We start from the raw sequence: 144,179 nt of genomic DNA, 5'->3' as shown, positions 1-144,179 counted from the left end.
GCCTATCACGGACTTTAGGCCATAATTGAGATCATCCAGAGGGAAGCTTGTGTTATTTAACATATATATTGTTCAAGTTTTATTCTCTTCGCTAAGCAGCCGTTGTATATAGTAAGTTGTTAGATCATTTAAAGTGAATTTTGGGAAGGATCCTCCATTAATGTGCACTGTTTATTGGGACAGGGGAATAGTCAGTTGGGGGTTAGAGTAAATTTATCTTAAGTTTGAAAACTGTTGTGCTGTACCGCGGGCGGCTAGTATTTCACACCCATCAAATTTTTTGTTTATGGGTACTAATAGGTATTGGGTGGTTGGATTATCCAGTCACGCCTGTAGGTAATGTATAGTGTATACAGTATATTGTAGTTGACACATATTGTAAGGTGCCACGCTGTATAGCACAAGGGTCTCAGCCTCCTCGCTGAGTGTCTGTGGATTTTGATTGCGTTCATACCAAAATTGTATTAAAGTACTATCGTTAGTTGATCTAGTTTTGGGGCCGTTTATTTCTCGTTCTTGACTTCACTGTATCCTAAAGAGCCCACCCTGGTACACAGCTTACAGTGTTGCAACCCGCTTCTATCTTCACTGGTTCGCATGTGGCGCCAGCAAGAGGGGAAGAAAAAAAAACCTGAGCCACTCACATATAAGGACCATTTCACACATCCGGCTTTTTGCCGGATTCGGCGCACTCCAGTACAGTGTGATACAGTACAATGGCAGTGCGGCAACTTCCGGGTCACATGCTCCAGTCACATGACAGCATGTGACCGGAGCTTCTCATGCTGCCATTCTACTGTATTACACTGTACTGGAGTGCACCGGATCCGGCGAAAAGCCGGATGTGTGAAACGGCCCTAAGGAAGCCTGTCAGGAGGCAGGGTTCATGCAGATCCGAAAGTGCAGAGGCATTAGGCAAATAGTGCCATAATGTCCCAATAAGGAGCCCAAAATTGTGTGGATACTGTTTGGTTTTGTAAGTTCAGAGTGCCCACATTCTTAACTCCTCATGAGTTTTAACATACAGGCAAGTCAAAAGTTGTGTCCCTGCCTTTGATGCAGGCTTGCATGCCAAGCCAGCATCTTTCCCTGCACAAGATGTCTAATTAACCCCTTCACGACAGGCCGATTTTGTGCTTTTTTTTTTTGCCACCCTTCTTCAGAGAGCCGTAACTTTATTTTTCTGGCAATATAGCCATGTGAGGGCTTGTTTTTTTGCAGAATGAGTTAGATTTTATTAAATGACACCATGAGTTTTACCATAGTGTACTGGAGAATGGATTTTTTTTTTGCCAAATGCAGAAAAATTGAAAAAAAAAAAAGTGCAATTGCACAATTAAAAAAAACTAGACCTGTTTGGAATCTACAAACTCATACAGACCTGGGGAATCAGACTACCAGGATACTTACCATAAGGTGAACATTTTAAATTGCAAAAAAACTTTTTTTTTTATTTACCAACACTAGGAATTTTTGTCCCCATTTTCCTCACACCGCATGAGTTTTTTTTTGTGTGGGATATTTAAGGAAAAATAAAACCTATGGCATGAAAAAAGGGGAGAAAAATTGGAAAGTCGCCTGGGGTTGAAGGGGTTAAATAAATATGGTACATCCAAGACACAACTTTGAACCCTATAGGTTGGCGTACAAAAAGCTCTACATTGCTAAAATATTGACTTTCACCTGCAACCTGAGCACAGACCAGTGAATACACTTGAATGAGGTACAAGGAAGTTAGAATTCTTTATTAACATGATGCACTACAAATATTAATAAAAATCAAACCAAAAATATTTTAATGCTAAGAAGGTTAGGATTTAATATATTCTGATTCTTCTAACGAAACGTTTAGACCCACAGTAGTGGTGGTACCCAACTTCTCAGATATTACAAAAAGAGAATACATGGTTGTTACTTAAATTAATTGCTGGCTTCCTGGATGTCTTCTGCAGCTTTTGCTTTAAGTTCTTGATTATATCTGTAATGAAAAAAAAAAAAAATAAAGGAAATTAAAGAAGAGCTGAGAATCTTTTAGAAAGGATGATAAAATGGCCCCCCACCTTTATAACGTCCGTATGCCCTCCTAGGACAGATGGACGGGTGATGGACACATGAAAAAACTCCTTTAATGCGCTCATCGCTATAGCCATATAAAACCTTCTTTTTTCATCTTTCTTTAAGTTGATGGAGTTGCGAGGGGGCTTTTTTTGTGGGCTCGCTGCACATTTGTTGGTACAATTTTGGGGTACATTCGATGATAACGTTTTTCCATTTTTTTGAAGATATGACTCATGAATGACAATTCTGTTTGTTTCTTTCTCTTTATTTCATCTTGTATAGAGCTGGGTCATCCTCACTCAGTGGGAATAGGTTAAGCAAAAGGGAATAGGTTAAGCAAAAGCTAAAGTTGAGCAAAAAGATACATAGGACCCTGGTCCATCAGCCACATCAGTAATCCACTGGACCAGAGCCCTGCAAACCTCCTACCTGCCTCCTCTTCTGCTTAGTAGGCCTGGCGTCATGTTGTGTGGGCATCACTCTGCGACTAAGACATTGTGCCCGGCCAACTAATCAGGGGGGCACAGGGGATTCTGGCAGGTATGAGGTCCGTCTTATACTCCCGTGTTGTCTTACCAGAAGGGGTTGGCAACGGTGGTGGAGTGGAGTCACAGGAGGCAGGGGCGATGCTTGTGGGGTCGGTCCTAGCAGTGGAAGATGCGGTGGCTTTGTGGAACAGGCCTGTGCAGCAGGCATCCCAGATGCTTTGTCGGCAGTCCTGGCTTTAAAGAAATGGCGCCTGGAGCGGCACATGCGCAGATGGAGTTCTCAGCCGAGCGTTCCATCAGCGCACGCGCTGACTCCAGGTGCCATCATTTTTACCCAGAGCATCTCTGATACCTGCCACATCAGCCTGCTCCATACAGCCACCACAGCCCACCTGTCCGCATGAAGAGGCAGCCCGCCGCCTGCGCCAATTCTCTACCCTGTAAGCAATATTTGGATTTTAAAACTCACCCCACATTTTCTTCCCAAATTTTTGGGACGAAAAGTGCTTCTTATCAAAAACACAGTACATTTGCTGAAAGTGAACCGAGGACAATAAGTGAGAATTCTGCCCTCTGTAATTAGGACAACCTTTTTTCATTGGTTATCCCAAACTCACAGGATAGCTGAAAATGACTGGAAACAGAGAAGCACAAATAGGGTCTTATCGTGGTGGGAAAGAATGGAGGCTCAACTTGTCGGATTGTGAGAGACACAAGAAGCGTAGATATCCAACGACTGCTGCAGCCCCACGAGGTGTAGACAATAATGCGGACAGAGAAGGGTCAATGCTGCGCTGCCATGGAAAGAGAGAGAGAGACAAGTCCAACGTATCTTAAAGGTGATTTATTAAACAATGCGAAAAACCATCTCCTTATAATTGTGACCTGATGAAGTAGATGGTCTCTCTGAAAAGCATTGTGTCTTAAAGGTGATTTATTAGACATCTTGTCTCACTTAGCATGACATTAACCATTCTCTTTTTGCATTATTTTCTAAACTGACAGGATGGGATTGCTCAATTCATAACACCAAATACCCACCACCATTCTCTTTTACTAGCTCAAGTAGTAAATTTTTGTCTGAAAACTGAACACATACCTCCATATTCTAAAAAGTTGGGAACCTCCCGCACAGCCAACAAAAAAGTTTACAGCGAAGAGAGACCAGTTTTTAGGAATAATCACGAGCGAATAACGTGACCATATAAGCCCTGGCGGAGAAAAGAAACATTACTAATTAGCGTATACATGATTAACATGCAAAAACCGTTAGTAGTAATGGAAACATTAAGCACAAACATTAACCTCCTTCCAGGGTACCATTATAAATAGGAATGTTTCCACCCACTAACTGCTCACAGCCTTAAAGGGGTGTTTCACCCATATTTTTTATGGTCTAGATTGATATTATATTGAGAAACAATGTTTCTATCAAATACCTATTGTTGGCAATAGTGCCTGTGAGAGGCGCTATTGTAGACCGCTGTTCCCTGCTCCATGAACCCCGGTCTCAGTGACCTCAGGGATCTGGTGACGTCACGTCAAGTTCCTGACACCGCGGCCAGCTGCAGTGTCCGTGAGTGATGGGCTGTGACGAGCAGTGAAACACCGCCCACAGCCCATCAGCTCCCTCGTCCTTGACAGCAGAGCGCTGCAAGCAGGAGACGCGCTGTGCTGTGACAAGCGATGAAACACCGCCCACAGCCCAGCGAGTCAGTAAGACTGGGGCCGGCCGCAGGGATGTGATGTGTCCGGAACTTGACGTAACGTCACCGGAGCGGGAAACAGCGGTCTGCAATAGCACCTCTCACAGGCACTATTGCCAACATAAGGTATTTGAGAGAAACATTGTTTCTCAATATATCATCGATCTAAAAAATATGGATGAACCACCCTTTTAATACTGTGTTTCCTTGAAAATAAGTGCGTGGAAGAACCTTCTAAAAGGGTCTTCCCTAATCTAAAAAATGATCATCTTCTCCGTCAAGTAGGTGGATCCTTCTAGGTGTGATGACACGTATGTTATGTCTCACGTCTTCCCCCTCCATACTGCTGTAGCTTCACTCTGCTGTGGCAAAAATTGTGAGGTTTTTCCTTTTTTACTCGATTTCAAGTTATGTACACTATCGTTTTCTAAGTATAGATTGTTTACTATTTGAGCCACAAAACACGGAGTGTATAACAACCTACCAGTAGCCGTGAGTACTCCCGACTGAGCTGGGCTCAATTTGTCTGCTGGTCTGGTCATATCCGCTAAGCCAGCAATCACCAAGCCCTAGTATATAGCAAAGGGAAAAACATGTAGTATAGTGCAAGGTAAAAGTACAATAAAATCCACTTCTCCCACCTCCTTTCTTGTGATGCAACAGTTCTGTAATCTTTAGGAATACACAGGAGTGGCATGCATAAATAACCCATCAGATATGCGGCCGGGCTCCATGGAAATACTCGCCATCTTGGCTTTTTACCCATCTTGTTAGATTACAACATGTGATAAAATATTTTTGTAATTGGATTTGTGTGTGATAAGGCAGTGAGGTGAAAAAAATCTAGGCAAAATTAATGGACTCCCCTAAAAATTTCTGATGCAAGCAATTACCGTGATAAATAACATGCGTAGTGAAGTCCACCTGTGTGCAATGTAAGTGTCACATGGTCGGTCAGTATACACACACCTTTTCTGAAAGGCCACAGAGGCAGCAACACCATTAAGCAAGAGACACCACTAACTAAACACCATGAAGACCAAGGAGATCTCCAAACAAGTCAAAGACTAAGATATTTTTTTGAACCCAACTCTGACTTGTACTTCTTGACACTTAATCTCTGATGTTCCCACTAAAAAGCATCAAATACATTATCATCAAATGGAAAGAACATGGTGCCACAACAAACCTGCCAAGAGAGGGCCACCCACGAAAGCTCTCAGCCTGGGCAAGGAGGACATTAATCAGAGAGGTAGTACAGAGACCAAACAAAGATAACACTGAAGAAGCTGCAGAGTTTGCAAGTTGAGACTGGAGTATCTGTCTATACGGCTACAATAAGCTGTACACTCTATAGAGATGGCCTTTATGGAAGAGTGGCCAGAAAAAAAGCCTTTACTTCCATCCAAAAATTGGAAGGCTTATTTAGATTTTGCCAAAAAACATGTGGGATACTCCCCAAATGCATGGAAGAAGGTGCTGTGGTCAGATGACACTAAAATTCAACTTTTGGCCACCAATGTAAATGCTATGTCTGGAGCTAAACCAACACAGCTCAGCACCTCAAAAACACCATTCCCACAATGAAACATGTTGGTGAAAGCATCATAGTTTGGGCATGTTTTTCAGCAGCAGAGACAGGGAAAACGGTCCGAGTCGAGGGGAAGATGAATGGTGCAAAATACAGGGATATTATTGACCAAACCTGTTTCAGTTTGTCAGAGATTTGAGACTGGGATGGAGGATTAACTTCCAACAAGACAATAACCCAAACCATACTGGTAAATCAACACTCGAATAGTTTAAGGAACAACGTGTAAATGTATTGGAGTGACCTATTCAAAGCCCAGACCTTAATCCAATGGAGAATCTGTGGTCAGACGTGAAGATTGCTGTTCACCAGAGGAAACCATCTAACTTGAAGGAGTTGGTGCAGTTTTGCATTGAGGAATGGGTAAAAATCCCAGTGGCAATATGTGTAAAGCTCATAGGAGACTTATCCAAGGTGGCTTGCAACTGTAATTGCCACAAAACGAGGCTCTGCAAAGTTCTGACTTTAAGGGGGCGACTAGTTATGCACACTAAAGTTTACAGTTATTGTGTCCATTGTTTTTCTTTGTATTGTAAAACAAACAACAAATGATCACAGTTGTAGGTATGGTCTTTGCAGGAACTGATGCAAACCTTCAAAAAGAAAACCGTGAAACTCCAGATTGTGAGGTAGCAAAACATGAAAAATTCCAGAGGGGTGAATACTTTTGCAGGGCACTGTGTGTGTGTGTGGTATAATTATATATATCATATATATTACACACACATACTGTATATATGAATTTCTATGGAGCCCAGTTATATCTGATAGAGGTTGTTTATGCTACTCCTGAGTATTCCTAAATATTAGAGATCTATATTTTTTTTTCCGGTTCATTCACTTACATCTGGAGGAAGTGAAAGCTGCTGCACTCTCTCTTGGCCCTGATTCCAGCGATGTGTCACTTACTATGCTGCAGTGTTGATAAAATCACTGCTTTATCAGCTGCAGAGCTACCAGTTTTCTGATTGCTGAGTCTGTATAACACCACTGGTTTTCTGTGTACACTGTGCATAGGCTTAACCAAGCACATAAATATAAAGGACTTTTGAGCTGCTAATTTCCTAGTCTTCTAGTGAACATTTCCTGCTGATAGGAGTGATTTTATAAAAACTACAGCAAGCAGCCCAGTAAGTGACATAGCTATGGAATCAGGGCTCAGTCTATAAATCATGCTCCTCTCAGATGAAAAAGCTGGTAATTCATGTGAATGGCTGTAAGGAGACAACATATTAAGCCTGAAAATGGGGTAATCACAGTGAAGACTAGAGGATCAGACAAGGTGGCCATGTCCTGCTTACTGCATTACTACATACACTGGCAGTGAAGCGTTTCCACCAGTGTGAATGAAGCCAGTGATCACAGACAGAGCCCAGCTTTATCCTTTATGGCAGTGCCGTCATGGCACAGAGGCTGTCAGATAATGTGCACTTCTGCATCTGTAAACAGATCGAGACAATAGAAGTAGGAAAGTTCATGCCCAAGCCATCGGGAGTAGGCTCCTGACCGGTTACCTTCCATCAGAGGGCACACTGCTGGAGTATGTAAGGTCAGATAAAAGGAAAGCTATGCAATTCCGATCATTAAAGGGGTGGTTTACCACTTGGACAATCCTTCATATACTTTAATCTCCGGTGTGAAATACTCCGATATTTACCTCCCACATTGTTCCAGCGATGTTGGCACTTTGACTTCTTTCGATTGAGTCTGGACTGTTTCACTTTGATTGGCTGCAGCGCTCACGTGGCAAACAGATTAATGTCACAATGGTCTAACATCCGAAATGAAAACTGCAGCCCATTAGCACCCAGGGATGTCGGAGACTTCTTTTCATTTTTATTTTACACTGGGGACTATAGTATGTAAGAAGGGGTTGTCAGAATGCTGGACAGCCCCTTTAAATCCACATACATCTATCTCAATTTATTACACTTGCTAGGATGTAATAACTGGCATACTTGTGCATAAGTCAGATTTTGATATAATTTAACACATGATAATTACCCATTTCATTATTGGAGCCCAGAAAAAGACAGTCTTGGGGCCTGAAACAAGAAAGAGACAAGTGATAGAAGGTAGAGGCTTCTTAAAGTAAGACGCAAGGAGCCGGTTTTGTTGTCTACAAGTACACCGATGCTAACAGACAGCTATTTCTGCATTATGTATGTGCTTAGTGTAGGACGGCTTCCTGCATGGACATACAATACAAAAGGCACACAGCCTATACGTTACCAATAAACTTTGACGACTTGCCTACAAACGCCATTATACCTTTTGGATCAGAATTACCAGTGGTTCTTAAAAGCCGCAGCAATCATGGAGGCGGTGTTTGGGTTAAATAGGATGTTCAGGATATTCGGAAATTAATGGGATTGTCCAGTCACAACAAGTGGTAGACTAGATAAGGTATGGATCATAGAGACCTGCACCGAGCGGCAGCATGCGGGATCCACAATAAGAATCATTTATCTCATTTCCAAAACAAAGCGCAAGGTCTGATGCCCGACAGGCACGCCATGCAAAGTAGAGCGGTGGTTGATCATGCACACTAACACTCCACCATAAATGAAAAAGCCCCGATGACTCGGGTGGGCCCAAGTGCTCAATAACTTGTCCTGGTGATAACTTTTTTTTTTTTTTTTTTTTAACCGTACAACCCAATTAAACCAAGGGGGTGGGAGAAACCAACATAACTTACCTGATATAGATCCCCTAATTCCTGTGGATCCCCGCCAGCCTTTGTGATGTGGCCTTTTTATCCACATGTGGTGGATTTTTCTACCACAGATTCACATGCAGTGGAATTCGCTGCTTCTGTCAGTAAAAGCTGAGCGTGGGCGTTATAGTGGTGGTGCCCAACGTGGTAAGTGTGGTAACTGTAATATGAAGAGGGCTTCCCAAAAGAAGCAGACCCATTACACAAAACAATGGGATATCCAAGACTTGTGAAGATCAAACCTATAGAGCCACAACCAATCCAAACAGTCAAGGGAACACAGCGCTGCACGCCCTTCAGTGTTCTTCCTACATGAAGGCCTTCGGATACAAAATTGTACAAAAAACAGCAATTGCCCTATACTGCATGGAGCCACATTATAAAAGGCGAAAATTAAAGGTCGATGCAGCTCAATTGGGTCCTCTCTATTCCCAGGACAGCCCCGCACCAGTGCTAACGTAATGATCTATATCTAGCAGTATGCCATCATTTTTAAAGAAGGGAATAATCCTGCTAAACACAGGGCGTCTGATAAATAATAAAAAATCATTGTGTGGACTTTTACCCTTGCACGTCCAGTACGCAGACCACACTGATGTACACAATATTGAATGGTCTGATTTGACACTCGGATGCCTCTCGCCTCCCTTAAATGTGCCTGGAGTTGTGTAGCATTCATCCTTCGATTTTGAAGGGCATGGTTCACAATGAATCGGTCATCAGTGTGGCATGTGGCTAAAAGATGTCCATTTCTCTATCTTTCTGTGACACAGTCTCTCTATATACATGTTACAACTTGCTGATGACACTCTGTGACACTCAAAGCTTAAGTAACCAGAAATTCAACACTCCTTAAAAAAGGATAACTAAAGAATTTTATTTGCAGAAAAATTGTGACATTTTAGACTTACATCAGACCTTTATCAAACTACAAAATAAAATACATAAATCACAACAATATGTGATACAGTATTTTTATATATGGAAAGACCAGGGTGCTCGGATAGGACACTACTCCCGATATATAAATAGCAGACTGACGTGTATTATACTCTAAGCTGAGCGGCCATTTTCATCTGAGAACATCATGCTTGAAGACTCGCAATAGTGAGGTACTGCTGATTGTTAGGTGTCGTCATGGTCTTACATTGTCTAAATCTGAACAGCCTGATGACCCCCAAGCAACGGGTGCAACTAGAATAACACGAGGAAAAAAAAAAAATGACCATTTGTTACAGATGGGAAAATTCATATGGGATCGACTGGCAAGAGAAGTAACGCCCTGGGACTAGTCCCTGCGCACATTAGCGTACAATAAAAGATCGTTAGGAATACTTTTTCTAAAGATCCCTTTATCTATGCTAATGTATACAGGGACCGTTAGGCAGGGATTAGGAATATAGACCCAGAACTGCTCATGGTTTTGGGTGTATATTGCACCTGACAGGTTTTCTTTAAACATGAACGTGTGAAACCACCATTAATCGGGTACAAGCCACAAGCATGGTTATGGTCATACGTGTGATATCCGTGTTTGCATATGTGTGACACGTACTGGAGAAAACACGTGGTCTCTTAAATAAACAGATTTTCTATATTCACCTGTATCCAGCGCTGTTTTCTTCGGCTCTGCTGCCTCCTGCTCCTGACCCCCGCTCATTATATTCATTGATTATTCACTGCACTGAGGAGCTGGAAGCCGGAGCAGCACTGGGTACAGGTGATTATTCAGCAGTGTGTGCCCAGTGACGTCTAGGAGGTCACCGGAGTTCCCAATGAACTTTTATGACATCCTCATGACACTTGCGCTACAGCGGGTGTCAGGACGGTGACTTCATGGGTTTATCAAAGTTCATTGGGAACTATGATGACCTCCTGGACATCACTGCACACACACTGCTTGCTGAATACTCACCTGTCCCCGCGATGCTCCGGCTTCCGGCTCCTCAGTGCAGTGAATAATCAATTAATATAATGAGCGGGGGTCACGAGCGGGAGGCAGCAGAGCCGGAGAAAACCGCTGGATTCAGGTAAATATAGAAATATCTTTTTATTTCAGAGACTTGTGTTTTCTCCGGTACATGTCACACTGATGTCACAATGATCACATCAGTATGCGATCCGTGTGACATCTGTGCAGCCGGAGAAAAAAAAACGTCTCCGTGCAAGGCCACGAGAGGTCACACGGGCCGTATGAAAACACAAAGTGTGAGTGCCAGTATAGAATAACATGGGTACGTGTGGCATCTGTGTTAAAAACGCATGTCATACATACCTGAAAGACTGACATCTGAAACCAGCCTAAAACTACAGCAAGCGGCCCTGTATGTGACACAACGCTGGAATCAGGGTCTCTGTCTCTACATTTGCTGCTCTCAGATTAGGTGGCAAAAACCTGGTGATAGATTCCCTTTAGGTGTAGTGGCAGAGCACTGCTCCATCCCTATACTAATGATCAATAGGCTCCCCAGGCAGAGGTTCTGTCCGGTTCGCTAAAACAGTTCAGAGTGCCGCGGAGGAGGACGGGAGACAGGAGAGGCCGCCGCTGCTTGGATCAGATAAAGCGCTCAGTGAGCCGAAGCTGCAGGGAGAGGGGCCGCATAAGATGGGAACGGTTACTATATGTGGCTATAGGGGTAGAGGAGGCCACAATAGGATGGGATCTGCAGGGGGGGAGGAGGCCACAATAGGATGGGATCTGCAGGGGGAAAGGAGGCCGCAATAGGATGGGATCTGCAGGGGGAAAGGAGGCCGCAATAGGATGGGATCTGCAGGGGGAAAGGAGGCCACAATAGGATGGGATCTGCAGGGGGAAAGGAGGCCACAATAGGATGGGATCTGCAGGGGGAGAGGAGGCCACAATAGGATGGGATCTGCAGGGGCAAAGGAGGCCGCAATAGGATGGGATCTGCAGGGGGAAAGGAGGCCACAATAGGATGGGATCTGCAGGGGGAAAGGAGGCCACAATAGGATGGGATCTGCAGGGGGAAAGGAGGCCACAATAGGATGGGATCTGCAGGGGCAAAGGAGGCCACAATAGGATGGGATCTGCAGGGGGAAAGGAGGCCACAATAGGATGGGATCTGCAGGGGGAAAGGAGGCCACAATAGGATGGGATCTGCAGGGGGAGAGGAGGCCACAATAGGATGGGATCTGCAGGGGGAAAGGAGGCCACAATAGGATGGGATCTGCAGGGGGAAAGGAGGCCACAATAGGATGGGATCTGCAGGGGGAAAGGAGGCCACAATAGGATGGGATCTGCAGAGGGGGAGGAGGCCACAATAGGATGGGATCTGCAGGGGGAAAGGAGGCCACAATAGGATGGGATCTGCAGGGGGAAAGGAGGCCACAATAGGATGGGATCTGCAGAGGGGGAGGAGGCCACAATAGGATGGGATCTGCAGAGGGGGAGGAGGCCACAATAGGATGGGATCTGCAGAGGGGGAGGAGGCCACAATAGGATGGGATCTGCAGGGGGAAAGGAGGCCACAATAGGATGGGATCTGCAGGGGGAAAGGAGGCCACAATAGGATGGGATCTGCAGGGGCAAAGGAGGCCGCAATAGGATGGGATCTGCAGGGGCAAAGGAGGCCACAATAGGATGGGATCTGCAGGGGGAAAGGAGGCCACAATAGGATGGGATCTGCAGGGGGAGAGGAGGCCACAATAGGATGGGATCTGCAGGGGGAAAGGAGGCCACAATAGGATGGGATCTGCAGGGGGAAAGGAGGCCACAATAGGATGGGATCTGCAGGGGGAAAGGAGGCCACAATAGGATGGGATCTGCAGAGGGGGAGGAGGCCACAATAGGATGGGATCTGCAGGGGGAAAGGAGGCCACAATAGGATGGGATCTGCAGGGGGAAAGGAGGCCACAATAGGATGGGATCTGCAGGGGGAAAGGAGGCCACAATAGGATGGGATCTGCAGAGGGGGAGGAGGCCACAATAGGATGGGATCTGCAGAGGGGGAGGAGGCCACAATAGGATGGGATCTGCAGGGGGAAAGGAGGCCACAATAGGATGGGATCTGCAGGGGGGGAGAGACCACATGGGGTGAGATCTGTATGGGGAAGGTCGTCCGTTCCAATTTCAGCAGGGCTCCTTTAGTAATAATTTTTAAAAACTGTAGAAAAACCGGTTAATACAATAAGAGTGACAGTGACTGGAACAACTGGTGCTGGACAGGAGAGTGACTGTAGAGGAGGGGAAGAAGGGGAAAGAGATTTTTCTTTAAATTACTTGTATTTTTGGTTGAGGAAAGTGCGTGTAAATGGGTGAGGCTAACAGAATGGGTGTGGTTACAGAATGGGTGGGGTTACAGAATGGGTGTGGTTACAGAATGGGTGTGGTTACAGAATGGGTGTGGTTACAGAATGGGTGTGGTTACAGAATGGGTGTGGTTACAGAATGGGTGGGGTTACAGAATGGGTGGGGTTACAGAATGGGTGGGGTTACAGAATGGGTGTGGTTACAGAATGGGTGTGGTTACAGAATGGGTGTGGTTACAGAATGGGTGTGGTTACAGAATGGGTGTGGTTACAGAATGGGTGGGGTTTTCAAATGAGCGGGGTTTACAGAGAACCTGTTGGTAAAAATTTTCATCCTGGGGCCAGGGGTGGGATTCAGACATTAATAAAGGGGCTTTCAGTGAAATGTTTTTTAATGACCCCCACCCTTACTCGGAGGATGGCTACTCACTAGAATATGCCACTGCTTTCTGAAAAGCGGCCACATTGCTGAGCATCACACAATGCATGACCTGAGCCAGCAGCACGAGCCCTGGCCACTGAGCGCCTCAGCTGTCCTGTCAGTGCCTATCACTCAGCTGCAGCATACATGAGCAGGAGCTTATACACAGACCCGTATTATGCACTAGATAACACCGGAGTTTCAGGCCTTCAGTGAGGGCGGGGACAGGCTGACCAGACACGTGCACCAGTGTGGAGCCCCTCAGGGCTGAGCTGTGCCCGGGGCGGCCTCTGGGAGCCGCATACCGGAGATCACACAGAGCTGCTGCTGGTCCAGAGCGGGGCAGAGTATGCAGATCGTGCACGACCACAACATACACAGGTGACCTCTGGCAGATCAGCTGACAGGCGCGACACTCTACCTGCCGGGTGGTTGTAGAATGGCCGCAGCTTTGCTGGGAGCATGAGCTCTATCTTATCCAGCGCTCTGTGGTAGGACGCCCTCAGCCCGACCGCTGCCATCTTCTGTAGCGGGAGGTACACGGTCACCGGCCGCAGAAGTCACCGCGATCACCAGCGGAAGCGACCAGTGTCCCCACAAGGTCTTCCAGAGGCGTAGCGCGATCGGCACCTTCCTATTGGAGCAGAGCTCTGACAGCAGGCCCCGCCTCTTCCTCCTGTCTACACCAATCGTTGCTTAGGAGCCGCGGCGTCCTGTGCTCTTAGAAACCACAGACCTATCTGCCATGTGTGCGGCAGAGCGGGCAGTGTTTACACCCTGCAGAAGGAGCCGTGTGCAGAAGTGCTCGCCATCCGACTGACACAGCTGTGCAAGGGGAACAGGGGCAAGGGGGAGAGACCTGTTCATGGAATAAAGGGGGAGAGCCACAAGACCTGTGCATGAAATAAGGGGGGAGAGCCACAATACCTGTGCATGGAATAAGGGGGGAGAGCCACAATACCTGTGCATGGAATAAGGGGGGAGAGCCACAATACCTGTGCATGGAATAAGGGGGGAGAGCCACAATACCTGTGCATGGAATAAGGGGGGAGAGCCACAATACCTGTGCATGAAATAAGGGGGGAGAGCCACAATACCTGTGCATGGAATAAGGGGGGAGAGCCACAATACCTGTGCATGGAATAAGGGGGGAGAGCCACAATACCTGTGCATGGAATAAGGGGGGAGAGCCACAAGACCTGTGCATGGCATAAGGGGGGAGAGCCACAATACCTGTGCATGGAATAAGGGGGGAGAGCCACAAACTTGTGTATGGAATAAGGGGTGAGAGCCACAATACCTGTGCATGGAGTAAGGGGGGAGAGCCACAATACCTGTGCATGGAATAAGGGGGGAGAGCCACAAGACCTGTGCATGGAATAAGGGGGGAGAGCCACAAGACCTGTGCATGGAATAAGGGGGGAGAGCCACAAACCTGTGTATGGAATAAGGGGGGGAGAGCCACAATACCTGTGCATGGCATAAGGGGGCAGAGCCACAAGACAAGTGCATGGCATAAAAGGGGAGAGCCACAATACCTGTGCATGGAATAAGGGGGGAGAGCCACAATACCTGTGCATGGAATAAGGGGGGAGAGCAACAATACCTGTGCATGGAATAAGGGGGGAGAGCCACAATACCTGTGCATGGAATAAGGGGGGAGAGCCACAAACCTGTGCATGGAATAAGGGGGGAGAGACACAATACCTGTGCATGGAATAAGGGGGGAGAGCCACAAACCTGTGCATGGAATAAGGGGGGAGAGCCACAAACCTGTGCATGGAATAAGGGGGGGAGAGCCACAATACCTGTTCATGGAGTAAGGGGGGAGAGCCACAAACCTGTGCATGGAATAAGGGGGAGAGCCACAAACCTTTGCATGGCATAAAAGGGGAGAGCCACAAACCTGTGCATGGATTAAGGGGGGGAGAGCCACAAGACCTGTGCATGTCATAAGGGGGGAGAGCCACAAACCTGTGCATGGAACAAGGGGGCAGAGCCACAAACCTGTGCATGGAATAAGGGGGGAGAGCCACAAGACCTGTGCATGGCATAAGGGGGGAGAGCCACAATACCTGTGCATGGAATAAGGGGGGAGAGCCACAATACCTGTGCATGGAATAAGGGGGGAGAGCCACAAACCTGTGCATGGAATAAGGGGGGAGAGCCACAAACCTGTGCATGGAATAAGGGGGGGAGAGCCACAATACCTGTTCATGGAGTAAGGGGGGAGAGCCACAAACCTGTGCATGGAATAAGGGGGAGAGCCACAAACCTTTGCATGGCATAAAAGGGGAGAGCCACAAACCTGTGCATGGATTAAGGGGGGGAGAGCCACAAGACCTGTGCATGTCATAAGGGGGGAGAGCCACAAACCTGTGCATGGAACAAGGGGGCAGAACCACAAACCTGTGCATGGAATAAGGGGGGAGAGCCACAAGACCTGTGCATGGCATAAGGGGGGAGAGCCACAATACCTGTGCATGGAATAAGGGGGGAGAGCCACAATACCTGTGCATGGAATAAGGGGGGAGAGCCACAAACCTGTGCATGGAATAAGGGGGGAGAGCCACAAACCTGTGCATGGAATAAGGGGGGGAGAGCCACAATACCTGTTCATGGAGTAAGGGGGGAGAGCCACAAACCTGTGCATGGAATAAGGGGGAGAGCCACAAACCTTTGCATGGCATAAAAGGGGAGAGCCACAAACCTGTGCATGGATTAAGGGGGGGAGAGCCACAAGACCTGTGCATGTCATAAGGGGGGAGAGCCACAAACCTGTGCATGGAACAAGGGGGCAGAGCCACAAACCTGTGCATGGAATAAGGGGGGAGAGCCACAAGACCTGTGCATGGCATAAGGGGGGAGAGCCACAATACCTGTGCATGGAATAAGGGGGGAGAGCCACAATACCTGTGCATGGAATAAGGGGGGAGAGCCACAAGACCTGTGCATGGCATAAGGGGGGAGAGCCACAAGACAAGTGCATGGAATAAGGGGGGAGAGCCACAATAAATGTGCATGGAATAAGGGGGGAGAGCCACAATACCTGTGCATGGAATAAGGGGGAGAGCCACAAACCTGTGCATAGAATAAGGGGGGCAGAGCCACAAACCTGTGCATGGAATAAGGGGGGAGAGCCACAAACCTGTGCATAGAATAAGGGGGAGAGCCACAAACCTTTGCATGGAATAAGGGGGGGAGAGCCACAAGACCTGTGCATGGCATAAGGGGGGAGAGCCACAAGACCTGTGCATGGAATAAGGGTGGGAGTGTCACAAACCTGTGCATGGAGTAAAGGGGGAGAGCCACAAACCTGTGCATGGAATAAGGGGGGAGAGCCACAAGACCTGTGCATGGAATAAGGGGGAGAGCCACAAACCTGTGCATGGAATAAGGGGGGGAGAGCCACAAACCTGTGCATGGAATAAGGGGGGGAGAGCCACAAACCTGTGCATGGAATAAGGGGGGGAGAGCCACAAACCTGTGCATGGAATAAGGGGGGGAGAGCCACAAACCTGTGTATGGAATAAGGGGGGGAGAGCCACAATACCTGTTCATGGAGTAAGGGGGGAGAGCCACAAACCTGTGCATGGAATAAGGGGGGAGAGCCACAAACCTTTGCATGGCATAAAAGGGGAGAGCCACAAACCTTTGCATGGATTAAGGGGGGGAGAGCCACAAGACCTGTGCATGTCATAAGGGGGGAGAGCCACAAACCTGTGCATGGAACAAAGGGGCAGAGCCACAAACCTGTGCATGGAATAAGGGGGGAGAGCCACAAGACCTGTGCATGGCATAAGGGGGGAGAGCCACAATACCTGTGCATGGAATAAGGGGGGAGAGCCACAATACCTGTGCATGGAATAAGGGGGGAGAGCCACAAGACCTGTGCATGGCATAAGGGGGGAGAGCCACAAGACAAGTGCATGGAATAAGGGGGGAGAGCCACAATAAATGTGCATGGAATAAGGGGGGAGAGCCACAATACCTGTGCATGGAATAAGGGGGAGAGCCACAAACCTGTGCATAGAATAAGGGGGGGAGAGCCACAAACCTGTGCATAGAATAAGGGGGAGAGCCACAAACCTTTGCATGGAATAAGGGGGGGAGAGCCACAAGACCTGTGCATGGCATAAGGGGGGAGAGCCACAAGACCTGTGCATGGCATAAGGGGGGAGAGCCACAAGACCTGTGCATGGAATAAGGGTGGGAGTGTCACAAACCTGTGCATGGAGTAAAGGGGGAGAGCCACAAACCTGTGCATGGAATAAGGGGGGAGAGCCACAAGACCTGTGCATGGAATAAGGGGGAGAGCCACAAACCTGAGCATGGAATAAGGGGGGGAGAGCCACAAACCTGTGCATGGAATAAGGGGGGGAGAGCCACAAACCTGTGCATGGAATAAGGGGGGGAGAGCCACAAACCTGTGCATGGAATAAGGGGGGGAGAGCCACAAACCTGTCCATGGAATAAGGGGGGGAGAGCCACAAACCTGTGCATGGAATAAGAGGGGGAGAGCCACAAACCTGTGCATGGAATAAGGGGGGAGAGCCACAAACCTGTGCATAGAATAAGGGGGGAGAGCCACAAACCTTTGCATGGAATAAGGGGGGGAGAGCCACAAGACCTGTGCATGGCATAAGGGGGGAGAGCCACAAACCTTTGCATGGAATAAGGGGGGGAGAGCCACAAGACTTGTGCATGGCATAAGGGGGGGAGAGCCACAATACCTGTGCATGGAATAAGGGGGAAAAGCCACAATACCTGTGCATGGAATAAGGGGGGAGAGCCACAATACCTGTGCATGGAATAAGGGGGGAGAGCCACAAACCTTTGCATGGAATAAGGGGGGAGAGCCACAAACCTGTGCATGGAATAAGGGGGGAGAGCCACAAACCTGTGCATGGAATAAGGGGGGAGAGCCACAATACCTGTGCATGGAATAAGGGGGGAGAGCCACAATACCTCTGCATGGAATAAGGGGGGAGAGCCACAATACCTCTGCATGGAATAAGGGGGGAGAGCCACAAACCTGTGCATGGAATAAGGGGGGAGAGCCACAATACCTATGCATGGAATAAGGGGGGAGAGCCACAAACCTTTGCATGGCATAAAAGGGGAGAGCCACAAACCTGTGCATGGATTAAGGGGGGGAGAGCCACAAGACCTGTGCATGTCATAAGGGGGGAGAGCCACAAACCTGTGCATGGAACAAGGGGGCAGAGCCACAAACCTGTGCATGGAATAAGGGGGGAGAGCCACAAGACCTGTGCATGGCATAAGGGGGGAGAGCCACAATACCTGTGCATGGAATAAGGGGGGAGAGCCACAATACCTGTGCATGGAATAAGGGGGGAGAGCCACAAACCTGTGCATGGAATAAGGGGGGAGAGCCACAAACCTGTGCATGGAATAAGGGGGGGAGAGCCACAATACCTGTTCATGGAGTAAGGGGGGAGAGCCACAAACCTGTGCATGGAATAAGGGGGAGAGCCACAAACCTTTGCATGGCATAAAAGGGGAGAGCCACAAACCTGTGCATGGATTAAGGGGGGGAGAGCCACAAGACCTGTGCATGTCATAAGGGGGGAGAGCCACAAACCTGTGCATGGAACAAGGGGGCAGAGCCACAAACCTGTGCATGGAATAAGGGGGGAGAGCCACAAGACCTGTGCATGGCATAAAGGGGGAGAGCCACAATACCTGTGCATGGAATAAGGGGGGAGAGCCACAATACCTGTGCATGGAATAAGGGGGGAGAGCCACAAGACCTGTGCATGGCATAAGGGGGGAGAGCCACAAGACAAGTGCATGGAATAAGGGGGGAGAGCCACAATAAATGTGCATGGAATAAGGGGGGAGAGCCACAATACCTGTGCATGGAATAAGGGGGAGAGCCACAAACCTGTGCATAGAATAAGGGGGGCAGAGCCACAAACCTGTGCATGGAATAAGGGGGGAGAGCCACAAACCTGTGCATAGAATAAGGGGGAGAGCCACAAACCTTTGCATGGAATAAGGGGGGGAGAGCCACAAGACCTGTGCATGGCATAAGGGGGGAGAGCCACAAGACCTGTGCATGGAATAAGAGTGGGAGTGTCACAAACCTGTGCATGGAGTAAAGGGGGAGAGCCACAAACCTGTGCATGGAATAAGGGGGGAGAGCCACAAGACCTGTGCATGGAATAAGGGGGAGAGCCACAAACCTGTGCATGGAATAAGGGGGGGAGAGCCACAAACCTGTGCATGGAATAAGGGGGGGAGAGCCACAAACCTGTGCATGGAATAAGGGGGAGAGAGCCACAAACCTGTGCATGGAATAAGGGGGGGAGAGCCACAAACCTGTGCATGGAATAAGGGGGGGAGAGCCACAATACCTGTTCATGGAGTAAGGGGGGAGAGCCACAAACCTGTGCATGGAATAAGGGGGGAGAGCCACAAACCTTTGCATGGCATAAAAGGGGAGAGCCACAAACCTTTGCATGGATTAAGGGGGGGAGAGCCACAAGACCTGTGCATGTCATAAGGGGGGAGAGCCACAAACCTGTGCATGGAACAAAGGGGCAGAGCCACAAACCTGTGCATGGAATAAGGGGGGAGAGCCACAAGACCTGTGCATGGCATAAGGGGGGAGAGCCACAATACCTGTGCATGGAATAAGGGGGGAGAGCCACAATACCTGTGCATGGAATAAGGGGGGAGAGCCACAAGACCTGTGCATGGCATAAGGGGGGAGAGCCACAAGACAAGTGCATGGAATAAGGGGGGAGAGCCACAATAAATGTGCATGGAATAAGGGGGGAGAGCCACAATACCTGTGCATGGAATAAGGGGGAGAGCCACAAACCTGTGCATAGAATAAGGGGGGGAGAGCCACAAACCTGTGCATAGAATAAGGGGGAGAGCCACAAACCTTTGCATGGAATAAGGGGGGGAGAGCCACAAGACCTGTGCATGGCATAAGGGGGGAGAGCCACAAGACCTGTGCATGGCATAAGGGGGGAGAGCCACAAGACCTGTGCATGGAATAAGGGTGGGAGTGTCACAAACCTGTGCATGGAGTAAAGGGGGAGAGCCACAAACCTGTGCATGGAATAAGGGGGGAGAGCCACAAGACCTGTGCATGGAATAAGGGGGAGAGCCACAAACCTGAGCATGGAATAAGGGGGGGAGAGCCACAAACCTGTGCATGGAATAAGGGGGGGAGAGCCACAAACCTGTGCATGGAATAAGGGGGGGAGAGCCACAAACCTGTGCATGGAATAAGGGGGGGAGAGCCACAAACCTGTCCATGGAATAAGGGGGGGAGAGCCACAAACCTGTGCATGGAATAAGGGGGGGAGAGCCACAAACCTGTGCATGGAATAAGGGGGGAGAGCCACAAACCTGTGCATAGAATAAGGGGGGAGAGCCACAAACCTTTGCATGGAATAAGGGGGGGAGAGCCACAAGACCTGTGCATGGCATAAGGGGGGAGAGCCACAATACCTGTGCATGGAATAAGGGGGAAAAGCCACAATACCTGTGCATGGAATAAGGGGGGAGAGCCACAATACCTGTGCATGGAATAAGGGGGGAGAGCCACAAACCTTTGCATGGAATAAGGGGGGAGAGCCACAAACCTGTGCATGGAATAAGGGGGGAGAGCCACAAACCTGTGCATGGAATAAGGGGGGAGAGCCACAATACCTGTGCATGGAATAAGGGGGAGAGCCACAATACCTCTGCATGGAATAAGGGGGGAGAGCCACAATACCTCTGCATGGAATAAGGGGGGAGAGCCACAAACCTGTGCATGGAATAAGGGGGGAGAGCCACAATACCTATGCATGGAATAAGGGGGGAGAGCCACAATACCTGTGCATGGAGTAAGGGGGGAGAGCCACAATACCTGTGCATGGAATAAGGGGGGAGAGCCACAATACCTGTGCATCGAATAAGGGGGGAGAGCCACAATACCTGTGCATGGAATAAGGGAGGAGAGCCACAAGACCTGTGCATGGCATAAGGGGGGAGAGCCACAAGACAAGTGCATGGAATAAGGGGGAGAGCCACAATACCTGTGCATGGAATAAGGGGGGAGAGCAACAATACCTGTGCATGGTATAAGGGGGGAGAGCCACAATACCTGTGCATGGAATAAGGGGGGTGAGCCACAAACCGGAGAGCCACAATACCTGTGCATGGAATAAGGGGGGAGAGCCACAAACCTGTGCATGGAATAAGGGGGGAGAGCCACAAACCTGTGCATGGAATAAGGGGGGGAGAGCCACAATACCTGTGCATGGAGTAAGGGGGGAGAGCCACAAACCTGTGCATGGAACAAGGGGGGAGAGCCACAAACCTGTGCATGGAATAAGGGGGGAGCCCCACAAGACCTGTGCATGGCATAAGGGGGGAGAGCCACAAACCTGTGCATGGAATAAGGGGGGCAGAGCCACAATACCTGTGCATGGCATAAGGGGGGAGAGCCACAATACCTGTGCATGGAATAAGGGGGGAGAACCACAAGACCTGTGCATGGCATAAGGGGGGAGAGCCACAAGACAAGTGCATGGAATAAGGGGGGAGAGCCACAATACCTGTGCATGGAATAAGGGGGGATAGCCACAATACCTGTGCATGGAATAAGGGGGGAGAGCCACAATACCTGTGCATGGAATAAGGGGGGAGAGCCACAAGACAAGTGCATGGAATAAGGGGGGAGAGCCACAATACCTGTGCATGGAATAAGGGGGGAGAGCCACAATACCTGTGCATGGAATAAGGGGGGAGAGCCACAATACCTGTGCATGGAATAAGGGGGGAGAGCCACAAACTTGTGCATGGAATAAGGGGGGGGGGAGCCACAATACCTGTGCATGGAATAAGGGGGAAGATCCACAAACCTGTGCATGGAATAAGGGGGAAGATCCACAAACCTGTGCATGGAATAAGGGGGGAGAGCCACAAACCTGTGCATGGAATAAGGGGGGGAGAGCCACAATACCTGTGCATGGAGTAAGGGGGGAGAGCCACAAGACCTGTGCATGGCATAAGGGGGGAGAGCCACAAACCTTTGCATGGAATAAGGGGGGGAGAGCCACAAGACCTGTGCATGGCATAAGGGGGGAGAGCCACAAACCTGTGCATGGAACAAGGGGGGAGAGCCACAAACCTGTGCATGGAATAAGGGGGGAGAGCCACAAGACCTGTGCATGGCATAAGGGGGGAGAGCCACAAACCTGTGCATGGAATAAGGGGGGGAGAGCCACAAGACCTGTGCGTGGCATAAGGGGGGAGAGCCACAATACCTGTGCATGGAATAAGGGGGGAGAGCCACAAACCTTTGCATGGAATAAGGGGGGAAAGCCACAATACCTGTGCATGGAATAAGGGGGGAAAGCCACAATACCTGTGCATGGAATAAGGGGGGAGAGCCACAATACCTCTGCATGGAGTAAGGGGGGAGAGCCACAAACCTGTGCATTGAATAAGGGGGGAGAGCCACAAACCTGTGCATGGAATAAGGGGGGAAAGCCACAATACCTGTGCATGGAATAAGGGGGGAGAGCCATAATACCTGTGCATGGAATAAGGGGGTAAGGGCAGGAGAGGCGCATAAGACCTGTGCAATGTCCCCCATCTAGGTATATTTCTCGGAACAGGGGCCCTCAAACTGTATAATGGCCTCCGCATTAACTCTCACGCTGTGTAATGGCCTCACACTTTGAGAACCATCCCACAGATGTCTCTACAATGATTGGGTATTACTGTGGGGGGCCCCTCAAACTGTATAATGACCCCACATTTTTCCCCAAACTGTATAATGACCCCACATTAGCTCCTAAACTGTATAATGGCCCCACATTAGCTCCTAAACTGTATAATGGCCCCACATTATTCCCCAAACTGTATAATGGCCCCTTTAGTAGCCTAAAAAGTTTATAATGGTCCACACATTAACCTCCAAAATTTATAATGGCCCCACATTAGCTCCTAAACTGTATAATGGCCCCACATTTGTTTCAAACTGTATAATGGCCCCACATTACACCCCAAACTCTATAATAGCCTCTGCAATTCCCCTTAAACTGTATAACGGCCCCCACACTTTATAACGGGCCCCAAGAGTAGTCTGTTGTGACTACTGTCTGGTGGAGCTCCGCTTTTAGACTCCCTCCTGTGGTCGTTGATGTTAGTGGGTTGGACTGAGACTATAGGAATCTGTCTCTTGTCCTCCTGGCTTCCCCGCTATCAAGCTAAGGCTACTTTCACACTTGCATTTTTTTCCTTCAGTCGCAATCCGCCGTCTTGGAAAACAGCGGAATCCGTTAACGGATTCCGCTGCTTTCCATAGACTTGTATGGACGACGGATTGCGACTGATCGACCTGCGTTGCTTCCGTAGGTCGATGCTGCGTTTTTTCCGCCGGGCGGAAGGAACGCAGCATGTAACGTTTTTTGAGCAGCGGAATCCTTAGGATTTCGCTGCGCAAGCTCTCTCTTGCGCTTTGCTTAGTTACCCGATATATACCCTGGCTACGTGTGCAGGGAGCCCGACACTTCCCCGCTTGGCTCCGCCCTCTCCCGCACTCCACTCCGCATGTACACACACACACACACACACTCACCTGTCCCCAGCCATGCAGTCCCCGGCACTGATGTCCTCAGCTCCATCCACCCCGCACTCCGCCCCCCGCACACATTCTCGGCGGCCGAACGATCGCTCACAGCAGCCGGCCGCTGGGTGATCAGCTGATCAGCTGATCACCCGGCAGTCGGGTGATCAGCTGATTGTTCACAATAGTCTGCTGCCGGTAAAACTAAAGGAAAAAAAAAAAGCAGATTCCGTTGTTTTGTACAATCCGTTGCATCCGTTGTGCCACTATATGCAACACATCCATTGCATCTGTCACACAACGCAATGCAACGGATGCCGTTCAACGCAAGTGTGAAACTAGCCTAAGCTAAGTTCTTGGTTTTGCTTCATACTTTTTGTGTGTTATTTGCTTATTGTTTCTGTGAATTTTCTCTGAAGGTTTTTTTTGTTTCGTGTCCTGTTTTGTTTGTGCCTTCAGATAAGGAAGGATTTTCTTCCTAGTCAGTCTTTGCTATTTATCTTAGCAAGGTTTAGTCGGTAGGGTAATTGCTAGTTTTTTCCTTCAGTTTCACCAGAGTCTTGTATGGATTGTGAACGTGTGAGTATTACATTACTCTTCCTTATTGTACATTCCGTGTAGGACGTTTGATAGGGTTTTTCATGCCAACCGCAAGAGTTCCCTATCCTGTCTTTTGTATTTAATATAGTGTGGCCTCTCTTTGCTCCATCTTGCTCTTACTGTGTATGTCTTTTCATCTTTGCTCACAGTCTGTACATGTGAGAGGCTGCCTATTCTCTTTGGGGAAATCTGCTCTGAGGCAAGATAGTTTCTTTCCACTTTCTGCCTTGTAGGCTATGTAGTCCTCCGGCTGGGTTTTAGGCATCTAGGTTGTTAGGCATGCTGCTTGGCTACTTCTAGTGTGGTGTTAAGTTCAGGGCTTGTGGTCGGCACTTATTAACTTACGATTCTGGTGAATTGTGTTCATGGTAGTCATTGAACATCAGATTATAACAGTAGTCCCTACAATGTATGAGAGCCTCCCCGACACTTTTCATGGCCCCACACCATAGCCCCCACACTGCATGCTGGTCCACCTTTGGTCTTTTTGCCCCACAGTCCACCACAAGTTTTAACTAAAACAAAAAACATCATATACTCACCTAATCCAAGATCCTGACAAGTCCATCGGTGCGGCAACGTGCTGTCATAGCGCAATGAAGTCACTGTGCCAAGAGTGTGACATCCTATGTGTCTGCCGGTGTCTCGCCCACTGCATCTCCTGCCGTTCTATAGACTGCAGGCATAAAGTGCTCTGTAGTCTATAGAACGGATAGCGGTAGTATGGCTTAACTATAAGGGCGCGCTGCACACACCATTATAGCTAAGGGTAGCATAGCTACAGGTGGGCCCCTCAGAACCCGAGGCTTGGCGCAACCGCACCCTTTGCCCCCCCCCTCCGGTAGCTATGCTACTGATTGCAGTGCATGGACCCGACAGGTCTCTGTGCTGTAATGCATTTCAGCTGGATGTGCACCCTCGGATGCACTAGGGCATTTGCGAACGTGATTGTTACTTACACCCCTGGGCATATAATAATAGTTTTTATTTCTATAGCGCCAACATATTCTGCAGCACTTTACAATTCAAATTGGACAGGTATAGACAATATGAGACATTACAGAATAACACAATTCAACAGATACTAAAAGGAGTGTTAAAATTAGAGATAAGTGAGCAGTGCCATACTCGGGTACTCATAATAAGCGGTTGGATGCTAAGATGGGCACAGCTTGAGTACCCGAGTATAATGGGAGTCAATGGGGAAGTCAAACATTTTTTCCTGATCATACCATGGAAAAATGCTTGAGTTCCCCATTGGCTTCCATTATACTCAGTTACTCAAGTCGCGTTCGTCTGAGCATCCGACTGCTCGTTATTAGTACCGAGCATGGTAGTGCTGGAGCTACTATGACAATTGTGTTTTTTAATGTATACTTAAAATTAGTATTTTTTAAGAATTTTTATTGTTTGTTAACTTACGCTTTGAATTCATCCTATGTTGTCAATTGTTAGCTATTGTATGATCCAGCCATCAAATTATTAAATAGGGGATTCAAATAACTGTACGTGAAACGGTCTCCAGCCAGTATGTGTACAAGTACAGATACAGAGCTATTAAGTGCATAGAGCATACGAGCCAAATGATAAAAGGGAAGGGCAGAACAGGACTACTTAGTTAAGTGGGGTGAGCTGATAGGCCAGTCTAAAAAAAAAGTGTTTTTAGAGCACCCATAAAACTGTAGGTGTTGTGAATTAAGCAAATTGTTCGTAGTGTGTTTCATAGAATCGGTGCAGCTCGCAGGAACTCTTGGCGATGGGAGTGGGAGATTCGATGACAGTGTTGGGTCATTAGCGGAGAGAAGGTCATGGGTAGGGTGATAGAGATGAGGGAGGAGATGGAGGACAGTGCAGAACTCTGTAGGGCTTTGTGGATGAGCGTTATACGTATATATTGTACTCTGTAGCGGATGGGCAGTGGAGGTGTGGTGCCCTGAGGCTTCAGTCGCCACAGAGGTACTGCACCTCAACCACAGGTGTGGTATTCCATCCCGGGTATAGAGGGGATCACCACCGGTTCACACAAAAGCACAACACTCTCATTCAGCAACACCTCACCAGGCATGGTAAGGGTGTGATTATACCCCAAAGCCAGACTGGGGGGGGGCTGCAGTCTGTTGAGTGGGAACATTCTGAAGTGGAATGTGGAGAAAGAAGGAAGGAGGAGAAGAGCAGTGGAGGAACGAAGACCCGTGGTACCGCATGGCCCGGGCACAGACAGAAGAGGTCCTAGAGACCACGGGAGCTACAACATTGGCCTTGTTCCACATATAATCTACGGGTGGAAGGACTTGGCCGCAACATGGGGACTGGTCCATAGGCTAGAGGAGAAGAACCTACGTACTCCACTAGTAAAACCAGCGGCTGAGGTGACTGCAAACACCGAATCCACATCCGCATACGAATTTGCTGGAAGGTGACCCAAAAGGACCAAGGAATAGAGCTTCACACCACCCCTACAGGGTCCACAGGCACTGGCCCAGGGTTTAGTGAGCGAGGGTGCAAGGCAGGAGTGAGAAACAAGTGCAGGAGATGGCAAGGGAAGGTTACACTTGAGAAAGGTGCGCCAGACTCGACCTCCAAGCTACCTAGGATCGGCTGGAGCCCATCACAGCAAAAACCCAGCACTCCAAAGGCAGTCACTGGCATGTCATGTAACCTGGAATCTGCTACAGTGAGTAAAAACTTTTGAGACTGCATCCCTGTGTCGCTTCCGTTCTTCACCTGCGACTCTGGCCCTGCAACCCGCTACCATTATAGACTACTACAACTACCCCCATACTCCCTGGGGCCAAGCTCTGTCTGTGGACAGCTATTCCATCTCAGCTGTGTCACCATCTGCCCCAGAGGTCCCCATCCCGCAGCGGCGGCACCTAACTTGCCGCATACCACAGGTGGCGTCACAAATAAACTGTCATCATCCTCTTTATCTTTAAATGACACCGCTGGGGTCACAGAACCAGGCCTTGCCGCTGTGACACTCCTCCCCGAGGATCCACAGAGAACTGCGGCCCGGTAACGAGTAGCCCCACGGCCCCGGTGGCGCGTCAGAGGTATCAGTGTAGTGACGGGAGAGGAATATGAATCAGGCTGCTGCATCCAGGATGGATTGGAGAGGGGAGGCCGATAAGTAGAGAGTTGCAATACTCCAGATGAGAATGAATAAGAGTGACAGGCTGGGGCCACACGGGGCACTACTGCGATGCTCGCATGAGACTTGGCTCGTGCTGGCAGCACAGCAGGAGCCGAGAGTCATACGAGTCATACGAGTGTGCCTGCATCTGAGGTCGGATCATGTGAGCAAATAAGGAATAACGTTTGGAACTCCATTCAATGTCTGAACTGGGTGCAAAAACCTAAAAAAACATCACTATATGGAGATAAGGTATGCACACCAGTGACTATGCAAGGGGAATACATGTAATAGCAGAAACTGCTGTGTGAATACTGACATGAAAAATTCAATAGCTATATGTGAGAATGAAATGTGAAAAATGGACCCTGCATTACTGCCATGAATATATGAATAAAGAGAAATTTAGCTACTGAATTGATCAATGCAACAGAGCCCCAACACTACGCCAAAGTATTTCTCTACGTTGGGGTCCCCAGCTTGTGTGTGTCCTCTCATGCAGTTAAAAAACTTACCGTGTATGGGAAGCTGAGACCCAGGCTATATATACGTATCATGTGGATTGGCAATAGGTGTGAGTGGGGTGGGTTCACAAACGAAAAACTACTAGTAGAAAATGTATGTGATCAAATGCCCATGTGGCTTACTTTATGTTGGAGAAACCACTCAGTCTATACGTGATAGGATCTCACAACATAAGTCCACTATCCGCTGTGAACGTCTCCATCTTCCTCTTCCTTCTCATTTTCATAAATTTGGTCATAGGGTATCTCAGCTCAGATATCAGGTACTTGAACAAATTCCACAAATGAGAAGGGGTCAAAGTAGGGTAACACTCTTAAAAAAACGTGAAGCTTTTTGGATTTTTGTCTTACAGACTATGGAACCCAAAGGTCTCAATAGAGAATTTGATATAGGGAGCTTTATGTAAATTTTTCACATTTATGAGAATATTCTCATATATATTTATCCACATGTATGGTATGTCCCTTTACATATTTAGTGTGCTACATTTATGGATATATATTTCTATATGGTCTAGGATAATATTTATCTCATTCTATATATATTTTGTTTTAGTAATTCATTTTTTCATTTTTTCTCTCTTACGTTTAGTCAGTATTACAGGCCAATTAAATCTGATGAATTCATCAATCAACCTTTGGTATTTAAATTTATTTTATATTTTATTTTTTTATAAATAAAAATTTTTTTTTTATATTTAATAATTCTTTTTATAAATTTTGATGTTTTATTTTCTTTATATACACTAATAATATAGATCACCAATTTGAGTAACTATATTTATTCTCTTTTAAGAAGATAATTTTCTATAGATCTCCATATATTTGTCTATACTACTAATATTTCATATTGTACCATATAATAACTTCCATTTGATTAATACGTGTTACCCCTTTGGCCCCCTAAATCAATGCCATAAGCTACTGAGCTCTATTATTATATATATGCCTTTTTTGATATAGTGTATTGCCGATCACGTGACTTTGCCATGTGTTGAATGCACTATGTGCTTTTTTCTTTCACTAAATAGCTGTTTCTCCAGCCTATGACATCACTTCCGGTTTCGCGGACTTGTGATGATGCTGGTTTCCTTTCCTGGAACTTGTTGCCAACCCTTTGCCATCCATATACATCACTTCCGGTTTCGTAAAACCGGAAGTGACGTTACGTCCCGGGACCTTTAAAAACCCTCTCCTTATGACACATGTTAGCGCATTCCCTTGGCGTGACAGACGCAATACACATCAGCGCTCATTTTCCTGTGGCCTCTTAACTTACTGGTAAGATGTTCTTTTCTTTACTTATATACCTGATTGTTTTTCTCTGTTTTACAGACCTGCTATCTGTGGCTGATCTCTGCCCTTATTATGCACCTACTACAATGATGTTTGTTTAAACTCTGTTTGTTCAATTTAAAGTGAATGATATTCCCATAGGAACATCAAGTTAATAATGATTTTCTTTGGTATTATGTGTATTGCTCTCCTGATATGCTGGTCCCTCCTATAGTTATGATTCAAGCCTATGTTTATGCGCTATATTCTGTATAAATCTGGATATTTCTGTAATTATATACATTATAGCATATTTTCTTTGTATTTTCTGTTTAGTGTGAATTTGATCAGATGAAGGTCAAAGTGTGAGCGAAACGTCATTTATATTTGGAGTTATTATACCCATATTCACACAAAGGAGCTACTGAATAAAGTGTTATTTTTTGCACAATTTATTGTGAGTGCCGGATTCTTTCTCTGAGAAAATAATCACTCATGTGTGCTGACACACAGGCTAGAATTGGTCCGAGGGGAATGCGATGTTTTATCTCACTCCACTCGCAACGATTTTCTCGCCGTGTGGCTTAGGCCTAATAGTTTTTGAGGAGTAAAGGTAAGAAATGGTCGAATTCTAGAGATGGTTTTGAGGTGTAGGTGACATGAGAGAGTGATCGGATATAGAAAAGATCTGAGTCAAACATAACCCCAAGATAGCAGGCGTGCTGCTAGGGAGTAAGGATCGAACCACACACGGAAATGGTACTATTGGGCTTATGAAGGTCAGTAGAAGGAGGAAACACAAGTTAAATTTTTGACGGAATTAGTTTTAGATAGATGATAGATGGAGGACATGGATCACAGGTATTTTGTAGTAATGCAAGGATAATACAAAGAGCAGAGGTGTATAATTGGGTGTCATCAACATACAGATGGTACTGGTAACCGAATCTTCTGATGGTTTGTCCAATAAGGGCAGTGTATAGAGAGAAGAGAAGGGGGTCTAGGACTGAACCTTGGGGAACCCCAACCGTAAGAAGAAGAGGAGAGGCAGCAAAAGATTCAGTGAAAGAGCAGTCAGAGAGGTAGGAGCAGAACCAGGTGAGAGTGGTGTCCTTGAGCCTGATAGAGCAAAGCGAAGAGGAGCTGGAGATCATAGTTACATACAGTGAGGAGAATAAGTATTTGATACACTGCTGATTTTGCACAGTCCCCCACCTACAAAGAATGGAGAGGTCTGTAGTTTTTATCGTAGGTACAATTCAACTGTGTCAGACAGAATTTAAAAAATCAAGAAAATCATATTGTATGATTTTTAAATAATTAATTTTCAATTTATTGCATGAAATAAGTGTTTGATCACCTACCAACCAGGAGGAATTCTGGCTCTCACAGACCTGTTATTTTTTCTTTAAGAAGCCTTTCTACTCTACGCTCATTACCTGTATTAATTGTATCTGTTTAAATCCGTTACTTGTATAAAAGACACCTGTCCACACAATCAATCAATCACACTCCAACCTCTCCACCATGGCCAAAATCAAAATCTGTTTAAGGACACTATGGATTAAATTGTAAACCTCCAGAAGCTGGGATGAGCTACAGGGCAATAGGCAAGCAGCTTGGTGAGAAGGCAACAACTGTTAACACAATTATTAGAATATGGAAGAAACACAAGATGACTGTCAATCTTCCTCGGTCTGGGGTTCCATGCAAGATCTCGTCTCGTGGGGTAAGGATGATTCTGAGAAAAATATACAGCTCTCAGAATATGGCGATGCGAAAACAAATACATTTTTGGAAAATATAGATTTTAGTGTGTAAAAGTAGCAATGAATAAAAACAGCAATATAAATCTGGTATCTCTGTAATCTTACTGGCCAGAAGAATAAATCCGTCTTATTACTTTTACCGCACAGTGAACCGCACAAAAAAAAAATATAAAAAACCATGTGCATTGCTGTTCATTCTTCATCTGAAAAATCTGAATAAAAAGTGATCAAAAAAGTCACGTGCCCCGAAATGGTACCCCAAAAAAATCTCTAACCATTATGCAAAAACTAAGCCCCATATCCAGTGCTGTTTAAAAAAAATAAAAAAAGTTACAGTTCTCAAAATTTGGCAACAGAAAAACTATTTACTATAAAAAAAACAAAACCAATCATTTTTACTGTATGATAGAAGCAGAACAAAAATAGACAATATAAATCTGGTGGCGCTGTAATTGCACCGACCCGCAGAATAAATCCATCCTATTTTTCGTTTTCGTGTAAATTCCCAAAAACGTGATTCAGCTAAAACCCCCATTGGAACCACTCACTCTAATGAGGCAGATAAAGACACTTTGGTCTCCATCTCATCTCACTATTTTAGATGTCTTTTCAGCGCACAAATGTAGACTATCACAGTTCTGTGCACACCTAAAAAAGATGGATACCAGCGAACCAGATGAAAAGCGGAGTCCAAAGTGTCTACATGTGCTTCATTAGAGTGGGTGGTTCCGTCTGGGGTTTCATCTGAATCGCATTGTGGGGGGATTTACATGGAAACCCCAACATAAGTGCTCAGCGTAGAACTCAAGAATGTGATCCCAGCCTTATACTGAAAGCAATGAAAAAAAGTTCTGTTCCAAAAACTTATCCTGCACAAGCCCAGGGCCCACGGAGGTCTGTCATCTGTCACTGGAAATATCGGGGTTTCCCATGTTACTGGTAGAACAAAGACTCTGGACAGCTTTATGGCTCCCACCACCCAAATAAAATCCAGTGAAATCTACTCTGCCAAATTTAAATGAGTCCTTCTTCTGAGCCCCCTGTGCTTAAACTGCAGTAAGCAACCACGTGTGTGGCATTATCGTAGTGGGAAGAGCGCACTTAACAATTTATGGGGTGCATATCTCCACAATGTATGCGGGTGCTACTATATATGGAGGCACAATGTATGGGTACTACACTGGCATATCTGTAATTCTCCAGAAAAAGTGTGGCATGGATGCTACAAAATAGAAACTGCAGCCATAAATAAGTCATTTGAGAGGTGCAAATTCTACATTGGGTTCACTTTTGGGGTGTTTCTGCTCTTCTGGCATCTTAGGGGCTCTGCACATGTCGACTGCAAACTATTCTAGCAAAATCTGTGCTCCAAATGCAAAATAGCGCTCCTTCCTACTCAGCCCTGCCGTGTGGCCAAACAGTAGTTTCAGATGACATATAGGACATCATAGCAGTCAGGAGAAATTGTGCAAAAAATTGTGGTGTCTATTTTCACCTTTTAATCCTTGTGTAACTGTCATATGTGCAGCTAAAAGAAAAATTAAATTTTTACCACTAAAATGTTATATTTCCATGTCCCAATGTTATAAAATTCTATGAGGCACCTGTGGGAGGGTTCTGCAGATAAGGTACCTTAGAAGCCCTGCAAATGTGATATGGTGCCCGCAATCTATCTCAGCCAAATTTGTGTTCCAAAATACAAATGGTGCTCCTTCCCTTCCAAGCCCTCCCATTTGTCCAAACAGAAGTTTCTGACAACATGTAGATAAAATGAATTGTTTTTTTCATTCCACTGTGCATTAATTCCTGTGAAGCACTTGAAGAGTTAATAAACTTCTTGAATGTGGTTTTAGCACTTTGGGGGGTGCAGTTTTTAGAATGGTGTGATTTGGGGTTTTTTTCTAACACATAGACCTCTCAAAGCCACTTCACTTGTGATGTGGTCCCTAAACAAATGGTTTTGTAAATGTTGTTGTAAAAATGAAAAACTGCTGATAAATTATGTTTCGTAAATGGGGCTGATGTGAAGTAGACATGTGGGAAATGTTATTTATTAACTATTTTATGTGACAACTTTTAAAGGCATAAAAAGTTAAAGTTTGAAAATTGGAAATTTTCAAAACGTTTTTGCCAAATTTCAAATTTTTCCACAATTAAATGCTAAAAATGTTTTCCTAAATTTACCACTATAATGAAGTACAGTGTCACCAAGAAACGCTCAAAATCAGTGGGATACGTTGAAGCATTCCAGAGATATTACATAATTTTATAAAGTGATACTGGTAGATTTGATAAATTTGGCCTGTCATTAAGGTCACTGTTGGCTCCGTCATTAATTGGTTAATACTACTAACACATTACTGCTCACCTCCCTACTTTCTGTGGACGTTTCAGTCCCATTTCAACCCTCATTGCCCCCTACTGCCTTACTGTCTCTGTCTACTCTATCCCCTTTTTTGCACAATTACCCTCCCTCCCCAGATCCTACCACCCGTCTGACCATTTTCTCCCCCAGCACAGCTGCACCCTCCCCATTGAGGTGCAGCCTGTCCTTACTGTAATGTAATTACAAGCAAAAAGAGAGGGGAGCCAGCGCGATCTGAGAGTGGCATGCATCAAATTAAAAGTGTAAATTCACAGATTTATTCCAACTGTACTACAATACAAAAATGAGATTTTTAGCAAACAATTGATAACTTTTTTGAGCCACCCCTGCCATGTCATGGCAAATCTCAATGGGGGGGTCCTACTTTATATTTTATATTTCATTGTGCCATGCGGCCTCCAAGTTAAATTAAAAGCAGAACCATATTAGAGCAACACATACCTGTGACCTTTATATAATCGCTTCCATGTCGCAAAAAAAGGCAACTGCGGATAAAAGGCAGCCCAAGTCCTAGCATGTGCAGCAGATGCCACACACGCCAGGACAATGTCAGAACTGATCTTCACAGTGCCTGACCAGCAACCATAAATAAAGGTGGACCAGACCCAATTATGGTGCTTAATTAGCAATGCCTGTGAAAAAGGGTGAAGTGGCTGAATGTGAACAGCCACCAACAGGAGGAATATTTGCAAACCAACATCAGGCGTGCATGGCATGGTGGTGGTTAACCACAGGACCAATGTAACATACAGTAATTACAATCAAAAAGAGAGGGGATCCATCACTTCTGAGAGTGGCATGCATCAAAATAAAAGTGTAAATTCACAGATTTATTCCAACTGTACTATAATACAAAATGAGATTATTAGCAAACAATTGATCCATTTTTTGAGCCACCCCTGCCACGTCACTATCATTGAGGTGCAGCCTGTCCTTACTGTAGTGCCTGTATTCGACAGAAATCAGCTCAATTCTCCATGAACCCAAAACCCTTCCTTTCCTGCACCAATTTCAAAGCCACATATTTATCTCTCTAAGCTCCCACTTTCTTTAGTGATGCTCATGGCATCGGTAGTATTTCTGAAAACGCCACCTTGGATAGCCTGGACTTCAGCTTCTCTCCAAGTTCCATGTAATAATTTTTAAGGACCTTCCACCTCCCTTTAACTTTGTCATCAGTACCAATGTGCACCATGACCTCTGGGTTTTCCCCAGCCCCACCCAGCAATCTGTCTATCCAATCCGCAATATGCAGAACCCGAGCAACCAGCAGACAACACACTGTTCGGGATTCATAGTCTCAGTGGCAGAAGACCTTGTCTGTTCACGTAATTATAGAGTCCCCTACCACCAATATCTGTCTGGCCTTTGCTGCATTCCTATTTAACTCCTTCATACAGCAGTTGTTTGCCTGGTTGCTAGCAGCAACTTCCTGCTTTAGTGATCCTAGTCCTGGGCCTGCATTCCTAATATCAGCCAAACAGGCATATTTACTATGTTGTGCCAAATCAGGACTATTCCCCCTGACACTTTTCCCCATACCCTTTCTTCCAACTGTTACTCAGCTATCTGGGTCCTGACCTTCCCTACCTCCACTGTCCTCCATATCACTGGCCCCAGCCAGAGCCACTCATTGAGCTCTAAACTCCTCCAGGTTTGCAATGCAGCAGAGAGATCCAAGAGAATCAGCATGGAATAATGGCCATTGGATTTAGTTGTCAGTAGATCATTATAGACTTTTGTAAGGGCAGTTTCTGTAGGGTGAAAAGAACAAAATGCCTTAAAACATTCTCTCTCACTTTCTCAGTATTCTGGCATTTGGCAAATATAATTCATTTTTGTTCCTAATTGACCTAAAACAGGAAAGGTTTATTCTGATTTCATGTCAGATAGTGAGAAAATCATGCAGATATGTCTTTTTAGATAGTGGATGGAAACTTCTGGTTTCAAAAGTAAAAAAATGTAGATGTTGAACGGCCCACAAAAAACAATGCATGCAGAAGAAGAATAAAGGAATATACCAAAGGGATAAGGAAAAGTGAACAATAAGTAACAATGGTCACAAGGGGGCAGCAGTAACTGAAAGATTATTATAAAGACAAGTCAGGATAGCCCAATATCTATCATAAGTCAAAATTGACTATACTAACCCAAAAGTGACAAGTCCATTGCTGCAGGTAGAATATTAAATAAAAAGGGACATATCCACGGCAGTGGCAATAGCAACAGAATAGAATATACCGTTAGAAAATAAATAGTAGCTAATATACAAGTAAAGTGACAGTTACAAGTCCACAAAAATGCCTCCAACAAGAGCAAAAGTGGAATAATAATTGCACTAAATTGAGAGTGTGCTCAAAAAGTGTCCTCAAAAAGTGTCAAGTGCAGGCATTCCTTAATAAATAAGAAAGGATATTTAAAGAAAAGTGCAAGACATTGTATGACTGTCCATAGCAACATCAATATGAAAAGTACAAGGCAGTGCATAAACATCCATAGCAGCATAGTACAAGAAAACCTCCAATGCGGCCTGAAGTAAGTAAATGATGGGCTAATTACCCAATGAACATCCAGCAGACATAAGCATCACCCACCCCGACGTACGTTTCGGCGTACCTTCATCAGGGGTGTGTGTGTCAAGCCGCATGTGGGGCGATTTCAACAATGGTGCTGGTCAGGATTTGTTTTGTATATATAAATATCACAAATATTGCTGACACCATAGATATTAATTCAGATGACTTAAATATAAATACATGATACAGTGCATAGTATAGAATACAATAATAAACAGAAAAAGTATAAAAAAATGTTGTTGATAAGCAGAACGTTGTCAAGGCCTCCAAAAGTTGGAATGAGATGAAAAAATCGTTAAGTATGCCAAGCCGAAAAAGCAGCAACAGTCAAGATGCATCCTACAAAACCTAAATGGATGAGAAAGCTTTATTAGTATTGCATATAGGAACATTTAAGCAACCATGAAAGATTGTCCGGCATAAAAACTGTAAAAATCTTATGAAGTGAAATAAGTATAAAAAGTGTAACATAAAACAACAATAAAAACACGTGGTGTCACATATACACAATCCTAGCAGGTGATCACAAAAAAGAAGCAAAACCAGATATCTATCAGTAATTAGAAAGCAATCCTGACACTTAGTGAAAAGTAATCTCAGCTGGTTCAACTGATGGCCTCTAAAAGGTGTCTCATTACCAGGATGCCACAAAAGCAAATTGTCCTGCAAAAAAACCACAGAAAATCCCCAACTTTTAAAAGGAATCAGTAGGAGCTTTTATGTATGTTCTCTTATAGTTTCAATTCTGTGAATATTTTTGTCCCGATTTATGGTTGGTAAAAAAAATGTTGACTTTTACAGCAAAGTCTTTGAGATTCTACCAAATCTCGCCCATAAGCTGCAAAATGTCAGCATGGAATATGACCTATGGTGCAGATGTTATTTCTGCGCTGTGCCATTTACTTCTGTGGATTTTCTGTGTACTATCCTCCTTTACTACAAAATCTGCATGTAATTTAAATATTGCAGCGGATCCACCACAGAATCTGCAGCAGTTTTATTTTGTCACATGTTGGATGTGACAAAATAAAATCAACTTTGAATATAAATGAGGCCATGAAAATTAAGAGTGATCTTCTCGGAAAAGAAATATCCATTGGAAGCCAAGAAGTTGACACCTTAAGGTATTGGAGTTATTGACTGCTTTTTCATTCAAATAAGATATTTACCTTTATATTTGATTTTAGGGGATTCCTTTTGTAAATTTTCCAAACAATGGTCCATCTAATCGTTCAGCAGTAGCCATCTTGACCAACTCTCCCATAAACAGGAGGGCTTGTTTGGCCGAGCACACTTGTGTTCTTTGTGGGAGAGTCACTGACAGATATCTTTGCTGGTCGTTTATCTCCTAGAGAACAAATTGATTTGCAGTCTAAAAATTGTACATATTCTGATCGATCAGTTGACGCCCATACACATTAGAGTATTGGTGGATGCAGAAAAGATTAGTTTAAGAATATGTTCACATGATGCATTTGCACTGCATTTTTTGCATCAGTTTTCGTAAATTGTGATAAAACCAGAGATCTTAAGTTCTTGATAATGTTGCTTTAATTTAACCCCTTTAACGACCGCGGGCAGTAATATTACGTTTTAGTGGTCATAATGTTACTGCCCGCGGTCTGCCGCCGACAGCATGCCGCGATCGGCGCACATCTCAGCTGATTTTCACAGCTGAGATGTGTGCCTGCTAGGCACAAGCAGAATCATTATCTGCTCGTTCCGTTTAACCCTTTAAATGGCGCTGTCAATATGTGACAGCGCCATTATAATCTCGATCGTGGTAAACTTTTACTTACTGGCCGATACGGAAGTCACGTGATGTGATCACGTGACTTCCGGTGGTTGTCATGGTAGCACAGGGTCATGTGATGACTCCTGTAGTACACATGAATTACTTTTAGTTTCACTCGGCCCGGAGCTGAGTGAACCAGAAAGTGAGTGTATCTGCTGTTTACAGCTGTGTAGCTGTGATCAGCAGATAGGGTAGAGCGATCGGATTGCTGATCCCTATAGCCTCCTAGGGGGACTAATAAAGTAAAAAAAAAAGTTTTAAAAATAAAAAAAACAAAAAAACCTAAAAGTTCAATTCACCCCCCTTCCGCTCCGTTGAAAATTAAAGGGTTAAAAAAATATACATACATTTGGTATCGCCGCATTCAGAAACGCCCGATCTATCAAAATATAAAATCAATTAATCTGATCAGTAAACAGCGTAGCGGCAAAAAAATTCCAAACACCAAAATTACTTTTTTTGTCACCACAACTTTTGCGCAAAATGCAATAACAGACGATAAAAACGTAGCATCTGCGCAAAAATGGTACAGTTAAAAATGTCAGCTCGAGACGCAAAAAATAAGTCATCACTGAGCCATAGATCCCGAAAAATGAGAACAGTACAGGTCACGGAATATGGCGTAAAACGTGCACCACTTTTTTCGGTCAAACTTCCGATTTTTTTTAACCCCTTATCTAAAAGTAAAGCTATACATGTTTGGTGTCTTCGAACTCGCACTGACCTGAGGCATCACACCCTCACATCAGTTTTACCATATAGTGAACACCGTGAATAAAATATCTCAAACAATAGTGCTATCGCACTTTTTTTGCAATTTTTCTGCATTTGGATTTTTTTGCCGTTTTCCAGTACAATACATGGTAAAACGTATGGTTTAATTTTAAAGTACAGCTCATTCCGCAAAAAATGAGCCCTCACATGACCATATTGACTGAAAAATAAAAAAGTTACATCTCTCAGAAGAATGGCGAAAAAAACCCCCGGAAAGCGAAACATCGGCCAGTTGTGAAGGGGTAAAGGGGAATCTCTCAGCGGGGTTTCACCCCCAACACCACCTCCAAAACTATTTATAGGCACATGTAGCTCTTTTATAGATAAATTCAGCAATTCTTCTACATGCCCAGTTACTGAGAAAGCAGCGTTTGAATTGATATGTAAATGAGGGTGCTAATCTGAAGGCTCTGTCACTTCAGCTCTATTCTCCAACACCTCCTCCTGCTGCTTGACTTGGGTAATAGATCCATGTGTCATGTAAAAGGAGGCAACACTGGGTGGTGAATAGAGCTGGAGTGACAGAGGTTTTAGATTTAAAGAAGCACTTGCACATCGATTTAAACACAGTAACAGAGGAACTGACTGACCATGTAAAGATATTGCTGAACTTGTCTTTGAAAGAGTTACAGTGGGTATAAAAAAAATCTAGACACCCCTGATAAGATATTAGCGATGTCAAATAAATCATAGTAAGAATTATTTCAAACAATTTTCACCTTAAAGAGAACCTGTCAGAAGATTTGGCGACTATAAGCTGCAGCCATCATCAGTGAGCCCTTACAGTTAGGTCCAGAAATATTTGGACAGTGACACAATTTTCGCGAGTTGGGCTCTGCATGCCACCACATTGGATTTGAAATGAAATCTCTACAACAGAATTCAAGTGCAGATTGTAACGTTTAATTTGAAGGTTTGAACAAAAATATCTGATAGAAATTGTAGGAATTGTACACATTTCTTTACAAACACTCCACATTTTAGGAGGTCAAAAGTAATTGGACAAATAAACCAAACCCCAAAAAAATTTTTTATTTTCAATATTTTGTTGCGAATCCTTTGGAGGCAATCACTGCCTTAAGTCTGGAACCCATGGACATCACCAAACGCTGGGTTTCCTCCTTCTTAATGCTTTGCCAGGCCTTTACAGCCGCAGCCTTCAGGTCTTGCTTGTTTGTGGGTCTTTCCGTCTTAAGTCTGGATTTGAGCAAGTGAAATGCATGCTCAATTGGGTTAAGATCTGGTGATTGACTTGGCCATTGCAGAATGTTCCACTTTTTTGCACTCATGAACTCCTGGGTAGCTTTGGCTGTATGTTTGGAGTCATTGTCCATCTGTACTATGAAGCGCCGTCCGATCAACTTTGCGGCATTTGGCTGAATCTGGGCTGAAAGTATATCCCGGTACACTTAAGAATTCATCCGGCTACTCTTGTCTGCTGTTATGTCATCAATAAACACAAGTGACCCAGTGCCATTGAAAGCCATGCATGCCCATGCCATCATGTTGCCTCCACCATGTTTTACAGAGGATGTGGTGTGCCTTGGATCATGTGCCGTTCCCTTTCTTCTCCAAACTTTTTTCTTCCCATCATTCTGGTACAGGTTGATCTTTGTCTCATCTGTCCATAGAATACTTTTCCAGAACTGAGCTGGCTTCATGAGGTTTTTTTCAGCAAATTTAACTCTGGCCTGTCTATTTTTGGAATTGATGAATGGTTTGCATCTAGATGTGAACTTTTTGTATTTACTTTCATGGAGTCTTCTCTTTACTGTTGACTTAGAGACAGATACACCTACTTCACTGAGAGTGTTCTGGACTTCAGTTGATGTTGTGAACGGGTTCTTCTTCACCAAAGAAAGTATGCGGCGATCATCCACCACTGTTGTCATCCGTGGACGCCCAGGCCTTTTTGAGTTCCCAAGCTCACCAGTCAATTCCTTTTTTCTCAGAATGTACCCGACTGTTGATTTTGCTAATCCAAGCATGTCTGCTATCTCTCTGATGGATTTTTTCTTTTTTTTCAACCTCAGGATGTTCTGCTTCACCTCAATTGAGAGTTCCTTAGACCGCATGTTGTCTGGTCACAGCAACAGCTTCCAAATGCAAAACCACACACCTGTAATCAACCCCAGACCTTTTAACTACTTCATTGATTACAGGTTAACGAGGGAGACGCCTTCAGAGTTAATTGCAGCCCTTAGAGTCCCTTGTCCAATTACTTTTGGTCCCTTGAAAAAGAGGAGGCTATGCATTACAGAGCTATGATTCCTAAACCCTTTCTCCGATTTGGATGTGAAAACTCTCATATTGCAGCTGGGAGTGTGCACTTTCAGCCCATATTATATATATAATTGTATTTCTGAACATGTTTTTGTAAACAGCTAAAATAACAAAACTTGTGTCACTGTCCAAATATTTCTGGACCTAACTGTATATACAGCATTTTAGAATACTGTATATAAGAGCCCAGGCCACTCTGTAGAACGAAAAAAACACTTTTATTATACTCACCTAGGGGGTGGTCAGGTCCAATGGGTGTCACTGCTCTCTGGTCCGGCGCCTCCTCTCAGCACCGTCCTTCTACCCAGGACAGTGTGTATGACGCATCCTATGTCATCCACAGAGGAGAGCATTGTGCTCATGTGCAGGCGCGAGGAAAGGTCAAACACCGCTTGCACTTGCGCCCTAGAATACTTTGATCTGCCACAATGCTGACTTGTGTGAAAGACGTGGGACGCGTCATCCACACAAGCCTGCGAAAAAGGAGGATGGCCATCGCAGCAGAGAAGAGGTGCCGGACCGGAGAGCAGCACCCCTAGATGAGTATAATGTCTTTTTTGCATTTTTTGCACTATACAGAGTGGCCTGGGCTCTTTTCTACAGTATTCTGGAATGCTGTATATAAGAGCTTACTGGTGGTGGCCGCAGATTATAGTCTCCAAATCTGGTGACAGCTTCCCTTTAAATGGGGAAAATAAAATAAAAATAGCAGACCTAAAATAGTATAGTGTATAAGTGTGAAAATAGCGAAATACCATCTAGGAAAAATACGCCTAAAAATACCTTTTAATAATATCATTAAAAAGCTACAAGAGCAACAAACACACATAGATTGCACTGCATGTGCCAAAATATGAGAGGGTGTAGTGACTCCAGTTCCCTCTAAATAGAAGAAGAGGGGTATTTAGAGTACACCATAAAACAGACACCCACTAGAGAGCAGTAGTAAGATATACACACCTTTTCAAATAAATAATTATGTGTAGAAGAACCAGTTAATTCTCAAAAACACTGCCTTCCTCTCCAATGCAGGATGTCAATTAGGCAGGGAATTTTTTCTCTTTACCAGTGTTCTATATACCTTATAAAGGATACATCTTACACTATCTCTCACTAGCCAGTGATAAACATCCACAATCTAGCTTAAAGAGACATAGCATACACCACTGAGAGTAGTGAATATAATAGCTAGAAAGGATGAGGAGAAAGGAACCGTCTCACCAGATTGCTGTATCTCAAGTATGACGTTCCTCGTAAATCACTGTCAGTCTGTCAGATAGCTGGCCTTCCATGGATCCCCCGGTCATCCCAGGTATTTCTACAATATCCAGGTAATATGCCTGCTTCTGGTACATGAAGGGCTCCGCTCTCAATGCGTTTCCCTTATCAGGAGAGTGACGTGTCTGGACAATGACTGTCCTCACATAAGTAGACACATGCTGTTAAGAATAAAACATATTATCAATACACTCCATAAAGAAACATTAGCTGCGGTGCTGCATCCTAATGGCAGTATACTTACTGTGGTCCCGACCTCACAGCCGTACCACACTAAACTGACCTATTAGGTATTTAAAGCTGCTGCGTTGGCGTGTGACGTCACATCCGCCCATCGGACATGTGCCACTCAAAATGGCACGCCCCCGATGACGTGTGCGCGTCAGCAGGACGAATGGTGGAACGCAGCGTTCCACGCATGCACAGAGTCACAACAGCGTTCTTCATTACTGCATATTCCCCAGTAACACCCGTCATATTGGTATGGGTGTGGGAGATGGGGGAGGCGAGCAGGGCCTCCAGTACCCGTGCGTCCTGTACACATCACCAGTGTGCAGTAATTACCACACACTGGCAACGGTCCAGATAGAGATATGGTAGTAGATATCATTTTTGAGCAAAAGGATTTAAAGTGGTTATAGCACATCAGTAATAAGCACATAGAGAATTCAAAATGAAGGAATTAAGTATCAACAAAAAACCCACGGGCCATTTTTTATTTGGAAGTGACAAATCATATTCTACCAAAGGTACTACAAGGCCTGTCTGAATTTTTTTTACTAAAATTATCATTAGGGAAATGAAAAAGCCCCAAAAACTAACAAGGACAGGGACCAATTTTAAATTGACAGAGAACAAGGGGACAGAAAACCTATGAAAGGGGCCTTAAGAACCATAAACACCATCACCACCCTATCTTCTAGCCCTAGTCTTACAAATTACCATCCTACCTATCACGTGGGGGTCAGCACCCTAAGAGGCGGTGAGTGGTGCCCCCACTCGGCCGTCATATGTCCCTCCTAATTGCTAGACTGGCAACTACACAAAGGGTGCAAAAGAGAGTGTTTCATTAAGACCCCGTGGTTTTACAGTTTTTAACCAAAATATCCACTTGGTCTCTTGTCTCAGTATACTCTTGTCCCAGACAGTCCCCCCCTCACTGGTACTGGTATTACGTCAATACCCTGATATGAAATAATGTTGGGGTCACCACTATGTTCATCATTAATGTGTCATGCTAAAGGGGTGTCATTCTTTAGTCTAATGTCACGGAGGTGTTCTCCCACTCTTCTCCTAAATTCCCTTTTTGTTTTTCCAATATATTCTTGTTTACATATACAGGTGGCCTTGTAAATAACTCCTTTAGTTCTACAATTAATGAAGGTTTTTATTTCATATTGTTTGTTCATAATGTTAGAGATAAAGTGTCTCCCAGTTTTCATATGACTACAAGCTATGAACCCGCTACATTTAAAGCAACCCTTAACCTCACTGGAGAGCCATGTTTTTTTGTTATTGGAAACTGAAAAGTGGCTGTGTACCAGTCTCTCTTTTAAAGATCGTGCCTTCTTGTAGGTAACCGCAGGGAGTTCTGGTAAAAGTGGGGCAATATCCTCGTTCTTTTTTCAAAATGGACCAGTGTCTTTCCAAAATGTTATGTACCTCTTCCGCACCATTGTTGTATGTTGTGATAAACCGTATGACCTCCTCTTTTTTCTCCCTCTGTGCTGGAGTATTGAGGATTCTAGTCCTATCTTTAGATTTCACTTCTGAAAAGGCCTGGTTTATCACCCTCTCTGGGTAACCTCTATTTATCAGACGATCGTTCAAATCTTCCGATTGACTTAAAAAAAGGCCTTCCTCAGAACAATTCCTTTTAAGCCTCAGGAATTGTCCTTTTGGAATTCCTCTCTTGAGGTTGGCCGGGTGTCCACTCTCCCATCTTACCAAAGAATTTGTAGCGGTGGGTTTTCGGTATGTACTTTTGATAATGTCACCCGCCTCGTTTTTTTTCAATTAAAACGTCCAGAAATGGTAGTTTACTCTGGTTCACCTCATGAGTAAACCTAAGACCCAAAGTGTTGGCATTTAGGACTGACACCATCTCAAGGAGTTCAGGCTCCGAACCTCTCCATAATATAAACACATCGTCAATATAACGACACCATAGCAAGATTTTTTCTGTATGAATCAGAGACTCCTCCCCAAACACCACAGTCTCCTCCCACCAGCCCAGGGTCAAATAGCATACGATGATGGGGCACTAGGGCTCCCCATCGCAGTGCCCCTGAGCTGATGGAAGAAGCTGTGCAGTGTGTTGCACGTGTGAGGTCGGGACCACAGTAAGTATACTGCCATTAGGATGCAGCACCGCAGCTAATGTTTCTTTATGGAGTGTATTGATAATATGTTTTATTCTTAACAGCATGTGTCTACTTATGTGAGGACAGTCATTGTCCAGACACGTCGCTCTCCTGATAAGGGAAACGCATTGAGAGCGGAGCCCTTCATGTACCAGAAGCAGGCATATTACCTGGATATTGTAGAAATACCTGGGATGACCGGGGGATCCATGGAAGGCCAGCTATCTGACAGACTGACAGTGATTTATGAGGAACGTTATACTTGAGATACAGCAATCTGGTGAGACGGTTCCTTTCTCCTCATCCTTTCTAGCTATTATATTCACTATTCTCAGTGGTGTATACTATGTCTCTTTAAGCTAGATTGTGGATGTTTATCACTGGCTAGTGAGAGATAGTGTAAGATGTATCCTTTATAAGGTATATAGAACACTGGTAAAGAGAAAAAATTCCCTGCCTAATTGACATCCTGCATTGGAGAGGAAGGCAGTGTTTTTGAGAATTACCTGGTTCTTCTACACATAATTATTTATTTGAAAAGGTGTGTATATCTTACTACTGCTCTCTAGTGGGTGTCTGTTTTATGGTGTACTCTAAATACCCCTCTTCTTCTATTTAGAGGGAACTGGAGTCACTAGACCCTCTCATATTTTGGTACATGCAGTGCAATCTATGTGTGTTTGTTGCTCTTGTAGCTTTTTAATGATATTATTAAAAGGTATTTCTTAGGCGTATTTTTCCTAGATGGTATTTCGCTATTTTTACATTTAATCTCATACCTGATCCAGTAGGCTATTCTTTTTTGTTGTATAACTGTGAACACAATCTTATAATTGGGTATGTGGTTGGGTTCAGAATTAGCCAAACACATTTAAACTCATGTTAAATAGTGGTTAGAACACAGCTGATATCATGTAAAGTGCTTCTGATTACCCCATATATACTTTAGCTGTTCTAGCACGATTTTATTTACATTTTACAGGAAAAGCCATAGTCTGTCATCAGCTTACAACACAGCAAAGGGATATTGTTTTTGATAGTTATTAAGTCTGTAATCAGCTTACAACACAGCAAGGGGATATTGTTTTGAAAGTTATTAAGTCTGTAATCAGCTTACAACACAGCAAGGGGATATTGTTTTGAAAGTTATCAGTCAAGAAAAAGGGTGCAAAAAAATGTCAAAAGCATTAGATGTACCATAGAACATTGTGAAGCTGGTCATCAAGAAGTGGCCTAATTTTGTCACAAGTGTCATTACCTAGAACTTAATATAAGAACAAATATGGGTGTACATAATAATAATAATAATAATAAAAATATAGGGATAGTGCGTAGTTGAAGAACCCCTTTTTAATATTATTAAGAAATATAGGGGAATCAGATTTTTTGAGATATCAATAAGTAGGCCAGATTATAAAGGTGATGCTTTTATAAAAAAAAACCAATTTAAATAGCGGAGAGTATTTTGATTTTTGATCTTAACACATTGACAGCTGTAAGCCTATAAAACTAAATTGAATTATTTCCTTTTTAATAGTTTATTGTAAGCTTCATCAAAGTAATAATGGATGAAATTCCAGTGTAATATCCAGTCCTTGGCAAGGAGATTATAATGTTGGCAGAATGCTTTATACAGTCATTTGAAAAAGTTTGGGCACCCCTATTAATGTTAACCTTTATTCTTTATAGCAATTTGGGGTTTTGCAACAGCTATTTCAGTTTCATATATCTAATAACTGATGGACTCAGTAACATTTCTGGATTGAAATGAGGTTTATTGTACTAACAGAAAATGTGCAATCCGCATTTAAACAAAATTTGACCGGTGCAAAAGTATGGGCACCCTTATCAATCTCTTGATTTGAACACTCGTAACTACTTTTACTGACTGACTAAAGCACTAAATTGGTTTTGTAACCTCATTTAGCTTTGAACTTCATAGGCAGGTGTATCCAATAATGAGAAAAAGTATTTAAGGTGGCCACTTGCAAGTTGTTCTCCTATTTGAATCTCCTATGAAGAGTGGCATCATGGGCTCCTCAAAACAACTCTCAAATGATCTGAAAACAAAGATTATTCAACATAGTTGTTCAGGGGAAGGATACAAAAAGTTGTTTCAGAGATTTAAACTGACAGTTTCCACTGTAAGGAACATAGTAAGGAAATGGAAGAACACAGGTACAGTTCTTGTTAAGCCCAGAAGTGGCAGGCCAGAAAAAATATCAGAAAGGCAGAGAAGAAGAATGATGAGAACAGTCAAGGACAATCCACAGACCACCTCCAAAGACCTGCAGCATCATCTTGCTGCAGATGGTGTCACTGTGCATCGGTCAACAATACAGCGCACTTTGCACAAGGAGAATCTGTAATGGAGAGTGATGCAAAAGAAGGCGTTTCTGAAAGCACACCACAAACAGAGTCTCCTGAGGTATGCAAAAGCACATTTGGACAAGCCAGTTACATTTTGGATGAAGGTCCTGTGGACTGATGAAACAAAGATTGAGTTGTTTGGTCATATAAAAAGGCATTATGCATGGAGGCAAAAAAATACGGCATTCCAAGAAAAGCACTTGCTACCCACAGTAAAATTTGGTGGAGATTCCATTATGCTTTGAGGCTGTGTGGCCAATGCCGGCACCGGGAATCTTGTTAAAGTTGAGGGTCGCATGGATTCAACTCAGTATCAGCAGATGCTTGACAATAATGTGCAAGAATCAGTGATGAAGTTGAAGTTATGCAGGGGATGGATATTTTAGCAAGACAATGATCCAATACACCGCTCCAAATCTACTCAGGCATTCATGCAGAGCAACAATTACAATGTTCTGGAATGGCCATCCCAGTCCCCAGACCTGAATATCATTGAACATCTGTGGGATGATTTGAAGCGTGCTGTCCATGCTCGGTGACCATCAAACTTAACTGAACTGGAATTGTTTTGTAAACAGGAATGGTCAAATATACCTTCATCCAGGATCCAGGAACTCATTAAAAGCTACAGGAAGCGACTAGAGGCTTTTATTTTAGCAAAAGGAGGATCTACAAAATATTAATGTCACTTTTATGTTGAGGTGCCCATACTTTTGCACTGGTCAAATTTTGTTTAAATGCTGATTGCACATTTTCTGTTAGTACAATAAACTTCATTTCAATCCAGAAATATTACTCAGTCCATCAGTTATTAGATATATGAAACTGAAATAGCTGTTGCAAAAACCCAAATTGTTATAAAGAAAAAAGGTTAACATTAATAGGGGTGCCCAAACGTTTTCATATGACTGTATATTCCCAGTGGCCGATATAGACTGATTTTTATATATTGTTTTGTTTTTTTCAATTTTATAATGGGTGTGTAGGGATTGTGTGTTTGCACACTCCACAATCAGTATACACATAACAGCCTGGTCAATTTAATAATTCCCTAGTGATCAGTTTCATTTTTGATCATTTTATTTATGTATTTATTAATTAGATATGTGTTAAAGAGGTTTAATGTATTTGATGAATCGAGATTTTTATGAATAAGAATAAAATGAATAGCATTTTATATTTAATATATTGTTGAAGATTATCTAATGTTTTATGTTTTATGGGGCTGAGAATCAGGTAGATTGTGTAAAGGAGAAGGAGTAAACAAAAGATTAGCAGCTGAGTAGCGATGGGTGAGCGTGCTCGGCATTGTTTGGTACTCAATCAAGCATTCTGGTGCTCGAGATGCTTGGTACTCCTTTGAGTAACCCTGTACTACGGCGCCATGCTCAATTCAGCATCCCGCATATTTTGTGGCTGATTTTCAACCACTAAACAGGTGGGCATTGCCTGCCTATCACGGTAATGCCGTAGCCATGTTTGCTACTGGTATTACTGTGATTGGCTGGCCTCATAGCATCATATAGTCTGTATTAGACCTGGTGATGCCATGCTTCATGCACTATACCCAGAAATATCGTAGAAAAAGCATCTGCTGGAGAACGGACAGTGTGTTTTAGCGTTTTATAGCCTACAGTCCTTGCTGATGTAATGTTTAATCAACAGTCCTTTTCACAGCTAATTCAAATAGTTTATTTTCTCTAATAATACCGTTCTTAGCTGCAATTAGTGTAGGGTTAGCTTCTGGAGAAGGTATAGCATATTAGCGTAATGTAGTAAAGGATTATTGCCTTTCCATACATAACTGCTGCCACGTACAATCAAAAGTCCTTCCAGGGTGAATTAAAATAGATACTGTAGTCTAATATTACCTATCTTAGTCTGCAATTAGTGTAGGGTTAGCTTCTGGAGAAGGCATAGCATATTAAAGTTATCTGGTCAGGGAATATTGCTTTTCCTTATGTTTCTGAGGCCACATACAACCAAAAGTCCTTTAAGGGCTAATTCAAATACTCTATTGTATAATAATAACTCTCTTAGCTGTGTACCTAATTTAAAATGTGTAAGGGATATGGAAGTGGACGTCCCACTGATGGTGGTGCACACAGAGGCTGTAGTTGTGAAACATGGCAAACTGGGTCTGCTGTGGGAGCACACCAAAAACAGTCATCATCTAGACCTAGCTTCCTGTCCCAGTTTGCAAAGTGGCATGGACACCACTGTTGAATCCAGAACAGTGGGAGCAGGTGGTCGGTTGGATGGCAGATAATGCCTCCAGTCTGTTTTCCAGCACTATTCTGTCTTCTAATTGGTCCAGTCTCAGTAGCCAAGAGTCTGCACCACATAATCCTCACCCTGATCCTCCTTCCTCCCACTATGGCAAGTCCCAGGAGACAAGTAAAACTACAGATGGACACTCCGAGGAGCTCTATCTTTCCTTTTATGGCTTCTTCTAGCCTCTCACAGGGCATGTTTCAAGAAGGACATAAGGAGATTGTGTGTGGTGATGCCCAAATGTTTGAGCAGCCACAGTTAGAAGAAGCCAACTGTGGTTAAATGCAATTACTGTCTCAAGAGGTGGCTGATGATGAGACACAGTTGCCAACAAGTCATGTTAAGTCAATACATCAACACGATGACCAGAGTGAGGAAGTGGAAGATGAGATGGGGGATATTGAAGCTATTGACCCAACTTGATGGCAAGGTGGTATGTAGAGGGAGGACAGCAGCGCAGAGGGGGAGGGATCCACAGCACCACAACAGGCAGGAAGAGGCAGTGGGGTGGCCAGAGGAAGAAGGCGGTCAACTGTTCCTCAGAGCACCCACATGCAGTAAGATGCCAGGTTGAGGCTTTGGTGTTCCCCAGTCTGATTCTTTTTTGCAGAAATGGTGGAAGACAAGGAAATGGTGATTTGCAAACTGCGCCGTACCAAGATCAGCATGGTCGTGACTACAACCAGCATGATCACCAACAGTATGATCAGGTACGTCATCCAAGCACCCAACTAGGTGGGCTAAACACCTTGGCCCACAATCAGAGCTTACGGATAACACCACTGTTTCTTCCCCTGTGCTACATGCTTGTGAACTTCCTGTACAGAATGCAGTGCTACAGCAGCGCATGCAAGTGCCCCCTCACCGACTGGTTTGTGACCTGTCCATGCATTGGAATTTAACATTAAATATGTTGTCAAGGCTTTGTAAAAAGCAGATAAAGAAAGAGATGTCCAGCTCTTCAGGCAGAGAAACCAAGGTCTTTAATTCATCATGCAGATACAACGAATGACATGACCAGGACTACGCGTTTTAGGTGAAACACTCACCCTTAATCAACTTTTGTTGATCATCAGCTTTGTAAAAAGCACTGGAGGGGAAAAAAGTGCAATAGGGTCTTACCCAAAAACAGAATGTAAATAAATAAAGGAATATGCTTACCTTATGAAGTTGTGAATCACACAACTAGATATAAAGCTCGTAACCAGCTGCTGCAGGGTCCACTTGCTAGGAAAGCCCAAAAGCCGCTCAGGATGCATTTTGGTGGAATTCCTGATGAAGAAGTGGGGTACACTTCGAAACGTGTTGAATTAAACATTATATTTATCTTGGATGTGTGTCGAATCTCCAGTAGTGCAGTCGTAGATCCACATTTTGCATTGTTCCTGAGCGGCTTTTGGACAAGGCTTTGTAAGCAGCAGAGGGCAGTAGTTGAATTTTAGCTACTACATGCCCATTGGTATTCCGGTCAGCTTCCATACAGGAAGAGAGTAATGGCCATCGATATTTGTCATCTGTGCTGTTCTCCACATTTTTTAGGAATTCACCAAGATGGTGAGCAGTGAGAATATCATAATCAGTGCAACCATCCTGCTTCTTTGTCTAAATGCTTGCTGCTCACAACTACAGAGGAAGCTTTGTGTACAGACCAGGTGGAGATGGATGAAGAAAGTACACAGGGTGATACTGCCCAGTCTCATCTCATCTTCTCAGCATGGATTGGATGATAATGAAGTGAGAGAGGAGGAACTGGAGATGGTTGCCTGCAGTACAGATGGTACTACCAACATCAGCTTATTGTCTGTTTGGCGTGGATAACCTGAAGAGGAAGAGCAGGAGGAGTGAGAAGAGGAGGTGCTAATATCAGGGGGTATACAAGGTATACAATATACAAGGTAAACTTAAAGCACCTCTTTAGGGTTTTTTCTTTCACCCCTGGAGTGGGGGATCTCATCTAAGGTCCCTGACCTTACTCTTATACTCCCAGAGCCATACATAGAAATCATGATGCCCCATAGCAGAATTTCCAATTGAGACTCCTCTCCAAAAGAACAAAATAATAATAATAATAATCTTCGTCTGGGTCACAGAAGAGCATATTTGACAACTTTGCAGTCCTAACAACGTAATTTTACTCCTATTTAAGCCCCTATGTTCCCATTTCATTGCAACCATAAAGTATGATGGCATCAAAAGTACCCCACAAACACTGTATGATACCCCACAGTAAATTCCTCTACAGTACACTCCACACAAGCACATTATGAAGACCCTACTGTAATCCCCCCTTCAACTACCCCAGCAATGAATGGTGACCTCGACACAGTAAGATCCCCAACTATGACCCCCACACAGACCTTCATGTAGTATAATAGGACTACATATAGTGTAATGGCCTTTACTATCTCTCCAAATCATATAATTGCCCCTACACAGCCCTCCGTACAATATGAAAGAGCCCACACAAACCTTAACACTGTATAATTACTTGTATACAGTATAATGGTTTCCGAATAAGTATAAAGGTACCCTCATAGCCTTCCACATATTATAATGGCCCCACAAAGCCTTCCATATAGTATAATCAGTGTCACATAATCCTCCACATTGTAATGGGCCCCACATAGTCCTCCTTAAAGTATAATATGCCCCACATAGTCATCCATATCTTCTAATGCACCCCATAGTCCTCCATAAAGTATAATGCTTTCCCATAGTCCTCCATGTACTATAATGCACCTCATAGTCCTCCATATAGTAATGGGCCCCACATAGTCCTCCAGCTACTATAATGCACCCCATAGTCCTCTATATAGTAATGGGTCCCACATAGTCCTCCATATAGCATAATGCACCCTACAATCCATCATATATTATAATGCATTACCCATAGTCCTCCATATATTAAAATGCATCATCCATAGTCTCATATCGTATAATGCACCCCATATTCCTCCATATATTATAATGCACTCCCTACATTCTTTCATATAGTATTATGCAGCTCCATATAGTATTATGCAGCTCCATATAGTATTATGTAGCCCCATATAGCATTATGCATTCCATATAGCATTATGCAGCCCCACATATTATTATGCAGCCCCATATATAGCACTATGCACTCCGTATAGTATTATGCAGCTCCAAATAGTATTATGCAGCCCCATATAGCATTATGCAGCCCCATATAGTATTATGCAGCCAGCCCCATATAGCACAATGCACCCCATATAACATTATTCAGCCCCACATATAGTATTATGCAGCTCCATATAGAATTATGCAACCCCATATAGCACTATGCACCCCATATTTTATTAAGCACCGCCATATTATGCAGCCCCATGTAGTAGTATGTAGCCCAATAAAGTTTTATGCAGGCCCATATAGCATTATGCATCCCCATATAGTATTATGCAACACTATATAGTATTATATTACCCCATATAGTATTATACAGCCCTCATATAGTAATATGCAGCCGCCATATAGTATTATCCACTCCCATATAGTATTATGCAGCCCCATATAGTAATATGAAGCCCTCATATAGCATTATGCAACAGAATATAGTATCATGCACCCCCATATAGTATCATGCACCCCCATATAGTTTTATGCAGCCCCCATATAGTATTATGCAGCCCAGTATTATGCAGCCCCATATAGCATTATGCACCCCCATATAGTGAATCTAACTTCTTTGGAGTTGAGATGAATCTGGACTCTAAAACTATTACATCCACAGAGTTGAAACAATAATATTAGTTTTGCCCCTTTTTTGTGATCACTATTTAATGCCATGTTTGTGGTTAGTTTTTGGTTTTAATGCTTTTTTGTATATTAAAAACATTTTTTTAGTCACCAGATATTCATGGGCTTGGGTAATTGGCTTTTCTACTCCGGATTATCTTCCTTGGTTATGTACCAATGATATACCCTGGACTCATTATCTCCTTGGATACAATATGCTTTGATCTACTATATTTTTATTAATCTGCTGTATTATATTTACATCTATGTGCTCTTTCTATATATCCTGTTCATATAGTATGTTTACAGTTGTTATATATAATTTATTATAGTTTATTCGAATTGAATTAATGTCCATTCTCATCTATTTTTGGGACTGTATTAGGTCGTCAGTATTAATTTATTTTGTACCATTTGTGTATCTTGTATACCTGATTTAGTTCAGATGATATATAGCTCTGGGCCGGTATATTGTACAATGCCCTATTTTTGAGTTCTCAGTGGTTTATTTTCAGTGTTAAACTAGTGATATAGATAACTTGTTATGTGGTGCAATACCTTTGAGGTTCAGGTCAATAATGTTACATTCATACATCCATTGGTATTCTTAATAAATCTATCCCCGCTGTAATTTATCTTTAAACCACCAGATGGAGCTAATACTGAATATCCAATTTGATAATTCTGCTCTATATCATCACCGGCATTGCAGGTACGCATGCGCATCTCTGGTGCAGGTCTCTCCATCTGCACGCTGTATCTCTATGTGCCGCATCACCTGGGATCATGTGCTTTGGCACTAGATCTTTCTTCCCAGATCTGATGTGGCTCATGTCACAGCAGCCGATGGGCAGTCTCGTTGCCGTGGACGCTCATGCATCAATCACTGTATGCCACCTGCTGATACTCCATTGGACCTTTGTAATCTCCCTCTGTGCACATGACATCACCCTCTGACGAAGGCAGATGCTGAAACGTACATTGGGTTTGGCACCTTTTCCCAGCTCTACACCTCGTACACCATTGCACTAGCACGTTGGTAAGTTAACTATTTGCATCATTGTTTTATTACACGCTGCGAGGCAGTGATACAAGGCTTCTATGTATGGCTCCTTGTGGGCTACATTACATCTCTGTAACCTCTTGGTGCTTTCACCATTCCGTTGTTTATATATGGATATAGATTGAATTCAATTTTATTAGATTTCTGTAATTATATATACATTGTATTTTGTGAGTGCTAATAATATTTTTTCTGATACATATTCTCCATCTTATGTAAATCATTAGCACTGAGTATATTATATGCCTGTAGCATTTTTCTCTGATCTAATCTGCCTGGGGTCTTGTGTGCCCCCATTGTATGTACTTATTTACTCCCATCTTTTACACCCACCTTATTATTAATAAATATTCACACTTTTGCATCAAGTATGTCTGATCGCTTTCTTTGTTTTTGTTCGACCCCCATATAGTATTATGCAGCTCCATATAGTGTTATGCGCCCCATATAGTATTATGCAGCCCCATATAGTATTATGCAGCTCCCATATAGCATTATGCAGCCCTATGTAGCATTATGCAGCCCCATATAGAATTATGCAGCCCCATATAGTATTATGTGCGCCCATATAGTATTATGCAGCCCCATATAGTATTATGCAGCTTTCATATAGTATTATGCAGCTTTCATATAGTATTATGCAGCTAACATATAGTATTATGCAGCTCCACATAGTATTATGCACCCCAATATAGTAATATGCAGCCCCATATAGCATTAAGCAGCCACATATAGCATTATGCAGGCCTATATAGTATTATGCAGCCCCATATAGTATTTTACAGCCCTCATATAGCATTATGCCATTCTAGCAGCGTTATTTTCTTTCTCTAAAATCAATTGAGAGTTTCCTTGGCTGCATGTTTGGGATAATTTTCTTGCTGAAATATCCACTTTTATTTTGTCTCTATGTAGCTGTAGGATAACGAGAGATAGGGGCTCCTGTGCCATCCCTCATGCTAGGGGACTCTAGATTATCCCTAACCTCAGAGTTGCTCTTAATGGTGGAGATGCCTGAGTCCCATGCCTGACTATGCTCCTGACCAGAACTAATCTTATTCCCCCCTGCCACCATGGAAGGAAGCCCACAGGATATCAGATATTCTCCCCATGAGGAAGTTGTCTTTACTATATGGCATATTCAACATTAAGAAAGCGAAACATACGTAGGGGTTTTTGATACTGTGGGCTAAGGTTGATGATGTGGGAGTATTTCCTGAGCGATAATTAGACTATGTGGTTGGTTTAGATTATGAATTACATAGGCACTGCATAGACAATATATGAACAAATTAATATATACTGAACCCCCACTGTTTTGATGGTACTATCTCTGTATTGGATTTTTTTGTAGTTGATTTAGGTATTTAGTCATTATATATGCATGTACACTTTAATTGTAATATATATATAGGAATTGATTTATACCTATAAATGGATATCCTATCCATTTATACCAGTCCACCTGCTACCCCAATACTGCTTATATATATATACTGTATATTTGCCATTCTTACAGATTATATGTATTTACTGCTTCTCTGTCCAGTTTTTTATATGTAAGGTTTGAACAAATATTTCTTTTGTCACTTTGACACTAAATTTGCTATTTTGATATTAAAATATATCTATTTGCATGTTATGCTCCTTGTCCTCTTGGGGTTTTTTTTGTCACAGATAAAGACAGACAAGGGAAAACCAATACTCTGACACACTACAAACTTACAGGAACAAACAATGAGAATTTGAAGAGGAAAGCAAGAGCAGGAAGGTAGTAACAAAAGGTTACAAGGGTTACAACCACACTCAGTAACAAGTACCACAATCACCAGGTAGTCTTGATCACAACACCTGCCGAGAGCAGCTAAGATAAACTATAGCTGGCATAGAATGAATGCTCTAGTCAGCATATATAGGAGGGGAGCAGATGTAATTGGCTCCCTCACAACATGTGATCAAAGGAGACTATCAAGCAGACTAACAGAGATGAACTCTTGCTAGCCTGCCTATGAACTATCACCCTGCAAGTTGACACCCATGTCTGCCTGCATTAATCACAAACACCATAGAAGTTATCAAGCGAAGTGTCAGAATCAGTAGTCTGAACAGATACCAATGTTGCCATAAGGGGTACTTTGCACGTTGCGATATCGCTACTGCGATATCGTCGGGGTCAAATCGAAAGTGACGCACATCCGGCGCCGGTAACGACGTCGCAACGTGTAAAGCCTAAATGCGCCGATAAACGATCGCAAAAGCGTCGTAAATCAGTGATCTGTGTAGTATCGGACATTTCCATAATGTCACACCAATAGGAGATACGATGTTGTTCCTCGTTCCTGCGGCAGCACACATCACTGTGTGTAAAGCCGCAGGAGCGAGGAACATCTCCTTACCTGCCTCCACCGCCAATGCGGAAGGAAAGAGGTGGGCGGGTTGTTTACGTCCAGCTCATCTCCGCCCCTCAGTTTCTATTGGCCGCCTGCCGTGTGACGTCGCTGTGACACCGCACGACACGCCCCCTTAGGAAGGAGGCGGGTCGCCGGCCAGAGCGACGTCGCAGGGCAGGTAAGTGCGTGTGAAGCTGCCGTAGTGATAATGTTCACTATGGCAGCTATCACAAGATATCGCATGTGCAACGGGGGCAGGTACTATCGCGCTCGGCATTGCTATCATCGGCTAGCGATGTCGCAGCGTGCAAAGTACCCCTAACAGTCAGCAAAGTTTTTATAAATCTCTGTGTGACAAAACAGCAGCAGAAGTAGGGACATATATACCAGGATGAGCCCAGGATAAAGGTCATATATACCAGGATGGGAGACATATATACAGTGGGGGGAAAAGTATTTAGTCAGTCACCAATTATGCAAGTTCTCCCACTTTATAAAGATGAGAGAGGCCTGTAATTGACATCATAGGTAGACCACATTTTGTCTCTCATAGTTATGGTCTATCTATGATGTCAATTACAGGCCTCTCTTATCTTTTTAAGTGGGAGAACTTGCACAATTGGTGCCTGACTAAATACTTTTTTTTTCCCCACTATAACAGGATGGGCTAAGGATGGGATGCATACAGTATATATACATATATATATATATATATATATGTATATATATATATATATATATATATACAGTTAGGTCCAGAAATATTTGGACAGTGACACAATTTTCGCGAGTTGGGCTCTGCATGCCTCCACATTGGATTTGAAATGAAACCTCTACAACAGAATTCAAGTGCAGATTGTAACGTTTAATTTGAAGGTTTGAACAAAAATATCTGATAGAAATTGTAGGAATTGTACACATTTCTTTACAAACACTCCACATTTTAGGAGGTCAAAAGTAATTGGACAAATAAACCAAACCCAAACAAAATATTTTTATTTTCAATATTTTGTTGCGAATCCTTTGGAGGCAATCACTGCCTTAAGTCTGGAACCCATGGACATCACCAAACGCTGGGTTTCCTCCTTAATGCTTTGCCAGGCCTTTACAGCCGCAGCCTTCAGGTCTTGCTTGTTTGTGGGTCTTTCCTTCTTAAGTCTGGATTTGAGCAAGTGAAATGCATGCTCAATTGGGTTAAGATCTGGTGATTGACTTGGCCATTGCAGAATGTTCCACTTTTTTGCACTCATGAACTCCTGGGTAGCTTTGGCTGTATGCTTGGGGTCATTGTCCATCTGTACTATGAAGCGCCGTCCGATCAACTTTGCGGCATTTGGCTGAATCTGGGCTGAAAGTATATCCCGATACACTTCAGAATTCATCCGGCTACTCTTGTCTGCTGTTATGTCATCAATAAACACAAGTGACCCAGTGCCATTGAAAGCCATGCATGCCCATGCCATCACGTTGCCTCCACCATGTTTTACAGAGGATGTGGTGTGCCTTGGATCATGTGCCGTTCCCTTTCTTCTCCAAACTTTTTTCTTCCCATCATTCTGGTACAGGTTGATCTTGGTCTCATCTGTCCATAGAATACTTTTCCAGAACTGAGCTGGCTTCATGAGGTGTTTTTCAGCAAATTTAACTCTGGCCTGTCTATTTTTGGAATTGATGAATGGTTTGCATCTAGATGTGAACCCTTTGTATTTACTTTCATGGAGTCTTCTCTTTACTGTTTACTTAGAGACAGATACACCTACTTCACTGAGAGTGTTCTGGACTTCAGTTGATGTTGTGAACGGGTTCTTCTTCACCAAAGAAAGTATGCGGCGATCATCCACCACTGTTGTCATCCGTGGACGCCCAGGCCTTTTTGAGTTCCCAAGCTCACCAGTCAATTCCTTTTTTCTCAGAATGTACCTGACTGTTGATTTTGCTACTCCAAGCATGTCTGCTATCTCTCTGATGGATTTTTTATTTTTTTTCAGCCTTAGGATGTTCTGCTTCACCTCAATTGAGAGTTCCTTAGACCGCATGTTGTCTGGTCACAGCAACAGCTTCCAAATGCAAAACCACACACCTGTAATCAACCCCAGACCTTTTAACTACTTCATTGATTACAGGTTAACGAGGGAGACGCCTTCAGAGTTAATTGCAGCCCTTAGAGTCCCTTGTCCAATTACTTTTGGTCCCTTGAAAAAGAGGAGGCTATGCATTACAGAGCTATGATTCCTAAACCCTTTCTCCGATTTGGATGTGAAAACTCTCATATTGCAGCTGGGAGTGTGCACTTTCAGCCCATATTATATATATATAATTGTATTTCTGAACATGTTTTTGTAAACAGCTAAGATAACAAAACTTGTGTCACTGTCCAAATATTTCTGGACCTAACTGTATATATATATATATATATATATATATATATACATATATATATATATATATATATATATATGTATATTCTATAGATTAAAGGAAATCTGTCATGTTTTTGCTATGCAAACTGAGGACAGCATGCCTCCTGTGCTGTTGTTTACTTAAACTGAGTATTTTATCACTTGAAAACTATCATTGCTGTGACTAGCTTGCTCCTACCATGTTGTGCGACTCCGCCACCTCTTGTGATTAGCAGTTCACTGTTTATAGAAATGAAATTCAGAGCTAAGTGTGGGTGGGGGCAGCTTTTTCAGCTCTGCTGCATGGCTATATCTAAAAACGCTGATTGTGTCAGAACCACTGCACCCAGTAATATAATTGATACATCAATGGATTCAGGGTCATTTTGCCTAGAATATGCCGCACTCAGATGAGGTAGCATATACTTGCTGACAGATTCTATCCAAAATTTCATCCTTTTATTAATTGAGTGGATGAAAACATCTGAATTCGCAGCATAAGTTGTTTTAATTAACTTGCTTGAAAGGAGACAGTTCTATTCTCAACAAGATGTCTGAGACTCATACATTTTGGTCAAGGTAATATTGACAATTATAGATGTTACTTTACATCATATTCAAAGCAGGTCAAACTGGATTTGCAAATAGTTAAAATTTCTTAAAATGAGAATACTATTTATGCAAAAACCCGGTTACAACAGGTAGTTTGCCTAACAATGTTTTCCTTTGTAACCTTTCTATACCCCTGTTGTGGTTATTTCCAACTAAAGAAATTTTGTCTTCAGTATGACCACATCTCTTCTCCTACTTAAAGACAAGAAACTGTCTCTGACCACAAAGGAGAACATCTTCTATTGCTATATGATAGAAAATAAATGTATATTTCTCCAAGTATAAGGTTATATTATACTATAGCAATCTTATCTTGACTTCCTTATCTAGGGTAAGTTGAACAAATTCAATACATATTTTATTATTTGTTCAGTTTTTGTCCTTTACTTTCTTGCTAAAGTTTTATATCCATAGACATAATGAATAAATAATACATTTATTTACAGATTAGTATAACAGATTCCATTTAATAGTTACATCATATTCCACAGAACGTTGCAGACTTCCTCATCACTGTCCCCTTTGGGGCTCAAAATCTCTATTCCTTATCAGTATGTCTTTGGAGAGTGGGAGGGATTGGAACCATCTGGAAGAAAGCCATGCAAACACCATACAAACTTCTTGAAGATTTTGTCCTTGGTGGGATTTGGACCTAGAACCCCAGTGCTGCAAGCCACAGTGCTAGCTACTGAGCCACTATGCTGATGTATATACAGTGCCTTGCGAAAGTATGCGGCCCCCTTGAATTTTTCAACCTTTTCCCATATTTCAGGCTTCAAACATAAAGATAAAAATTTTAATGTTATGTTAAAGAATCAACAACAAGTGGAACACAATTGTGAAGATGAACAATATTTATTGCTTATTTTAAATGTTTGTAAAAAATAAACTGAAAATTGGGGAATGCAATATTATTCAGCCCCTTTACTTTCAGTGCAGCAAACTTACTCCAGAAGTTCATTGAGGATCTCTGAACGATGCAAAGTTGTCCTAAATGACTGATGATGATAAATATAAGCCACCTGTGTGTATTCGAGTCTCTGTGTAAATGCACCTGCTCTGTGATAGTCTCAGTGTTCTGTTTAAAGCACAAAGAGCATCATGAAGACCAAGGAATACAACAGGCAGGTCCGTGATACTTGTGGAGAAGTCTAATGCCAGATTTGGTTGCAAAAAGATTTCCAAAACTTTAAACATCCCAAGAAGCACTGTGCAAGCGATCATATTGAAATGGAAGGCGTATCATACCACTACTTATCTACCAAGACATGGCCGTCCCTCAAAAATTTCATGTCAAACAAGGAGAAGACTGATCAGAGATGCAGCCAAGAGGCCCATGATCACTCTGGATGAACTGCAGAGATCTACAGCTGAGGTAGCAGAGTCTCTCCATAGGACAACAATCAGTCGTACACTGCACAAATCTGGCCATTATGGAAGAGTGGCAAGAAGAAAGCCATTTCTCAAAGACATCCATAAAAAGTATTGTTTAAAGTGTGCCACAAGCCACCTGGGAGACACACCAAACATGTGGAAGAAAGTGCTCTGGTCAGATGAAACCAAAAATCAAACTTTTTGAGCATAATGCCATACGATATGGTTGGCGTAAAAGCAACACAGCTCATCACGCTGAACACACCATCCCCACTGTCAAACATGGTGGTGGCAGCATCATGGTTTTGGCCTGCTTTGCTTAAGCAGGGACAGAGAAGATGGTTAAAATTGATAGGAAGATGGATGGAGCCGAATGCAGGACCATTCTTTAAGAAAACCTTTTGGCGTCTGCAAAAGACCTGAGACTGGGACAGAGATTTGTCTTCCAACAAGACAATGATCCCAAATATAAAGCAAACTCTACAATGGAATGGTTCACAAATAAACGTAACCAGGTGTTAGAATTGGCAAGTCAAAGTCCAGACCTGAATCCAACCAAGAATCTGTGGAAAGAGCTGAAAACTGCTGTTCCCAAACGCTCTCCATCCAACCTCACTCAGCTCCAGCTATTTGCAAAGGAAGAATGGTCAAGAATTTCAGTCTCTCAATGTTCAAAACTGATAGACACATATCCCAAGCGACTTGGAGCTGTATTCGCAGCAAAAGGTGGTGCTACAAAGTATTAACTTGAAGGGGCCGAATAATATTGCATGCCCCAATTTTCAGTTTTTTATTTTTTACAAAAATTTAAAATAAGCAATAAATATTGTTCACCTTCACAATTGTGTCCCACTTGTTGATTCTTCACCATAACATTTTTAATTTATATCTTTATGTTTGAAGCCGGAAATGTGGGAAATGGTTGAAAAATTCAAGGGGGTTGAATACTTTCGCAAAGCACTGTATGTACTGTATATAAATAGTTTTATAGAAATTCAGAAGTTTGAAAAAAATAAATAAATAATAATTTTGTGTTGTGTCGCCATTTCCTGAGATTGGTAACATTATTATTACTTGTCAATGCAGCTTTTTGAGGGCATGATTTTTCTTTAGCGGGCTACTGGTTTTAGTTATATCAATTAGCTGTACATGTGACATTTTGATTGCTCCTTTGTGCATTTTTTATGGAGCGTGGTTCAAAAAAACCCACAATTCTGTCATTTGGATTTTTTTTGTTTTTTTAAGGATAAATATAAATATAACTAGAAGGTGGCCCGATTCTACGCATCGGGTATTCTAGAATTTACGTATTGTGTAGTTCCTGTATGATTTTTGTTATATATATATATATATATAGATGTTGTTGTGTGTAGTTACCAAGTGTTTGTGTAGGGCGCTGTACATGTTCTGAGTGTCGCGGGGGGTGAGAGCGGTGTTGTATGTGTGTTGTGTGTGTTGCGTTGTTTGTGGAGCGCTGTGTGTCTGTAGCGTTGTGTGTGTGTGTGTGTGTTGTGCGGTTTGTGTGTGTGTGGTGTGTTTTGGGGGGAGGTATGTTTTGAGCAATGTGTGTGTTGTGCAGTATGTGCGTATATTTGTGTGTGCAGCGTTGTCTGTGTGTGTGGGTGTCTGTGTAGGGCGTTGTTTGTGATTCCTAGTGTGTGTGTTGTGCAGTGCGCGTGTGTGTGTGTGTTGGGGGGAGGTGTGCACCTCCCATCGTGCTCCATCCCCCATGCTGCGCACCCCCCATCGCGCTGCATCCCCCATGCTGCGCACTCCCAAACGTGCTCCATCCGCCATGCTGCGCACTCCCAAACGTGGTCCATCCGCCATGCTGCGCACTCCCAAACGTGCTCCATCCGCCATACTGCGCACTCCCCATCGTGCTGCATCCCCCATGCTGCGCACTCCCAAACGTGCTCCATCCGCCATGCTGCGCACTCCCCATCGTGCTCTATCCGCCATGCTGCACACTCCCAAACGTGCTCCATCCGCCATGCTGCGCACTCCCAAACGTGCTCCATCCGCCATGCTGCGCACCCCCTATCATGCTCCATCCGCCATGCTCCGCACTCCCAAACGTGCTCCACCCGCCATGCTGCGCACTCCCAAACGTGCTCCATCCGCCATGCTGCGCACTCCCAAACGTGCTCCATCCGCCATGCTGCGCACTCACAAACGTGGTCCATCCGCCATGCTGCGCACTCCCAAACGTGCTCCATCCGCCATGCTGCGCACTCCCAAACGTGCTCCATCCGCCATACTGCGCACTCCCCATCGTGCACCATCCGGCATGCTGCGCACTCCCAAACGTGCTCCATCCGCCATGCTGCGCACTCCCAAACGTGCTCCATCCGCCATGCTGCGCACTCCCAAACGTGCTCCATCCGCCATGCTGCGCACTCCCAAACGTGCTCCATCCGCCATGCTGCGCGCTCCCAAACGTGGTCCATCCGCCATGCTGCGCGCTCCCAAACGTGCTCCATCCGCCATGCTGCGCACTCCAAAACGTGCTCCATCCGCCATACTGCGCACTCCCAAACGTGCTCCATCTGCCATACTGCGCACTCCCAAACGTGCTCCATCCGTCATGCTGCGCACTCCCAAACGTGCTCCATCCGTCATGCTGCGCACTCCCAAACGTGCTCCATCCGCCATGCTGCGCACTCCCAAACGTGCTCCATCCGCCATGCTGCGCACCCCCCATCATGCTCCATCCGCTTGGGAGTGCGCAGCATGCCGGATGGTGCACGATGGGGAGTGCGCAGTATGGCGGATGGAGCACGTTTGGGAGTGCGCAGTATGGCGGATGGAGCACGTTTGGGAGTGCGCAGCATGGCGGATGGACCACGTTTGGGAGTGTGCAGCATGGCGGATGGACCACGTTTGGGAGTGCGCAGCATGGCGGATGGACCACGTTTGGGAGTGCGCAGCATGGGGGATGCAGCACGATGGGGAGTGCGCAGTATGGCGGATGGAGCACGTTTGCTCAGCCTCTCTCCTTCCAGCCTCCCTCAGCATCAGCCTCCCCCTCCCAGCCTTCCCCAAGATCAGCCTCTCTGCTCCCAGCCTCCTCCAGCACGCCGTGCTCCTCTGCCGACACTCACCCACACCCGATCGCATCCACTCACCCACACAACCGATCGCATCCACTCACCCACACAACCGATCGCATCCACTCACCCACACACCCGATCGCATCCACTCACACACACCCGATCGCATCCACTCACACACACCCGATCGCATCCACTCACACACACCCGATCGCATCCACTCACACACACCCGATCCCATACACTCACACACACAGACACTGACGATATTGCACATACGCGCTGATACTCACAACATCCGGGGATATCACATGCTTCTGGCCATGTGATCCTCCGTCAGGTCCTGGAAGCTCACAGCACAATATCGCCGCCGAGAAGCAAGCGATATCCCAGGATGTTGTGAGTATTTGGATGCGATGTGATGTGTGAGGTATGTGTGAGTGTGATCTGATTTGTGTGTGTGTGTGTGCTGTTATGTGTGTGCTGTTATGTTATGTATTTTCCGCAGCTGCAGGACCTTGATGTGTGGATGCGATGTGATGTATGTGTGAGGTGTGTATGAGAGTGAGTGTGAGCCGGTGTACACTGGTAACTATGATACACATCGGGTAACTAAGGGACCTTAGTTACCCGATGTGTATAATGGTTACCAGCTTTCACGGCCTCTGTTAAGATCCCAGCATCGCAAGGTATGTCTGGCGCTGCCGGGATCCTGACGGAGCCGGTGTAGAAGCAAGCGATATCCCAGCATGTTGTGATGTGTGGATGTGATGTGTGGATGTGATGTGTGGATGTGATGTGTGAGGTGTGTGTGAGAGTGAGTGTGATCTGATGTGTGTGTACTCACCTGGGAATCGGAGCCCCGTGTCAGTTGGGCCACAGCGAGCGTGCATTGCGTGAGGGGGGCGGGGCCTGCAGAGAGCCGGGGCGAGAGGCCAATCCGTGTGGGGGGGCGGGGCCATGGCGAGCCCAGCGGCCAATCAGCTTTGTGTCACCGTAAGGACACAATTTCGGAGCATGACAGACAGACAGACAGACAGATAGACAGACAGATAGACAGACAGACAGACAGAATAAGGCAATTATATATATAGATATTACACTTTAGTTCATTTCTCTACAGTATTTGCATATCAATATGCAGGGATGCATACATTTATACTGTATAGATGATAGACAAATAGATCATTGGGAAGAAATGAGTAAAGAAGCATAGACAAGTATAAAGCAAGAAACATAAAGAAAAGTTGTATTGACATATATAAAAATAACAGATACAGCCCCTGGCACTGCGCCTTAGGGCTGATTCTTTTATATACTGGAATTGTGTTTGGGTCCAGGAAGGAGGGATTGGTGCTATATGCAGATCATCTGCTTCTGTTTGCGGTGCACACGAACTCCATTATTCCTAGAGCTATGGAATTGATAGACCAGTTTGGTAGCTTCTAGGGGCTGATAATAAACTGGACTAAGTCTTTCTTAGGGGTACTTTGTACGCTGCGACATTGCAAGCCAATTGCTGCGATGCTGAGCGCGATAGTCGCCGCCCCGTCGCAGCTGCGATATCTTGTGATAACTGCCGTAGCGAACATTATCACTACGGCAGCTTCACATACACTTACCTACCCTGTGACGTCGCTCTGGCCAGCAAACCGCCTCCTTCCTAAGGGGGCGGGTCGTGCGGCGTCACAGCGACGTCACACGGCAGGCGGCCTATAGAAGCAGAGGGGCGGAAATGAGCGGGACGTAAACATCCCGCCCACCTTCTTCCTTCCTCATTGCAGCCGGGACGCAGGTAAGGTGATGTTCCTCGCTCCTGCAGCTTCACACACAGCGATGTGTGCTGCCGCAAGAACGAGGAACAACATCGGTCCTTTCCGAAATTATGGAAATGACCGACGCTACACCGATGATGCGATTTCAACGCTTTTGCGCTCGTTAATCGTATCAAAAACGATTTACACACTCCGATGTCGACAGCGATGCCGGATGTGCGCCACTTTCGATTTGACCAAACCGACATCGCACCTGCGATGTTGTAGTGTGCAAAGTACCCCTTACTCTTTTTCTCCCTTAAAAGATCTCACGTGGTCGATATTAGTGTGCATGGGATCAGGGTGGTATGCCGATTTAAATATTTGAGAATAATCCTCTCCAGAACCCCTTCAGATATACAGTACAGACCAAAAGTTTGGACACACCTTTTCATTCAAAGAGTTTTCTTTATTTTCATGACTCTGAAAATTGTAGATTCACATTGAAGGCATCAAAACTATGAATTAACACATGTGGAATGAAATACTTAACAAAAAAGTGTGAAACAACTGAAAATATGTCTTACATTCTAGGTTCTTCAAAGTAGCCACTTTTTGCTTTGATTACTGCTTTGCACACTCTTGGCATTCTCTTGATGAGCTTCAAGAGGTAGTCACCAGAAATAATTTTCACTTCACAGGTGTGCCCTGTCAGGTTTAATAAGTGAGATTTCTTGCCTTATAAATGGGGTTGGGACCATCAGTTGTGTTGTGCTGAAATCTGGTGTATACGCAGCTTATAGTCCTACTAAATAGACTGTTAGAATTTGTATTATGGCAAGAAAAAAACAGCTAAATAAAGAAGGAGGGGACATCATTACTTTAAGAAATGAAGGTCAGTCAGTCCAAAAAATTGGGAAAACTTTGAAGGTGTCGCCAAGTGCAGTGGCAAAAATCATCAAACGCTACAAATAAACTGGGTTACATGAGGACCGCTCCAGCAAAAGAAGACCAAGAGTCACCTCTGCTGCGGGGGATAAACTTATCCGAGTCACCAGCCTCAAATCGCAGGTTAACAGCAGCTCAGATTAGAGACCAGGTCAATGCCACACAGAGTTTTAGCAGCAGACACATCTCTAGAACAACTGTTAAGAGGAGACTTTGGGCAGCAGCCCTTCATGGTAAAATAGCTGCTAGGAAACACTGCTAAGGACAGGCAACAAGCAGAAGAGACTTGTTTGGGCTAAAGAACACAAGGAATGGACATTAGACCAGTGGAAATCTGTGCTTTGGTCTGATGAGTCCAAATTTGAGATCTTTGGATCCAACCACCGTGTCTTTGTAGAAAAGGTGAACGGATGGACTCTACATGGCTGGTTCCCACCGTGAAGCATGGAGGAGGAGGTGTGATGGTGTGGGGGTGCTTTGCTGGTGACACTGTTGGGGATTTTTTCAAAATTGAAGACATACTGAACCAGCATGGCTACCACAGCATCTTGCCGCGGCATGCTATTCCATCTGGTTTGCGTTTATTTGGACCATCATTTATTTTTCAACAGGACAATGACCCCAAATACACCTCCAGGCTGTGTAAGGGCTATTTGACTAAGAAGGAGAGTGGTGGGGTGCTACGCCAGATGACCTGGCCTCCACAGTCACCAGACCTGAACCCAATCGAGATGGTTTGGAGTGAGCTGAACCGCAGAGTGAAGGCAAAAGGCCCAACAAGTGCTAAGCATCTCTGGGAACTCCTTCAAGACTATTGGAAGACCATTTCCAGTGCCTACCTTTTGAAGCTCATCAAGAGAATGCCAAGAGTGTGCAAAGCAGTAATCAAAGGAAAAGGTGGCTACTTTGAAGAACCTAGATAGAAGACATATTTTCAGTTGTTTTACACTTTTTTGTTAAGTATTTCATTCCACATGTGTTAATTGATAGTATTGATGCCTTCAATGTGAATCTACAATTTTCAGAGTCATGAAAATAAAGAAAACTCTTTGAATGAGTAGGTATGTCCAAACTTTTGGTCTGTTCTGTAATAGCTTCTATTCCTTTCCCCCTGATACCACTATTTATAGAGAAATTTAAGTGATGGAGTTCCCTCCCTCTCTCTGTAGCGGGCAGAATAAACCTAGTTAAAATGTTTTTTTAACCATAATGCCTATACATGACCTAGAATTTATTTGTTTGGATTCCCCACTCCTTTTTTAGATCATTAGAATCCATACTGATATCCTTTATTTGGGAACCGTCAAGATCTAAAATTCAACTTGCCAAGTTACAGAGGCCAGAAATTTTACGTGGTACTGTGCTCACAGACATGTATATGTAATCGCTAGCGGGCCAACTTAAGTTTCTGATGAAGTAACAGTGTCAGCTTGCAGCCATGGACCGAGGTGCTTATCTGGCAGATGACCTAAACCTGGAACGGCTATGGCCTATACTGGAAGATCAAAAGTATGCTCTTTAATAGTAAATTATTGCCTATACATAAGTAAGCCATTAAAATATGGAAAGAGACCAAACATATCTTTGGTCATTTAGCCACCCCTCTTGAGACCCCGATCTGGCACAACTTGAATTTACTTCATTTTATGAGGCTCAGTGGTTTTCGGGACTGGAAGAGCAGGGGGATATCTACTGTAGGGAATTTGGTGCATGTACAGTTAGGTCCAGAAATATTTGGACAGTGACACAAGTTTTGTTATTTTAGCTGTTTACAAAAACATGTTCAGAAATACAATTATATATATAATATGGGCTGAAAGTGCACACTCCCAGCTGCAATATGTGAGTTTACACATCCAAATCGGAGAAAGGGTTTAGGAATCATAGCTCTGTAATGCATAGCCTCCTCTTTTTCAAGGGACCAAAAGTAATTGGACAAGGGACTCTAAGGGCTGCAATTAACTCTGAAGGCATCTCCCTCGTTAACCTGTAATCAATGAAGTAGTTAAAAGGTCTGGGGTTGATTACAGGTGTGTGGTTTTGCATTTGGAAGCTGTTGCTGTGACCAGACAACATGCGGTCTAAGGAACTCTCAATTGAGGTGAAGCAGAACATCCTGAGGCTGAAAAAAAAGAAAAAATCCATCAGAGAGATAGCAGACATGCTTGGAGTAGCAAAATCAACAGTCGGGTACATTCTGAGAAAAAAGGAATTGACTGGTGAGCTTGGGAACTCAAAAAGGCCTGGGCGTCCACGGATGACAACAGTGGTGGATGATCGCCGCATACTTTCTTTGGTGAAGAAGAACCCGTTCACAACATCAACTGAAGTCCAGAACACTCTCAGTGAAGTAGGTGTATCTTTCCCTAAGTCAACAGTAAAGAGAAGACTCCATGAAAGTAAATACAAAGGGTTCACATCTAGATGCAAACCATTCATCAATTCCAAAAATAGACAGGCCAGAGTTAAATTTGCTGAAAAACACCTCATGAAGCCAGCTCAGTTCTGGAAAAGTATTCTATGGACAGATGAGACAAAGATCAACCTGTACCAGAATGATGGGAAGAAAAAAGTTTGGAGAAGAAAGGGAACGGCACATGATCCAAGGCACACCACATCCTCTGTAAAACATGGTGGAGGCAACGTGATGGCATGGGCATGCATGGCTTTCAATGGCACTGGGTCACTTGTGTTTATTGATGACATAACAGCAGACAAGAGTAGCCGGATGAATTCTGAAGTGTACCGGGATATACTTTCAGCCCAGATTCAGCCAAATGCCGCAAAGTTGATCGGATGGCGCTTCATAGTACAGATGGACAATGACCCCAAGCATACAGCCAAAGCTACCCAGGAGTTCATGAGTGCAAAAAAGTGGAACATTCTGCAATGGCCAAGTCAATCACCAGATCTTAACCCAATTGAGCATGCATTTCACTTGCTCCAAATCCAGACTTAAGACGGAAAGACCCACAAACAAGCAAGACCTGAAGGCTGCGGCTGTAAAGGCCTGGCAAAGCATTTAGAAGGAGGAAACCCAGCGTTTGGTGATGTCCATGGGTTCCAGACTTAAGGCAGTGATTGCCTCCAAAGGATTCGCAACAAAATATTGAAAATAAAAATATTTTGTTTGGGTTTGGTTTATTTGTCCAATTACTTTTGACCTCCTAAAATGTGGAGTGTTTGTAACGAAATGTGTACAATTCCTACAATTTCTATCAGATATTTTTGTTCAAACCTTCAAATTAAACGTTACAATCTGCACTTGAATTCTGTTGTAGAGGTTTCATTTCAAATCCAATGTGGTGGCATGCGAGCCCAACTCACGAAAATTGTGTCACTGTCCAAATATTTCTGGACCTAACTGTAATAATGTGTGCTATTCCTTTTCTCAATTACAGACCAGCTACAAGCTGCCACATTCCCATTTTTTTAAGTATCTCCAGATCAGACACACATTTCACTCCCAGTTCCCGGATAAAGATTTAATATTTTCCTCTTTACCGATTATTTGAGTGATCCGATTCCAAGGTCCTGGGGCTTGATTTCCACTCTGGACTCCGCCCTCATTCATGCCAAGGCCCATAGTAGCCCAATAACTGTTTTAGACAAGTGGAAACTGAAAATCCCTGCAATAGGAGACATTATTTGGGGTGATATTATTGAATCTCATACTCATGTTTTGTCAGCTATAAACAGTAAGCTAATCCAACTGTATATTATCAACCAGAGTTTTATTACTCCTGTCAGGCTGAGTAGAATGGGGAGTTCTCAGAGTGACTGCTGCGCGGAGATGCGAGATGACTGCAGCTGATTTCTGGGACATGATGTGGGCTTGGGATATTCAGTCATACTGAAGAGAGGTGTCGGACTTTATCTGAAATCCTAGAGATGGATGTCTCATTGGACCCCCTGCTATGCATTTTCGGTATACCAGATGTTGAGGAGTGGTCGTGGTATACTAATATATTCTTGAAGAAGTCTTTATTTCTGGCACAGAAGGGGATAGTCCTCAGATGGACGAACAGCTGGCCACCTAGCCGCTCGCAATGGGTTCGTCCATTAAACACTACCTCATCCTTTCAATAATTTATATATAATAATAGAGGATGTCCTCAAAAGTTTTACATGTATGGGGAGATTGGTTGAACTCTCCTTTAGCAGGAAGCTCTATACAAACTCTTAAATATTTTTTGAGAGATATAACTGCTTTTTGAACCACACCACTTTAAGGCCGGCTCACTAGCCCACTGCAGTTATTTATGGATGTGCCAATGAGTCCACTTTGCGGTTTTATTAATATTGTTCTTTAAAGTTTATTGATGTCACAAAGATATATTATAGCAAGCTATGTGTCTTTTCTATGTTTAATTTTGATATCCATATGAAAACTTAGTTATTACATGGAATGATCATATTTCAATTACTGTGATATATGTTTCTTACCAATATTTTCATGTTGTGTACAAACTTCAATAAACCAAGTTTAAAAAATAAAAAAAACATTTACAAACTTTTGTTACCATTTTATTGTTTTCTCAGTGCACAGATTCAGCAGCACACTGTATGTCCAGACTGTATTGTCTTGACCAAGGTACAATGTGCTCATTAGTAATGTAGTCCTCACCACATCACATGCTCCGTGCTGCAGGTCCGCCCATTTGTGCTTTATAAAAGATCTGGCTGCTAGAAAAGCAGGGAAGCAGAAGTGGCTACAGAAGAGACGAAAGAGGTGAGTGAATAGCTACATATACAAAATTTTGAGGGGTAAGTTAATGTTATTTCTTTCTGTGTTTTTCCTGCTGGGACTATATATAATCCAAAAATAGCAAAGAGCCCTGGGGATCCACAGTAGCAATAGTGTAAATAGCTGAATCCAAGAGGAGCAATGAACAATAGGATAAACAAGACCTAAAATATAACATTTATTAGATATATATATAAAAAATGAGCAGCAGCTCACAGGTGAGTAAAAACAGAAAACAGCACACAGTATACACCGGTGCTATAGCAGGGCATACCTAGACGAGCCCAGATCAGATCACCCTAGGTAATAGGAATACAAGATGGCAACCTTCAGAACAAATAGGGAGCCTCCTATAGAATACCCAAAGGATGATCAAAACAACAAACAGAGAGACATACCTCCTTATTGCCAAATGCTAGAGGCCACAATGACGAGCAATAGTGTCCCAAAACTGCTTCTTAAGGATCAAGAAAAACGTATTTCTCATTTAATCCCCTATAGGGAACGTTCTTACCAGATCCTGAAGAGATGGCAGGGCGACTGTACCAAAATACTTAGGTCTCCTAGGGGAGCTGTCAATCAGCTCTTCAGATCCCACAGGAATGCCACAGAATGAAACTCCATATGTCTGTCAGAAACACTCACTCCCAACGCGTTTCTTGGGGATCAATCATCAGGGGAGTATGGGTGAAAAGCCTTGGGTACTGCCTCAGAAGTCTCCAAAAGTGCAGTAAATGTCATGCCCAAGATACTAAAAAATAAGACAAAGTGTATAACATAAGCCCTAAGCAGTGTATTATAAGGGCCTATCTATATGCCCCATAGACAAGAAACTCACCGCACACAGCGTGTATCATAGTAAACCTTTTGAAAAATGCCGCGCTGGCGTCCCGGAAACATGCTCCATTTATATCCCGGCGCATGCGCAATGGCACAATAACACTCAGTGACGTGTATACCGAAACCGGAAGTGCACGTCATCGGGCGCCGTGTCTCAGAAAGAGAACGTAGCCCAATCCAGTGACATCATATCCTGGAGAACCGCTCGCACTGAAGGGATAGGACGCGTTGCCATCGCAACCAAGATGCGACCTCACAGATCCAGAGCGGCGGTTCACAATATTTAACACATGCTGGCGATAAAACGCCGCATGGTAGGCAAAAGGCCATACATGGCAGTGTATCAAAATTGAAATTGACACTAATATCCACATAGCAGGTAGGAGAGATATATTTTATAAAATAAATAATGAGAAACAATTAAAAACAGAGGATCAAAGCAAAGATTGTCCCGAACGGATCACACAGAGAGCCATATAGCCATAAGCAGTATACCTCTATAAGTCAATCAGAGGTAAAAAACCTCTTATAAGATAACCTGAAAGAATCAATTGAAATCCCAAAGAGGTGGCCCACAGGTTACCCCTCATTACACCCAGGCCATCAAGATCAAAGGGTAGATTAAACCTAGCCTATGTAGATTGAGGGCTGGCCAGCGACCACGTAGGAGACAAAAGGGGCAACAGACGCAGCATGAAACCACAAGAACAGATAGAGGAAACTAAGGTGCCCGCTAGCAAAACCCCTATAGTAGATCCTCTCCCTACCTATCATGTGGGGGTCGGCACCCTATAAGAGCCCGCAAGTATGGTGCCCCTACTCGGCCGTCGTCTCGCCCTCCTATACTTACCCTATAGGCTAAAGTGCTCCTACAGGAAGGGTGTAAGGGACAGTGACTCATTCAGACCTACTGGTGCCATCGTGTCAAGGTTGTAAATCCAATAGCACTCTTTCTGGAGTACCTTTTTGTCCCAGTTTCCACCCCTGGGCGGGGGATGAATGAGGTCAATCCCCATGATTCTCAAACTTCTCAGATCACCATTATGGAAGTTGTTAATATGTCTATGTTAATTCTCCAGCCTGAAAAGTCTGGAGAATGATTCCAGTATCACCATAAAACCCTCTGACAAAGGGGGGAATGTGGTGATACTGGACTCCAGTGACTATAAGGATATCTGTTTGAATATCCTTAGGGATGAATCCTGCTATGCTATGCTAGACTCCAACCCACTTCAGGGATATAGGGAGGAGTTGAAGATCCTTTTGGAGGAGGCATTGGGGTCCAATTTAATTGATAAGAACGAGTTTGAGTATCTCTTGCCTGTCTTTCCGGTGGTGGCGACCTTCTATATTCTGCCCAAAATACATAAGGGCTTGAGCCCCTTGCAAGGTCGCCCCATTGTCTCGGGCATAGGTGGCCTAACGGAGAAACTCAGTTTGTATGTCGATAAAATCTTGCGCCCCTTTGTATTATCCCTGAATTCCTACCTCAGGGATACAACTGACTTTTTACGCAGGATAGAAGACATCTTCCTTGAGGAAGGGATGTTACTTTGCTCCATTGACGTGGAAGCTTTGTATTCATCGATCCCACATACGGCGGGAGTGGAGGCAGTCAGATACTTTCTGGGATCGAGAGGTAGTCAATTCCGCCAGCATAATGACTTCGTTATAAAAGCTTTGGAGTTTTGTCTCACTAGGAACATCTTTACATTTGGAGGGAGGCTCTTTCACCAGCTCAGGGGGACTGCGATGGGGAGTTGCTGTGCCCCATCGTATGCCAACCTCTCCTGGGCTGGTGGGAGGAGACGGTGGTGTTTGGTGGCCTTCTGGACACCGAGGACGTCGTCTTGTGGCTAAGATACATTGACGACGTCTTCGTGGTCTGGAAGGGCCAGACTGAGGGTTTCCACCATTTCATTGCCAAACTCAATGATAATACCATTGGCCTTAGATTCACCAGCGAGGTGGGTATAAACAGCCTGGCCTTCCTTGATGTGTTGGTGGAAAGAGGGACAGACGGCCGCCTCTTGACTACAACATTTAGGAAGGCGACGTCCTCTAATTCTTTACTTAGGTGGGAAAGTGCCCATCCTGTCCCACTGAAGAGAGGAATCCTGAAAGGGCAATTTGTAAGAATGAGGCGTAACTGCTCTGAGGAAGCAGGCTTCAAGGAACAGGCCCATGACCTAATGGGACGTCTAAGGGATAGAGGCTATCCTGAGGGTATTATCCATAAAGCGTATACTTCTGTACACAATATGGATCGTACTAAGCTGTTGAACCCAAATGAGAGGAAAAAAGAGCCTGAAGACGTCCTGAGGTTCATCACGACCTACAATAATGGATCGGGATGCCTCAGGGGAATCCTCTCAAGGCATTGGCATGTTTTGCAGATGGACCCCTTGATTGATAAACATTTGCTAGTGCAGCCGTCTGTCACCTATAGGAAGGCTAGATCCCTGGGTGACAGACTGGTGCATAGCCACTTCAGCGAGGGTGGGCCGGCGACGGCGAGGGGCGCAATTAGGGGCTGTTTCAAATGCCACGATTGTGTGAATTGCAGGTTCATTGAGGAAGGCAAGGAGTTTTCGGACCAAAAGAACAGTAGGAGTTTTCCCATAAGATCAATGATCACCTGTAAGTCAAAGGGGGTCATTTATAGGATGAAATGTGTATGTGGAAAACTCTATATTGGGAAGACTATCAGGGAGCTGCGACGAAGAGTGGGGGAACACAAGAATGACATCCTCAAAAAGAATGACACCCCGGTCGCCCGACATATTAACAACTTCCATAATGGTGATCTGAGAAGTTTGAGAATCATGGGGATTGACCTCATTCATCCCCCGCCCAGGGGTGGAAACTGGGACAAAAAGGTACTCCAGAAAGAGTGCTATTGGATTTACAACCTTGACACGATGGCACCAGTAGGTCTGAATGAGTCACTGTCCCTTACACCCTTCCTGTAGGAGCACTTTAGCCTATAGGGTAAGTATAGGAGGGCGAGACGACGGCCGAGTGGGGGCACCATACTTGCGGGCTCTTATAGGGTGCCGACCCCCACATGATAGGTAGGGAGAGGATCTACTATAGGGGTTTTGCTAGCGGGCACCTTAGTTTCCTCTATCTGTTCTTGTGGTTTCATGCTGCGTCTGTTGCCCCTTTTGTCTCCTACGTGGTCGCTGGCCAGCCCTCAATCTACATAGGCTAGGTTTAATCTACCCTTTGATCTTGATGGCCTGGGTGTAATGAGGGGTAACCTGTGGGCCACCTCTTTGGGATTTCAATTGATTCTTCCAGGTTATCTTATAAGAGATTTTTACCTCTGATTGACTTATAGAGGTATACTGCTTATGGCTATCTGACTCTCTGTGTGATCCGTTCGGGACAATCTTTGCTTTGATCCTCTGTTTTTAATTGTTTCTCATTATTTATTTTATAAAATATATCTCTCCTACCTGCTATGTGGATATTAGTGTCAATTTCAATTTTGATACACTGCCATGTATGGCCTTTTGCCTACCATGCGGCGTTTTATCGCCAGCATGTGTTAAATATTGTGAACCGCCGCTCTGGATCTGTGAGGTCGCATCTTGGTTGCGATGGCAACGCGTCCTATCCCTTCAGTGCGAGCGGTTCTCCAGGATATGATGTCACTGGATTGGGCTACGTTCTCTTTCTGAGACACGGCGCCCGATGACGTGCACTTCCGGTTTCGGTATACACGTCACTGAGTGTTATTGTGCCATTGCGCATGCGCCGGGATATAAATGGAGCATGTTTCCGGGACGCCAGCGCGGCATTTTTCAAAAGGTTTACTATGATACACGCTGTGTGCGGTGAGTTTCTTGTCTATGGGGCATATAGATAGGCCCTTATAATACACTGCTTAGGGCTTATGTTATACACTTTGTCTTATTTTTTAGTATCTTGGGCATGACATTTACTGCACTTTTGGAGACTTCTGAGGCAGTACCCAAGGCTTTTCACCCATACTCCCCTGATGATTGATCCCCAAGAAACGCGTTGAGAGTGAGTGTTTCTGACAGACATATGGAGTTTCATTCTGTGGCATTCCTGTGGGATCTGAAGAGCTGATTGACAGCTCCCCTAGGAGACCTAAGTATTTTGGTACAGTCGCCCTGCCATCTCTTCAGGATCTGGTAAGAACGTTCCCTATAGGGAATTAAATGAGAAATACGTTTTTCTTGATCCTTAAGAAGCAGTTTTGGGACACTATTGCTCGTCATTGTGGCCTCTAGCATTTGGCAATAAGGAGGTATGTGTCTCTGTTTGTTGTTTTGATCATCCTTTGGGTATTCTATAGGAGGCTCCCTATTTGTTCTGAAGGTTGCCATCTTGTATTCCTATTACCTAGGGTGATCTGATCTGGGCTCGTCTAGGTATGCCCTGCTATAGCACCGGTGTATACTGTGTGCTGTTTTCTGTTTTTACTCACCTGTGAACTGCTGCTCATTTTTTATATATATATATCTAATAAATGTTATATTTTAGGTCTTGTTTATCCTATTGTTCATTGCTCCTCTTGGATTCAGCTATTTAGACTATATATAATCGACTACAGAGCTTGATCACTGCAATGGATTATATCTTTGCCTCACACACTATACATCCGGCATGGTGTGTGAGGCTCTCCATAGCTTAGTCACCCGGGGTCATCATGGTGATGACCCAGAGATGCAATGGCAGCGATCGGGTCCCTGTGATCGCATTTCAGGGATCCGATTGCCAGGGAGAGGTAAGCGATCCCTCTCTCTGCATCCTGAATGCTACGATCGCATTGATCACAGCATTCAGGGGGTTAAACTTCCAGGAGTGCTGTGGGCACCGCTGCGGGCAATAAGAACCAGATCCCGGCTGTAACATCAACTGGAGACCGGGCAAAGATTGCAAGGGTACTGCGCAGGAACCCCCACGATTGCCATGACTAAAAAAAACATGAAAAAGGCATGGAAAAAAATGCGATAAAAAGTGAATTTTTTCTGCTGCGTTTTTCCTGCCAAATTATGCAGTTTTGTGTGTAGAAAATCTGCAGACAAATCTGTTACGTGGGCACATACTCGAATAGTTTTTCATGAAGATAGCAACTTGGCATTAACCTTTTGGCCTCTTTCACAAGTCAATATTTTGCATCAGTGTTTCATTTGTATGCCAAAACCAGGAGTGGAAGTTACACAGAATAAGTGTCAACCTTTCAATTATAGTTCTTCTCTGAAATCTCTACTCCACTCAAAAGGGGCAGAGACTGTTTTTTTCTGTGGCAAAAAGGGACACTTTATTAGTGCCTGTCCTTTGGTGCCCATGGAAAAACGACAGTCGGACATTCCTAGACCCAGGTTGTTTGGGGGATTTTATCCTGGGTCTACTTATATCTTCCACAATGGTGTCTTCCTGTTTAATACTCACCAGAATAAGGGTTGGGGTCAAGAAATCTATATTACAGCTTTTCTTGATAGTGGTTCAGGGGCAAACATGATCGATGAACAGTTTTGCTCCTACCTCAGGGATGGATTTGAAGGTGTTGTCAAATCCTGTTCAGATATTTGCCATTCATTCATCACCTCTTACTCAGGGTGTTTTTTGTGTGTGTACAGGGGCTGGCACTCCGTATAGGGATACTTTATTTGCAGCGGATATCATTTTATATTCTCAAAGGCCTCCCTGAACAAATACTAATGGAGTTTCTCTGGTTAGCGTTACATAACCTCACTGTTAATTGGAAAACCCAGGAGATAATAAAATGGAGCACATATTGTAAAGGCCACTATCTAGAAGAACCTGTATTTCAGCGGTAACCACAAGTCTTATAGGTCCTCTCTCTGATTATAATGATGTGTTCTCAGGGGGGAAATATCAGGAGTTGCCATTTAATAGGCCTTATGATTGCACCATAAGGTTGATGCTGGGAGCGAATTGTCCAAGTGCAGACTCAAAAATGTGTCGGGTCCTGAGAGATTAGCTCTCAAATAATACATAACAGAGAGTTTAACAAAAAAGCACATAAGGCCATGTTCATCACCATTGGCTGCAGGATTTCTTTTTGTCAAAAAGAAGGATGGTCGATTATGGTGATGCCTGAACTTCCGGGAGCTCAACTAAATAATGGTTTAGGTTCCATATCCTGTTCCACTCATTCCTGACCTTTTTAATCAGATTGCGGGTGCTAAATGGTTCCCTAAACCTTGTTAGAGGGGCCTATTATCTGAACTGGCCTTCCGATGTAGCAGAGACAGGATCATCATGGGACGTTGTGTGGATTACGTTGGACCTGCGGGGTGTTTTTGGGGTTAATAAATTATTGAAAGAGGGTGTTTTTTATTATTTAAAATAAAGGATTTTTTTGTGTTTTGTTTTTTTTCTTTTTATTTTAAAGGTTGGTAATGGGACACCTTTCCATTACCAACCCAGGGCTTGATGGCAGCTGTGATTTTTGACAAATCATAGCTGACATCAAACCTATATAATACACCAATTGCTAGCACACCAGGGCAATTGGGATGAGTCAGGTAAAGTGCCGCAATTAGCCCATCTAATGGACCTTCCCAGCCTGAGAATACCAGCCCCCAGCTATGTGCTATATCTGCGCTTTTTATCAGAAATGGGCAGAAGCTCACGTAAATTTTTATATTTATTTAAATAATTAAAAAAACATCATCCTGGGGAGCCTTTATTTTTTATAACAAGCCAAGATAAAGCACACAGCTCGGTGCTGAAACCCACACAGCTGTCTACTTTACCTGCACTAGTTATCACAAAATGGCGTAATACTCTAAAAACATTGTTCCCAGAAGCAACCTGTACTTCAAAGATGCATTCAGGCATTCTCCCCATGGTGTTTAATTACATAAATTTTTCCATCTATTTTAGCATTTTTACAGCCCCATCAGACATCCTGGGAAGGTCCGCCGTACAATTATTTGAGTTTCCCATTGACTTGCATTAGATTCGTTACTTGTGATGAGTACACAAATAGTACAAAATATTCAAGATGAATAATCCGAACCTGAATATTTCACTATTCACCCATCACTAATAATATTTATTTATAGAGCACCATTGATTTTATGGTGCTGTACATGAGAAGGGGGTTACACACAAAATATAGATGTTACAGTAGACAGACCGGTACAGAAGGGAGAGGGCCCTGCCTTTGCTGGCTTACATTCTATAGGATAATAAGGATGAGTCCATTTGCGGGAACACACCTCCATATAGAACCTACTGGTACGTCCAATGTAGGGAAGGGGTTAAGCATGTTTTACTCTCCTCTAACTGGTAAAGTTTACTTATTGTACTTGCTTATAGAGCTCCACTAATTAAGCGACATTATCATCACTGTGCTTATTGGGTCTGACAATTTATATTACTTGTCAGTACATTTTTGCAGTGTGGAAGGAAACTGTTATACCCAAGGAAAACTCACACAAATACAGCGAGAACATACAAACTCCTTGCAGATGTTAAAAGTTTCTTTCATCAGGGAAAAGATAAACTATTATTACTTTACTTTGTGTTGCGGTGAAGCCTCACCTATTTGCTTGGGATTCCTCAATGTATACTGTAGACTTGTATTAGTGCTGCTCTGCCTCTTTGTGAGCAGCTCTTGTTTAAATGGGTTGTACGTAATGAGCGAGGTTCAAAATACTCAGATGTGCGACACTCGTAACGAGTACTGCCTAATACTCGCGTATGCATTCCGAATAGTGTGTGCAATGGAAGTCAATGGGGAATACTCGTTAAGTAACGAGTAACCCGAATGCCGCACTATTCATGGCGAGTAGCGAATAGTACGGCATTCAGGTTGTTCGTTACATTGCGAGTATTCCCCATTTACTTGCAGTGCACACACTTTTCAGAATGCAAACACGAGTTTTGGACAGTACGCGTTACGAGTATCGCAAATCCGAACATTTTGAAACTCGCTCATCATTAGTTATATGGTCTAGAATGATAGGTCTGCAGATCAAAAACTCAGCTATAAATAAAAATGGTACCGCTGAAAACAGTATTTTGTTTCGAGAAAAATGAGTTAACACAGCTCCGTCAGTGAAAAAAAAAAAGCTATAGCTCTCGGAATACAGCAATGTAAAATCTATTTTTCTTCTATAAAATAGTTTTTATAGTGTAAAAGCAGAGAAACATGGCTCAGTGGTTAGCACTGCAGTCTTGCAGCGCTGGGGTCCTGGGTTCAAATCCTACCAAGGACACCATCTGCAAGGAGTTTGTATGTTCTCCCCATGTTTGCGTGGGTTTCCTCCTGGCACTCTGGTTTCCTCCCACACTCCAAAAAAACATACTCATAGGGAACCTAGATTGTGAGCCCCAATGGGGACAGTGTTGCCAATGTATGTGATGTATGCAAAGCGCTGTGGAATTAACAGCGCTATATAAATGAATAAATATTATTATTGTATTTTTATATATACTGGCGTATAAGACGACTTTTTACCCCCTTAAAATAATGGCTACAGTGGGGGGTCATCTTATACGCCGGATATACGGGGGGGGGGGTGTGTGTGTATATATATATGTACACTGCAGCGTCCAGGGGAGGTGGGGGCAGCAGCTCTGGAGCACAGGGGAACGCTGCGGGCTGCAGCGTTTGATCTCCTGCTCCCGCTCATATAATATGCACAGCCGCTGTCCATCTCCAATGGTGCTGAAATCGCACGCAGTGAGGGGCTGGGGCAGCGGTGCATATTATATGAGCCTGCGTCCCAGTGTGATCGCACATGCCCACCCCTGTGTTAGATTTGGCCCCCAGGCTGCTGCTCATTCTAAAATAAAAAAGCTTTACTTACCCCTGCAGCGTTTCTCCCCATGTCCCTGCTTCCACTGTGATCAGGCAGGCAGAGAGCTCAGCCTGCTGTGCTGATCACATGACCGCACTGAGAACCAGGAAGGAACAGAAGCACGGAGCCAGACAGGAGGGAGCTCAGCGCTGGAGGAGGTAAGGAAAGAGGGTTTTATTTTACTTTGGGCAGCAGGGGGACTTGTGCGATCTATAGGAGCCATGGGCAGCACTATGGGGGCGATATCTGACACAGGGGGACTTGTGCGATCTATAGGGGCCATGGGCAGCACTATGGGGGCGATATCTGACACAGGGGGACTTGTGCGATCTATATAGGGGCCATGGGCAGCACTATGGGGGAGATATCTAACACAGGGGGACTTGTGCGATCTATATAGGGGCCATGGGCAGCACTATGGGGGCGATATCTGACACAGGGGGACTTGTGCGATCTATAGGGGCCATGGGCAGCACTATGGGGGAGATATCTAACACAGGGGGACTTGTGCGATCTATATAGGGGCCATGGGCAGCACTATGGGGGCGATATCTAACACAGGGGGACTTGTGCGATCTATAGGGACCATGGGCAGCACTATGGGGCGATATCTAACACAGGGGGACTTGTGCGATCTATATAGGGGCCATGGGCAGCACTATGGGGGCGATATCTAACACAGGGGGACTTGTGCGATCTATAGGGGCCATGGGCAGCACTATGGGGCGATATCTAACACAGGGGGACTTGTGCGATCTATATAGGGGCTATGGGCAGCAGCATGGGGGCGATATCTAACACAGGGGGACTTGTGCGATCTATAGGGACCATGGGCAGCACTATGGGGGAGATATCTAACACAGGGGGACTTGTGCGATCTATATAGGGGCCATGGGCAGCACTATGGGGGCGATATCTAACACAGGGGGACTTGTGCGATCTATAGGGACCATGGGCAGCACTATGGGGGCGATATATAACACAGGGGGACTTGTGCGATCTATATAGGAGCCATGGGCAGCACTATGGGGGCGATATCTAACACAGGGGGACTTGTGCGATCTATAGGGGCCATGGGCAGCAGCATGGGGGCGTTATCTAACACGGGAACGTGTGCAATCCATAGGGGACCATAGGCAGCACAGGGGAACGTGTGCCATCACAAGGGGGCTATATTCAATATAAGGGGGCCATATCCAGATTAAGGGGGCTAATTTTAGGATGGGGGGCTATGAGGGACATATACCCTATATGATTTGTTAGAGGGACACTGGTATTATAAGATGGACCCCATTTAACATTAAAAAAAAAAAATTCTCTTTTCCTTCACCAAATTTGGGGGTGCGTCTTATAATCAGGTGCGTCTTATAAAGCGAAAAATACGGTATATATCATACAGCAGGGGTCGGGAACCTATGGCTCGCGAGCCAGATATGGCTCTTTTGATGGCCGTATCTGGCTCGCAGACAGGGCTCCTACCTGTCTATGGGCAAATGCCGGGGCCCTGGAGAGCCGGGGGGGCCCACTCGGCCTCGTCAGTTCTCCTGTCCCTTGGCCGGGGCCCACTCGCCTTTATAGTTCTGCTGCCCCCGGCCGAGTTCCGGGGACCGCAGTCCTCGGCAGGAATCTGCGGCACCGTCACTTTAAGGCGCGCAGACATCCTGTTTTGAATTTCATCTGTGGGCGGAGCTACCGCCTTCTCAGTCCCACAGATGAAGGAGGCGAGCTTCTGTCCGGCGCTGTGTGGGCCCCCTCTCCACCGTGACCTAATCGGGTAAATGCCCTGCCCGCCTCCCCATTATGGGCCCCGGTGAGCTGCTTCTAACCCCCCAGATGTATGCCCTGCCAATCCCCCCCCCGCCGATGCCGCGGGTGCTGTACCCGCCGAGCTGCGGGTGCAGGCCCCACAGAGCAGCAGAGTTGTGTGTATTTGTCTGTATGTAGCAGAGTTGTATGTGTTTGTCTGTATGTAGCAGAGTTGTATGTGTTTGTCTGTATGTAGCAGAGTTGTATGTGTTTGTCTGTATGTAGCAGAGTTGTATGTGTTTGTCTGTATGTAGCAGAGTTGTGTGTGTTTGTCTGTTTGTAGCAGAGTTGTGTGTGTTTGTTTGTAGCAGAGTTGTGTGTGTCTGTTTGTAGCAGAGTGTAGTACCATTGTTTCAGTCCAGTTGTGGCTTTATACAGCAGGGAGGAGCATTCCTTGCTGTACTAAGTGAACATTGGAGCGATTGATCTGTCAATGGCCCTTTAAAAACATATTGTACGGCTCTCGCGGAATTAAAATTAACATGTTGCAATCAAAGCAGACTTTTTTTCATTTGGGAGCGGGGTAGTCTTATACAGTGAGTATATCCCAAATTCTATATTTTTAGGGCAGAAGTTGGGGGTCGTCTTATACGCCCAGTCGTCTAATACGCCGGCATATACGGTATATATATATATATATTTGACTGACCCGAAGAATAATCCTGTCATCACTTTTACGATGTGGTGAACGGCGTAAAATAAAAGCAAAAAACAATTCCTGAATTACTATTTCTTTATTATTCTGCCTCACAATAAGCGATATAGAAAGCGATCAAAAAATTATATGTGGCCTATGGTACCAATAAAAACTCCACTTTATCCAACAAAAAACAAGCCCTCTCATGACTCTGTCGGCAGAAAAATAAAAAACCTATAGCCTTCAAAGTCTGGTGATGCAAAAAACCTTTATATTGCAAAAAAGTTTTTTTGTTTTTTTTTTAGCTTGATGGTAGTCAAATCTAAAAAATTACAAAAATCTAGTATCGCTGTAATCCTACTCGCCAAAGGCATAAAAGAGCCTAATCACATACCGCATGGTGAACGGAGTGAAAAATAAATAAAGAAAAGCCAATTTTTCAACTGCTGTTAATTTGTTTATTCTGCCTCCCCCATATCGCAGTATGGCATGGCTCATATTTATCCTGCGATCTCGGCTAAGTGCTTACACCAGGGATTCCATGTAAATATCTGAAAATCATGATTCAGATAAAATTCCCAATGGAAAATTCACTGTATTAAGGCAGAAGGAGCCACTTTGAACTCCTGATTGGCCTGTGATGTGGCAGTGTCCATCTTTCTATTTGTCTTTTAAGGCATGCACAAAAGTACCGTTATCAACACTTTTCTTCACCTTTGAGAAGACTAACAATATTGAAGAGAGGCCAAGCAGAGTCCAGAGTACCTCAGCTGCCTTATTAGTGAATGGATCCTTTGGGGGTTTCACCTGAATCACGTATTTTGGAGATGTACAGTAGATGGAAACCCAGATGTAAGTGCTTAGCATAGAGGACAGGAGAAATGTGAACTGATCTAAAATGTTTTGTACTTAAATCGCCACCAAATAGCATTCATCCCAACCCACGAAAACACAAGTCCTCACTCAGGTCTGTCATCTGTTAACGAAAATAAAGTGGCTGCCACATTGCTGGTAGCACAAAGGCTTTGGAAAAACGCTATGGCTCACCCCCACCAAAAAGAAAAAAAAGAAACCTAGCAAAATCCGTGCTCCCAATTCCAAATGCCCCCCTCTTGTCTAAGCCCCACAATATGCCTAAACCACAGTTAGCGTTCACATGTTTGATATTGTTGTAGTGAGGGAAGCTCGCATAATTTATGGAGTGCAGGTCTCCAGAAGCACAAGCTGGGTACAATGTACAATCACTAAAATGTACGGGGCACTAAAAGGGCTTATTTCCAATTTTTAATTTTGCAACATTCTCTGTATTTGAAAAACACTCATGGTGTCAAAGACAAAATTGTCACTGTACCCGTAAGTGAATTCCCAGAAGGGTGTAATTTTGAAAATGTGGTCCCTTGAGTGGGTGTCTGTCGTTCTGCCACTTAGAAGCTGTGCACATGGAGTTTCGCAAACTAATTTAGGAATAGCTGTGCTTCAAAAATCAAATGGCACTCCTTCCCTCCCGAGCCATGTGATTCAGCCAAAAAGTACTGTACAAGTACAGTCGCATGTAGGGTTTTGCCACATTCAGAAGAAAATAGGTAACAGATTATGGGGCCTTTTTACCTATTTACCTTGTGAAAATTGGAAATCTGGGGTTAAAACAACATTTTGTGGTTAAACTGAAATTATTTTTTCTTCACCGCTTAATAGTATAACATTTTGTGACACACTTGTGTTGTCAATATGCTCACTACACCCCTGGATGAATTCATTGAGTAGTGCAGTTTGCAAAATGGGGTTGCTTGTGGAGGGTTTCTGCTGTTCTGGCACCTCAGGGGCTGTGCCAATGTGACATGGCAACATAAACCATTCCAACCAAATGTGAACTCAGATAGAGTGCTCCTGTCCTTCTTCACTTTGCACTGTGCCTCAAAAGTTTTTTTTATATGACCACGTATGGGGTATTGGCATACTCAGGTGAAAATGGACCATACAATTTGTTGTGCAATTTCTCCTGTTACGTTTGTGAAAAGGAAAACATTTGGGTTACAGCAACATTTTTTCTTTAAAAATTTATTTTTTCATTTCACGTCCCATCATTATAAAATTCTGTGATGCACCTGGGGGTTCAAGGTACTCACCAAACATCTAGATGAGATCCTTGAGGTGTCTAGTTTCTAAAATGAGGTCACTTGTGGGGATCTCCACTGTTAAACATGGAATCTGCTAATGATTCCATCTAATTTTGCATTCAAAAATTCAAATGTCGCTCCTTCCATTCCCAGCCTTGCTGTTCACCCAACCAGTAGATTTCTACCACTTGTCAGGTATCGCTGTACTCAGAAGAAATTTCACAACAAATTCTATATTCTCCCACTACCCTTGTGAAAATACAAAATTTGGAACTTAAAGTAATATTTTTGTGGGTGAAATTTTCATTTTTTTCTTCCCACTTTGTTTTTGTTCCTGTGAAGCATTTGAATGGTAAATAAATCTCTTGGATGTGGTTTTGAGCAGTTTGAGGGGTACAGTTGTTAGAAAATACCCAAAAGTGACACCATTCTGTCAAGTTTCTCAAAATCACTTGAAATGTGATGTGGTCCCTAAAAAAAATGGTTTTGTAAATTTTGTTGGAAAAATTAGAACGGTTCAAAGTTTATCAGTAATTTCTAACTTCCTACTCCCAAAAAATTGTTTGAAGATTGTTCTGGTATAAAGTAGACACTTGGAAAATGTTATTTATTAACTATTTTGTGAGGGCATAATGCTCGGATTTAAGGGCATAAAAATTCAAAGTTTGAAAATTGAGACATTTTGGCTAAATTTCAGATATTTTCACAAAAAATGCAAAAAATATCATCTTAAATTAATCACTATCTTGAAGTACAATATGTCACAAAAATATTTCAGAATCACTGAGCATTCTAGAATTATAACTTGTCACAATTGAAAAAAAATGGCCCAGTCAAGAAGGTGAAAACCATCCTCTGGGGTAATGGGGTTAATGGCTTGCAATATGTTTTTTCCTGAAAATTTCCATATATACCTTTGATCATTGTGGTCAAACAGTTCTATTTTAGCCTTATGGGTTCATAGGACTTGTTTCCAAAATGCATCAGGCTTGTTCAGATGATTTTTTGCATACTTCTTAAAGGGAATCTGTTAGCTGGCTTTTGCTACCTCATCTAATAGCAGTTTGATGAAGGCAAAGAGATTCTGAATCTAATGGTGTATTACTTAGATTAGTGACCAGCTGTTCTAAGACAGTGAAATATTTTATATTTTGTATATAACTCAGCTCTGGGAGTTGGCCACACCAGCTGGCTTTCAGTGTACATTTCCATAGACAGAAACTGCTAATCACAGAGGGAGGCGGAGTCAGACTACAGCTCACAAGCTGCCCAGACATACTAATGATACAGTTAGGATGCTTAAACTAACATTGCAGGTTAACAAAAGGAGACTTTTAGATAAGAGACAGCTGGCTGTAAACTTCATACTAAAGGTGGTGTCACACATAGCGACGACGACAACGACGTCGCTGCTAAGTCACCATTTTCTGTAACGTAGCAGCGACGTCCCATCGCTATTGCTGTGTGTGATATCCAGCAACGACCTGGCCCCTGCTGTGAGGTCGCCGGTCGTTGCTGAATGTCCTGCTTCATTTTTTGGACGTTGCTCTCCCGCTGTGAAGCACACATCGCTGTGTGTGATAGCAAGAGAGCGACGACCTGAAGTGAGCAGGGAGCAGGGAGCCAGCGTCTGGCAGCCTGTGGTAAGCTGTAACCACGGTAAACATTGGGTAACCAAGAAGCCCTTTCCTTGGTTACCCGATATTTACCTTAGTTACTAGCGTCCGCCGCTCTCATGCTGCCAGTGCCTACTCTGGCTAGGAGTGCAGGGAGCCAGCGCTAAGCGGTGTGCTCTCACGCTGCCAGTGCCGGCTCCCTGCTCCCTGCTCCCTGCACACGTAGCTGGAGTACACATCGGGTAATTAACCCGATGTGTACTCTGGCTAGGAGTGCAGGGAACAGGGAGCCAGCACTGGCAGCGTGAGAGCAGTGGACGCTAGTAACTAAGGTAAATATCGGGTTACCAAGAGAAGTGCTTTCCTTGGTTACCCAATATTTACCTTAGTTACGTTTCCACGCGTTACTGCTAGCTGGGGGCTGGTTACTGGTCGCTGGTGAGATTTGCCTGTTTGACAGCTCACCAGCGACCATGTAACGATGCAGCAGCGATCCTGATAAGGTCAGATCGCTGGTCGTGATCGCTGCTGCGTCGCTATGTGTGACACCACCTTAACTCTTACAGTGTGCTGGCTTCAGATTGCATGGCAAAAACGTCCTGACAGAGTCCTTTTAATTTTATGCTGAGGACACAGGACTAGAGATGAGTTGACCCGTGGAAGTTCTGGTTCGCCGGGTTCAGCCAGAGTTTAGATAAAGCTCAGTTTGGGACCCGGACTTGACCTGAACTTGAACCCAGAGTTTGAACCCATTGAAAGTCAATGATTGGGCAGCCAGCCAGCCATAAACAGAGTATTTCCGGGAGAGGAAGGGCGGGTTTTATATTTTTAAATCTATCATCCAAAAAACTTTGTTTTTACCCCAATGAGATCCATTCAGAGACTACAAGGTGGCTCTCACTGGGCTGAGCATTGACTTTGACAATATTTAAGTGTGGTTAGCATACGGACAGCACCCAAACTCTGACACTGATGTTGTCAGTGTCACATCTTTACGCAGGAGAGGTTTTCTCCTTATGACTCCTCTATGAAGGCCATATTTGTGCAGATGTCTCTGAACAGTAGAACAATGTACCACAACTTCACAGTATGCTAAATGTTCCTGAAGGTCTTTTGTAGTCAAGCAGGGGTTCTCATTTGCCTCTCTAGCAATTCTATAAGCAGCCCTCACAGAAATTTTGCTTGGTCTTCCAGATCTTATCTTGAACTGCACTGTTCCAGTTAACTGCCATTTCATAATTACATTTGAGGAAAGGGCAACTAGAAAAAGCTTTGCTATCTTCTTATAACCTTCTCCTGCTTTGTGGGCCTCCACCATTTTCATTTTTAGGCTGGGGCCACACGGGGATTAGTGAGAATGCTCGCATGACACATGGTTCACACTCGCAGCATAGCGGGAGCTGAGTGCCATGCGACTGTGGTCCAATCCTGCGATCAGACCACAGCTGTGGAGAGGAGGGCTGGCACTGAGGAAAAGAAGGTCAGCGCTGTGGAGACGAGGGCCAGTGGAGCACCCCAGGGGGTCGGAGGAAAACACTAGTCACCGGGCCGGTGAGAATCAGGGGGATGCCATGGGTGGCCCTGCCCGGTTTCGTGACCCTGAGGTGTACAAGGAGGGAGAGGGTGGAATAAAAGTGTTGGATAATGGTGGAGGTTGATTTCGTGATATCACCTGCGGTATGCGGCCAGGGAACTAGCCGCTGCTGCTCTCGCTGTCCTCTGGGGTGGATGGTAGTAGCAGCTAAGGTGTTTTTGCTCCCCACAGGAGGATGATGAGGGGAATAGTAATGGCGGGCGCCAAGGTGCGGGGCGGCGGGGCCTAGAAGAAAAGGCAGACACAGTCTCTGCGTGTTCCAGGTGTTTTACTCAAAGTTCTTTAACCCGGTTACCGCTTCAGACTTACTGGCCACCGCTGTGATTGGCTCCGTCGAACCCGCATCTTTTAGAGGTCAGAGCCAATGAATTGGATGGCGGGACTAGCTTCCTGCGCTTGGTGTGGATCCCTGTGTCTTGAACCTCTTGGGGACCCTTGGGTCTTCTTACATGTGTCTACTCCCTGCCTGTATACAGATGCCATGGGACCTGCCTTGGAACACAACCTTGGATCCTATATGGCACTGTGCTCTGGGAACTGTGGGGGCCGGAGGGTCAGGCAATCCTCCAAGTCTGCAGATTTTGGTGGACGATCTGAAGTACAGTCCACCCTAGGATTCTGCACCCTGTCAGCAACGGTCCCGAGGGAGCAATGAAGATCTCCCCTCGGTGACTGTATTCACTCCTGTGTCCTACCAAAGTGAACGGTGAAACACGACTGCTGTCTTCCTCTCCTGCTGGCGAACTCACTAACTGTTGTGTTGGCTCCTACTTCCCCCTGGTGGTTGCTCCTCCTGTCCCAGGTCCCGCCACTAGTGGATTGGGGATGCCAAGTGTGGTGGTATCCTAAAGACCCAACCATGTTGGCAACCCCGTTTGACCCGAACGCAGCCCAGTCCATGATAAAAAAAAAGATCAACCCTATTTGTGTGTGTATGAGTTGTGAAAGTGAAACCGGCACCGACCTCCTCCAGACTCGGGTTGAGCACTGCACCGTGAGGTGCAGTATCCTGTGGCGACTGAAGCCTCAGGGGTGCCACCCCAGCGCTGCAGAGGAGAGGGAGAGATTTATCTCCCAATTTCCTCCGTTGCTGGCTGATGCGAGAATCACATTGCATTGCACTCACATTACAGTGGAGTGCAGTGTTAAGCGGGCATTACACGCTACGATATAGCTAGCAATTGCTAGCGATATCGAGCGTGTAAGCACCCGCCCCCGTCGTGTGTGCGATATCGTGTCATCGCTGCCGCAGCGAACATTATCGCTACGGCAGCGTCACACGCACTTACCTGGTCGTCGTCGTCGCTGTGACTGCCGAACAATCCTTCCCTCAAGGGGGAGGGACGTTCGGCATCACAGCGACGTCACCGCGATGTCACTTAGCGGCCGGCCAATCAAAGCGGAGGGGCGGAGATGAGCGGGACGTAATATCCCGCCCACCTCCTTCCTTCCGCATTGCGGCCGGCGGCAGGTAAGGAGACGTTCCTTGCTCCTGCGGTGTCACACACAGTGATGTGTGCTGCCGCAGGAACGAGGAACAACATCGATAATCAACCATTACCGATTTTTGAGTTTGGGACGACCTCTCCATGGTGAACGATTTTCACCATTTTTGAGGTCGCTTAAGGTCGCTGGTAAGTGTCACACGCTGCGATATCGTTAATGACGCCGGACGTGCGTCACTAACAACGTGACCCCGATGATAAAACATTAACGATATCGTAGCGTGTAAAGCCCCCTTTACTCTAGCCCCCATAGATTTGAATGGGTGCGAGTGAAACAGGATCACATTCCACCCGCAGCATGCTGCAATTGTTTTCTCAGTCCGATTAGGGCTGAGGAAAAAATTGCTCATGGGAGCTGCCCCATAAAGTAATATTGGTCTGAGTGGAATGCAATTTTTTTATCGCGTTTCACTCGCTCCGTATTACTCGCCGTGTGTGCTAGCCCTTAGTTATAGACAACTGCTTAGAAGAACCCATGGATGCTGTTTTGTTGGCACAAGGTTGGAAGTTTTTATAAGGCCCCTTTCACACGTCAGTGATTCTGGTACGTTTGTGCCTTTTTTTAACGTACCAGAATCACTGACATACGCGTATGCCTGGCTCATGAATATTCATGAGAGCAGGAAATGCCGACCAGGAAGTAGGTGCTGAGAGCGGTGGGCGGACGCTGTAGAGCTGAGGACTTCAGCACCATGGACAGCATCAGTGAAGGCAGGTGAGTAATGTCCATGTGCAATCACGGGATCATGGATCACGGATTGCACATGGACAACCCACGTGTGCCGTGAATCACGGAACACGGAGGGACATGTGCGTGTTTTACACGTCAGAGAAGAACGTCAGTGTTTTTCACTGACGTGTGAAACGGGCCTAAAGCTGTGAAATCTGCATCACCTGGCCTTTCCTAATGATGATAGTGAACAAGCCATAACCTTAAGGCCTCTGCCACACTCACGTGAATTTCACGCACGTGCCGAGAGACACGTATTTTCCCTGCGTGTTGCGTGCAGGTAAATACGTGTCTCTGGTACGTGCGTGACACGTGTGTTCTACGTGTGCTATCCGCGATAGCACACGTAGAATCAGTAATTATTATACTCACCTGGTCCTTCCTGCTGCCGCGCTGCTGTCCGTGGTGCTGATCCTCGGTCTCCAGCCCTCCCGTCTCCCCGCTGCTGCTGCTGGCAGGCAGTGAAGTGAATATTCTATGAGATTAATGAGCGGCGGTCGGCAGCAAGAGGCAGCAGCGGCAGAGACAGGAGGGCTGGAGAAGGTGAGTTAATGTTTTTTATTTTTTTCCCTGACATGTGTGTTTACTCCGGCGCGTGTCACACGGGACCGCATCCACACTACACCCGTGTGGTACGGGTGCGGGCCGTGTAACACCCGTGCTGCCGGAGAAAACACTGACATGTCAGCGCTTTGAAAAGCGCACACGTACAAACGCACACGGACACACGTTCCGTGTGGTTTTACGTGTGTGTGCCTGCTACCATAGGGTAGCATTGCTGTACATGTCTCCGTGCCGCCGGTACGTGTAAAAAATGCCAAACACGTGCCGGAGGCACGGATGTGTGGCAGAGGCCTCACAGTGTGATTAAGGTCTGAAACCTTGGTCTGTTATCTGAGAACACAAATCTCGAAGGGTGTCCAAACATTTGCATTGGACCATTTTCCTTTATGTAATTTTTAAAATGTGAAAGATATATATTATATATTTACAATGGAAATGTGTCATCTTTAACTTCATGCCCCTTAGAGATCATTTCATCTTCGACCTGCTTAACTGTTCACAATAACAGTAATTTTGACCAGGGGTGCCCAAACTTTTGCATTCCACTGTATTTATAGGAATAGGACTTTAAAATCTCAAATAAAAAAAATATATATATATATAAATGTTGAATCTCTTTGTGATGTAAAATGTAGAGTTATATAATTTTAGCTATCAGTGCCCTTGATTGGGCAGCCATGAGTTGTATTTTTGTACAGGCCACCCTGGCATGTCCCTATCACCCCACCTTTATCAGCCTTTATAGTTCCTACATGTTTGCAACTGTTCCATATCCAACAACCAGCTGCTTATATTTTTATGCCAGATGATGTTTTTATTTTTTAGCACTGAATCCACCTGTCCTGTTCCCACACTGATAGCGGACATACTTTCTCTATATAGTGCTATCGCCAACCTTTGAGCATTGCTGAGTCAGACGGAGACATGAGGAAGATGCTGCTTTGGGCGGGTAAGAACTATCAATAATTGGAATGTCCATTGATATTTACACATTGGTTTGTTATATTGATGCCATACTCAATCTACAGTATCTCTGCAATGATGATTCTTTCACCTTCTTGCATGAACTGAGGTTTGAGGATCTTTGCTAAATGTCATTATGTAATTTGTTGTCATTCTATTTTTTTTTCTATGACACAGGTCTATTCCTGCTGCTGCATGTTCAGCTGGGTAAGATATTGACTTATTTGCTTCAGGAAATAAAGTTGTAAAAAAAGGGAACAAAATAAAAAAAATGTGAATAAACATAATACAGTGGAAGAACAAGTAAATAGTATAAGGAGTGGAGCAAGTACCATCTCTGCCATTGAGATGGACGTCACTGATTTCCGCAGCACCTGCCCCTGCCCATTTGAGTATCCCGGCATGCACTGGGAATTGTCAAAGTAAATATCATCAAAACAAAAGTAGTTAAAAAAAAAAGTAAAGCAGTTAGAAAAATGATATTGTAGTATACTAGATAAGTAATTGAATTATTACAAGGTCAAATCCCCATAAGGTGACTAAAGAAATAAAGTAAGACAAATATTTTATAATATTTTAGAAAAACAACCTCACACACAGCTCTATCAAATGAAAAATAGAAAAAACATGGCGACACAGTCAATTTTTTTTAACTAAATTCTAAATAAAAATAACCATACTGGTTTGGTATTGCCATAATTTTACTAGGTAATATTCCCAGGTAATTTTAACTGCACCATGAATGCTGTAAAAAAATAACAAAAAAAACAACAACAATTGCATAATTGCGTTGCTTTTTTTCTTGTTTTACAATGCATTATATGGTAAAATAATTGCTGAAATTCAAAACTGCAACAAGCCCTCATATGGATATGTGTCATGCCAGGGCAAATGAATGCCCGGCATGCGGCGTGAGAGGAGGGAGTACACTAAGAAGATGTAAAGAAAGGCCCTGGTACTTGGGAGAGAGGACACCTCCTGCAACTCACCTGATTCTGTACCCTGCACTCTTTAATGTCCTATACGGGTCCTTCTGCCCATTGATGTCACGTATTTAGTCCCTTGCTTGCCCTGATCTCACCCTGGCTAGTGAGAAGGCTGGTGAGAGCGCTAGTCTCACCACTGCTATAATACAACACAACGTAAGGGAGACAGACAGAGAGAGAGAAAATAGATACAAAAATGAAAACACTCCAAGCTCCTTCAATGAGCTAAACACCACAGCTGCACTTGTCACGACTTCTCGACTTCAGAGTCAAGCTCCTTCAAAAGTGGTCAGCATTGAAATGAGAATCTAAAATATCAAGCGTTAGATGTAAGACATGTGACATTATATAGTGTGGGAGAGTGATCAGAAAAGAGCTGCACCTGAGATCAAGGCTGCCAAGAACAGCCAGATAGAAAAGAGTGCTTAACCCCTACAGCACTAAACGAAAGTAGATACACTCAAATGCAAGTTGTGGACTTGTGCACAATGAGGTGTTGTGACGTTTTGATCCCAGACTCGCCAGAGGTCTCCCCAGAGTGAGCCACACTCATATGGCTGTAAATAATAAAACAAAGTTGTGGCTCTTCGAGGAAAAAAAATCAAGGAAGATATTAATCATCTAATTGATATACTATATGTGGGAATGTGTTTTCCATTCATTATAAAATTTGTTTCTCTTTTTTTTTTTTCAGGTTCCAGTTACAAACTGGTTTGCTACTTTACAAACTGGTCACAGTATAGGCCTGATCTGGGAAAGTACATGCCAGGGAATATCGACCCGCAGCTCTGCACTCATCTCGTATATGCCTTTGCCACCATGAATGAGCATAAGATTGCGCCTTATGAATGGAATGATGATGTCCTATACAAACAGTTTAACGACCTAAAAAAGACGTTAGTATACTCCCCAGCTTTGACACTCCCCATTTTTGTGAATAATTCAGTCCTGGTTTTATTCTAGTCTTACAATATAGAATACACAAGGTCCATCCAGCTCATATATTCTGTATAAACCAAACTCCTGATGTTATCCTTTCTTTTTGTTCTCTTTTTTTCAGCAATTCCAAACTTGTGACATTATTGGCAATTGGTGGTTGGAACTTTGGGACACAGAAGTAAGCATATACATATATACAAGACCATTGTTACTGCAGTCATACGTCTTCCTTATAATTCTTTTCTTTCTGGCATTTAGGTTCACAGATATGGTTGCAACATCTGGGAACCGGTCGATTTTTATTAAATCAGTGATTACATATCTCCGCCAAAATAACTTTGATGGAATTGACCTCGATTTTGAGTACCCAGGATCTCGAGGCAGCCCTCCAGAGGATAAGCAGAGATTTACTATACTGATACAGGTGGGGGCTCTCTATCAGATCTGCTGATATAAATCTGTCGTGCGTTTGGTATGAAGCCTCCATGCATTGCTTTGCGTGATCCATTAGGCACCATATGTACACATGGCATTTTAAAACTTGAAATCAGATCCGTCATGATCTCATTTTACAACTGTATCCCAACAAATACAGTTAAATGCCATTGGCTTAAAAAATAATTCATTAGTTTTCTTTGGAGCTCTATAAGGTGCACACATCTTTTTTGCTTGGAATCTGCCTCAGAAGCACTGCCAAAATAAACATAGTGCACAGCAATGTAAAAACCAAATTGCTGTGCACAGGTTCCATCTTATGTCACTTCTTTTAACCTCTTCAGGGTTCAGGAATCTTAAAGCAGTTAAAAAAAACTATCATGTTCATTTGTTTGGAATCTGCCCGCTCTATATACTTGATAGGAGAGAGCAATGTCTTGAAAGTATGAGCCACTGCGAAAACAACTGAAAAGACAACTTCAGGAAAACAAAGCGTTTTTGCCTTACCTCTAGGCTCTGGTCATACATTATAAATAGATGTCATAATGCATACCTCCCAACCGTCCCGGATACAGCGGGACAGTCCCTCTTCTGAGCCTTTGATCCCGACTCCCGCCCGTGAGGCTGTTTGTCCCGGGCTCCACCCACCCACTGTAGCCCCGCCTCACTGTTTCTCCCTTCTATTCATTACAGAGCCGAGCGCGCACTGCTGCTGAGGTATGAATCACCCCCTGCAGCAGAGCGACCCCCCCTGCAGCAGAGCGACCCCCCTGCACCAGAGCCGACCCCCCCCCCCTGCACCAGAGCCAACCCCCCCCTCCCCCAGAGCCGACCCCCCCCAGTCCCGGAGCCTGCGTTTCTCTGCAGCTGTTCTCTGATTCCCCGTGTGCGGCTTCTCACTGCTGCAGACACGCGGGGAATCAGGAAGCTGAGGAGACCGTGCAATCAGCACTTCTCTCTCCTGCAGATAGCACTGGCCAGTAATGACCTATGCAGCAGAGTGACATCTGCAGGCTTCTATTAGCTTACCGATCAGTGGTCTCCTGCCTGTGGAGCTGCTGGGTCCTAGCTTCCCAACAGCTTCAGCTCTGCTTTATCCTGGCTCCTCTACCAGTTAAAGGGAACCTGTCAGCAGAAATTTCACAATGAAAGTAATAGATTCCCCTCTGCAGCTCCTGGGCTGCTTCTAGAAAGGTTCCTGTTGTTATTGTGCCCCCTTTGAGACCTACAAAAATACTTTATGAAGTCTTACCTTTTTGTATGCAAATGTGTTTTTATGGTCACGGGGGCGGGCTGTCTGGCGTCCGTTATTCCCCCTCCTGCCGCTTTACGCAGTCCCCCATTACTCATTTACATACACAAGGACGCGTTCCTCATGTAACTGTCCTCCCGAAGTTTTGCGCATGTGAACGCTTTTTCAGGTGATTGCGCAGGCACGAGATTATGGGCGGCGCTGTGATTGTCATCAGCAGCGTTAACCAAGTACCCGCCCATAATCTCGTGCCCGCACTTTTCCCTCTGACTCCACCGTTATGCGCAAGCGCTGGCCATATGAACCATGTTACCTATTACCGCTTGCACGAGATTATGGGCAGGTACTTGGATGACTTTGCTGATGACAATCACAGCGCCGCCCATAATCTCGCGCCCACGGTAATAGGTAACATGGTTCATATGGACAGTGCTTGCGCATAACGGTGGAGGCAGAGTGAGAAGCGTGGGCACGAGATTATGGGTGGGTACTTGGATGACGCTGCTGATGACAATCACAGTGCCGCCCATAATCTCGCGCCCACGGTAATAGGTAACATGGTTCATATGGACAGTGCTTGCGCATAACGGTGGAGGCAGAGTGAGAAGCGCAGGCACGAGATTATGGGTGGGTACTTGGATGACTTTGCTGATGACAATCACAGCGCCGCCCATAATCTCGCGCCCACGGTAATAGGTAACATGGTTCATATGGACAGTGCTTGCGCATAACGGTGGAGGCAGAGTGAGAAGCGTGGGCACGAGATTATGGGTGGGTACTTGGATGACGCTGCTGATGACAATCACAGCGCCGCCCATAATCTCGCGCCCACGGTAATAGGTAACATGGTTCATATGGACAGTGCTTGCGCATAACGGTGGAGGCAGAGTGAGAAGTGTGGGCACGAGATTATGGGTGGGTACTTGACGCTGCTGATGACAATCACAGCGCCGCCCATAATCTCGCGCCCACGGTAATAGGTAACATGGTTCATATGGACAGTGCTTGCGCATAACGGTGGAGGCAGAGTGAGAAGCGTGGGCACGAGATTATGGGTGGGTACTTGGATGACGCTGCTGATGACAATCACAGCGCCGCCCATAATCTCGCGCCCACGGTAATAGGTAACATGGTTCATATGGACAGTGCTTGCGCATAACGGTGGAGGCAGAGTGAGAAGTGTGGGCACGAGATTATGGGTGGGTACTTGACGCTGCTAATGACAATCACAGCGCCGCCCATAATCTCGCGCCCACGGTAATAGGTAACATGGTTCATATGGACAGTGCTTGCGCATAACGGTGGAGGCAGAGTGAGAAGCGTGGGCACGAGATTATGGGTGGGTACTTGGATGACGCTGCTGATGACAATCACAGCGCCGCCCATAATCTCGCGCCTGCGCAATCACCTCAAAAGCGTTCACACTTTGCACAGTGCTCAGTCCGGCGAGAGTGGCACTGGGCATGCACAAAACTTCAGGAGGACAGTTACATGAGGAAGGCGTCCTCATGTATGGAAATGAGCAATGGGGGACGGCGTACAGCGGCAGGAGGGGGAATAACGGACGCCAGGCAGCCCGCCCCCGTGACCATAAAAACAGATTTGCATACAAAAAGGTAAGACTTCATAAAGTATTTTTTTAGGTCTCAAAGGGGGCACAATAACAACAGGAACCTTTCCAAAATGCAGCCCAGGAGCTGCAGAAGGGAAATCTTTTATTTTTTTTGCTAAATTTCTGGTGACAGGTTCCCTTTAAAGGGAACCTATCAGGTACAATCTGCACTCAGAGCCAGGAGCAGTTCTGGGTGTATATTGCTAATCCCTCCCTAACTGTCCCTGTATACACTAGCATAGATAAAGGCAGCTATAGAAAAAGTATTTTTAAAGAGCTTATATCTTATGCTAATTAGCGTGGGGACTAGTCCCAAGGGCGTTACTTCACTTGGCTAGTCGGCTCACATAGCGTGTTAGTACTCACACAGGGGCGTAATAACATGCTAACATGCTATGCGAGCCGACTAGCCAAGTGAAGTAACGCCCTTGTGACTAGTCCCCGCGCTCATTAGCATAAGATATAAGATCTTTAAAAATATTTGTTCTTGATCTCTTTATCTAGGCTAGTGTATACAGGGACGGTTAGGCAGGGATTAGCAATATGTACCCAGAACTGCTCCTGGCTCTGAGTGCATATTGCACCTGACAGGTTCACTTTAAAGGGAACCTGTCACCAGATTTGGGGCCTATAAGCTGCGGCCACCACCAGTGGGATCTTATATACACATTCTAACATGCTGCATACCTCCCAACCGTCCCGGATACAGCGGGACTTTCACGCTTTACGTTGTTTGTCCCGTTGCCACGGGCGGGACGACCGGCTCCCGGGCTCCGCCCACCCACTCTCTCTCCGCCTCCCTGCTTTTCCCTCCTACCATCCTAGTAGACGTGGCATAGAGAGGAGCGCTGCCTGTGCTTCTGCTGGTACAGTAAACTAATCTCCCCAGCGCTGATTTCCCTCCCTCCCCCCTCACCCCCGGCCGGAGCCTGTCTGTGCGGGCGCCTCCCGCCGCCTGTCTGTGCGGGCGCCTCCCGCCGCCTGTCTGTGCGGGCGCCCCCCTGCCGCCTGTCTGTGCGGGCGCCCCCCTGCCGCCTGTTTGTGCGGGCGCCCCCCTGCCGCCTGTCTGTGCGGGCGCCCCCCTGCCGCCTGTCTGTGCGGGCGCCCCCCTGCCGCCTGTCTGTGCGGGCGCCCCCCTGCCGCCTGTCTATGCGGGCGCCCCCCTGCCGCCTGTCTGTGCGAGCGCCCCCCTGCCGCCTGTCTGTGCGAGCGCCCCCCTGCCGCCTGTCTGTGCAAGCGCCCCCCTGCCGCCTCTCTGTGCGGCGGCCCGCCGCCTGTCTGTGCGGGCGCCCCCCGCCGCCTGTCTGTGCGGGCGGCCCGCCGCCTCATTGTGCGGGCGGCCGGCCGCCTCTCTGTGCGGGCGGCCGGCCGCCTCTCTGTGCGGGCGGCCCGCCGCCTGTCTGTGAAGGCGGGTGGCCGGCCGCCTGTCTGTGAAGGCGACCGGCCGCCTCACTGTGCGGGCGACCGGCCGCCTCACTGTGGCTGCCTGCGTGTCCGTGCTGGAGGCCCGCCGGCTGCCTGCGTGTCCGTGCTGGAGGCCCGCCGGCTGCCTGCGTGTCCGTGCTGGAGGCCCGCCGGCTGCCTGCGTGTCCGTGCTGGAGGCCCGCCGGCTGCCTGCGTGTCCGTGCTGGAGGCCCGCCGGCTGCCTGCGTGTCCGTGCTGAATGGGTGTGGATGGGGAGTGGATATGGGCGTGACTGTGAAATGGGTGTGGTTAGGGGGCGTGGCCTAAAAATTTGCCGCGGCGCGCTACACGCGCCGCAAACTTTGTCCCTCTTTTCTTTCTTTAAAAGTTGGGAGGTATGCATAATGCCATGCTATAGTCTCCACATGGCCAACAACAGTGACAATATATGATTCCCAGTACGAATGGAGACCCTGCAGTGCTATTTTTGCCATTTAGAACTAAAAAATCAGAAGCTGACATGGCTACGAACAAATCCTATTTCCAATTTATGATATCTTTTTTTTCTTTGTAACTTTTCTGGCAGTTTTCACTTAAAGAGGTTGACTTATCTTACAGATCACTGTTAATGTCTGATCAGCTGGGTCCTACAACTCACACCCTTACCTAAGAATAAAGTTACAGATCACTGTTAATGTCTGATCAGCTGGGTCCTACAACTCACACCCTCACCTAAGGACAAAGTAAGGCTACTTTCACACATCAGTTTTTTTCCATCAGGCACAATCCTCAAAATAACGGATAAAATGGATCCGGCACCGGATCCATTTTATTCCCATTGATTTGTACTAGCGCTGGATTGTGCTGGATGGCATTGCGTTGCATCCGGCTTTTGCCGGATCCGGCGTAATAGGCTAATGCGGCGGCCGGATGGAACGTCTCTTGTAATGTTTTTTGTCTCTGACAAAAAAACGCATCCCGTTGGATCTGGCGCAATACAGCGTGATTTACATGGAAGCCTTTGGACGCCGGATCCGGCGTAATGCGGCAAAAACGGATGCGGCCGACGGATCCATTTTTTAAAACTGAGCATGCTCCAATTTATTGTAAAAAACGGATCCGGCAAAAAAAAATGGACAAAACGGATGCAAAAATGGATGCGCCGGATCCATTTTTTGATGGATACGGTATACCAAATCCGTCAAAAAAAAAAAGGATCTGGCGCATCCGTTTTTGCATATTCTGTGCCGGATCCGTTGCATCAGGCAGAAGCCGGATTGTGCCTGATGCCAAAAAACTGATGTGTGAAAGTAGCCTAACAGACAACCTTTTTAACATTCTTGCTGTTTCACTGAATTATGTATTTTTATTTCTAGACACAGCTATGTATTATATTTTGTCTAGTATACTATGTTATGTATATATGTATTTATTTTTACATACCAGATACTTATTATAACAATTGGTAGCTTAAAGAGAGTGTGTCACCAGTCAAAAACTTGCCAGTGTTTTATCTTATTTTGTTTTCTGCTCCTCTGAATAAGCTACTTCTGTTTCTTTCTTTTTTTTTTAATTCACCATATGGTTCCAGAGTTAAGAGCCTTTCTACTATGTCCTGTACAAGGGGGTGTTGCTCATAGATAATTCTGTAAACCAGCCTAAAGACACACCCATGAATCCTATGAGGAACCGCCCACTTGTAAAGATTCTAAAAATTAACACTAAATAAAAAGACACTAATCTCGTATAGGGGGGATTTAAAAAAAATTAAATCCACCCATGGGTTTTTTATTTTGTGATATTTTTTTATGGTCTTTACAAAAGGGGTGGTGCGCAGACTGATAAAACCAAGAAACCTAAAGATTGACCCCTAGAGAATTCTGTGAGCTATGGTAAAGACCATAAAAATTAGCACTAAATATGAAGGCCCATATCTCTAGAGCTGTGTGACATTAAAAAACCCCAAAAACAATAATGTGTGAACACAGTCTAAGTATAGGTAACATTTACTCCTTCGCACTGTTGTTAGTATACTTAGTATTTAAAGGGAGCTTGTCACATGTAAAAACACTATTCACCTGCAGCTATGCGGGTTAATAACATTTGTAATCTGCTACACTCCTGCACATTGAACCCCGCTGCTGGGAGTAAATTAATTTTAATCCTCCTGGCAGCGTTTGGGTTTCAGTCATGAGGGTGACGCCTGCGCGGGTTCAGTCACTGCTCTGTGAATGGAGAGCTGAAATTACTGACTGAGTTCTAATGCAGAGCGACTGCCAGGCAGTGTGGAGAACGTGGTTATAGCTGCCAAACTCCATGCACAGAGCGGTGACTGAACCTGCACTGGCGCCACACCAATGACACAAACACCTGGGCTGAACCTGTGCCGGCGCCACCCAATTGACAAAAACTCATACGCTGCCGGGAGTTCTTTTCCTCCTGGTAGTGGATTCAAAGTGCAGGCACCGGGCAGAATTGAAATGCTATTAACCTGCAGATTACCCCATATCTTCAGGTTTTTACAGGTGACAGGTTCCTTTTAAATACCAGTTTTGTATGAATTACTGTTCAGTTAACTATTTAGAGGTTGCTGTGCAGCTATTTCATCTTAATGGTGGTGTTTTTTTTCCCTTTCTCAATTAGGAAATGCTTGCTGCATTTAATGAAGAAGCGAGATCCTCAGGTCTACCACGGCTCCTGATCACCGCAGCAGTGTCTGCAGGGAAAGGCACCATAGATTCTGGATATGAGATAGCAAAGATCGGACAGTGAGTGTGGAGAAATAAATCAGGGGGCAGAGTGAGGTTCCTTAATCTTCCGCAATGTGACCAGTCTGTGATATTTGGTGGTTTTCATTGCGTAAAGATAGATCACAAGATGAAGGTGACAGCGTTCTGTTTCTGTACATCATTGAGAAAGAAATTAGGAATGACTTTGCTTTGTTTCTCCGTAGATTACTGGATTTCATCAGCGTGATGACTTATGACTTCCATGGAGGGTGGGACCCTCAGTCTGGACACAACAGCCCCCTTTGTCAGGGTTCCACAGACCACGGAGATTTAATATACTTTAACACTGTAAGAAAATGTGTTTAATTAATATTTTTTAAATGTTTAATATAAATATGTGTCTATATAATAAAACAGTCCACCCACCCCTGCAATGACCCTCTTCATCTTTTCGTGAATTAACTGTTTTTGCAATTCACTAAAATTAGGTTAAGACTAATTACAATTAGACTTAATTACATATTATGCTGTATAATATGTGTGTGCCGCCCCTGCAGCAGTCGAACCGCTCGGATCCGGTGTCTGCTGCTGTGGCTCGAGGGTCTCCGGACCCGGGGGCTTGCGGCCACTCAAATCTGTAGAGGGGGCTATTTACAGGGGATAAGAGTTTGTGACGCCACCCGTGGTTCGCGGTAAGGGAGTACCGCCGCTGCCGATTGGAGTACCTGGGGGAGATGGAGTGGGGCAGCAGGATGACGTTCCCTCCACGGTAGGGGAGACCCCGGGACTCTGAGAGATGGTGGAGCAGGGGTGCACAGGGCCAGCTGGAAGCAGGGGAGGACCATGTACTCACTGAGGCAACTTTGGTAATCGTGCAGCCGCAAAAAAGACGCTGACAACAAGGTGAACCAAGTCCTGGGTACTACTGCCCTCTTGGGGGAGCCCATCCGGGTATCCGTCCCCTGAAGTACTGCCTGGTGGTCCGGAGCCTGCCTTGGTGCACAAATTGTAAAGTGTTTGTGTGGCCCATAGGCATAAAGTTGTCCGGGCCCCGCTCCCTCTTTTTTGGGATAAAGGACTTGTGCTCTCAAGGGCTCAGGCGTGGGATTTCTGTGGGCTGCTTGGGTTGGAAAGCCCTATCCCCCTCGTTGCGCTAGTGCCCCTGATCTCTGAGCTTCTTGGGGACAGTCCATAAAGTCACTATCCTCCACAGGTTAATTGCCGGGTTGCCTGAAGCTACTCCCCGACCTAGGGTCCAGTACCCCGCCGTGCTTTCGGTCCCGGACCGGCTATTGAACTTGAGCTGCTGACCGTCCTTCAAGACTAGGTCCAGGCACCCAGTCCCAATATCCCGCGACTGGTTCTCCGACTCCTCCGGGTCCAGACCACCATCTGCGACCCAACCTCTAACACCCAGGGAGCCACAAACTCCCCCAGATCCTCACAACTCGAGGGCTAACTATTCACTTCCTCTCTCTGACTTTCTCCCTCCAACCAGTCTGCCTGACCCCTATGTAGGTGGCCCAATTCCAGCTCAGCAGCCCACTAGTGTGTCTGACAGGGTGTGGTGTGAGGTGTGGTTGGGATTTTGGATGCTAATGGAGGCAGTACCACAGGTTTGGAACCCAGAACCATGAGGGGTAGAATACTGCACCAAAGAGCAGAAAGTGCAGTACCCTGTGACTCCCTGAATAGTCCAGGGGTATCACATGTACACCATTTGATTGTTGCATTTTATGTCAGAATTCTGGCACATATTACTATTGTGAAGCTCCCCTATAATGTAGTTTTCAAGGTCTTGTGTAATTCTATACGTAATCTCAAGCATCATATGTTTACTTTTATCCTAGCATTTTGCCATGAATTATTGGAAAAACGGTGGAGTTCCTGCAGAGAAACTACTTATTGGATTCCCAACATATGGCCGAACATTCAGAAACCCAAACCCTAACAATTGCGATGTGGGCATCCCTATGTCTGGAGCAGGATCAGCTGGAACATATACCAGGGAGGCTGGTTTCTGGGCCTACTATGAGGTAGGATTCCATAGTATTACTCCTAGAGCAGCCTTGTGAAAGTATTCAACCCCTTGACTTTTTACCTATTTTGTTACATTAGAATCTGTGTTTAAATATATTTGTAATCCAATTTGTTTGTGATACACCAGCACTAAATAGTCTAAATTGGGGAAGTGAAGTGAGAAAAATATAGGCAAACATTATATTTATTTTATCCCATAGATTTAAATTGCCATGGGCATATGTATTTACCCCTTTTGCTGTGAAGCCCCTAAAAATTTCTGGTGCAAGCATTATCTTCATATGTCATATGCTTAATGAAAGGAAGTCCACCTGTGTGCAATCTAAGTGTCATATGGTCTGTCAGTATATACACACATTTTCTGATAGGCCACAGAGGCTACAACACCATTAAAGGGAACCTGTCAGGTGCAATATGGACCCAGAACCAAGAGCAGTTATGAGTACATATTGCTATTCCCTGCCTAACCGTCCAGCTTATAGTAGAATAGATAAAGGGATCTTTAGAAAAAGTATTTCTAAAGATCCCATATGATATGCTAATGAGAACAGTGACTAGTCACAATGGCATTATTTCCATTGGCTAGTTGGCCCCCTTAGCATGTAAGCACACCCTGGTGGGCGTGCTAACATGTTAATAAATGCGCAGCGTCAGAGGATGGTCGCACTCACCTCTCTGCTGCCATTGCTGGACTTTGGCTCAGTGTGCATGATCCCGGACCAAAAGTCCGACTTCATGCGCACTGAGCCAAAATCCAGCGTCGGGTGCGATAGCATCAGAGGTAAGCGTGACCCTCCTCTGATGCTGCGCATTCTTAAGCATGTCAGCATGCCCACGTACTTAAATGCTAAGGGGCGCTCTTGTGACTGGTCACTTTTCCCACTTTTTCTGAAGATTCCTTTATCTATGCTATTATAGGCTAGCACTGTTAGGGATTAGCAATATGCACCCAGAACTGCTCGTGGTTCTGGGTGCATATCGGATCTGACAGGTTCCCTTTAAGCAACAGGCACCACTAACCAAACAACACCATGAAGACCAAACAGATCTCCAACAAAGTCAGAGACAAAGTTGTTGAGAAGTACAAGTCAGAGTTGGCTTCTAAAATATTGCCGATATCTCTGATGATCCCCTGGAGCACCATCAAGTGTATTATCATCAAATGAAAAAAAGATGGTACCACAACAAACCTGCAAAGATAGGGCTGCGAAAATGACAACAGACACCTGCGCAGTAAAATTATGACTAGCTCAACCCCTGAAACAGAAGTCACTGATGATGCTTTGTTTCAGGGTGCAGACAGAGGTTTCAGCATTGACCACAGCCTCTGCCCCTGATGAAAACTCGTTTAGGTCTCCCAGCATATACTGGGGGTTTGGAAATGAAGCCTCATAAAACCAAAAGTAAATAAAAAAATGAAAAGTTAGCAAAGTGATTGAACAAAAGGGAGTTTTTAATTAAAATATATTAAAAAAGAGTTTAGATTATTATGTTAAATAGACTGACATTTAGGATTAAAATAAAAATTAATTTCCAACCATCCTTTTAACTGTGTGGTCATTGTACTGAAGCAGCCTTGGCGGGCCTGAACAAAGCATGTAAATTGGGCCTAACTGCCGCCAAATGAATATTTAGGGTTCCGACTTATATATCTCATCATAACAATGTGCCGTGGTGTAGACTTTGTCTTAACTAGCACCAGTTGTTCCTTTTCCGATTGTCTTCTGCTGTATTTGCTAGCCTGTATAGTGCTAAGAACAGATACATTTAAAGATGGCGTCAGAAGATTTGTAACCATGTTTCATAAAGATATAAATGATAAAGGTTCTGTATATGTTTAATACTGTTAACAATACACTTAATCACTTTTTAGAAAATTAATATGATCACAATCAAATTCATAAATCATGAAGCCTACGTACAATGATTGTTACTGCATTTATGAGCTCATAGTTATTAATGTTAATCAAACATGATTATGATGTTACAACTGTTAATGTAACATAACACAAAAACTATAACAAACCTGTATGTAGGACGTGGCTGACTGCGACGCTACAAGGTGCACACTACAGTGACACCTAAAAACACATTAATCATCGTGCAACATTATCTTCTATATGTTTTTCTTAGATCTGCCCCTGGCTTAATGGGGCCACAGTGAAATGGATTGGTGATCAAAGGGTGCCATACGCTTGCAAGGGTAATGAGTGGATTGGATATGACAACCAACAAAGTTATGAATGCAAAGTAAGATAGCACTTAAACTAATTGCTATGAAATCGTCTATATAACTATTATTAAATCCTGAATTGTCTATCTGTAGAGCATATGATGAGGTGTTAAAGAAAGTTATATTAAGTATTAAGAATATATCTATATATATAATATATATATATATATATATATATATATATATATATATATATATATATATATAATGTGTGTGTATATATATATATATAGAGTATGGTAGAAGAAGGAGGGATCCAGCAATTATCAAGAGGTCCGATGGGCATAAAACAATGAATTTATTGGTCGAAAAATAAAAAATGTAACAGACTATAAATAATAATTTGCAGGAAATGTTATGTTAAGTGCGTTACGGACAACGCGTTTTGGCAGTATAAACCGCCTTCTTCATGGTCCAATCCAAAGTTAGTATCAGTTTCTGAAGAAGAAGGCCTTGTCCCTAGTAAGGTCCTGTCTCTAGTATGACCCTGTCTCTAATTAGGCCATGTCTCTAATAAGGCCTTGTCTCAGTGCTTTGGGTGCCCCATGATCACGTGATGAATTAAAGTTGATTATCCCCTTTTATAGAATTCTGAGATGGCAAGTAGTTTATGTTATACTACAAGGCAGCCCGATTCTAATGTATCGGGTAGTCTAGAATGTGTATGTAGGTTAGCAGATTGAATAATAATGTAATGAATGGACTGGATGGGTTATGTTTAATTTAGTATTCTTACAATTGTTTATTGGTTTTAAAATGATAAACAACAGAAGGAACAGTTTTAATAGATGAGTCTAATGTTTAATGATGTCCATGGCTTGTAATGAAAGAAGGCCATGAACAGTGTAAAGTTAAGTAAAAATATTTTTGTATACCACATTTTGTGTGAAGACCTATTGTGTCCTAATTACCTAATGATAATGTATGTGGGGGCGTAGTGTGAGGGGGGTGGAGCCGAGCGGAGCCATGGCGCTGAGGACGTCAGTGCTGGGAACTGCATGGCTGGGGACAGGTGACTATTTGTGTGTGTGTTTAGTGTATACATGTGGAGGGTGGAGTGCGGGGGGGTGTAGAGCTGAGTGGGGTAATGTTGAGGCAAGCGGTTGGTATGTGTCGTCTGGGTTGCCGGTGTGGGCTCCCGGGGGTGCAGCACTCACCGGTGAGTTGGGGCTCCATGTGGCTGCAGGGAAAAGTGTCGGGTGTCATCCTGTCGGCCCGTAGTTCGGGCTGTTCAGTTAGCTGAGCCGTTGGTCGCAGGCTCTTTAGTGTGCGCGGTGTGGGGACGGTTGTCACTGTAATGACGTCATTTTGGAGCAAGACAGACAGACAGAATAAGGCACTTATATATATATAGATTCCTTAGAGCTGTTGACAGTCTTCTATCTGCAACTACAATTTTTTTTGTGTAATTTTGGAGCAAGGCAAAAACTTGATCCATATATGAGATTAAAGGAGTTGTCTAAGCATTTGATATTCATGACTTATCCTTAGAATATTTATATACATAAGAATATATCCTTTTTTTCATCCTTACATATACTTAGGATAGGTCATCAATATCAGATTAATGGGGGTCTGACACACTCAGCGACCGGTTATTAGTTCCAAAGGAGGCAGGATTTACATATTGAAAGGATCTGAACACCTTAGCTTTGGTTACTGTATCACAGCCTATTCTCTCAAACAGAAGCTGATCTGCAGTACTCAACAGCGGGTGTTACACAGTCAATGGAGCTGTGCTGTACAGCTTGGTTCAACATTTACATCTGACCAACACCGGAACTAGTAATAACTAGTGTTGAGCGAGTAGTTAACTATTCGTACTCGCTATGTTTTTAGTGAGTACTGTCCGCTACTTGCATATTCGTTACGAGTTACGGGCGCAATATAAGTCAATGGGAAATACTCGCTAAGTAGTGAGTAACCCGAAAGCCGTACTATTCGCTTCTCGCACAAAAAGTATGACTTTTGGGTTACTCGCTACTTAGCGAGTATTTCCCATTGACTTACATTGCGCCCGCTACTTGTAACAAATATGCGAGTAGCGGACATTACTTACTAAAAGCATAGCGAGTACAAATAGTTAGCTACTCGCTCAACACTAGTAATAACTGATGGGTGAGGGTACTGGGTGACGGTCCTCCACCATTGTGACATTAATGATCTATAGTTATTCAGTATTATATGCTCAGACAACCTCTGTAAGGTACTGTTTACATCCGCTGTTTGAGAAGTCCCATTGCAGAAGCCATTGTTTTTAAGGGGATGCTACATAAAGTGCACAAAGCTCTGTTGAACCTTTTAGGCTCCTTTGCATATCAATGTGGTTAGTCAGGTACTAATGTGCGATAGATCTGTCATAGCAATATGTCTCCCTTTAAAATTTTGTAAAAAATTATGCGAAAATTGACCAATTTTCTTTGGCCATACATAATTTTATCTTGGGTGGGGTGGTTTGGAATATGTTTGCAACAAATTTTACAACTGCTTAAAAAAATGTGAAACATAATAATTAATTTGGCCCTATGTTCTATTTCCTTTTTCAAGGTGAAGTTCTTAAAACAAAGTGGGTTTGGTGGTGCCATGGTTTGGGCCATTGATTTGGATGATTTCCACGGAACCATTTGCAATCAAGGGAGATATCCACTAATCAACCACCTGAAGGGCCTGCTGGAAGGTACGTGACCATTTTAATGAGAGGATTCAACTGTAAGACTGCGCTCAAATGAGCGTATAACATGGATGAGGACTGTCCACTATTTTATCTGATAGACCTCCAACCAATGTTACACTTTGGTGCAGTATTGATCATCGTATTTTTTTCTCATGCCGATTCAGCATGAGGAAAAATTAGCAGCATGCTGCAATTGGCAAAATATATTGGATCACGTGCACCCAGTCAGGTCTATGGGTGCATGGTAATCATTGGACTGCACTGATGTCATCCAAGGGAGGTCCAATTTACGTGGACACAATGAAGAAGATCGAGAAATTACGTTTTCTGTCTTCGCATCTGTGTCTCGATTCTCTCATGTGACAGAATCTGTTCTCAGTAAACTGACCCTTGGCTCAAACTGATCAATGTTTGAGCCGAATGCCATTACAAATCATTGCTTGCATGAGCGAGCCCTTAATATGATGTAGTATCATACCAAACAGCAAAAGAAGGATATGCACTTTGTGTTTTGAAGGACATCTGTTGGCATCTCGTATACCAATTAAAAGATTACATTTTTAACACTAGACTTTGCATATTGTCTACTTTCTGCTTATTACTTACATAGAAAGAGAACCTTTCACCAGATTTGGCCCCTATAAGCTGCGGCTACCACCAGTGAGCTCTTATACAGTGTGTCCACCCATACCCTGTCCACTGCCATTAACTTGAGAATGGCGGCAGCTATAGGCATAGAAGTGGAGTCTAGGTATAGTAAAGTAGCCATGCGCTACGCAATGAAACCACTTATAGCGCCACCTGGTGGAAGAACGAGATAGAGAAGAAAAGTGAAATGCAATGTTGTAGGGCATCATCAATTCAATACGAATCGACACCTTGCATACAGAAATGCTATGATTAGAACGTGTAAAACTCACAAGGCTGCGGACATGAAGCGATACCTCATGGAGACCATCCTACAAGTCATTGGGTATGGTGGCTGCGTGGAGTGGCCTCCACGCTCACCTGACCTGACCCCATTGGACTTCTTTCTGTGAGGTCACATCAAACAGCAGGTGTATGCGACCCTTCCACCAACATTGCAGGACGTATCCCCGATGCTTGTGTCGCGGGCGGAGGAGGGGATGCCGCGCCCTCCCTACTGCTCGGGTCCGGCTGCCGCGGCTGCTGCGGCCTACTGCTGCTCGGTGGCTCGAGCGATGGGCCGGATCCCGGGGACTCTAGCGGCGCTCCTTGCCCGTGAGTGAAAGGGGGTTTTGGGTGTGGGGATTGTTTATTGTCCGTGACGCCACCCACGGTTGTGGTGATGGAGTGTACACCACCGCTGATCTGGCTGGGGATCTCGGGAGTGATGGTATGGAGCAGCCAGTTGTTGTGTTGCCCCTCCGTGGGTAGGGGTTGGTGATCCCGGGGCCCGGTGATGGAGTTGGGATGGTGGGCAGGCGGGCTATGGGGCCTGTGGAGGTGCAGGGGCGCAGGGGCAGCGCTGTGCCGCACGGCACGGAGGTACTCACACAGCCAGTAAACACGACACAGTTCTCGGTAAACAAACGGCTGGTTGGACGGGTCCCTCGGACGGTTGCGGTGCTGATGTCCCCTGCAGGTGATGGTGACGGTCTTCTTCCTGCACCTATGTGTTGTTGTTTGGTTGCGATGGGTTCCCACCGGTAACCCGCTCCCCGACTTGGATATGAGCCGGAGGAGCTCCACTCTTGCCCGCAGGCGCTGGCCCTGGGAAACTGGTGCCTTGGCGGTGGCGGTGTTTCCCCTTAATGGCTGGACTGTTGCCTTCAATCGGGACTTGGTTGTTGGGAGACAGTCGTCCCCTTCACTGACGGATTTGGCAAATTATGACGACTCCTAGCCTTGCCGGGATCCGAAAGGCCCCTGCCCTGGTGCTTACTAATCTTCGTATACCGCTCCGGTACCGCCGGGTCACCACCCGTCCACGGTCCTTTCGGCAACCTCCAATCAGTCTCGCCTGCAGACGGTCACCGCCGTCTGCCAACCTTGCTGTCTCAGTCCGGGGCACACACCCGGACTAACTTCAGGCTTCAAACTGTCACTTTGCTATTTTCTTTTGCTCCTCTACCACTTCACTCTTTACTCCTCACTCCTTCAACTCTCAAGCTAATCTTAGCTCCACACTCTAGCTCTTCCCTGAGCTGACTGTTTACTCCTTCACGTCCCTAGCTGGACTGCCTGGTTTTCCCGCCTCCAGAGCTGTGAACTCCTCGGTAGGTGGAGCCAACCGCCTGGCCCACCCCCTGGTGTGGACACCAGCCCCTGGAGGAAGGCAACAAGGATTTCTGTTTTGACTTCGGTGTGCCTGCAGGGAATGTGGGGTGCGTGTGGTGTTGTGACCTGTGACCCCTGGCTTGCCCAGGGCGTCACATTCCCCCTTAGCAAAACGCAGACCGTCCTCGGGCTGCTCGTCCAACACCGGTTTTATTTTCCTTTTGTTTTCTGTGAAAATAGAAAAACGGTAAACATATTTACAATTAAAATAACTTCTTCCCACATCGGGAGGTACTCTTACTTAAACGTTGCAAACCGTTTACGGTTACGGTCTCCGCTCTCTCCCACCCAAGTAACCTGGTCCTGATGCTGCCCCTAAAACCCAGGCAGCACCCCTTGACCCCAGTCCAGCACAAGTCACCCGAGCGGGATCTGTCCTTCCCCTCCGGAGGGTAGCCACCGGTTCCTGTGGTGGCTGGGCCCCAGCCGGCTCTACTGCGGGCCCTCCCTCCAACCTGCCTCTCTGGAGGTGGCAACTGCGGAAACGGTAACGGTAAAATAACTTATTTACATGCCACTAACGTTTGTGGTTGCCCTGCAAGTTCACGAGCTTGTCCATGGAAAGTCCTCCATGCAACTTTTTAAACGGTCCCCACGGGGACAACGGTGCCGGCAACGGCCGGTTCTCTCAATCACGGTTAGGACAATCAGGTGACTGTTCGGTAATCATCTCATCATTTTTCAAACTTTTCAAACAAAACTCAGTGGTGGTCCCAACGGGGACGGTGCAGCGGGCATCCGCTGACCTTGAGGCGGCTACCACCGCAGGGGGTCGGCCCACTCCAGGACCGAGCGGTACAAGGGGTTTTCCTTCCACTGGCAGTTCAACCCCGAATCACTGACAGCCGTTAGGAATGGCGGCGGAGGCGGCATACTTGGGACCTCCTCCTCCATCAACGACATTCTCTCCGGACCCCCGGCCGCGGTGCTGATGTCCGTCTCCCACTCAATTAGGGCTGGTTCTGGGGTTTGGGTGGACTGATCGCGGCACGGCTGCCGCGGCCTCTTGCTCACGGGCCCCCACTACGGCAACCATCCTTCACATCTCCGCCTTCCAATCCATCAACTGCTGCAAGCTCTGCGCCCTCACCTTCAAGCAGAACCGACCCAACTCCCGCTCCAGCCACTCAGCGGTCCCGGCGGGGAGCTCACCCGGGCCGCAGTCTTCAAAGGCTACTCCTCCTCGTTTCCCCCAGAGCTTGGGTGCTCCGGTGGCGGGGATTCCCGCGCTCCAATTCGAGGACGCCACCATCTCTCCATTCGTGTCTCTGTCTTTTTAACTGCGTTTTTACATGCAACCAGCCGCCATCGCGTCCCCCTTAGCTTCTTTCCGGCCCCTCCTCTATCGGGGCGGGGTTTTGGCCTTCGCGCCTCCACTACTCGAGAAGACGCTCGAGCGGGGACTTTTCGCGCCAAAGATGGTGGCTTCTGAAATTTTCTGGCCGGACACCTCCGGCGGTAACAAGGCGCACCTCTACCAGACGGCAGAGCGGTAAGATCCTGTTCGTGACGCCAAGTTGTCGCGGGCGGAGGAGAGGACGCCGCGCCCTCCTTACTGCTCGGGTCCGGCTGCCGTGGCTGCTGCGGCCTACTGCTGCTCGGTGGCTCGAGCGATGGGCCGGATCCCGGGGACTCTAGCGGCGCTTCTCGCCCGTGAGTGAAAGGGGGTTTTGGGTGTGGGGATTGTTTATTGTCCGTAACGCCACCCACGGTTGTGGTGATTGAGTGTACACCACCGCTGCTCTGGCTGGGGATCCCGGGAGTGATGGTATGGAGCAGCCAGTTGTTGTGTTGCCCCTCCGTGGGTAGGGGTTGGTGATCCTGGGACCCAGTGATGGAGTTGGGATGGTGGGCAGGCGGGCTATGGGGCCTGTGGAGGTGCAGGGGCGCAGGGGCAGCGCTGTGCTGCACGGCACGGAGGTACTCACACAGCCAGTAAACACGACACAGTTCTTGGTAAACAAACGGCTGGTTGGACGGGTCCCTCGGACGGTTGCGGTGCTGATGTCCCCTGCAGGTGATGGTGACGGTCTTCTTCCTGCACCTATGTGTTGTTGTTTGGTTGCGATGGGTTCCCACCGGTAACCCGCTCCCCGACTTGGATATGAGCCGGAGGAGCTCCACTCTTGCCCGCAGGCGCTGGCCCTGGGAAACTGGTGCCTTGGCGGTGGCGGTGTTTCCCCTTAATGGTTGGACTGTTGCCTTCAATCGGGACTTGGTTGTTGGGAGACAGTCGTCCCCTTCACTGACGGATTTGGCAAATTATGGCGACTCCTAACCTTGCCGGGATCCGAAAGGCCCCTGCCCTGGTGCTGACTAATCTTCGTATACCGCTCCGGTACCGCCGGGTCACCACCCGTCCACGGTCCTTTCGGCAACCTCCAATCAGTCTCGCCTGCAGACGGTCACCGCCGTCTGCCAACCTTGCTGTCTCAGTCCGGGGCACACTCTCGAACTAACTTCAGGCTTCAAACTGTCACTTTGCTATTTTCTTTTGCTCCTCTACCACTTCACTCTTTACTCCTCACTCCTTCAACTCTCAAGCTAATCTTAGCTCCACACTCTAGCTCTTCCCTGAGCTGACTGTTTACTCCTTCACGTCCCTAGCTGGACTGCCTGGTTTTCCCGCCTCCAGAGCTGTGAACTCCTCGATGGGTGGAGCCAACCGCCTGGCCCACCCCCTGGTGTGGACACCAGCCCCTGGAGGAAGGCAACAAGGATTTCTGTTTTGACTTCGGTGTGCCTGCAGGGAATGTGGGGTGCGTGTGGTGTTGTGACCTGTGACCCCTGGCTTGCCCAGGGCGTCATAGTTGTGCAAACGTGTCACCTACCATATTGCACAACGTGCAGCAAGATACAGTATGCTGTCCAGAGTCCAGATGTGCATTGCAGCTGACGGTGGCCACTTTGAGCATCAAAATTAAATGAGCTCCATATGCGTGACCAGCATTCAATGTTTTTGGGGGGTCAAGGGTTTCATATCATAGCATTTCTGTATGCAAGGTGTCGATTCGTATTGAATTGATGATGCCCTACAACTTTTTAATGCACTTTTTTTTGTATCTTGTTCCGTGTTCGAGATAAAAATGCAAACTCCGTTGTTTACCACCAGGTGCCGCTATAGGTGGTTTCATTGCATAGCGCATGACTACTTTACTATACCTAGACACCACTTCTATGCCTATAGCTGCCGCCGTTCTCAAGTTAATGGCTTTGGACAGGATATGGGTGGACACACTGTATATAGCATTCTAGAACACTGTATATAAGTGCCCAGGCTGCTCTGCATAACGTAGAAACGCTTTTATTATCCTCGCTTACGGGGCATTTAGGTCCGTTGGGTGTCGCTAGTTTCGGTCTGCTGCCTCCTCTCTTCCATTCATTGCTGTCCTCCTTCCCAGCTCAATGTGGATGATGTATTCTACATCATACACACGGAGGCCTTGATGGCACTCCTGCGCATGTGCACTTTGATCTATCCTGTTGAGCTCAGAGCAAAGTACTGTAATGCGCAGGTGCAAGGAAAGGTCAAAGACTGCCTGTGCATGCGCACTACAATACTTTGATCTGTCTTCAGCAGGGCAGATCAAAGTGCACTTGTACAGGACTGCCGTTGAGGCCTCTATGTGAATGACATAGGACACGTCATCCACACGGAACTGGGAAGGAGCATAGCGAAGGACGGAAGAGAGAAGGCGCCAGACCGAAGAGCAGTGACACGCATTGGACCGACCATCCCCTAGGTGAGTATAATAAAGGTCTTTTTTACGTTATACAGAGCGACCTGGGCTCTTATATACCGTATTCTAGACTACTGTATATAAGAGCTCACTGGTGGTGGACGCAGCTTATTAAGGAAAATCCTGGTGACAGGTTCTCTTTAACAGTTTCATAGTTTTTAAGGTTGAAGGTAGACAAGTCCATGTAGTTCAACCCAAAGTGCAACATGTTGATCCAGAGTAAGGCAAGAACACCTTGGGGCAGACATTAAGCTCCATATTAGGGGGAAAACTCCTTCCTGATTCCAATCAGTCTAGTTCCCTGGAACAACGTCCCGACTATTTACATTTTGAAATTTAATTTAACAGAAATTCTTGGATAGAGATAACGTACAGTAATCAGCTGAACAACCTTGTACTTCACCTGGATAAGTTACAAGGCCAACAACCTCTCAAAATAGCAGTATTGTTGGTAAAGCTTTATTCAGCTTTGCTACAGATATTTGTTTTTTACACTTAGACCTCATTCAGATATCAGTGATTTTCATGTATGTTGAAAAAATGCACTTCTACTTTGTTATGTAATTTTTTTTCAATAATGATAAAACATTTTACCCTGAAAATTTCCCTGAAAAAGTAAAAAATTACTGCTAAAACTCGCAAGTCTTCAAACTTCTTTAAAAAACAAAATCATGTTTAAAATTCTGCCAACTGAACTAGACATATTGTAGATGTTATTTATTAAAGTTGTTTTCCAGAAACAAAAAAAACCTATCTGGCTTTATCTGCAACGAGTACCCAAACCTTGTTACCTTTTTTTTTAATTTTTTTTTTAGTTCCCCTCCAGCTCTCTGCAGCTAGCTTTATGCTTTGTTACTGTTTACGTACTAAACTTTCTACCAGCTTAGGCCGGTTTCACACATCCGGCTTTTCGCCGGTTTGCCGGTTCCGGCGCACGTCAGTACAGTGTATACAGTACAATGGCAACGCGACAAGCTCCGGTCACATGATGCCATATGACCGGAGCATGTGACCCGGAAGTTACAGCGCTGCCACTGTACTGTATACACTGTACTGGCGTGCGCCGGAACCGGCAAACCGGCGAAAAGCCGGATGTGTGAAACTGGCCTAATCCTTTGTGCCTGTAGGCTACATTTTTATTTTCCAAGAGGTAGAGATATAGCTATTCCACAGTTCACACGCTGCCACTCTCTGTACTCACCCTATCCATCTACAAAGCCCCATTCTTAGACACATATAGTCTCAGAATGGATTGCTTCTCCTAACTAGTATGCCTCCCAGTTTACTGAGTATGTGCTATACTGACATTGTCCTGTACTCCATAATGTTACAGTCAATAATGTTCCAGGTGCTGACATTGACACCATAGAGGCTAAGTGTACTGTTGGGGAGCAATGTGCCATAATTTATACACATATTAAAATATAATTTAGCACTCAGAAATGCCGAGCACCATTAACTTTGGCCAATCTAACAAGTTAATAAGATTAATTGTTTGTGGAGACTCCAATGTCTGTGGCTTCTGCTCTACCTTCCACCTTGTACACATCCCCAGTCACACCAAACTTGCAGAGGATCCCAGGACATGCCCCATCACATCACCATTCAGAGCACACTGTAGAGCTGCTGGTTGATCCAGACAGGAAATCTCTGTACTTTGTGCTTTGAATGAACTGTAACAGGAAATAAGAAGCTGGAGGCCACATCATCACATGTAACCACTGAGGAACACTGCAAAATATTTACAGCCAGTAAATTATGAAGCTATTTAATTTCTAATAGGCTTACCAATGTGTTATCTGTGTTCCCGCTATAACGTGGTTGAGAGTGGTAGCCGCAGGTGACGTATTCATCTCGCACTCCACGCTACATGAAAATGGGGTCCATTCTTGGACGTTCACGGACTCCTGACAGTAATGCACCCTCAGCTGCCCGTATAGGAGCACATAACTTCCTTTCAATATACACAAATGAGTTCCTTCATACCTTTTTCAACTGTTCCCTATTGTCTCTCTTTCTGGCCCCCTTTATATGGCTTTCTACATCCCCTGAGTTTAATTCTGTACAGTTTAATTGGCTTCCCTGACCTGTGGAGCAGTGAATATTCATTTTCTTTAATAGCAGGCACACTGTTAGCTTCTTAGTAGGCTTTTGTCTCCAGTGACCCTGCTCCTGCCACCAGTAACTCTGCTCCTGCCTCTTGTGATCCGCTCCACTCCTCTCCCAATGCCATTTCCCCCCCTACAACCACAGCCAGGTACATCTGTACCATAAAATGCAACCCCATCTTTTTCTGGAAAAAAGTGCGTCTTATGTTTAGCAGAAATATTTATTTTTCGCACTAAAACAATTGTAGTGGGTAAGTAGAAATACAACAACATTAAAAGGAAAGGGAATGTTTTATGTTAGGGCTCTAAGGCCCCCTTCACATGTCCGTGAAACACGTGCGTGTTTGTTCCGTTTCCGTATATACCTGAGACACGGACAAACATGCACCAATGTTAATCTATGATTGTGGTCACATGTGCGTTATTTCATTATGTCCGTGTGTGCGTGTCCGTGATCCGTATGTGTTTGCGTTTTGCACGGATGCATGTCCGTTATCTGCACGGAGCACGCACACGTGGACACAATGAAAGTCTATGGGTATGTGCACACACGTTAGTAAACACGTATGCATCTACCTATAGTCCGTGTCCGTATGGTGTTTTTATTTCTAGTGATGTCGGCCATTCTTTCTATTTCTGTGTATGTCGGTCAATCTCCCTGAGTCCGTCGGTCGGTCTCTCTGTCTCTCTGTCGGTCTCTCTGTCTGTCTGTCCCTCTCTCACAGTCTGTCGGTCAGTTTCCCCCCTCTCTCATACTTACCGTTCCCCGATCACCGGCGCGGCGCTGCACGGCATTAACACTGCTGCGGCGGCTTTTACTATTTTGAAAAAGCCGGCCGCTCATTAAACAATCTTGTATTCTCTGCTTTCCCCGCCTACCGGCGCCTATGATTGGTTGCAGTGAGACACGCCCCCACACTGAGTGACAGGTGTCTCACTGCACCCAATCACAGCAGCCGGTGGGCGTGTCTATACTGTGCAGTAAAATAAATAAGTAAATAATTAAAAAAAACAGCGTGCGGTCCCCCCCAATTTTAATGCCAGCCAGATAAAGCCATACGGCTGAAGGCTGGTATTCTCAGGATGGGGAGCTCCACGTTATGGGGATCCCCCCACCCTAACAATATCAGTCAGCAGCCGCCCAGAATTGCCGCATACATTAGATGCGACAGTTCTGGGACAGTACCCGGCTCTTCCCGATTTACCCTGGTGCTTTGGCAAATTGGGGTAATAAGGAGTTAATGGCAGCCCATAGCTGCCATTAAATCCTAGATTAATCATGTCAGGCGTCTCCCCGATGATTAATCTGTAAGTTACAGTAAATAAACACACACACCAGAAAAAATCCTTTATTAGAAATAAAAAACACAAACATATACCCTGGTTCACCAATTTAATCAGCCCGAAAAAGCCCTCCATGTCCGGCGGAATCCAGGATGGTCCAGCGTCGCATCCAGCTCTACTGCATGGAGGTGACAGGAGCTGCAGCACACACTGCCGCTCCTGTCAGCTCCACGCAGCAACTGAAGACAGCTGCGCGATCAGCTGAGCTGTCACTGAGGTTAATCGCGGCCACCGCTGGATCCAGCGTTGACAGCGGGTAACCTCAGTGACAGCTCAGCTGATCACACAGCTGTCTTCATTTGCCACGTGGAGCTGTCAGGAGCGGCGGTGTCTTCTGCAGCTCCTATCACCTCCATGCAGCAGAGCTGGAAGCGACGCTGGACCATCCTGGATTACGCCGGACATGGAGGGCTTTTTCGGGCTGATTAAATTGTTGAACCAGGGTATATGTTTGTGTTTTTTATTTCTAATAAAGGATTTTTTCTGGTGTGTGTGTTTATTTACTGTAACTTACAGATTAATCATGAAAGGAATCTCGGGGAGACGCCTGACATGATTAATCTAGGATTTAGTGGCAGCTATGGGCTGCCATTAACTCCTTATTACCCCGATTTGCCAACGCACCAGGGTAAATCGGGAAGAGCTGTCCCAGAACTGTCGCATCTAATGTATGCGGCAATTCTGGGTGGCTGCTGACTGATATTGTTAGGGTGGGGGGCTCCCCATAACGTGGAGCTCCCCATCCTGAGAATACCAGCCTTCAGCCGTATGGCTTTATCTGGCTGGCATTAAAATTGGGGGGGACCACACGCCGGTTTTTTTAATTATTTATTTTACTGCACAGTATAGACACGCCCACCGGCTAGTGTGATTGGGTGCAGTGAGACACCTGTCACTTAGCGTGGGGGCGTGTCTCACTGCAACCAATCATAGGCGCCGGTGGGCGGGGAAAGCAGGGAATACGAGATTGTTTAATGAGCGGTCGGCTTTTTCAAAATAGTAAAAGCCGCCGCAGCAGTGTGAATGCCGTGCAGCGCCGCGCCGGGGATCGGTGAGTATGAGAGAGGGGGGGAAACTTCAGTCACTCGGGGGATTAGCGGTCACCGGTAAATCCTTCACAGGTGACCGCTAATCAGTACTCGACACAGACAGAGCCGCAGTATGAGGATGAAGTCGGGTGAAGTTCACCCGAGTTCATTCTCATCGCGCAACTCTGTCGGCTGTCAGCCGACATTTATAAACGACATTGTGCATCACACACACGGACATTCCACGTACACATACACGTTAATTCCACACGCACACACGGACGTTCTACACACAAACACGGCTAGCATACGCAATTCACACAGATGCCACACGGACCATAAAAACAGACACAAAAACGGGATATGGACCCGAAAAATGGCCCGTAACACACGTGCGTGTTTTTCACGGACGTGTGGAGGGGGCCTAAGGCTGTGTGCGCACATGTGCTTTTTTCATGCTTTACGCTGCAGTGCAATACGCAGCATAAAAGGCATGCATCCTGCGTCCCCAACACAATCTATGAAGATTGTGCATAATCCATCCACACGTTGCGTTTTAGAATGCGATTTGAATGCTGAAACATTTTGCCAAAACGCTGCATTCTAAAAAGCAACATGTCACTTCTTTTGTGCGTTCTGGATGCTTGCTCTGCCATAGACAGAGTGGGAAAAGCATCCGGAACGCATGAATTCTGCATGGCACAATGCTTTCAAAACGCAGCTTTTTGGCTGCGTTTTGAAACGCACATGCAGTGACTTAAACGCTGCGGAATAGAACGCAGACGTGTGCACATACCCTTACAATAGATGAAGAATTTTCGTTGGGCTAAATGGCTCATTCTATTCTATAAGATTGGTCTGATTGGTCAAAAATCTGTTCATAACTGTGTATCTTTAAACTAGCTGCATCTGGAAGGGGCTAATTCTACATGAAACAGATAACCAGAGTTATATAAAATATAATATACAGAACTTTCCACCTTCTTGTTTTACATGCGATACTACACTTTGCTACATGTTTTTAATGTTGCAGGGTTGTTGTCTTTTCTTGCTTCTATAGCTTCTTCATCATTTTAACTTTTTGGGTTTTATATAACTATATTAAGATTACTGTTTAACTCATATATTATGGAAACTTTAGGAATTGTTTCAGTTCAACTAATTATCCTCTGGATACAGAAATGTTTTATGGAATGTTTTCTCTTCAATCTATTTAGGATCAAGTGTGAACTGCCCTGGGGATGTATGTGGTGGTGACATCGGTACTCCACCAACTCCAGGTACAACAACCACAACAGCCAGTCCTGGTGGTGGCACCACACCAGCACCTCCAGTCACTCCTCCACCCGATCCTCCAGTTGGTGATGTTGACGCAAACTTCTGTGCCGGTAAAGCTGATGGCCTGCATGTAAACCTATTAAACTCCAACAAATTTTACATTTGTTCAGGTGGAGTGACCTATGTAATGCAATGTGCTGCTGGCTTAGTATTTGATAAGGGTTGCAACTGCTGCAACTGGCCATGAAGATCTCTTCTCTGATCTAAGACTATCAATGTATATTCCCTAATAAATGGTCTTGTCAAGTCTGCTATTGTTGTGTATGTGTTTTTTTTTAAGTATATATGGGTAAACCATTACTGAATTTCCACACTCTTATAACTGCTGAAGAGTATGAAGTGTTCACCTTTGATACCAATCTCCTGCTTTGTGTCTCTCTCACAACTATGTCAGCCACCGATGAACACCAGAACATTGTAAGCTCCAGACAGACTGTGGAACAATATTGGCTACAGGTGTCATGTAAACAGGGTTGCTAACCTTTTTATTCAAGATTTTTTGGACAAGTGGACACAAATTCAGAGTCCAAAATGTTTATGGACACTTATCCTGCCCCTTATGGGGACTTTGTCAGCACAGAATGACTGTTCAAACCAAGTACAGGCATTCGGGGCATCATGCCGTGGCCAGTCATTTACATAAACCTTTTTTGGTTTCATTCTGAGTCAGCATACACAATATACATGTATATGTACCGCCCCGCGGGCTCGGCTGCGACCGTCGAGACGCTCGGATCCGTGCTCGTACTGCGGGTGGTGGCTCGAGCCTCTCACGGACCCGGGGGTCACGTCGCTCTGCAAGGGAGTTGGCGCTACACGCGGGGACTTGGGTAAGGAGTTCCACGGCCGGGGCCGTGGCGGTTTGGTTTGGAATGTAAGTTCGTGATGCCACCCACGGGTTGTGGTGAATAGATGGACACCACCGCTGCCGTTAACTAGGCCTCCCGGGGACGGTGTTGCACAGCTTGGTGTTGACCCCTCCGTGGGTAGGGGAGCGATGGTCCTGGGGGCCCGAGGGAGGTGCTGAGGCGGGGGAGCGGGTGATGTGTGCTGGACGCTGGTGCGGTGCGGCGCGGCCCGAAGGCACTGGTCTACTCACTCTGACACAACACACTGGAGTCTCTGGTAAACCAAACGGAGTGATGAACGGGGCCCGCAGCCGGCTACAGCTTCTCCCAGCATAGGTTGGTGGTTTCCGCCTTTCTCCTCCTGCACCTCTATATGCAAATGTTTGACTCCTATGCCTAGACACCGATAGTCCGCTTCCCGACTTGTATATGCCGTAGGAGCCCATTTGCCTGCAGACGCTGGCCCTTTGGGTCTCTATGCCTTGGCGGTGGCTTTACCCTGTATGGTTGGGCTGTTGTCTTCTAACGGGTCTTGTGTGGGATAGGTCCTAAAGTCCAGTCCGCAATCAGTTGATTCGACTCGGCCCTGTCGGTTCAGGGCTTTGTACTGGGTCTCAGTACCCCTCCTGGTGCTCCGGTTTCCAATCGGTTCCCCGGTTTGGTACCGGCGGGCCACCGCCCGACCCCGATCCCTACGGTTCCACCGGCTGTAATCCCAGCTCCTGCAGGCGGCCACCACCATCTGCCTCCTTGCCAATGGTGACTGGGCTCTGACCCAGCCACCTGGTAGTCTCTTGGTAGGCCTTGACACAGGACTGCCCGTGAACTTGACAGCTCTCCTCCTGTACTTCAACTAGACTCACTGTTTTCCCGCCTCCAGGCCCGTGAACTCCTCGGTGGGTGGGGCCAACCACCTGGCTCTGTCCCCCTGGTGTGGACATCAAACCTGGAGGGTGGTGACAAGGCTTTTAGTTTGACTGATGCTACCTAATCGGAAGGGGGTGTGGTGTTGTGTGTGACTACCTGGGACGACCTGACTAGTCCAGGGCGTCACATATACAATACCGACCAAAAGTTTGGACACACCTTCTCATTCAAAGAGTTTTCTTTATTTTCATGACTCTGAAAATTGTAGATTCACATTGAAGGCATCAAAACTATGAATTAACACATGTGGAATGAAATACTTAACAAAAAAGTGTGAAACAACTGAAAATATGTCTTACATTCTAGGTTCTTCAAAGTAGCCACTAGAGTTGAGCGCGGTTCGAGGTTCGAGGTTCTCCAGTTCTAGGCTCGAGTGATTTTGGGGCCTGTTCTAGATCGAACTAGAACTCGAGCTTTTTGCAAAAGCTCGATAGTTCTAGAAACGTTCGATAATGGTTCTAGCAGCAAAAAAACAGCTAATTCCTAGCTGGCTTTCCGCTGTAATAGTGTAAGTCACTCTGTGACTCACACTATTATGAAATTTCAGTGTATAGTGTGCGGGAACAGCGCCTTCAGATCACTGCTGTTTGTATAATGGCGATCGCCTTTTTTTTTTTTTTTTTCCCTTGTCTTCCTTCCCTAAGCGCGCGCGTGTAGTAGGGAGGGCCATTATGTCAGCCAATCCCAGACACACACAGCTAAGTGGACTTTTAGCCAGAGAAGCAACGGCATGTGTGATAGGATGTCCATGTCACATGTCCCTGCATTATAAAACCGGACATTTTCCTCCAGCACGCCATTATCTGCCTTCTGCGTCCTTGGTGTCAGACATCACTGGCGCAGCTCCGTCCTAAATCCTATCGCCGATACAGCTGTATGCGCTCCATCCACAGCGCTGGACAGCTTAGGGAGAGCACTTTCTATCAGTCCTTTTAAGGGCTCGTACCGGCAGGGTCAGAGCCATAGGTGACAGGTCCTGAAAACAGAGACAGCGTCTGTGTAGCTAAGGTCAGGGATTTCGTCGCTGCATTTCCCCATTAGGAGGGAATAGAAAGGCAGGCTTCCTTTCCTCTACCCAGAGCCCCACAACCCTGGCACTGTACCCTCCTGTCCTCTGCTAGTATAATGGCTTAGTTATAATGAGTTGGAGTGTGCAAACACTCAGTGTACCTAGTGGCATCCTAAACGTGGCTATTGGACTTTGCACTAGTGGGACTATAGCAAAGACATTTGCAGCACCTCTACCTGCATTGCACACTCCAACTCATTATAACTAAGCCATTATACTAGCAAACACTCAGTGTACCTAGTGGCATTCTAAACGTGGCTATTGGACTTTTGTCTAGTCCCACTTGTGCAAAGATATTTGCAGCACGTCTGCCTGCATTGCACACTCAAACTCATTGTTACTAAGCCATTATACTAGCAAACAGTCAGTGTACCTAGTGGCATTCTAAACGTGGTGTGAGACTGTGACCGGGGTTATCTATGACGGCCGGTATGTCTCGCCCCGGTTGTGCTCACTCCATGATAGAAAGTAAATCCACTCTAGGGTTAATGCTGTTTCCCTACAGGCTGAAGGAAGGGTTAAATGGAAACAGGAACGAGGGCAGGTGTGCCGGGTGTGAGGGAGTGAACAGAACTCCCTGAGTTCTCTGCTGGAGAGGCACATGTATATTGTTGTGGACTTTTGTTTGGACATTAAAACCGTGTGCTGTGAACCTTAATGCCTGGATCCCGTGTCTTCTGCTGCGCAGCCGACCACGCTACCTCACATATGGTGGAGAATCGGCGGGCATGCCAGCCCGGTGAGGTGTAGCATCCATCCCTGGTGACCCGGTAGCACATGTCCTGGATTCGAGCGGCTATACTACAGCCAAAACCCGGTGACGCCATGGAGGACATACTAAAGCAGCTGGCTCAGGCTAATGCACAGCAACAACAGGCTAATGCACAGCAACAGCAGGCTAATGAACAGCAGCAACAGACCAATGCACACCTGCTCCGGGCGTTGGAACGTCAGCAGCAATCCTTGCAAGCGCAGGAAAAAAGGCACCAAGAACAGATGGTTCTCCTGGCCAAGTCGATCCGTGCCGGACCGGCAGCAACAACCCCGGGACCGGGTGACGACGGCAGCGTCCGGAAAGCGGTGAGACAAGCATTGCAAAAGATGACCCCGGGGGATGATGTGGAAACGTTCCTGGCGGTGTTTGAGCGGGTGGCCGAGCGGGAAAAGCTACCTCAGCCCACTGGGGGGTCGGCATTGTCGCCCTATCTGACGGGGGAACCCCAAAAAGCGTACCTGGACCTCTGTACCGAGGACGCCATTGACTATGTGACCCTGAAAGCCGAAATACTGGCTCGGTTGGGGGTGAATACCTATGTACGGGCTCAGCGGGTAAATCAGTGGTTCTATGAGGAAGCCAAACCCGTACGCTCCCAGGCCTATGACTTGTTGCATCTTGTAAAAAAGTGGTTGCAGCCTGACACTCTGAGCCCGGCGCAAATGGTGGAAAGAGTAGTAGTGGATCGTTTTGTGCGCACTTTACCCGTCACCGTTCAACGGTGGGTAGGACAGGGTGACCCGAGTACCCTCGACCAATTAGTGTCCCTGGTAGAGCGGCATGTGGCTACGCAGGACTTGATACGGGACACTGAGACTTTGTGTACCGCCCGTCGGTCCGGCCCCTCCAAGCCTAGGGCCAAGGACCCACCGCTGACAACGGTGCAGGAGTCCCCCACCGTCCCGTCTGAGGCTGCGCCCGCCGTTCCTGAGGTCCGGAAGGTTCTGTACCCTAAACGACAACCCGTCAAGGGGGTTTCCTTCCCTATTAGATGTTGGCGGTGCCAGCGGGTGGGACATATGGAAGCCCAGTGTCCACTCACCACGGAGCCCATGGATTGTGGGGTTACCCGGCGGGGTTCAATGTATGCTCAGGTGGTGTGTACCGCTGACCTGGTCTCCCCAGAGACGGAGCCCCACTTGTGCCAAATACAGGTGAATGGATGTCCGGTTACAGGATTGTTGGATTCCGGAAGCTTAGTGACCCTTGTGCGATCCACCTTGAGGGCTAAAGTAAAGGCCACAGGACGTACCGTGGGGGTGGTTTGCATACATGGGGACCGCCGAGACTATCCCACGGGGATTGTCACCATCACAGCACCTTGCGGTCAGGTGCAACATGAGGTGGGACTTCTTAACACTCTTCCTTATGACATGATCCTAGGAAGGGATCTGCCCTATTTTTGGACTTTATGGAGGGGACCCCCTAAGTCCCCTCAGATATTGGTCAGTCCGGGACCTGAGCCCTACAATCCTGAATCCGGGACGCCTGCCGTAGGGGTCACCATGATAGGGACAGAGTGTGAACCCGATAGGTCACCCCTAGAGGTATTGGCAGGAGAGGCTGAGATGGTCGAGCCCATCCCGGAGTTGGAGGCGTCCCCGGATACATTTGGGACAGCCCAACTCCAGGACCCTACGTTAATACATGCCCGGAGTCGGGTGACAGTAGTTGACGGGGTGGCACAGCTGCCCGGTGCCCAGGTAAGGTACCCCCATTTCGCTCTTAAGCAAGATTTACTCTACCGGGTAGATGAAATACGGGGCGTGGGAGTAGAGCAGTTGGTGGTGCCCCAGCCGTATCGCCGGCGGGTCCTCGACTTGGCTCATAAACACCTGATGAGTGGCCACCTAGGGGTCAAGAAAACGCAGGAGCGAATATTGCAAAGGTTCTATTGGCCCGGGGTCTTCGGGCAGGTTTCGCAGAACCGTTTTACCTCCCCAGAGTGTCAGCTTACCGCACCCCTGACCCACTTTCGCAGTCCGTTGGTACCGTTACCCATTATAGAAGTCCCTTTTGAACGGATAGGGATGGATCTGGTGGGGCCCCTCGTAAAGTCCGCTCGAGGGCACCAACACATCCTAGTGATCGTTGACTATGCCACCCGGTATCCCGAGGCGATACCTCTCAGACATACTGCAGCAAAGCTTATAGCTCGGGAGTTGTTTGCTGTGTTCTGCCGGGTGGGGTTGCCCAAGGAGATCCTTACGGATCAGGGGACCCCATTCATGTCTAAAGTGACCAAAGAGCTATGCCGGCTACTCCAGATCAAGCAGTTGCGTACGTCTGTGTATCATCCTCAAACGGACGGTTTAGTCGAGCGTTTCAATAAAACCCTGAAAACCATGCTCAAAAGGGTGATTTCAAAAGACGGGAAAGACTGGGATATGATGCTTCCCTATTTGATGTTTGCCATCCGTGAGGTGCCACAGGCATCCACGGGGTTTTCGCCTTTTGAATTGTTATACGGGCGACATCCCCGGGGATTGTTGGACCTGGCAAAAGAAACCTGGGAGCAGGAGCCCACCCCCCATAAAAGTGTGATTGAACACATTTTAGGAATGCAGAACCGCATAAGCGCAGTCATGCCAATTGTGAAGGAGCATTTACAGGAGGCTCAGGCCGCGCAAAGCGGCCGCTACAATAGACAAGCCACCGTGTGGACCTTTAAACCCGGGGATCGGGTGTTGGTATTAATCCCCACGGCGGAGAGTAAATTCCTGGCTCAGTGGCAAGGCCCCTACGAGATAAAGGAAAGAGTCGGGGTGGTTAACTATAAAGTATTGCAGCCCGGTAGGCGGAAACCTGAACAAATATACCATGTCAACCTATTAAAACCATGGCAGGAACGGGAAAGCCTGATGGCTGTTTATTCCCCATCTCCCTCCTCTTCGGGTCGTTCACATCCGGCTCCAGCGACCTCCGGAGAGGACGAACCGGAAGTAAGGATTGGAGAAGCCCTCACCAAGCAACAGAGGCGAGAGGCCAGACGGTTGGTTCAGCAGAACCCCGATGTCTTCTCCGAGCTGCCCGGTAGGACCAGTCTGATACGACATGATATTGTCACCGAGCCCCACCTGAAGGTACGCCTGAAGTCATACCGGGTACCGGAGGCTCGACGACAAGCCATATCGGAGGAAGTAAAGACAATGTTACGCCTGGGGGTCATCGAAAAATCCCGGAGTGAATGGGCTAGTCCGATTGTCCTAATACCAAAACCCGATGGCTCCTTAAGGTTCTGCAATGACTTTAGGAGATTGAACGAAATATCCAAGTTCGATCTCTACCCCATGCCCCGGGTGGATGAGCTGATTGATAGGCTGGGACAGGCGCGATATTTTACCACGCTTGACCTGACCAAGGGGTACTGGCAGGTGCCACTGACGGAGTCCGCCAAGGAGAAAAACGCTTTTGTTACGCCGGAGGGTCTCTTCCACTATGTTGTCTTGCCTTTTGGGTTACATGGCGCTCCGGCCACGTTCCAGAGGTTGATGGACTTAGTGCTGGAATCCCACCAGGCGTATGCATCAGCGTACCTTGATGACATCATTATTTACAGCTCCGATTGGCAGACCCACTTGGAACAGCTACAAGCGGTGGTGGACGCGCTTCGAACAGCCGGATTGACAGCCAATCCCAAGAAATGTGCGTTGGGACTCACGGAAGCCCGCTACTTGGGCTACGTAATAGGCCAAGGAGTGATTAAGCCCCAAATTAACAAAGTTGAGGCGATCCAGAAGTGGCCTAGACCCCTGACCACGAAGCAGGTTAGGGCCTTCCTGGGTATCGTGGGGTATTACAGGAGGTTTGTAAAGGATTTTGCGGGACTATCAGCCCCCTTGACGGACCTTCTCAAAGGCAAGAAGTCCGTCATGGTGCGCTGGACTCCGCAGGCCGAGGACTCCTTCCGGGCCCTGAAGGGGGTCCTGTGCGGACAGCCCGTTCTCGTACACCCTGATTTCCGGAAGGAGTTCATAGTACAGACTGACGCCTCAGAGGTCGGCCTGGGGGCAGTGCTGTCTCAGGTGGTTCAGGGGGAGGAACACCCCGTCACCTTCTTAAGTAGGAAGCTCACCCCTCCCGAGCGGAATTATAGCGTAGTGGAGAAGGAGTGCCTGGCGATCAAGTGGGCCTTGGAGTCCCTACGCTATTACCTGCTGGGACGGCAGTTTCGCTTGGTTACCGGTGGTTCCTTTCTCTGCAGAACTTCCGGTTTACGGTTGAACATAGGGCCGGTGGGTTGCAGGGCAACGCCGATGCCTTGTCCCGCGGCCCATGTTTGATGGCGGGAGTTCAACCCCGCACGCTTGAACTGAGGGGGGGGTATATGAGACTGTGACCGGGGTTATCTATGACGGCCGGTATGTCTCGCCCCGGTTGTGCTCACTCCATGATAGAAAGTAAATCCACTCTAGGGTTAATGCTGTTTCCCTACAGGCTGAAGGAAGGGTTAAATGGAAACAGGAACGAGGGCAGGTGTGCCGGGTGTGAGGGAGTGAACAGAACTCCCTTAGTTCTCTGCTGGAGAGGCACATGTATATTGTTGTGGACTTTTGTTTGGACATTAAAACCGTGTACTGTGAACCTTAATGCCTGGATCCCGTGTCTTCTGCTGCGCAGCCGACCACGCTACCTCACAGTGGCTATTGGACTTTTGTCTAGTCCCACTAGTGCAAAGATATTTGCAGCACGTCTGCCTGCATTGCACACTCCAACTCATTATAACTAAGCCATTATACTAGCAAACACTAAGTGTACCTAGTGGCATACAAGAAGTGGCTGTTGTACTCCATTAGTGCCCCACTGGTGCAAATCTATGTGCAGGACCTCTGCATGACACCCTCCTGCTCTGTTTTTAATAAGCTATAATGATAGCAAAAAATACTGCCATTTAGTGGCATCATAGAACAGGCTGTTGTATTCCATTAGTGCCCCACTGGTGCCAAGCTATTTCTAGCACCTCTGCATCACACCCTCCTGCTCTGTTTTTAATAAGCTATAATGATAGCAAAAAATACTGCCATTTAGTGGCATCATAGAACTGGCTGTTGTATTCCATTAGTGCCCCACTGGTGCCAAGCTATTTCTAGCACCTCTGCATGACACCCTCCTGCACATTTAGCTATGCTAATTTTATAGCAAACTCAGGGAATTCCTTGCTGCATTTGATCATTAGGAGGGATAGAAAGTGAGGCTTCTTTTACTGTCCTGGTATCCACAGAACACGGCCACTGTACCCATCTGTCCACTTTTGCCACGCTATTTAATTTGCACAAAGAGCTGACTCTTTTTCTGCCTTCCTAAAATTGTCTGGAATACTAAGTTAGTGTTCCTTTGCTGCCAAGCAAGGTACAACACATGTGCATTCTACACTCCTTTCCATTTCTGGAATGCAATTATTAACTGCAGGTAGTCCAGGCAATCTGTGACGAAGGTGCAGGCGTGGATATAATGTAGCCTGCATCCAATGATGGTTCTCTCGATGTCAGAACGTATTGTTGAGCTGTCAGTTTCCACTTCCAACACAAGTGATGACCTGCCAATCACACTCCCTGTTGCGGGTTAAGAAGTGGAAGTTCAGTGTGAAAAACCATGTGTGACTGCTGTCCCCACAGTCACAGAGGATGAAGAGCACGCAGATGCACTTGATGGGGCAGGCGGTGGTTGCACAGGCACGCTAGGCCGCATTGTAGCACAGTGAAATTCACATTGCGACTTATGCTTCATTTTAAGTCGTGTACAGGGTGGGCTCCCCAGTATGCAGCAAAACCAGGCAACAGGAAAAGGACTCTAGGCAGTTGGGTTGATAAATGATTGTTTAACTTTACCAAAACAAACAATAAGAACCATGCATACAATTAAAATAATTGAACAATCTATTCTGTTGCCTACTACCTGCTAATCCCTCTGTGTAGCAGTAATTGTGTGTTTGTGCGTGTGTGTGTGTGTGTGTGTTCGAACACGACTTACCAGTGGCGCATCACAAGAGCTTACAAGTTATCTACCTAAACATAGACAAAACACATGACCCCCCCCCTGAATACCCTTGTTAGCTGAAGCCTCACAGATAATGCAGATGATAACAGTGTGAATGCAAACCACACAGCTCTGCAACACAGTCATGGAAATCTTGAAAAGCAACAGTCAATGCAAACATGTGTTGCTGTCCCTCTATGATTTAAACTGTACGTGTCAATTTGACAGTGCAGAGGCAGCAAGTCTTATTGTCTATATAGTCGGCCTACCCAGAACAGATATGTGTTTTGCTAATAAAACAAAGTGTTGCGTGCCCGCATTATTGTCTGGGCACAGCCTACCGTACCCGGGTACTGTGATGTCCAGTTGCCAGAAATACAGACTTTACGCTCCTCTGACGGTAAACAGTATAGACAGCACCGTAAGAATGTTGGTCTGTGGCACAGGATGCTGCTCACTGACGTTACAGTGCTCATCATCAAAGTACAACACAACTCCCCTCACAATTGAACGAAGTGTTTCCGCAGTGGCTCCTTGCTGTAACACACACCTTTAGCTTTTCCTTCTGTTCATAGACAGCATCTCCAAGTCCACACCCGAAGAGCAATTTGATATTGCTATAGTGACCAAAGGCAGATCCAAAAAAACAGCAGCCCCTTGTGTGTAGTCTGCAACAATGCATGCAATGAACGGCAAATAAGCATATTGCGTTGACAGTTGCTAAAGCTGAGCAATACACCTTCACGCTGTCAATTCATATCCATGTGATACTTCATGGAGGAAGTACTCAAAAGTGTGAGTTTTTGCCTTCTACTTACAGATTGTTGACAAATCTTACAGATTCCATGACTTGGGTGATCCTTTGCGATGTCCAAAAATTCACAGGCTAGGAAAGGCTTACAGCCCATGCGACCTGCATAGCCAACACGACTTCTGCTCAGAGTCAAAGTTGTGGTCCAGGATTCAGTTGTTGACGTGCTTCCAGTACTTTGTCTCTGGCCAGGAAGACGCAACGTAACCTCGTCGTCAGTAGCATCCTCCTCCACCTCCTCTGCTGACCTCATCGACTGGCTGACTTTGGTTTGACAGTAAGTGTTGTCTCCAACCTCATCAATAACCCTGTGTGTTTTCATTCCCCTCGTCCTGAGTCCTCCGAGACAACCTCTTCCTGCCCTGACCGAATAGTAAAGTTGTCCTTCCAATCAGGTATCTGTGCTCCTCATCATGTTCCCCATTGTCTCCACCAGGAGGATTTAATTTTTGGAAATGAGGGTGTAGATTAGGCACAGCACCTTCTTCATCGGGGCCTGGATCCCAGTCACAAAGCTTCAGGCTATCTGCGCAGATCATTTCCCCTGTCTCATGGAACTCGCTACCTCAACACGTTAGATTATCTGCTACACACGCAAGCTTCAAACTGAATCTGAAAACTCATCTGTTCAGAAATGACTATAACCTTCAATGACACCACCACCATACGTACTTGACGCTCAACCTAAACAACTCCTACTGTCTCCTCCCAAAAATCCTTTAGAATGTAATCCCGCAAGGGCAGGGCCCTCTTCCCTCTGTACCAGTCTGTCTATAGTTACTTGTATATGTATTCTGTATGTAACCCCCTTCTCATGTACAGCACCATGGAATCAATGGTGCTCTATAAATCAATAATAATAAAAATAATAATAACTTCCTTGTCTGTACTCATTGCAGCTTTGGAGCAGACCTCTGATTCCCAGGCTATAGTGCGACTGAACAGCTATGCAAACTCAACCATCTCTGTCACCCCATACTCAGCAGGGCTGGTGGAAACTTGAGAGCTGTTAGGAAGCAAGTGCGATTGGATTGACACCACAGAGGAATGGAGTATTTGGGATCTTGAAATTGGGGTGGAGGAGAGGCCACTTTATGGAGCAATTCAGATCCATTGAAGCAGCTGCTGATTTGGCCTCATCTACATTTGTTAGCGATGGTCGTGTCCATGAAAAAAGGGATCATATCAGATTATCCATGGGAAGAAGTACACCTGTTCTTTTTGATGTTATTTGTTGTTACAAAACGGTGACGCCTTAAACGCAAGCAGCCTGCTGCGGTTTCAGTTGCGCCCAGGCATCAGCTGCCATTTAGGCCTGTGCCTCGGGTTGTCCAGCTGGCTGCTTTCTCCTCCACGTCTAAGTGTGGAGAGGCAGCTAGTGCGCATGCGTGTGCCGACTTACCCCAGCCGCAGCCTAACTCCAGTGTTTCGCCTAGTGAGTATGCTCAGCCTGACTGTGCCATTCCTGAGGCTAAGTCTTCATTTCGGGCTACAGCGCATGCTCCCACACTTAGTGCGAAAAGCCTCTTTGCACAGGTACTTGCACTCCGTGCCGGGTCTAAGTCCTGTGTTGTGCCTAGACACCATGCTAAAGCTGATAGTCTTTTTTCAGAGACTGTATTTCATGCAACTGACCATGGTCAGGCACTTACTGCATCAGAAACTAGGTCCGGTAATGAACTCTTTGGCCCTGCCCCTGATGTGGGGGGCCCATTAGGACACCTGATGCCCTGTGGTCTAGACGATGTGGCCAGGCCACTCCCAAATGGCTTGCAGAGGCCCGCCCCTATGACTTGTCACCTCATTATTGATGGTCAGACGATGACTGGTGAGGTGTTTGGGTCATGACAGCCATGAGGTCATCATTGAAGTTGCGGTTCCAAATAGGACGCTAGTTATGCCACTCATGACGTATCACTCTGCTTTTGTCTCCAAGAGGTGCATTGTGGTCCACCCTGGTTTGTGGCGGACCCAGGTTATAAAAGGGGCTGGAGACAACAAGGAGGTGCGCAGTCTTCTATTATGCTCCGAAAGAGCACACCTCCATGTGTTGAACCCATTGCGGCTTTAGGCCAGAGGTAGGCAGGGATAGGGCGTCGATGCAGGCCGCCACCACAGTTGGTAACGCAGAACGGTTAAGACCAGCTCCTGTCCTACAAGTCCTGCTTGTGCAGCCCAGTGGCATTAACAGGCCTGCTGCTGCTGATGCGCCTGCTGTCCACAGGTGTGGCCCCAATGCACACGGTCAGCGTCCTGAATGGCCCCTGTGATGTTAACAGGGAGTTCCTGGGCTGGGTGGGCGTGTGGACCCTGTTACGCTAACAGGGCTCCCAGTGTCAAGATCCGAGTGGCATCTAACTTGCTTCAGGCTACTATTAGTTTCATAGCCACACAGCTCTGTATCCTCCACCGAACCTTCCAGTTGCCAACCTCTCCTTTTCCATCTGGGAGCACGGTGGACACTGACTGCTGATGGGGATATATACCTTTCTCTTTCTTTTCTTATTAATTTACATTATATAGCGGTAACATAGTATATACCACCTTATCCAAATCTGCCAGTCCCACCATAACAGATGGTGTTTCTTCATCAAATGTTACTTTTACTTAACCACCAAACCCACGGACCAAAACTTTTTTCCCCTTTCCAACACACCTGTTCCCCTTTTCACCTGCATCTGTCCTTTTTCAACTCATTTTGTATATGACCAAAAGTGCAACTCTGCAGGGACAGATGGACTCAATGGCATCTCAGCACAACAGGCAGCCCTCGGTCCCTCAGATGTGGACAAGTAAAAGACCATTTCCTCCTATCCATGACAAACCGTTGAGATTCACTCTGTGCAGCACTGGTGTTTAGTGGAAAAGCAGATCGAAGATTGCGTACCACCTTCTGAAGATACTCCTGTACACGTGCGTCCCTTTATATGGCAGGAATTATTTCGCCAAATTTTGTCTTGTACCGGGGATCTAACAGTGTGGCAACCCAGTAGTTTGCATTACTTCGAATTCCTACAATCCGAGGGTCATGTTGTAGGTAGTGCAGCAAGAAGACGCTCATGTGTCTTGTGCATCCAGGAGGACCAAGTCCTTGGTGTGTTGGTGGCAGAGAGGTGAGAATCGTGCCTCCTTCCTCTGCCCTCTCCCCCCAACCTCGCACAACCGAAATGTGAGCAAGCTCTCACTCATCTGCTGAGTCTTCCATGCCCATCGCAAGTTCGTCCTCCATTTCTTCATGGCTCCTGCACCTTCCTCAACAATTTTTGCTGATACTATGCGCCCTTGTAAATCCCTATCCTCCACCATAACTGCTGCCTAGGTGCCGCTTACCGTATGGACCTTGTAGATCTTATTATCCCTTCTGCATATGACTCCTCCTGTACTTCCTCACCTTCCTCTTGGACCAATACCTGACTCCGAATAATGCTTACAGTGTGCTCCATCATGTAGATGACCAGTATTGTCACGCTGAGAATGGCATTGCCAGTGCTAAACATCTTCGTCGACATTTGGAAACTGTGTAGAAGGGTGCATAGGTCCTTGATCTGACACCACTCCAGCAGCGTGATCTGCACCACCTCTGGATCAAGTTAGCCCAGGGTATACGTCATACCGTATTTCAGCAGGGCTCTGCGGTGCTGCCACACACGCTGCAACATGTGCAGATTCCAATTCCTGCGTGTCGGAACATCGCATTTCCGGCGTTTAACCGCCAGACCCTAAGACTTCCGGGGCGATGACAGTTGTTAAGCTGCTGGGTGCGAAGGATGAAAGTGAGCACACAGCAGCGTGCCCGCTGCACAAGGCCATGTAGGCCGGGATGGTATTTTAAAAATTGCTGGACAACCAGGTTCAACACGTGAGCCATACAAGGCATGTGTGTCACACAGCCCTGAAGAAGGGTCGCAGACTGGTTTGCATCATTGTCGCACCAGACCTTCCCTGACTGCTGGTTGACTGTAGACAACCATTGATGAAACTCGGTCTCACTCTCCAGAGCTAACCGTCCACAATTCCTCAGCGGTGTCTCACATTTCCCCTACATTTAAAAGTAAACATTTGACCGCCTGATGGCCTTGAGCTCTGCTGCCAGCATAGTAAGGAGGTGTGTGGGATTCCTTGGGCGCAGTTACAAGGAAGGGTGGCCTGACCACACAGGGTTTGGGCCGAGATGGAGGACCCACACGAGGTTGAGGAGGCAGAAGCAGTGGAGGAACTTGTACATACAGAGGAAGGATTGACACACAAGTCGTGGGGACGGCAAGACTTGTACAGCAAACCCTTCTCCATCTCTCACCATAGTTACCCAGTGGCCAGTCAGCAACATGTAACTCCCCTGTCCATGCTTACTGGTCCAAGTATCTGTGTTGAAATGCACCCTGTCACACACAGAGTTTCTCAAGGAATTGGTGAGGTTGTGTGCGACCTACTGTGGTAGCGCGGGCACGCCTTTCTTGGAGAAGGAGTGACGACTGGCCATCGGCTCTTGGGGCACTGCAATGGGCATAAGGTCTCGAAAATCCTCGGTCTCAAAAGGGTGTAAAGGCAGCCTTTCTGTTGCCAACAAGTTGCAGATGATGAAACTCAACCTCTTAGGCATGTCATGCCCTTCGAAAATCATGTAAAACATAGCGAGGGGACTCCAACCACAGTCTCCCTCGTTGCCACTAATTGGGCCACACACACCCCACTTGACTGGCATCAGTTGACCCCCCTTTTGAAAAAGAAAAATATGCTTTGCATGAAGCACTCTCAAAAATACGCGTGCCTTTCCTGTCCCCTGGCTGACCCAGGGGAAGAAAAGTCCTCTGAGAGCCATGACTTGTTCATCTTGGTTCTTTTAGAAACACAGCGAGGGGACTCCAACCACAGTCTCCCTCGTTGCCACTAATTGGGCCACACACACCCCACTTGACTGGCATCAGTTGACCCCCCTTTTGAAAAAGAAAAAGATGCTTTGCATGAAGCACTCTCAAAAATACGCGTGCCTTTCCCGTCCCCTGGCTGACCCAGGGGAAGAAAAGTCCTCTGAGAGCCATGTCCACATTGTCAGTGGACAGACACGTGTGCTTATCTGCCAGCAGACCCCCAGCAGCACTGAAGACAGGTTCCGAGAGAACGCTGGCTGCAGGACACGACAAGATCCCCAAGGCGTACGTGGTGAGCTCAGGCAATTTATCAAGATTGGAAGCCTAAAATGAGCAGGGCTCAAGTTGCACAATAATGGAATCGATGTTTCCTTGCATATACTTATATATCTGTGTGTCCTCCTCTTTTTCCTTGTCCAGCTGTTTTGTTTTCGCATGAGTATATGTCCTTGTCACTTTCCCATGTGTTTGTGTTGTGTTGTGAGTTGTTTGTCACCTTTTGGACACCTTTGAGGGTGTTTTCTAGGTGTTTTTCTGTGTTTGTGAATGCCTGCCATTGTTTCCTATGCGGTTCGAGTTCGGTTCGACGAACCGAACTCGAACGGGACCTCCGTTCGGCGAACTGACCTCGAGCCGAACCGGGACCGGTTCGCTCATCTCTAGTAGCCACTTTTTGCTTTGATTACTGCTTTGCACACTCTTGGCAGTCTCTTGATGAGCTTCAAGAGGTAGTCAATGGAAATGGTTCTCACTTCACAGGTGTGCCCTGTCAGGTTTAATAAGTGGGATTTCTTGCCTTATAAATGGGGTTGGGACCATCAGTTGTGTTCTGCAGAAGTCTGGTGGATACACAGCTGATAGTCCTACTGAATAGACTGTTAGCTGCTTTTTTCTTGCCATAATACAAATTCTAAGTAAAGAAAAACAAGTGGCCATCATTATTTTAAGAAATGAAGGTCAGTCAGTCCGAAAAATTGGGAAAACTTTGAAAGTGTCCCCAAGTGCAGTGGCAAAAACCATCAAATGCTACAAAGAAACTGGCTTACATGAGGACCGCCCCAGGAAAGGAAGACCAAGAGTCACCTTTGCTATGGAGGATAAGTTTATCCGAGTCACCAGCCCTAGAAATCGCAGATTAACAGCAGCTCAGATTAGAGACCAGGTCAATGCCACACAGAGTTCTAGCAGCAGACACATCTCTAGAACAACTGTTAAGAGGAGACTTTGTGCAGCAGGCCTTCATGGTAAAATAGCTGCTAGGAAACCACTGCTAAAGACAGGCAACAAGCAGAAGAGACTTGTTTGGGCTAAAGAACACAAGGAATGGGCATTAGACCAGTGGAAACCTGTGCTTTGGTCTGATTAGTCCAAATTTGAGATCTTTTGGATCCAACCACCGTGTCTTTGTGCGACACAGAAAAGGTGAACGGATGGACTCTAAATGCCTGATTCCCACCGTGAACCATGGAGGAGGAGGTGTGATGGTGTGATTTGCTTTACTGGTGACCTGTTGGGGATTTATTCAAAATTGAAGGCATACTGAACCAGCATGGCTACCACAGCATCTTGCAGCGGCATGCTATTCCATCCGGTTTGCGTTTAGTTGGACCATCATTTTATTTTCACCAGGACAGTGACCCCAAACACACCTCCAGGCTGTGTAAGGGCTATTTGACTAAGAGGGAGAGTGATGGGGTGCTACGCCAAATGACCTGGTCTCCTCAGTCACCAGACCTGAACCCAATCGAGATGGTTTGGGGTAAGCTGGACGGCAGAGTGAAGGCAAAAGGGCCAACAAGTGCTAAGCATCTCCAGGAACACCTTCAAGACTGTTGGAAGACCATTTCCGGTGACTTTCTCTTGACGCTCATTAAGAGAATGCCAAGAGTGTGCAAAGCAGTAATCAATGCAAAAGGTTGCTACTTTGAAGAACCTAGAATATAAGACATATTTTCAGTTGTTTCACACTTTTTTGTTAAGTATTTCATTCCACATGTCTTAATTCATAGTTTTGATTCCTTCAATGTGAATCTACAATTTTCAGAGTTAGGAAAATAAAGAAATCTCTTTGAATGAGAAGGTGTGTCCAAACCTTTGGTCTGTATATATATAGATATACAGTACTGTGCAGTACCACTTTGCCTTTCCTGAATAGTGAATGTAATTCTCAGTGTGTGTAATTTAAGAAAAAGGAATTTATGTGACAACCACTGAAATTGGAAATCCATTAAAAGAGTATAAAAATGTAATCCCCATTGGTTACAGATTTGGCACTTCTTGCATGCACAGCGCCCCTGGTCATAGTCTAATCCATTAAACCATGGAAAACTATTTAAAACCTACATGATTCAGTAATATTAAGGCAAAGATTACCCCTTAATTAGGCCCCCTTCCCACATCTGTGTTTGTGGTACATGTGGCATCCATACATGTGATATTTTTTTTCCCCACGTACTCAGTATAACCCCAGCTGCAGTTCACATGTCCATGTTTTTACACAGACTGTGTATCCGTGTGAACCACATGGTGATGCATCAGTTTTTTTTCTGGCAGCACAGATGAAAAGGGCCAATGCAAGTATTTGGGACCTTGTAGACAAAATGGCATCCTTTCCTGTCCATGTGCTGCAGTTGTTTAAAATTACTAAGCTTCACCTATATAATCATTGTTAATTTTCTATATACATACCGAAAAAACACAGATGACATGTTTAAAAAAAAAAATAAAAAAAGTATACTCAGATGGATGAAAAAAATAAATACGGATGGCCAAAATGGATTGTGCCACATATACTTTTTACAATAAAGTGTGACGGGGGTCTTAACAAAACATGATACACTACTCACAAAAAGTTAGGAATATTTGGCTTTATGGTGAAATTTATGGAAAATGTAGAAAATTCGCTCTAAAGAGATATTTTATCATGAAAGCTGGGCATTTAATTAGAAGCATGCAATGGTGATTTCTACATCTTCGACAATTTACTGAAACAGGAGCCAACAACAGTGGTGGGTATAGGCAGGGCCGGCGTCAGCACCCGGCATACCCGGGCAAATGCCGGGGCCCTGGAGAGCCGGGGGGGCCCACTCGGCCTCGTCAGCTCTGGTGCACCTTGGCCGGGGCCCACTCTCCTTAGTTCTGCGGTCCCCGGGCCGAGTTCCGGGGACCGCAGTCCTCGGCAGGAATCTGCGGCGCCGTCTCTTTAAGGCGCGCAGACTTCCTGGTTTGAACTTCATCTGTGGGCGGAGCTACAGACCGGCATCCTGCTCAGTCCCACAGATGAGAGTTGCAGTGCCAGCCAGCGACCCCCAGCACAGTGTGTCCCTCCGGCGCTGTGTGGGCCCCCTCTCCACCGTGACCTGAGCGGTATGTGCCCTCCCCAACCCCGATTTATGCCCCCCCCCGGAGCCGCGCGTGTCTGTCTCTGTCTGTATGTAGCAGAGCTAGGTGTGTATGTATATAGCAGAGCTAGGTGTGTTTGTATATAGCAGAGCTAGGTGTGTATGTATATAGCAGAGCTAGGTGTGTATGTATATAGCAGAGCTATGTGTGTATGTATATAGCAGAGCTATGTGTGTATGTATATAGCAGAGCTATGTGTGTATGTATATAGCAGAGCTAGGTGTGTATGTATATAGCAGAGCTAGGTGTGTATGTATATAGCAGAGCTAGGTGTGTATGTATATAGCAGAGCTAGGTGTGTATGTATATAGCAGAGCTAGGTGTGTATGTATATAGCAGAGCTAGGTGTGTATGTATGTGGCAGAGCTAGGTGTGTATGTATATAGCAGAGCTAGGTGTGTATGTATATAGCAGAGCTAGGTGTGTATTTATATAGCAGAGCTAGGTGTGTATGTATGTGGCAGAGCTAGGTGTGTATGTATATAGCAGAGCTAGGTGTGTATGTATATAGCAGAGCTAGGTGTGTATGTATGTGGCAGAGCTAGGTGTGTATGTATATAGCAGAGCTATGTGTGTATGTATATAGCAGAGCTATGTGTGTATGTATATAGCAGAGCTAGGTGTGTATGTATATAGCAGAGCTAGGTGTGTATGTATATAGCAGAGCTAGGTGTGTATGTATATAGCAGAGCTAGGTGTGTATGTATGTGGCAGAGCTAGGTGTGTATGTATATAGCAGAGCTAGGTGTGTATGTATGTGGCAGAGCTAGGTGTGTATGTATATAGCAGAGCTATGTGTGTATGTATATAGCAGAGCTATGTGTGTATGTATATAGCAGAGTTAGGTGTGTATGTATATAGCAGAGCTAGGTGTGTATGTATATAGCAGAGCTATGTGTGTATGTATATAGCAGAGCTATGTGTGTATGTATATAGCAGAGCTATGTGTGTATGTATATAGCAGAGCTATGTGTATGTATATAGCAGAGCTAGGTGTGTATGTATATAGCAGAGCTATGTGTGTATGTATATAGCAGAGCTATGTGTGTATGTATATAGCAGAGCTATGTGTGTATGTATATAGCAGAGCTATGTGTGTATGTACATAGCAGAGCTATGTGTGTATGTATATAGGAGAGCTATGTGTGTATGTATATAGCAGAGCTATGTGTGCATGTATATAGCAGAGCTATGTGTATGTATATAGCAGAGCTATGTGTGCATGTATATAGCAGAGCTATGTGTGTATGTATATAGCAGAGCTAGGTGTGTATGTATATAGCAGAGCTAGGTGTGTATGTATATAGCAGAGCTAGGTGTGTATGTATATAGCAGAGCTAGGTGTGTATGTATATAGCAGAGCTAGGTGTGTATGTATATAGCAGAGCTAGGTGTGTATGTATATAGCAGAGCTATGTGTGTATGTATATAGCAGAGCTATGTGTGTATGTATATAGCAGAGCTATGTGTGTATGTACATAGCAGAGCTATGTGTGTATGTATATAGCAGAGCTATGTGTGTATGTATATAGCAGAGCTATGTGTGTATGTATATAGCAGAGCTATGTGTGTATGTATATAGCAGAGCTATGTGTGCATGTATATAGCAGAGCTATGTGTGTATGTATATAGCAGAGCTATGTGTGTATGTAGCAGAGCTAGGTGTGTATGTATATAGCAGAGCTATGTGTGTATGTAGCAGAGCTATGTGTGTATGTATGTGGCAGAGCTATGTGTGTATGTAGCAGAGCTATGTGTGTATGTATATAGCAGAGCTATGTATGTAGCAGAGCTATGTGTGCATGTATATAGCAGAGCTATGTATATAGCAGAGCTATGTATGTAGCAGAGCTATGTGTGCATGTATATAGCAGAGCTATGTGTGTATGTATGTGGCAGAGCTATGTGTGTATGTATGTAGCAGCGCTGTGTCTGTATGTATGTATCCAGCAGAGCTGTGTGTGTTTGTCTGTATGCATGTATGATGTGTATCTATGTATGTCAGTGTATATGACTGTATAGATGTGTCAGTTCTATATGTATTTTTGTGAGTTTGTCGTTAAATATGTATATGTATGTGTACGTATGTGTGTCTGCGTGTGGATGGGGCCCACTGGGACTCTTCCGCCCGGGGCCCACAAAAACCTGGAGCCGGCCCTGGGTATAGGTTATTGAAACATTGGCATGTTTTGAGGGCTGTCATGTGACCTTGAGCAATAATTACAGCTTGACAAGGACGTGTCATGCCATTCACATGTTGAGTTTGTGTCTGCTGAGGCATGGCATCCAACTGTTCTTGAAGGCGGCTCTAAAGTCACCAAGGTTCTCGGGTATAGAATTACAATTACAAATGTACGATGACTCAGCTGAACCCATAGGATTTCTATGGGATTCAGGTCTCGAGAAAGTGCAGGTCATTCCATTTGAGGTACTACAGTCTCTAGCAGCCGTTCCCTAATGATGAGACCTGGATGAGCTGGAGCATTGTCATCCATGAAAATGAAATTAGGCCTATGTTGTTCATGCAGAGGCAAAATGACTATTAATAGAATAACATCATTAATCCAGAGGCTTGTCACTGTACCACTATTCACAAAGTGTAGGGCAATTCTGTGTAGTGACTAGTTACACCTGCCCAAACTGTACCACCACCACCACCAAAGGTCTGTATGATGACAACAGTGGCTGATGCATAGCCCTCTCCTTGATGTCTCCAGTATTGTTGGCCACCATCATTCTGCTCAGCATAAATCAAACTTCATTCATCAGTGAACAGCTCTAAGGCCTATTGGCCCCTTGATGATGTCTGAGCCTGGTGGTGTGGTCAGGTACTGTTGCAGGTCGTCTAGCATGCAGACCATGCTGATGTAAATGGTTTTGAATGGTCTGATATGACACTTGAGTGCCTTTCACCTCCCTTAAATGTGCATGGAGTTGTGGGGCATTTATCATCCAGTTACGAAGGGCATTGTGCACAATGCAGCAGTCATCAGTGTGGGCTGTGGCCAAAGAACAGGCGCTAATATACCTTTCTGTGACTCTTCTAGACTCTATGTATCTCTATTGCAACCTGCTTATGACACTCTGTGATTCTATGCTCAGTAACCACTTCCATCTGAGAACATCCTGCTTGTAGCCTCACAATGGTGAGGTACTGTTGATCAATTGTTAGGTGTTGTTGAGGCCTCCTGATGTCAAAATGTGAACAGCATGATTAGGGGGACTGTTTAAATAACAATTCTAATTGAACCCCACTATGTTTTGGGCGGTTCATGAAGCAATTGCCTGTTGTAAATTTTGCTATTAAGCTCCTTGTTAAAGAACAGCAAAGTTGTGCAAAAAGTCCTGAAACATTCATCAGTTGAACATGAGCATTCAAAAGTTTAGAGAAGGTGACATTAGGGTCACCTGAAACGGATGATGAATACCACAAGATAAAGATGCCATATTATTTGTGGGCAAGTTAGCTCAGTTGAAATAGAATACACTGAGAGGAGCAAAACCATAGGGGTCACAGTGGTCGCATAGGGTGCTGGTGGGCATGTGCTGAATGGAGTCCTGCTGGTATCCAGAAGGTGTGAACCATCAGTGCTATTCAGTAAAGGGTTTGAACTTTTCATACCAAGGAGCGGTCTGCCTTATTGCCACCTACATCTTACACATGTACCCTGGTAATGGCTTTAGAGCGACAGAAACCAGATAGGAGCACTGTGATATCCCAAACTGTACAACACCGCACAAAAGCCACACCACCGCTTGGCACCTACCTCTGGGCCTAATAGTGCCTCCTGCACCTGACTCGCCCACCCCAGGGCCTTAGGTGACTCGGTGTCGGGCCGGACTAGTCCGGGGTAGTCAGCGGTGGTGGGGCCTGATTCCGTGACCCTAGTGGAGTTAATTAATGTGGCGATATTAGGGGAGATGGTGATAATGTTTATATAAGATTTGTGACGCCACCTGTGGTAATTTGCAGCTATGGAGCCGCAGCTGCTGGAAGAGACCTCTGGGGCTGATGTTATGGCAGCTGAGGTGTTTCTTGCTCTCCACAGGTAGAGCGGATACCCCGGGGCAACCTTTGGGTGCTTGGTAAAGTCTATAGTGTTTATGGACGAGGTGTAGGATAAACCATGCGACACACGGCTTGCAGTTAAGGTATTTACTCACTGTTCAGTTCAATGCAGTAGCTACCTAGTTACCCACGGAATGCTAGGATATGCTGTCAGGGGCCGCTGCCGATCCCGAATAGGTCAAGGTTCAGTCCAGGTGTACCCCTTGTTGTGTGTGTCCTTTTCTGACTGGCTTCCTAGCCTTCAACGGTTTTAGATGGTCTTGGCCTCCACCATAGGGCCTGTACAAAGGGGGCTGACCGCAGTCGTATCTTGCCCTCTTCACCGGGGCGCTTGCAACGATCTCCCAGGCCTTCGGTTTTACTTTTGAGGAATTGTCTTTCTTCCCTCTGTCTAGGGACCGTCCCTGAATGCAGCCAGATCTCTCCACCTGATGTTATCAGTGGAACAGTTCATGGGACAATTGCCCTTCCGTGGCCCTGGAATCCTTTCTTTCTTTGGGTATCACCTGGGCCTAACTAGACCCCAGGATCTCCACCAGGAACCTCCTTCTGTCTCTGCCTTTCTTTCTGCTGTCCTCTCCTAACAGCCCACCTCCTCACTCCTCTACTCCTTCTGACAGACTACCTGCCTAGACTCACTAGACTTGAACTTCTTAGTTCCTTTTTCTATTCTCATTTTCTTGACTCCTCCCACACACCCACTGACTAGGCCCCACCCACACAATTGTGACCAGA

The 144,179-nt window shown here is 45.6% G+C and overlaps 2 protein-coding genes across 3 annotated transcripts; one reads left to right on the top strand and one right to left on the bottom strand.

Moving 5' to 3' along the window:
- Positions 1-1,719: 1,719 nt before the first annotated feature.
- MPC2 (mitochondrial pyruvate carrier 2) lies at positions 1,720-13,881 on the bottom strand. The gene is made up of 5 exons (XM_075335806.1): positions 13,671-13,881; positions 7,848-7,888; positions 4,737-4,821; positions 3,646-3,757; positions 1,720-1,978 (listed from the first exon to the last, which is right to left on the bottom strand). Exons 1-5 carry the CDS (start codon positions 13,768-13,770, stop codon positions 1,921-1,923), a joined length of 396 nt encoding a protein of 131 aa, XP_075191921.1. The 5' UTR covers positions 13,771-13,881; the 3' UTR covers positions 1,720-1,920.
- A 39,958-nt stretch (positions 13,882-53,839) lies between these two features.
- Positions 53,840-120,951, top strand: LOC142289822 (acidic mammalian chitinase-like). 2 transcript variants are annotated; one of them, XM_075333751.1, is made up of 12 exons: positions 53,840-54,047; positions 92,399-92,522; positions 92,714-92,743; positions 94,217-94,418; positions 94,583-94,639; positions 94,720-94,885; positions 101,808-101,932; positions 102,118-102,241; positions 103,744-103,929; positions 106,067-106,183; positions 108,714-108,843; positions 120,579-120,951. In XM_075333751.1, the coding sequence occupies exons 2-12, from the start codon at positions 92,498-92,500 to the stop codon at positions 120,884-120,886; spliced, it is 1,470 nt and encodes a 489-aa protein (XP_075189866.1). In that variant the 5' UTR covers positions 53,840-54,047; positions 92,399-92,497; the 3' UTR covers positions 120,887-120,951. The 2 variants fall into 2 exon arrangements, with proteins under 2 accessions (XP_075189866.1, XP_075189867.1); XM_075333752.1 differs by lacking the exon at positions 53,840-54,047 and adding an exon at positions 71,284-71,333 and having other exon boundaries at positions 92,456-92,522.
- The last annotated feature ends 23,228 nt before the right edge of the window (positions 120,952-144,179 follow it).

The sequence above is a fragment of the Anomaloglossus baeobatrachus genome, chromosome 2, assembly GCF_048569485.1.
Source record: "Anomaloglossus baeobatrachus isolate aAnoBae1 chromosome 2, aAnoBae1.hap1, whole genome shotgun sequence".
In the NCBI taxonomy this organism is placed as follows: Eukaryota; Metazoa; Chordata; class Amphibia; order Anura; family Aromobatidae; genus Anomaloglossus; species Anomaloglossus baeobatrachus.
This window is presented reverse-complemented; position numbering and strand designations above follow the sequence as displayed.

What these genes read in the sequence shown, in the direction of transcription:
- MPC2 (XM_075335806.1), bottom strand. Translation starts at nt 13,770, where the DNA reads ATGGCAGCGGTCGGGCTGAGGGCGTCCTACCACAGAGCGCTGGATAAG. An exon ending in GGGAGTACTCACGGCTACTG is followed by an intron (nt 3,758 to 4,736) that starts GTAGGTTGTTAT and finishes TTTCTCCGCCAG; the next exon opens with GGCTTATATGGTCACGTTAT. An exon ending in CAACTTTTTAGAATATGGAG is followed by an intron (nt 1,979 to 3,645) that starts GTATGTGTTCAG and finishes TTTTCATTACAG; the next exon opens with ATATAATCAAGAACTTAAAG.
- LOC142289822 (XM_075333751.1), top strand. Translation starts at nt 92,498, where the DNA reads ATGAGGAAGATGCTGCTTTGGGCGG. An exon ending in GAAGATGCTGCTTTGGGCGG is followed by an intron (nt 92,523 to 92,713) that starts GTAAGAACTATC and finishes TCTATGACACAG; the next exon opens with GTCTATTCCTGCTGCTGCAT. An exon ending in GTTTCTGGGCCTACTATGAG is followed by an intron (nt 103,930 to 106,066) that starts GTAGGATTCCAT and finishes TGTTTTTCTTAG; the next exon opens with ATCTGCCCCTGGCTTAATGG.